At 42.0% G+C, this 144,179-nt stretch overlaps 1 protein-coding gene and 1 long non-coding RNA gene across 54 annotated transcripts; one reads left to right on the top strand and one right to left on the bottom strand.

Moving 5' to 3' along the window:
* The first annotated feature begins 9,841 nt into the window (after nt 1–9,841).
* On the top strand, nt 9,842–10,296 carry 4930538L07Rik (RIKEN cDNA 4930538L07 gene). Its single transcript, NR_166788.1, has 2 exons — nt 9,842–10,036; nt 10,153–10,296. It is a non-coding gene; the product is annotated as an RIKEN cDNA 4930538L07 gene (long non-coding RNA).
* A 20,479-nt stretch (nt 10,297–30,775) lies between these two features.
* On the bottom strand, nt 30,776–119,066 carry Ktn1 (kinectin 1). 53 transcript variants are annotated; one of them, XM_006518629.4, is made up of 43 exons: nt 117,901–118,246; nt 103,025–103,584; nt 99,907–100,044; nt 97,042–97,215; nt 94,270–94,400; nt 92,474–92,590; nt 90,515–90,655; nt 83,851–83,957; nt 82,487–82,619; nt 80,997–81,084; nt 77,225–77,391; nt 76,363–76,431; nt 74,864–74,901; nt 73,846–73,936; nt 73,397–73,465; nt 72,693–72,730; nt 72,496–72,577; nt 71,769–71,837; nt 66,686–66,720; nt 66,181–66,271; nt 65,597–65,665; nt 64,174–64,211; nt 63,063–63,153; nt 62,852–62,920; nt 61,540–61,577; nt 60,842–60,932; nt 60,061–60,098; nt 58,448–58,538; nt 56,439–56,498; nt 54,832–54,866; nt 52,618–52,708; nt 50,380–50,466; nt 47,055–47,144; nt 43,290–43,370; nt 42,599–42,688; nt 42,370–42,462; nt 41,340–41,411; nt 41,031–41,114; nt 40,786–40,869; nt 36,917–37,000; nt 34,018–34,113; nt 33,070–33,185; nt 30,776–31,240 (listed from the first exon to the last, which is right to left on the bottom strand). In XM_006518629.4, the coding sequence occupies exons 2-42, from the start codon at nt 103,551–103,553 to the stop codon at nt 33,081–33,083; spliced, it is 3,984 nt and encodes a 1,327-aa protein (XP_006518692.1). In that variant the 5' UTR covers nt 103,554–103,584; nt 117,901–118,246; the 3' UTR covers nt 30,776–31,240; nt 33,070–33,080. The 53 variants fall into 53 exon arrangements, with proteins under 53 accessions (XP_006518692.1, XP_006518691.1, XP_030103528.1 ...); XM_006518628.4 differs by having other exon boundaries at nt 33,076–33,185; XM_030247668.1 differs by lacking the exon at nt 117,901–118,246 and adding an exon at nt 118,763–119,066 and having other exon boundaries at nt 30,776–33,185.
* Nucleotides 119,067–144,179: the final 25,113 nt, after the last annotated feature.

Here is a 144,179-nt window from a genome sequence, read left to right as displayed (position 1 = left end):
TTGGTGGTATTCATACTTCAGTCTGTTGTGGGATTCCCCATCTGGAAATGAGTGGAAGTGTGTGTTTTGCCATTTGTTTGAAGACACATTGTGTGATCCCTGCCTCCTTCTCCCGTGTGATCACTATGTCCTAAGAAGGAGTTGCTTGGGCCCTGAAAGGATGGAGTCATGGCACAGAGCATCACTCAGTCTGTGAGGCACACACAACAAAAGTAGTGATTCACTGAGACTCTGGGGTTGCTTGTGTCAGCAGCACAACTTAGCCTATACGGATGGATACAGGTGGGTTAAGATAAATACCAAAAACTAAAACTAGGGGGCTGGAAAAATGGCTCAGTGGTTAAGAGAGCACTGGCTGTTCTTCCAGAGGAGCTAAGTTCAATTCCCGAATCCACACAACAGTACATACCTGTCTGTAACTCCGGTTCCAGGAAATCTGGTTCACTCACACAGACATACACACAGGCAAAACACCAATGCACATTTTTTAATCAATTAATTAATTTTTAAAAAACTAAACTAAAACCTTAAACAGTATTAAACATTATTAAACAAATATTCTCACGTGTTAAAACATAAAGCATGGAGTAATGTCACAGCCCTTTACTGTTTTCAATAACTATTTACTTTACTGTAAATATTTACTTAACTTGTTAACTGTAACAAGTCCCATGAGTCAGGACTGCATGTACAATGCATTGAACCTTCGAGGGAGAAGAAAGTGGTGCCATAGAAGGAGGGAGTGGGAGGCCTGTGCTCAGGCCAGTGAGACATGATGATAAAGTTCCTAGACAACCGGTTTGGTAGGTCCACCTACCCTGTGTGAGCTTGAATATGCTTCTCTGAACTTTATGATCTTCATCTATAAAACAGGTTGCAATCACACTTCTGATGACTATGGGAGCTAAACATGACTGTGTAAAGTTGATAGAATATTTTGAAAAATTATGTATTTTACAAATAGGACAAGCAATGAAGGAATGAATAATTTTTAAAGGTCATAATATTGGCACATACACATGTAATTCATTTTTAGTGTTTGATAATATTTAACAAAATACCTCAGCATTCCTGTTTTGATGGATATTTTCAAGTTATGTTTATGTCTTTACCACAAACAAGAAACACCCTGACAACTCTCTTGATATACTACAAAGGCTAACTACAACTGTAGAGAAATTCTTGGTATTCGATGGCAAGGTCATATAGTACAGCAATTCAAACACTGGTAAGTTCTATCAAAGCTGTCTTTTAGAAAGTCTTCCCTGCAGCACGAGACTGCCCTTTGCCCAGGGCTTCATCCACACACACACCTGAGCCTTCCCTAGCTTGTAGCTCTAGATCCATGCTCATGAAACCGAGTTCCCTGTCATAGTCCCATGGGGCACTGCTTTGGCCAGGCTGTTAGGCAGAGAACTGTTGGGTTCTGTCCCTGCTGAGTGTTTTCTCACACACAGTGCTTTGGTGCAGTCAGCTAGAAGTGGGCTTTGTTCTGCTCTAAACTACCCAGAAAGAATTCATCTATATCAAAGATAACTTGTATATTGATCCAGAAACGTTGAGGTAATGTAGCCTTTTCATTGATTATTTGATAATGCGTTGTTTCATTTTTATCTACTCTGATTTCTCTAACTCAGACTTAAAAGGGGGGGAGGAGGTAGCTCTGAGCACATAACTCATCTCACTGGAAAGCATTTCGCTTGCCAATTCACATTAGCTAACAGAGCGACCCTCATTCAGAAGAGCACACTGTCAGAATGGTCCTCTAACCTGCCCTTATCTTTGTCTAATATTTGAGTGAGAAACTAAAGGAGTGCCTGGTCTGAAGCAGATTGCCTCGCCTATCATCTTGGAGTAAGGGAAATCTAGCCTGCGGGATCTTCCGATGGAGGGACTGCACACTGCCAGCAGCACGTGGAACTGCTGCCTGTGTCTCTTCACCAGCTTACAACTGCAGCCATTGAATTAATAACCATCAGCTGGGACCCAGAAAGGCCTAACAGCCAGGGCACTATCCTGGAGCTGCTGGCCTGATATTTAAATATTTATTGATGATAATCGGGTGACAGATAGGCATGAGCTGAGCCAGAAAGAAATCCAATCTGCCTGCACAAGCAAAGCTGCGGCAGGGCAGGGTCCTCCCCTCAGGCCATCGAGCCATAGGAAGAAAGCCCTTTCAAGGATGTGATGGTGAGGAAGTCATAATTATTTTTCTAGTCAGAAATATAAATCCTTATACATCATGTTTTATCAGATTATCAAGGAAGAGAATTTGGAATTCAGTCTTCTGCTTCCTCGTGCTCTGCATCATTCTCCTAGTTCCAAGTAGTCAAGCACTGCCGGGCTCAGGGTGTTTGCTCAGTCTATAAATCACTAAGATTTAGAGTCTAAGATCTGCCACACTCACAAGAGACATATAGACCAATGGAGTAAAATAAAGGACTCAAAAATAAGCCTGCACAGCTATGGCCAGTTAATTTGTGGTATCAGTGTCAAAAACATACAATGACTAGAAAAGGCTCTTAACAAACAGTGCCAGAGATCACTGGAGTCCACATGGAGAAGAACGAAACTAGATCCACATCTCTCACTGTGCACAAAAAATCAGTTCAGTGGATCAAAGGCTTTAACCTAAGACTTGCAACGCTGAAACTGTTATAGGAAAACATAGGCAGCACACATCATACAGGCACAGGCACAGGCACAGGCACAGGCCAGGCGTATCTGGACGGTAATCTAGTAGCACTGAAAATAGTCCTATGACTACTAAGATTACATGAAATTAAAAAGCTGCAACACAGCAAAGGAAGCAATTGAGTGAAGAGGTAGCCTACAGAATGGGGGTGGGGGGAAATCATTGTTAATTATACAGCAGATAGAGGATTAATATCTAGGTTATATAAAGAATTACAAAATGAATACCAAAATCCAAAGCTGCTCATCTCCAAACAGGCTAATGAATGAGTAGATAGGTCGCAAAAGAAGAAATACAGAGGGCCCACCAGTCTTTTTTAAAGGGTTCACTGGGGAAATGCAAATTAAGAGTGCCTTGAGATTCCAAATGGCCATCAAGAAAGCAAAAGCCAACAAATATGTCAAGAATGTTGGAAAAGAGTGACCCTCATAAGTTTGTCCCATGGTAGTGGTATAAACTGGTGCAGTCGCTAAGGGAACCAATATGGAGGTTTCTCAGAAACTAGAACGGCTGCATGACGCAGCTGTATTACTGCCAGACGCAGACCCAAAAGACTCTTAAGTCCCACAATAGCGATGCTAGCACAACCATGTTCATGGCTGCTCTGGTCACAACAACTAAGAAATGGAACCAGCCTAGATGTCAACAGATGAATGGATAATGAAAACGTGGTGCACATACATAATGGGATTTTATTTAGCCATAAAGAAACTATGACATTTACAGAAGAATGGATTGAGCTAGACTCAGAAAGACAAGCATTTTCCCTCTATATGCAGGACCTAGATGTGTGTGTGTGTGTGTGTGTGTGTGTGTGTGTGTGTGTGTGTGTGTGTGAAATGAGAAAGAAAAACCTGACAGGGTAAAGTGTGTGTGGGGCGGGGGAGTAATAATGAAATATATGTGACATGAAAAAGAAGGGGGTTGTATAGGGGTGATAAAGAGGACCCATAAGGTGCCAGGGAGATGGGGAAGGTATTAAGGGCAGGGGACAAATTACAACAAGGTATAATATGGAGATGCTACAGTGGAACCCATTAGTTTGTATGCTAACTTAAATGTAATCAATAAATAAAATACTTAAAAAAATAACAAAAAATATCTTTTCAAGTCATGCTGCAGTCATGACTCCACAATCTTTTTGTCTTGTTTTAATTTTTTTAATTTATTTATTTTTTTTTTAAGATTTATTTATTTATTATATGTAAGTACACTGTAGCTGTCTTCAGACACTCCAGAAGAGGGAGTCAGATCTCGTTACGGATGGTTGTGAGCCACCATGTGGTTGCTGGGATTTGAACTCTGGACCTTTGGAAGAGCAGTCGGGTGCTCTTACCCACTGAGCCATCTCACCAGCCCTTAATTTATTTTTTAATTAGGTATTTTTTTCATTTACATTTCAAATGCTATCCCAAAAGTCCCCCAGACCCTCCCCACCCACTCCCACTTCTTGGCCCTGGCATTCCTCGTACTGAAGCATATAAAGTTTGCAAGACCAAGAGGCCTCTCTTCCCAATGATGGTCAACTAGGCCATCTTCTGATACATATGCAGCTAGAGACACGAGCTCCAGGGGTACTGGTTAGTTCATATTGTTGTTCCACCTATAGAGTTGCAGACCCTTTTAGCTCCTCCATTGGGGGCCTTGTGTTCCATCCAATAGCTGACTGTGAGCATTCACTTCTGTGTTTGCCAGGCCTCGGCATAGCCTCACAAGAGACAGCTATATCAGGGTCCTTTCAGCAAAATCTTGCTGTGTGTGCAATGGTGTCAGCGTTTGGAGGCTGATTATGGGATGGATCCCCTGGTATGGCAGTCTCTAGATGGTCCATCCTTTCCTCTCAGCTCCAAACTTTGTCTCTGTAACTCCTTCCATGGGTGTTTTGTTATTTTTTGTTTTTTTGAGACAGGGTTTCTCTGTATTGCCCTGGCTGTCCTGGAACTCATTCTGTAGACCAGGCTGGCCTTGAACTCAGAAATCCACCTGCCTCTGCCTCCCAAGTGCTGGGATTAAAGGCATGCACCACCATGCTCGGCTATGACTCCACAATCTTAGTGAGTGAAACACACAAAGGTTGTGTCATGTCTTGCAGGCCCATCTCAGGCATGGTTATCAGTCAAAGATTCAGTCAGAGGCCAAAGCCAGTCAGCCCTGCAGGGGTTGGGGGCAGAGGGGGTGTTCTTCAGTCTGTCCCATCAGCAACAGAGTGTTCAGGGGTGAAAGCCTACAGTGCTGGTGACTGCCACTGAGCCAGGCTGAAGTAGGTCTGACTTACAGCTCTCCTCTCCAACCTTATGAACTTGAACTGGCTGCTAAAATTCCTGGAGTATGATTCTTATATATATTTTTTAAATGGAAATAATGAATGGTATTATTCCCATTACATATATTATTGCCATTAGATATGCCAAGTTGCCCTGAAGAATGAAATGATAAATATGTAGGTCCAAGCACATAGTAGGAGCTCAGTAAGTGATAGGACTTGGCCTTGTGCTGTGTTAAAAGCTTCCACAGAAGCTGGGCCTACAAACAAGCCAGGAAGCAGTACCCCTCCAATGGCCTCTGCTTCAGTGCCAGCTCCTGGATTCCTGCCCTGCTTCCTTTGGTGATGAACTGTGATGTGGAAGCATAAGTCAAGGTGTTTCAACCCAGCAATAGCAACTGTAGCTAGGGCAGCTGGCTAACGATTCTATACGCTTCTGAAAGTCCATCTCCTCTCCTCTGAGCCTCATGCTGTAGGAGAGAGAACCCAGGCACCTCCTTGGTTCTCAAGTTCCTCCTCCAGGTCTCCTGTGCATTCAGTGACAGTGTGACCAGACAAGGCAGTGCAGAGGGTCCTCCATTTTGCATTCTTGTTGAGGCCAACCTAGGTTGAGAACCTAACTAGAATCTTATCTCCCTGATAGAGAATCCCATGAAAAATTACCCAGCTTTGGTTCTAGGGACCAAAGGTCAGGATGTCCTAGCTAACTCAGCTTCTGATGAAACTATTTCATGGAAAGCCCCACTCCCCACCCCTACCCCCACCCCCACTAATTGCTACCTTAGCCTCTGTTAAAACTGCTTGCTTCAATGTGCTTATTTCTGTGAAACCCACATGCAGAGCAAGAAGGTAGGATGCTGTTTCTGTCTTTTAAACTATGTTCTGGACACTAGAGGCAACATCTGGGTCCCTGAACACCTGAGTGTGGCCACACCTGACTGGAATAAAGACTTTTGATTGGCTGTACAACTGTATCTGAGTGCTCACTGAGAGGCCAAACCTATTCCATCTTAGATCTTAGAACCAGCCCTCATCTAAAACAAAACAAAACAAAACAGCCTGAGAACTGTCCCACAGCTGAACCCAAGTTGCACCCACATACCAGGAAGGACCCCACAGCTTGTCCTTGGCCAGAGTTACTCCCTAGCTACTTCCTAGCAACAGTTCATCGAAGATTAGTCTGATTGTTTCAGTGTACTTTCAGACTGTTCATGACTGTATACGGTCTTGCTTCAGAGCCCCCACCTGTTGGCTTACAATAGACATTCAGTTAGATGCTTGCCAGGCTGATCCCCCACCCCATCCCCCCGAACTTACTTCCATTTCCTATAAAATCTTGTCCTGATTAGAGTTCAGGACTGCCTCAACAAACCATTCTGTGGGCTGGTGATGAGTAAGCCCAAACTGGAGTTTATAATAAAGATACCCTAATGGGATTACATCCGAAATGGCTCTTTGGTGGTCTTTTGAGGTTCATGAATGCTTCCTGGCACAACAGTCATCTCTGGGGCTCTCTCTCCCTGTGTCAGCAGAATTAGAATTAAGGCCAGACTGTTTTATATCAAAACTCATGTTCTCAGCCTCCCCTTTACAATTTCACACAGTGAGTAGTTTTTAATAAATCTTAGTGAATGGGAAAAGGCACGTGGGTAAGTGCAATTGGTCCATAGTTTAAAATACTGTATTGGGAAGTGTATGTCCATTCAGACAGTCCTTGCTTGTTCCTACTGGTTTATTTGATGATGGGCATAAATGCATACAGTTTATTGGGGTGAACTGGGGATTAAATACCTTTTTGCAGGAAGGAATACCCAGGGAGGAAAGCTCATTGGCTGAAGGTTCAAGAGGCATCTAGATACCTCATTAGCATAGAGAAGAACTCCAGGTGTTATTCTATGTGACTGACCACCAAGGTCCTCTCAGTGGGGTGACGTGGTTACTTGTTCCACATCAGGCACAGTGGCAGGTAGGGAGCATCTCTACTGCCTGTCACAGATCTCTGAGATCCCTGGGATCTGAGCCCATTCAACCTTACCAGTCCTTTGCCTGTCTGGCTAACACGATCCCACATGCCCTACATACTCCCACCCATCCACTCAGTGTCTCTCTAGTAGAGACCCAAGGGAACGATTGAATTCTATATTTATGTACTCGTAGGTAGGACCCAGTAGTTTACACAAACCCCAAGATGTCATAACTATATTATGTCAAACAAATCTCTTAACAGACAAAAACAACAAAAAAAAAAAACCATGTTTAATGTATTTCTCTGTATGCTTTATTTGAATGAGCATTGACAGTCACTCAAGGAGGAACCAATAGAAGCTGGGTTCACCTTCCTGGATTCTCAGAAATGTTTGCAGTTAAGTGGGATGGACTTTATTAGAGTAATCTCACTTCTGACTCTGTGACTTGGGTTGTTTTGTTTTGTTATGTTTATTTTTCTTGCACAGGACAACATGAGCTGCAGCTTACAGTTTTCGGGATCATTAAAAAATGCTCATGGGTGGACTGGGAAACGATGTGATAGGGGCGTATGGTGTGAAATACCAAAATATTCAATACAGGTATTATGTTGGGAAAAGAAATGATCACTTGTGCCAAGTGGAGGCTGCAGAGATAATAGCAGCCTTCCAGAGCAGGGTAATGCATTGGCCCCTGTGTTGTTGCTCTAATTAAACTACTGAAGCCGGAGACGTTATAGAGCAAAGAGGTTTTTACAGCTCACGGTTTTAAAGGCTGACAGTCCATCCAGCCTCTGGTAAAGAGCCACACAATATCATGGCAGATGGCATCACGGTGGGGTGGGTATAAAATAAGGGAGGCCACTCTGAGAAGGGAAGCCAGAGATTCTAAGGGGGCAGTGTTGCTCCTTTATAGAGGCTCAAGAGCTTGTGGGACCGACTCAGTGCCTGCCTGGTACCCCATCGCCCACATGTCTTGCACTGAACCCCTCTTTTTAAAGGGCCCAGCCCCTGTCACTGTGACACACTCGAGTGGAAGCTTCTTGTACGCTAGCATCTAAGAGACAAGCTGTAGCCCAGGGCTGTTAGAATCCACACAAGCCTGCCACTCAACAACTTCATGGGACACACCTGGTGCCTTCGTCTCCATAGCTACCCTTGTAAAGAAAGCAGCAACCGGCATGCTTGGTGAGCAGGGTGTGGACGGACACCCTGGGACTGTGGATTGAAACCTCAGGAGTATGGAGAATTCCCAGGGGCATCTCTAAACTCATAAGCCCTAAAACAGTTAGATAAATCATAAAAGTTACCACTTTGCTATCAACACCCTTTACGGCGTTCCCTGTACCAGAGAAACAAGGAGACACCATGGAGGTCCTATGGCTTTTGACTGTTAAAGATCTTTGGTTCAAAAGCGATGGAAGAAACGTTTCTGTTTGAACCCCAAGAAGTTGTCTTTGTGATTCTGTGGTTCGCTGAGCCCTACGCAGCGGCTGTGGTGGCGGTGGGTACTCCTTCTCACTAATGTACACATTTCTACATGCCCATTATAGAACCTAACTTGTCACTCTCTTCTAGGGTGTAACTAGTTCTGAGTACCGAATGGCGTTGGTGACACCCCCGAATGCTTTTGTGAAACCAGAGATCTTTACCCAGTCTTTAACAGCATCATGATCTGGACAACGGCTTCCACATTGCCAGCTATTGCCATAGCTTTTCTCTGTCCTCCAGATGTCAGATGCTGTGGCAGGACATACAGAGCAATCCCAAGAGAAGAAAGGTAAGGGAAAAGGTCAAAAGGATGCAGGGCAGGCACCGCCCCCATTCCTCTAATTTCTCTGTTGAACAGCGCTGTGGTCCTTCCACCTGAGGAGGTCAGATTCTTATTTTACTTGTTTTTGTTTGTTTTTGAGATGAGGTCTCTGTTGTCGCTCTGGCTTTCCTGGAACTCTTTCTGTAGACCGGGCTGGCCTTAAACTCAGAAACCCACCTCCCCCTGCCTCCGGAGTGCTGGGATCAGAGGTGTGAACCATCACAGACCAGCCTAAAGATTCTTAACTTGTTTAACAACCACTGTTCCAGGAGATGCCCGAGAGTTGGAGGAATCTACAGAGAAGCAGCTCGCGGACAGAAATGTCTCAAGCATCCTTTGTGAAGAACTTTCCCTTCTCAGCACTGATCCTTAGTATTCCTGTGAGCATCCTCTCCTGGGCGCCTTGACAGCCTAACAGAGCCCTTCGTCATTAACCCACCTGAAAAGAATAGAAATACTGGAAAGAAGTCAGGGAGAAAAGAGAACATACACACTAGGAAAACATCAAAATTGGGAGACTTAAAAAATGCTGTTTTGTTCCTTGCTTTCTGGGACTTACCCAAGCTCCTCTGAAGGAATGGCCTGGCCCAGCTATTAAAAGTGCATACAGAGTAGAGCAAAGCTGGAGACAGGGGCTGAGGAGATGCTGTGTCTGCATTTAGAAGGCCTGTGGGGACCATCAACCCATAGTCCTGCTGTCTACCAAGACAGAGAAACCAGACCCGGCTGAGTAATCTGTAGTTAATTCTGGACGCAGCTCCCGACAAAACAGCAGGCAGACACCCTGGCACCAAAGATACGACCAAGAAAATGTTGAAGACATGTCTCTGTTTACAAGTCTGTGGTCCCCAAAGAACCCTTTAATAAAAAGTCTTCGATTCCATTGCATCAGTGTGCTATAGCCTTGGTTGTCCCTAGAAATAAAGATGTGGCTTTCTTATGTTCATCCATTGTGCAAAGAAGTGGTACTCCAGATGGAGGAAGGGGATTCTTCTTCCAGAAGAATCTAGACTCTGGAACCTAAGAGTCTTTTGATTCTAGAAGCCCCTGCATGGGGACTGTTCTGTCCACAAGGCTCTAAATCTATTCTGTATCCTTTAGAGACCAGACAAGGGTAGGTAGCCAAACAACCCAGAGAAGAGATTGGCATTAGAGTTAGCAGAGGATGAAGAAAGAGACCCAGGGCTTGGGCAGTGGGGCCTTAGAGCTCAGCCTGCTTCTGAGAAGCTTTTCCATGTAGAAACTGGGGTTTAAATCTCAGACATGCTGGGATTTCACCCCATTTACTTCCTGCTGTTCTAGTAAGTTCTTCTCAGAGGCAATTGCTTCAGGAGATGCCCCAAGCTCTCTTCAGAGGGCCTGGTTCCCACAGAACTCCTCTGATGGCCAAACTGACTGCTTGAGATTTGTTTTTCAGGTGAATTGGGTACTGTGGGTCACTTGCTCTGATCAAAGACCTTTTCCATCTTTCTCTGAACATTGAAGACCTGTTCCAACCAAGCCTAAGGAGACTAAAGTCATGGACTCTTCCTTCCTCAAATAAAGCCACTTCTTTCATACACTTGCAGAGACCTGGAGTGCAGACTCCAGACCTTTGTTACAGATGGCTCTTCTTCATGTTTTCACTATAACATCTGCAGAAGAACTTAGGGACATTTTCTAAACTCCAAAAGCATGCATTGGGTTTTCAAGATTCATGAGCTCATAAAATCTTAGGTTATGTCATGGTTGTTCACAAGCCAATTGAAAGGGATCCAAAATATATGCCTCTAGTAACCCCATGGCTTTTCACTATGAGATGTCTCCACAGCCAGAGGTCAGTAGATGGCTAACCAACTAGCTAAGGAGGGGCAGTGTCATGAGATGTCTCACTCTTGGCGGTCCCCTAACCCGGTAGGTAGGCTCCAAGTTCCGATTTTTATTTCTGCCTGTTGACAAAAATACTCAGCTGCCTGGAACTCATCTGTGAAGGATCTTGCAGGAACTTGGCAGTCACATTAGAGCAAAGGAACGCATCCAGAGTGATTAGAATGGAAAGTTATGGCCATAATTGTCTAATACACTAATTCACGGCAGGGATTTGAGATCCCCGGGGGACTGAGTCACCATTTAGCATATTAGGATGGAAAAACACAAAGCTCGCCCGCCCAAAGGGATTTGGATCTTGTTGACACGATGCCCTGTGAAGACTGAGAGCACGCCTTCCAGTGTGCAGATGAAGGAGAAGTGAGGCTACCAAACCAGCACTGGGTAAGCACTGGACGAAAGGTTGTAGCTAGGTATCATTATGGTTGTCTGCTGCTGGATTCTCTATCCCATACAATCTTACTGTGAAGATACTGATATTAAAGCCCCATGCAGAGCTCTGGGGGCCTGCTTCCTAGCCTGATGAATGAGTCATCTTCTCTTAAAGCTGAAAGGTATAGGACAGAAGTCTTGAGGAAGAACTCAGATAAAACTTCACTCTGGATACTGAAGTCCATGCTCATGATGCCTACTCTGGGTTCCTCTAACACATGGGGAGCCAACGCTTAGGAACATAAGAGTGTGCTGGTGAAAGAGGAGGGGTAGTCAGGAAAGGGAGGGAATGACTACACCTCGATGCCTCATTGTGCTGTCTATTGCCCAAAAAGTCTCAAGGAGACAGATGCAGCTTTGTTATTGGTGAATACACCAGCTTAGTGGCACAGGTCATCTCTGGCCAGACTGTGGAGAAGGAAAATGTATGTTAAGACTGTTCCTCCAAGAGAAGACTAGAGAGAGAATTAATTTACCCATCTTCAGTCTTGTTGACCAATTTCCGAGTTACATCAAATGTCCCATTACTCTATAGAAGTCAGGATCCCACATCCTGTGGCGTGATGCTCATTCATGTCCAGAAGATAGCAGGAGCAAAGACCCGGAGAGTCAGCTTGGCCATCAGCTTCCTATCAGAGCCATGTCAGAATTAGTATTCATGGCCAAGTTAGTGCAAGGCTTGAATCTTGCAGACAGATGAGGGCAAGAGAATGAGGGTACCTGAGATGTACCAGGTGAATGACAGGATCCTGAGATATACCAGATGAATGACAGGATATTTGGCCAAAGGGAAACCATTTCCCCTCCATCCCAGACAGCTTCCCTCAACATAGCTGTCTTCAACTTTTAACCTATCACAGGGATGGACATATCTGAAGAATAGGAAGAAAAAGCTCCTATACTTGGGCCTCTATAAGTGACTGATGGTTGCTTTCATGTTGCTGTGATAAACACCAGCTTAGGGGACATCAGCTTCCAATTCCAAGCAATTGTCCATCACCAAGGGACACTGAACCTGGAGCAGAAACCATGGCCTTTGCCATCAGATGATCATCTGTCAGCTCAGACTATTGGGCACAGAGGCTGGATCATGAGGCCAGAAAAGATGGGAAAGGATCCACTGTTAACCACCCATCGTCCTTGCCCTTAACAGAAATCCTGGGAGAAGAGGGTAAAAATAAAGGGTGGATCTCACAATCCTGAGAAAACAAATAATCCAAGGTAAGGAGAGCCACCTACATTCAGATGTTGTCTCCCATGGGCAACCCAGTAATGATGCCTGCTCATTGGTTTAGGGCCCAGACATATCCAACAAAATACAGCGGCTACTCTAGGATTCCATATTCACAGCCTGTGGTGGTTTGAATAGGAACGGTCCCCATAGACTCTGGTGTTTGAATGCTTGGCCATAGAGAGTGGCACTATTAGGAGAGTGGCACATGTTGGAGTAGGTGTGGCCTTGTTGGAGAAGTGCATCCCTGTGGGGGTGGGCCTTAGGGTCAAAGAAGCTCAAGCCTGGCCAGTTTGTCTCACTCTCCTCCTGCTTCTTGCAGATCACATTGCAGAATTCTCAGTTCCCTTTCTAGCACCACATCTGCCTGCATGCCACCACACGGCTCACCATGATGACAGTGGACTAAACCTCAGAAACTGTAACCCAGACCCAGTTAAATCTTTTCCTTTGTAAGAGTTGCCATGGTCATGGTGTCTCTTTACAACAATGAGATCCTAACTAAGACACAGCCTCTGGCTCAGACTGCCAAGATGTGTTGTTTGTGTTTCACTCCTCGGGAGTCTAAACCTCACCCAGCTGCTCACTCAGTCCTTTTAAACAGGAACAAATGCCAATGTACACACACACACCTTCCCCACCCTTACCACAGGCCTCTCTCAGCCTCATTCTGCCTTTCCAGGAAACAGGACCTGGGGGGCAGTGTCTTTGCCCTAAGATGGATCTAAGGCTTCCCCAGAGCCTTCTGACGTTCTCATAGTTGTCCGTCACTCCATCACTTGAGGCCAGCCTGCCTTTGGGGAACTTGAAGGAGACTGTAGTCTTGGGGTGTGTTATAGGGCAGGAGAATGCAGGTTCTTCCTATTGGGGTTCATTCAGACTTACCTGTGTTTTCTATCAGTATCATCCAAACCTGGAACTTAGCTCTTTAACCATGTGATCTTTCCTCTAAAACAGCTTCGACATCAAAGCACAAGTTTATACGTCACAGGAAAGATTTGTCTTGTGTGATTGTCCATTCTTTCTAGTTCTATTAGTAATGAAGTCAGCCTTAGATTCCTTCAGGTATATTGAGTGTGGGAACTCAATAATAGAATAATAGTGTGCACCAAGGCACCATCCCTAGCCTCACTGAGTTCCCGGAACCTCCCTGTGCTAGATAAACTTCTGCTGTTGGTGGAAATCTTGGAAGAGCAAAGAAAGGAAAGTCTGTGCTTTGTAAGTTAGGAAGAACCCAGAGGAAGTTACAAATGAGTCAATGCATACCAGCTCTAACAGAAAGCTGTGCCTCTCCCTGCCAAGGGAGGAGTGAGTAACCTGAGACACCCTGCCGACGGCCAGTGCTCCACTGCATTCTCTCCTTCTCTGCTTGCTCCAACACAGACTCAAAAGAGGCTGTCCTTGGGCTACTAGAACTATATGGTGAAACATGATAACCAAAAGCAAGTTGGGGAAGAAAGAGTTTATTTGGCTTCTTCAATATTTTTCACACAAGAGTTCATTACTGAAGGAAGTCAAGGCAGGAAGTCAAATAGGATGAAACCTGGAGGCAGGAGCTGATGCAGACGCCATGGAGGGGCGCTGCTTACTCGCTTGCTTCCCATGGCTTGCACAACCTTCTTTCTTATAGAACCCAGGACCACTAGCCTAAGGATGGCACCACCCACAATGAGCTGGGCCCTCCCTGAATCAATCACTAATTTAAAAAATGCCCTACAGCTGGATCTCATGGAAGGTATTTTCCCAACTGAGGTTCCCTCCTTTCTGATGTTGCTGTGTTAAGCTGACCTAAAACTAGAGATGTTCATCTTAGGTGACTCTAGACTGTGTAAAATTGATGAATAAACCTAACTAGAACAGTTATTTGGGGAGAAGCAGGAGTTCTCAAGATAAAAATATGGGGCCACTATGCAAGCCCTGAGGCAACTGCAAGCCCTGAGGCAAGAGAGGCAACTGAGAGCAAGCTGAGCTTACGGTTCTTGGAGGCGCAGGCAAGGCTGAGCCACTTCATAAACAAATCCAAACTTTTTGTAAAAGCCACTCTTCCCTTGGGCAGAACAGCCTGTTGTGGATCAGATGTCAGTGGCCCCTAATTTCTACCCACCCCTCAATGGGAGGTGTTAAGAAACGGTGGCTTTGGGATGGGCCTGGTGGCACACACCTCTAATCCCAGCACTTGGGAGGCAGAGGCAAATGGAACTCTGTGAGTTTGAAGCCTGATCTACAGAGCAAGGTCTGGGACAGCCAAGGCTACGTAGAAAGATCCTATGTCAAATAACAAAGCAAAAACAATTAAAAAGCAAAGCAAAAGATGACGTGTGGGTCATGGGATGGGAGTTGGTCGTGGTAGCTGAGCCCTCCTCAGTGGGATTAGTACCCTGTGAAAGGGGTGAGTGCTCTCTCTTTTACCACACAAAGAGAAGTGGGCTGGGAAATCCATCTTCTTGGATACAAGAAGCAGGCCATCTACAATCCAAAACTGGCTAGACCTGCCCAAGTCTCAGACTCCTCACACCCAGCACTGTAGGAAACCCATTCCTGGTGTGCGTGTCTGTCTACAGGATCGTGCTGACGGTGTTCTGATAGACTAGAAATGCCACAAGGCTATAGTTCTAAGCAGGCTGGGGTGGGAGAGGTCACTTGTACCTGGGGGAGCAGAGCAGTCCCCACAGTGAACTTATTCACAGAAAAACTTTGGGACTGGCCTCGGAAAACCCTTGAAGAGTAGAGAAAACAGACTGGCCAACCACAAGATCAAGAGGGGCAAGGGCCAGCAAACCAGCACTAGAAAATGGACAGCGGTTTACCTGCAGGGGGACGGAGTACCCTGAAGCTACGATCAGATCAATTCTGAGTCGGAGCTAACTAGCCGCTGACTGGTTAGGCCTGGAACGGGGCCTGGCATTCTACCAGGCAGGATGGAAATGAAGACAGATGTGGAATAATGGAAAGAGGGGGGGAATCACCATAGGAAGAAAAAGGGGGATGAAAATGACCTAGAAAATACTCAGAGTAGTACATTAAGTGTCCAAACAGGCCAGGCTTCAGAGACACCCCTCCTCCCCTCCCCATCCCCGTGAGTCACCACTTGGGAGTTGGCAACAAAGTTGCAGACTCAGATGGGAATGGAATGGGATGGAGAGAGCGAGGCACCCCAGGGAAAACAGAAATGGCCCAGTAGAGTCCCATGGAGAAAGAGGCAGGAAGTCAGAGAATAAAGAAAAAGGCTACTTATTGAGCAAAAGTGACAGATGAAGATGTGTGTGTGTGTGTGTGTGTGTGTGTGTGTGTGTGTGTGTGTGTGTGTGTGTGTGTGTGTGTGTGTATCCAAAGCTCAAACCTTGATGAAGAGGACAACCAGCCCTGAAAACAAGCCTCTGCTTTACCTATGTTAAATTCTCAAGCATCATTTCAAGAGAACTATAGCCTTTCAAGTTTGCTTATATGCACTGTCTGTTACCTCCCCCTAGTGACGGAACTCGTGAATGTGTGAGAGGAGTTGCAAGTGAAAGTTGCAAGTTAAAGGATGGATGGCAAAGGTGATGCTGATCATGATTGTGGTGGTGGTGGTGGTGGTGGAAAGACTTCCTTTTGTTTCTCTAGTGTGTGGGGTCCCTCCGTGTGCTTTTGCAGGTGACCGTGTGCATCTGGACAGCTCTGGGAACTGCATATACTCTCCCGGCCACTCATCTCATCTGGCACTGCTTTAGACTCAGGCTTCTTTAGCCTTTTGATATTAAAAGCCAACATTGTCATCTAGAAATTTACACCTGATAACTGTGTGATCAGGTTATAAGAAAAAAAATCAGAACAAACATGGGGCTGGAGAGACACTTCAATCATTAAGGGGACTTTCTGCTTTACAGAGGACCCCAGTTTGGTTCCCACCACCCACATCAAATGGCTGCTCCAATTCCAAGGGATCTGTGTCTTCTTCTGGTCTCCAAGGACTATGGTATGCACACATACACTCAGGCACTCACACACAATTGTTTTCAATTTTATATTGCAAGCAAAACTTTCCAATGTTTGTTTACATGTGTTCATTGTGTGTTGTGTGTACTGGCTACTTTTAGTGTGTGCATGTGCATGTGGGTGCATGTGGGAGCCAGAGGTGGACATCAGATGTTTGTCCCTTCTTAGTCTCCACCGTGTGTGTGTGTGTGTGTGTGTGTGTGTGTGTGTCTGTTGTTATTTTATATGCATGGGTGTTTTGCCTGTAATGTGTATCTGCACCTCGTGAGTGCCTGGTGTCCTTGAAAGCCAGAAAAGAACAGAGTTACAGATAGTTGTGAGCCACCAATGTGGGTGCTGGGAATTGAAGCCCTGTCCTCTGGAAGAGCAGCCAGTGCTCTGAACCAGAGCCAGCTCTCCAGTTCCTCCATCTTTATTTTTCAAAACAGGTCCTCTCGCGGAATCTGAACCTTATCACTGCACCTAGGCTGGAGAGTGGAGAATGGCTCCAAGTGCTTCTGTATTTCAATACTTGGTTCCAGTTGGTAGAACTATTTGCAAAGCAGTTTGGAAAGAAATGCTTGCTAGGAGGTGTGGCCTTGTTGAAGGTGAGCCACTGGGGGCAGCCTTTGAGAAAGGAGAGCTCTCTCCCCTTCCCCTCTTCCTCTCCCCTCCCCGCTCTCTTCCTTGTGCTTGTCAATTAAGATGTGAGCCCTCCTCTACTGCTCTAGTGCCCTGCCTGCCTGCCTGCTGCCATGTTTCTCCACCATGATGTTTATGAAGTTTCTTTGGCCATGATGTCTTATCACAACAAGAGAGAAGTAATTAAGACAGAAGTTGGTACCAGGGAGTGGGCTGTTGCCTTGAGAGGACCGATCATTCTGTTTTGGGGAGAAATGTGGAAGACTTAGGACAGAGAAAGCAGTAGAATGCTGTAAGCTAGTTTTATGGGCTATCCTAGTAGGAGCTTATATAATAGTGCTAAAAGCAATGTGGACTACAGAGACAAGCTCAGGACGTCTCAGAGGGAAACAATATCGGTTATAATTGAGACCATTCTTGTGATATGTTGGCAAAGAACTAGCTGCTTTTTGCTCTTGTCCTTAGAATCTGCCTGAGCCGGGTATGGTGGCACATGCCTTTAATCCCAGCACTCAGAAGGCAGAGGCAGGCAGATGTAGGAAGCGGGTTCGGCTGCATGGGCCTAGACAGTGCCCTGGCCCAGTGCCAGGCCCCGTGAACCCCACATGTTTACTGCCTTGCAGTGAGGCTGCATGTGTGGGCTGCCTGCCAGGCTGGACTGTTCCTCGTGATCCGGACCTGTCAGCCTATCGGTGACTGACCTGAGCTGGTATCTGGAGCATGTGTGATTTCTGATTGGATGAGGTGGTGTGGAGCGAGATGAGGTTGGTCTGCGCGAGTATGGGAGGGTCGATGTTGTTGTCCTTGCCCTAAGTGGAAGAGATTGTGGTAAGAAAAACTGCAAGAAGGAGTAAAAGAAGCTGTTGCGTGAACCAGACTTGGTATCCGCGTCGTTCTTGTTTCTGCGGGTCGGAGACTGCAGGCGGCGAGGACAGCGACAGGCGGATTTTTGAGTTCGAGGCCAGCCTGGTCTACAGAGTGAGTTCTAGGACAGCCAGGGCTATACAGAGAAACCCTGTCTCTTGCGCGCGCTCGACTGGCCAGGAAGAACGACGCTGCAACAGGATCCTTCTGCACACGTTTATTGGGAGAGCTTGATTGTAGAGGCGAAAAGACCTCGAGCCCAGAACTGGTGCTGCTTTTATAGGCCTAGGAGGGACGTGTCTCACACCCGGATTGGTTATGCACTAAGCCTTATTTGCATGTTCCTCATCTGATTGGCTACTCTCTCTCAGTACCTTACAGAACCTCATTATCATACCTCATTTGCATGTCTCACATCTGATTGGTTATACTCTCAGTACCTTACAGAACCTCATTATCATGCCTGGGCCAGGCAGTGTCTTTGCAAAAAACTTTACTGCATATGTACACATTGGTTGTTTGTCCAATCTTATGCGTGGTGGCCAGCAGTAGTCAGTGCCACTCAGCAACGGCACATGTGGCTTCCCACACCTGTCTCAAAAAACAAACAGACAAACAAAAAGAATCTGCCTGAGGCTAAATTTAGAAGTTTTTGGATTTGTCCTTGGCAGAAGAGACTTCAAGGGAGCCTAACATGGTTATTAGCATAACAATAGCAAAGTAACAAAGCCAGGTAGCAGCGGAGTTTCAGGGCTCCATATTTCTGTTTGACCCTCTTCATCCCCCAGCACTAGAGTTACAGGAAAGAACTAAGTTGCCTAGAATTTTTTTACAGGAGTGTGTGAGATTAAATCTCAGGCCCTCATGCCTGCATGGCAGACACTTTCCTGAGTTATCTCCCCAGCCCTCCCATAATGTTTTAAGTATGTTTATTATTTTGTCTTGGGCTAATTTCATATCTGTCTTCAGCTGCATTTGGCCTACAAGCCCACAAGTTGGACATGCTAGCTACCCCCCTACCAGTCAAAATGGGAGAAGGGAAATCGCCCGGAGGTTTGAAAGCCCATCTGGTACCTGAAGCCTGGGACTTCTGTAAGAATGTGAGTCTGTCTCCAGCCACACAAAATGGGGTTGAGATTGGCTTGTACAAGCATTGTGAGGGAAGAGCGCTCCGATGCAATGGCAGCCGCAGTGAGCAGTGCTGATCGTGCCCTTGGAGGCTTGTCAGTGGCTTCTGAACCTGCGGGGAAGCAGCTCTTTCCAGGCAGACAGAAAAACTGGCCACCAGAACCACTGATGTCCCTCCCTTCTTGTCACTCCCTTGCTTTCCCAACATTTTAGCCTCTGTAGCCTGGCTCCTGGTGGTACATTTCTTAAGGAGAGCCTTGGCGTTCCAAGAAGTTGAAAGTCAGTGGATGCCTCTTCCTTATGCTCTCTTAGAACCTAAAAGTTTGTTTGCTCATCCAGGAAACCCGGAGAGCCCGACACAAGCAGAGGGGATTTTAACTAGACTGTGTTTGGGGCAGCAGTACTCATTTAAATAATGGTGAAAATATGGTTTTGAGCATGATGTACGAGGCTCGGGGTTCCCAAGTGGCCCTGGCTCCTGGGGTAAGAAAGGTCTGCAGAGCTGGTCCCCGGTGTTCTTCAGTTCTGCCCACCTCCGGCTGGGCTCACAGGGCAGGCTGGGAGCACGGCTGGATCTGAGAATCAGAAGTGGATTTAAGGAAGGGAGCACTCGAAGACTCTTCAATCAGCCTTCCAACCACTAAACAAGCTTTTGGGACACGTGTTTCACGAACGAGTGCACACATGCACACACAGACGCAGAGCCAAGGGAGGAGATTTCAGAGCAATTGCAGGCTTGTGAGAACTGCCTGGGAACGGTGGAAAGGAATTTCTAGAGTCAGCCTCCAAAAATAGCTCCAGCCCCGGGACTGAACAGACATGAGAATGGAGCAGAAGCCAGTTCTTCCTGAGCAAACACCTTTGACCGAGCCAGCAGCCCCTGAAACAGGCACTGGCCTATCTCTCCTTGGTGGAGGCAAGGGCAGCCCTGTCTCTTTGAGGTCTCCTGAGATAACAGAAAGAGAAAGTAGAAAGGGCAATGAGTAACCCAGGGTCACTCCTACAACCTCACGTCCCCTTACCGAAGAAAGCCCAGCTTTTGCTGCCTTTGTGAAACCTTGAGATCTTTTCACAGCATACTAGAAAGTCCTTTGCATAATTTAGTGTAGGATGGGAACAGTAGCCACATGTGTAAGGCTCGGCAGGGTTGCCATTTATACCTAAGAGGCCAACAGCAGACTGAATCTCGGATCTGCTTGGTCAATCTAGACACTCAACCCTGGGCTGCAATTGAAGGAGCCTGAGGGGTTAACTTGATAGAGCCAGAACCTGGTGACAATAATACCATTCCTACCAGGGGATGAAGGTCCTAGTGCCCTGCTGCTCAACTGAACCTTGACTGGCTGTGTAGTGATCTTGGGGGAAGTCATGGATCACTCTTAAGCCTGTGGCTTTTCATTTGTACAATGGGCTAGAAAGGGAACCCACTTCATTAGTGCTGACAGTAAAATAAGATGGATGTAGCCAGCACAGCAGTTGGAACACAGCAGTCATTCAATGAACACTCACGACCATGGCTAGTATTTGGTCAATGAAAGCGATCTGATGTGGCAACTTGAAGGGTTCTTTGGAGAGTCCGTTCTGTCAAATGGTTTTTGCTGGGGCAAACACGTGAAGGAGTGTTTTCTTGAAGCAGACATGGGTGAAAGGATGTTTGGCTAAAGCACATGAAAGGCCACATGATGAAGGATTCTCCGCTAACAACATGCATACATTGGCCCACCTTACATTGTGCAGTTGAGCTCCATTTGTGGTGACTCCATAAAGAGAAACACACCAAAAAAACAAAAACAAAACCTCTGGAGGTGTGCTGGTGGCTTCTTGCTGCTTCCAGACTTGGGCTGATTGACAGAGTGATATCAGCTGATACAAACTCAAGTAAAGTTTTGCTAAAACAGACTGAAGTGCTGAGGCAAGACCCATATAGGACATGTGATGTTTAAAGGGCATATAAATACAACTCAAGAGTCTGTGAGAGGGGCTAGATTGTAGAGCTAGCTTACAACACTTGGTCTGCACTGATCTCCAGCTCGTTGAGCAAGGCTAGGCACAGAACTTCTCCTTGCGTCCCTGGTGGTCCTGGTCCCTCCTGCTGACTTATGCCAAATCAGCTGAGGCCTGGCTGTCTCTGCTAGGTCATGCCACCACTGCTCCTATCCCCACACTACAAACTGGAGTGCTGGTAACATGTGTGAGGTGTTTGCAAGTGGACGGAGCTGCCACTGCTGACCTGTGAACTGAACTGTTGATTTTCTGACAATGCAGATAAGATTTGGTCTAAAGAACAATTTCTGAACAGATCCACTTCCCAGCATATCCTAATAATCTTTCTTTTCCACTACCTCTGGTGGGTGGTGGGCTAGAAGGAATGTTAAAACATTTAAGAACCTGCCAGTGCCTGACAAATACAGAAGGAGATGCTCAAAGCCATCTATTGGACTGAGCACAGGGTCCCCAATGAAGGAGCTAGAGAAAGGACCCAAGGAGTTGAAGGGGTTTACAGCCCCATAGAAGGAACAACAATATGAACTAACCAGCAACCCCAGAGCTCCCAACCAAAGAGACTAAACCACCAACCAAAGAGTACACATGGTGGGACTCATGGCTTCAGCTACATATGCAACAGAGGATGGCCTAGTCGGTCATCAATGGGAGTAGAGGCCCTTTGTCCTGTGAAGGCTCTATGCCCCAGTGTAGGGGCATTCTACATCCTCCTGGCTGGTATGTTAGTATCAATCCTTAGTTTTCTCATCCTTAGAAATGAGCGCCATAATCTGTCCACCCCACAAAAGGGAAGTCAAGACTGAGGCAAACACTTGTCCCCCTGAGGACCTCAGTAAAGGGTTTTGTTACGTCCCCAGGACCCCTGTAAATGGACTCTGGTGTCAGTATTTAAGAGTGGCCTCCCCTCTACTGTGTCACCTTCCTGGCTCTGCAGCATCCTTTGCTATCTTGTGGCTAATGGCCCCCCATCACAACTCTTGCTCTCGAGCTGTTGGGCTTCATTAATTGTAGAAATGTACTAGGCACAACCCTCTTGAGACTTCTACTGTGCCCCAGAATAGTGTGCAATTCTTCATATTAAAAATGAATGAACCTGAGTCTTTTTTCCTATCCCAAGCCTCCTGGGGCACATTGAAAACTATAATCAAAGTAGTCTAAGCAGTTGGCACAAGCCCTGACTAAAGGCAGGCTGCCTCTCCAGTCTCACTTTAAATAAATTCTTTCCAGGTGTGGAAAGGGCTATTGAATATCCTTAGATGACTCTGGCTCATTCCATCCAACTGGACTCCCCTTCTGGGAATTTTCTCCCTCTTATCCACAACCTCCACACTTCCTGCCCTTCGTAGGGTTGTGTGTGTGTCTGTGGGTGTGGGTGTGTGTGTTCGTGCGTGTGCACGCGCATTCGTGCCAGGAAAACTGTTACCCCACACTAAGCACTTGCTGTTTTCCAGGCAGGCACAGGATGAGCACTTTCTACACAGAGCACTCTCCTGCTGCTCATTGCTGCAGAGACAGAGGAACTCACATGGCCTGCCCAAGGCATAAATTAGCAGATGCCTAAACTCACCTCATTGCCAGGAGCTGCCAGCTTTCTCCAGCTTCTCTTCTCTGCTGGCCTCATCCACCATTTCTCTCATCAGAGGCTGGCTCCCTGAATTCTCAATTGCTCCAGCCTCCCCGATGACCTCACTGTCCCCTTCTCCTCACTCTCCCCACATCGCCATACTCACTCATTAACAAAACATTACTAGGTTACTAGCATGCTCTTATGTCTCAGCACAGTAGTGGACTTTGGGGGTTATCAAAACGAGTAAGACTGCCCTTAAAAGGTGCTCACAGAATTAGGAAAGTCTGATGGGTGAACAAAAAATAACACTGGATGGAAGGCTGTGTGGACTGTGAGATAGATTGGAAGGTCTTTTTAGTGTGCACACAGGATTGAACGGAGCTGGAAATCATTGTGGTGGTTTAAACAAAAAAATCAATGGTATTTTGTTTGATTTTTGAATCTTTTGTTTGCATACCCTAAAGTCTGGAAGTGAGACATTCCTAAGATGGGACATTTTCAATGGCTGCAAAGCTTATTCTTCCTACAGATTTTGGCCCTGTCCTTCATGGCCACAGGATGGCTGGTGCATCTCTAGTGGCCCTACTTTCTTCAAAGCCCTCACATTGGAACGTTCTGCTCTTATTTTTTAACTGTCTTTGACCACCCCCCCCCAACCCCTGCTTGCTACATTTAAAGCATTCTTGTGATTTCATTGCTCGCTCCCAGAGAATCCAGAATAACCTACCAGTCATTATTCTGGGGTCATTATTCTGTCTGCTATACCACAAAGCAGGAAACACTCTCCTACCTCTGGGCTGGCAGGGTTAGGTGAGGAAGTTTACCAACAGGACCCCACCGACCCCTGGGGTATCTTCCTGGGGCTGGGAGCTGTTGGGTGTATGCACCCCACACATGCTGTTGACAGCTGTCCCCCAGGATCAAGTAGATGGAAGACACCAGGGAAGGTGCTCCCAGGCCACATCCCTCCTATGCATTCGGCTGACACAGCTTAGTGCTGCAGCTCTGGGGGAAGCTTTAGAAGCCGCAGCAGCCCTACCTTCGAGCAAACAGTGGAAGGCATACTTAGAACTAGCATGTGTAAGGCACGTGGGCCCAAGCTACCAGACAGGCCTAAGAAGTGGTAAGGCCGAGTGAGCTTAGACCATGGGAATCTCCGAGACTTGAGAACGACAGGAGTCAGGCCACTTCCTATCTGTCTCTGTACCTGCTCTGGATCATATAATCACCCAACAGAGAGGACCATGGGGCACCCAGTCACAGAGCATAACACCTGGAATGCTCCCCCACGCTAATGAGGCATTTCAGCACCCCAAGCATTCACCCAGAGACTTCCTGGGTATTCCTTCCCCACAAGAGGTCTATAATCCCTGGTCCACCCCAAATAAAGTGTATGTATTTACACTCACCACCAACTAAAGCAATGTAAACAAGCAAGGATAGCCTAAAACTCCCAGAAAAGGCTCTCTCTCCTGTACTTATCCTTCACTCCCAATCAGAGTAGATCCTGTTCTACCTTGGGCTCCACATCACCCTTTCTGCCTGGCACCCAAATGCCCCGAGTGCTCCTGACTCCTTCTCCCAGAGGTACCCTGGCTGCACCCAGGTACCCAGAGAGACTGGTGAGCACAGCATTTGTCCCAGACCCTACTGTTTCCCATTCTGGTCCTGCATCTGATGCCCCAGTGGGAAAGATGGGTTGTGTAGACTCTCCATTCTGGACTTTGCTGTCCCTCCTCCTAGTGGTGTGCTGGCAGCACCTGGGCACCCCTACCCCCACCCCTGGCAGAGAGGGAGACCACAGCACAACAAAAATGCAACAAACTTAGCCTGGGAGGGCCTGGCATTTGGGGAGTAAGCATTTAAAAATACAGTTGGCTTTCAGCAGCAAAGCTGGAGATCTGTAGACCACGAGAGCTTGTGTAGCAGGCGTTTTTAGTACAGAGGCCTGTCCTTGCTGCTCTGAGTGTCTGATTATGTACTGAGGCAGCCATCTGGCCCTCTGAGGGATTGGCTGTGCCTCATCTGTCCCAACTCAAGGTTCCAGGGCTACTAGTGCAGTTTCTGGGACTCTCCTGCCCTCTTGTGCTGGGGTGTAGTAAGCCCGTTCCAAGGTGTGATACCGGCCACTCACTGTTGGCTAGATCCTCTAGGAAGGTGGGCATGGAGTGAGGAGGAAAGCGGGGAAAGGCAGTTTGATTTGCTTCTGTGTGGCTAACATACCATGATTCGGGTTCGAGTTCTCCATAGAAAGGACCATTTAGAGAGACGAGAGTCGGGTGCTACATGTTTAATCTTTAAAAGTGAAAAACATGTACGTAACTTGAAAGGTGCTTTTGTGCAGCTGTAGAAAAAGCAGCCGTTTCCTCTGCAGTCCTAACTCACACTCTCCATAATGACTTGAGTTCTTAGCTCTGGTGGATTTCTAAACGTGCAGTATGAAGTCCCGAGTATCTAAAACGTATATATTCAAATATACAATAAAGAACATGTTTGTTTTTTGCTTTTCAAAACAAAACAAAACAACAACAAAAACGAAAAACAAAAACAACAGGAGGTTGCTGAGCCCACTGCTCTGAGTTTTCACAATTCTGGAGCAGTCACTCCAGAGCTGGAGGTGATCATGTGAAGCTGATCAAGCCACCACATGTGGCTGTGACATCTGGTGTTCTACCACACAAGCCATACCCAATCAAGCCTGAAAACTCACCGCACTGGAGAATGGGTTCTAGGGAGCAAGGACGTTGGGTACCGTCCCCTGGCATTTAAAGAGTCTAAGGCGGTGGATCTCAACCTTCCCGATGCTGTGACCCTTTAATAATGTTTCTCAGGTTGTGGGGACCCCCAACCTTAAAATTAGTTTCACTGCTACTTTACAACCACATTTTTGCTGTTATGAATCATAATGTAAATATCTGATATGTAGGATATCTGACATGCAAACCTCGTGGAAAGGTTTGAGGGGTTGCGGCCCACAGGTTGAGAACCAATGGTCTAAGCCACCTAATTATACTTGGTCTCACTCGTTCTAGATCCTATTCCACGTGCACCCACTTAGGTCAACCGCTGATTTAAGGTCAACCGCTGCATCTGAGCCTCTCTCCAAACAAAGCGATCAGGCCACTCCAAGCTATATCTCTGTAGAAACTCTCAACTCTCCTTTTGTGGTCTAACAATGCCTGAAATATTCTGAAATTAGAGGTAGTGAACCAATGCAAACTGGTTTTGGGTGCACGCACAATAAGGCAAAATGAACTTTAACAGAAAGCCTATTTACTATATTATGCCTATGCATAATGGGGCATGTATATGATTAAAAGCAGATGCACCATGGAAGATGCAGACAGTGAGCCAAGACTTGAGGAACCTAAGCCTATCAACAAAAACAGAACACTACCAACATTCTTCCCCTACCAATCTACTTCTGAACCTGCAAAAGCAGCAGTGGGCCCATACACTGCTCTCTGACAGCAAGCATGCCCGCCCTAGGTCCTTGCCTTGCTCCTTTGCTGCTTGCATGTACTTCAATTCTTTCAATAAAACATTTAGAATCTGGAAGCCAGTCCAGAGAGCATGAGTAACGTTACTACCTCCTCTCCTGACTCAGAATCCTACTCACCCAACCCTGTCCCCATCCCATGGCCCCAGCAAGGTAAAGATTCTTATCTCTTACCCTGAGTTTACAAAGGCACCTCAAAGGCACTAGAACATAACTGAAATGCACTGCCCTGAAGAGCAACTCTGAGCACTTCATTAGACCCTAGTGCTGGGGTTGTACACAATCATTCACAAGTCTTATATATAAGTGTTCTAGCTCTCTCTGTAAGAACCCAGCAAGGGAGGAGAGAAGCTCAATTAAAGAAACAAGTTCATCAGATTGTCCAGTGAGCAAGTCCATGACAAGCTTTCTCAACTACTAACAGATAAGGGGGCCCAGTCCACCGTGGCCAGTGCCTCCTCTGGGCAGGTGGTCCTAGTGCAAAGTAAAAGCCTGACCAAGTCTGTACAGAGTGTTCATCCATGGCTCCTGCCTCTGCTCCTGTTAGAATTCACACCCTGAGCTCCCTCACTGACGGGCTGTGGTTAGGATATGTAGCCAAATACACACAGGGGCTGTGGTAGGGTGTGGAGACTTTCCACTGCCACAAGTTGTTTTTGGTCATGGTGTTTATCACAGCAACAGAAAGCAAATTCCAGTGTTCATCCCCAGAGTGGATAAGCCAATGATAATTTACAGTATACACAGAAATATAAAGAACTATTGTTTACTACTGGGTCAAAGAAGTCAGACAAAAGTACCTACTGTATGTTTCCATTTACACAAAATTGAGAGAGTTCAAACTAACCTCAAGTGACAGAAAGCATATCAAGAGCTGCTGAACAAGGAAGTAAGGGGACGTAGAGATCCTTGTGGTTAATGGGTTTGCTCTTTATCTTGGCTGTAGTGTTTCATAGGCACACAGCAAAATGTGCCCAACTATATACATGTATATGTATATATACAGACAACTGCTTAACAACAAAGTAAGCCAAATACAGACCGTGACGGTACAAAAAAACAAGGGGCTGCCTGTTACTTTCTGTGGAACATAAAATAGCCACTACACAGATGATCTAATGGTACCTAACAGAAATGAGCATACAAACTCTTTACAAACAGCAAGTTCCATCCCTAGGTGTTTATCCACTGCCAAATAAAGCAAATGGCAAACTAACTTACACACCTTTTGAGAGCATACCAAACACATTGCTAAGAGGAGGTGCACAGCTATCTGGTTACGTGACAGCATGGACGTGATGTTCAATTTCACTGTCAGGTAGTGGCCATGGCAGCATCTGAAAAGGGAGATGGGGCCAGGGGAGTCCACTTAAGCCAGGCAAGCATGTTAATAACTCTAACGATGACAGAAAGCTGTGTTGCCTCTCATTTTCTACAGGCTTGAAGTATTGTTTTAATATTCTCAAAGACAACAAATTTCTACATGTCAAAATTTGCAAGAAAGTAATCCACAGGAAAATCTACAGTCTAAAATGAATTTATTAAAAACAAATTTTATACAAATGTTATCAAAGAACAATTGAAAATTATAAAAATATAGAACAAGATGCATATTTTTAAAAGTGTGGATAGTTGCCAGATGTCATTAAAACTCCTGAAAAGAAACAGTGTGCAAAAACAGGAGCTCTCTATTTTTTGGTCTCAAAAGAAAGGAGTTCCTTTAGATCTAAAAGACTTTATTATTTCTATCAATATTCAATGTACTAAAATTAAAACCAAGAAAAAAATGTTAAAGCTTTTTTCATACAACATACAAGATTATGGTCTCCCCTCCCCCAACTCCTCCCCATTTCAACACCCACCCAACTCATGGCCTCTAAAACCAACAAACAAACAACAAACAAACTCATTAACTAAACCAAGACACATTCAAACGAACTCAAAGCAAAGTTCTGCACACTACACCTGGGTTATTTCATGCTGGGCAGCTCCTCCCAGGCAGAGAGCCTGCCCTGAAGGGTGGTTCAGATACTCAGGGAGATGCCACTGCAGCAAGCTTTTCCTTTGCCGAGGAGTTTCTACTGCAGGTAGCTTCTTGGTAAGGGGTAAGAGTGGGTGTCTCCTTCCCCTAGCAGTGCTGGGACCCCATCTGACTTGAATATGTGGTGCTGCCAGTCCCTGTGAGTTCCCATGTGAGTCAGCCCTGTTGTGTCTGTTGTGGTTCCCTGGGGCAGCACAGATGACAACAGAGTGAAAAGAGCAGGCTATAGTATCTTATGAAAGTAGTTTTAACCTTCAACATCTCTAGAAATCAAAGGTCAGGGGGACGCCAAGAGGGCTATGTGTCATACACGTCTAAAAACCAGAGGTAGACAGACCCTCAGAAAATATCAAGAGAAAATGAGAAAGACAAAGTAGTACCGCAACAAATTCCTCTTTTAAAAATTACTCTTTTTCTACACAACCATCTATTTTTCTCTAGCTAGTTACATACACATAATTACAGAAACATATATGTAGATATGTATATGCTCATGAGTCAGTCCCAAGCCAGATGTTTCAGGCTCAGGAGTAGAATACTGGCTCTCCTGAGTAGCCAAGACTAGGTAGGAGACTTATTCTCTGTGCCTCAGTTTCCGTATCTACAATGAAAAGGAGGGTAGAGTATATTCCTTTCCTGCCTCAATCTAGTGAATAATAAAGTGTCCAATTCAGGTAAATGATTTTAAGATATTTCGCCTATGATGAAATGTACACATGACAGTGCTATATAATGGAACTCTACCAATGAACACGAAATGGTCAACTTTCCTAGGGAAACATAGGTCTACCACCAATCTGTCAACAGCCTAAACCTAAGACTTCTTTGCCAATCCCGGCAGTAGTTTTGCTTTGTGGGACTTCCCTCACCTGTTGTGCAAACCCTCATCACGCCCCACAGCTTCAGTTTATAACACAGTCAGCACCCAAGCTCGGGCACTAGTGGTACAATCTGGGACTGTCTGTCCTTTTCAGTCCTCCCCTTGCTGTCTCTGGGCACCTAGATAATGGAGCCTCTGTGTGAGGGCACTCCTGGCAGCCTTCTCCTGGTGGCCTCTGCTCCTCCCATACACCTTCTATTGGTGGACCTGAGCAAATCCATTTCAAGAGGGACTTATTTGGATTATGGTTTCAATCCATTATTGGCTGCCTTCACTGCTTGGCACCTGACAGACTATCATGGTAACGTGAATGTGTGGTAGAGGTTAGAACCTTTATGATACAATCGTTTATCAGGAGTGTCACCAACTGGGGAACCATGTCTTCACACAGACCTAGGGAGATGGGAGCTCTGTTTCATATCCATGACATACCATCCAAGAGAGTCCTCACAGTACTGGCATGGCTTCAGTGCTGTGGGCAGCACAGCTACTGTGCTCTCTTGTGAACTATGCAAAGACAGCTGATACCTAGTCTTCTACACAGTGCCCTGACTTCTGCAAAACTGATGAACTCTCACACACCAAGAGGAATGGGCTGTTTCGTGGCATTTCCATCACTCCCTTCCATGTCTCTTCATTCTCTTTTGGAGTATCAACAAGTCTGTTCCCAAATGCACCTCTTGTAAGACAGTAGAAAGATGAACACTGGGACCAGAAGGCAAAGCAGCTGGTAAAACCTTCACCACTCATACAACTGAGCTCTAGGGACGTTTAACCTAAGGGCAGAGCCTGAGCGCAGAGCTACAGCTGCCCAACTGAACCATTGCTGAATGGGAGCACGGTTAGCTTTCCCTATATTACTCCAAAGTGAAGAAGCTGGCTAGACTGATAGATGTACTAGGGACAAACATTAATAGGATTATATAGGGACATATAATAGGGTTTCGTATAGGAAATCATTAAAAGTTACTCATGCCCCATGTCGGGATGAGCAGTGTTGTGTATGATGCATGAGTGTGTATGGTTGTGACACGGAGGGAAGGGTGCAGATGAAAGACTGAGGTGACATTCAGAACAAAAGAGGCCATTTGTGTTCTGTGATTGAGTCTCGCTTTGTAGCCCAGGCTACCTTCTAGCTCATGGTCCTCTTGCCTCTACTTACCAACTGTGCTTCTGACAGGTGTATCCACTAGACCTGCTTCAAAATCAAAAGGCTCTCAACAAAAGAAATACAGACTACAAAGCCTTTGTGCAGAAACATGACTGCTTTGTCCAAGAAAGCAATAGGGGCTGGCAGGATCCCACAACAGTTAAAGAGCTTACTTCCAGGAGACATCCATGGACTGGAGTCCCGGCATTCACCAAGCAGCTCATAAGTCTGCCAACTCCTCTTCTAGGAGATTCAATACGATCTGCTGGCCTCCAGGGGCATTATAAGCAGGTAGTGCACATACATACATGCAAGCAAACCACTCATGCACTTAAAATCAAAATCAAAATTTAAAATAGCAATAATACTAAAAGGTACTTTAATATTCTTTGGCACAGGATACTTTTCATCTAAAGAAGACAGTGTTCTTAATACCACAGACACACACACAGACACACGGCTTCCAACAGACAAGAGAACACATGTAACCTGTACTAACACACTCTCTGAAGAGGGAGACTTAACAGGTGTTACTTGAAACAGTAGTAATAGCAGCAAAAATAAAGCAGAGCTCTCCTCCGCGGTGAATGGGACTCAAACGCCTGCACCTTGCCATCACCCACGCTGTGGGACTTGGCACAGTCCTGACCCAGAGAAGACACAAAGGTCTAGTCAGGAAGTTACAGAAGCAACAAGACTTGTCTTGTTTGGTGGCTGCAATTAGAAACAGCGGTCTGAAGCGCTAGTGAAACTTGTTGAAACTCAACGACAATCAGAGTGAGTCATGTTGAATAATAAGTGTCCCTTTATTTGCTGATTATAATAGCAACAAAAAGTGTTTCCTTGAGTTGATGTCAGAGGCGGCTTCTTCCCAAATGTTAAGTAAAGCAGTGTACAACATCAGTATTAAAATGTTAAATTTCACATTGTCTATACCACTTTGATCTTCTGAACAATTTAATTGAGCAAAATAAGGTAAAAGTTTACATTTACTTCATCTTTAGGAATGTAAAGGTCTAATTATTCAAACAGTTTTATTATAAAACTAAACTCTGAAGGTGTCTACAGAGTTGGCTTTTTAAAGTGTTTCTCTTTAAGTCAGTAGTCTAACAAGGATTAGAAAAGACAAAACTGTCCAGTGTCTGACAAAGTAGAAAGGGTAAAACATAAATAAGGCTTTAATTTGGCAAAATACAATACAACGCCTTCTGTTAACTTCTAACGAGTAATTTCCCAATTACTTCACTCTGCAAAAGAGAAGAAAGTGATCTATTTAGAACAAGGTAAGAGAAGCAACCCACGAGCACGCACCCCACACACAGTTCACAAGACCCAGCCTGGCGCTTCAGTGGCACCCGGAGCCCCTCATACTGATGGTGATCACACGAGAGGACACCTCAGGACTCAGAAGCCTTTAGGTAAAGATTTTGAAATGACAACCCTGAGAAGCCACTCTTATTAGGTCTTGCTCAGTATAATGCAAACCCAAGGAGCAAAGTGGACCAGGCTGAAACTTACAAAGCCCATCTGTAAGAACAAACACAGTCTAAGGCAGGAGGCAGTCAGACTCAGTCTCAGTCTTAAAGCTCTCTAATAATTAAGCCCTTCCGTAGCTCCGAGGCAGCAGACTGGGCATATCCGTCCAGCCTTTCTGTGACTGCACTACTGAATGCAGAGAAGTGTCAGCAAGTCACTCACGATGCTGGCAAATGGCGTTAGCAAGTACCCTAGAGGAGACATAGAAACTACAGGAGGAAGAGATAGACACAAGGAGAGAAGTGAAACTAAGCACTGACAACATGAAGGAAAACAAGATTAAGAAAGGCTCTGAAAGAGGAACAGTCAGGCTGCAGCCCTGGGACGAGGAGAAGAATTTCTCTGCAAAAGAGAAATCAAAGTCATCTGCCAATCTGGGGAAGAGAAGTGCCAGAAACATGACTTCCATAGAACAGACAACTGAGCCGAGCGAGCGCTTCTGTCCCGACCGTAGCGACAGACCAGGGTTCACTGCGTCCAGTCTTCTGAGAGACAGTCAGCACTGTTGAGGGCATGCACTTAGGTAGGCTAAAGGCTGGCTCTCCTGAACAGAAAGCGTCCACGGTACGTACCTGCCACATCACCAGAGAAGGCTGTCAACTTCTCCATGTGCCTAACCTACCCCTGGCCTTCTGTCTGGCTGTCAGTCATAGGAACATTGGTATAGGTTCCAAATGGCAGTTTGCCTTGCCCTTTTCACACAATAATTTTGGAGCAAGGAGCCTCAGAAGAAAAATATCTGAACTATTCTTTGTATATTCAAAACTGTTCTCACCTTAGCAGTATAATTTAAGTCATACGAAGCATTTTTAAGTGCTACTAGACTTAGGCTTTTCTGCAGTCATGTAAGCAACAAGAGCACACAACATGATCTAATGATGGCCTTCTTATTTCTCCTAACCCAAACCCCTCACTTCAAACATGAAGGAGTAAATTGCTTAGGTCATCTACAAAAGGAAACTCAAAACACCAACTTGGTATGGCGCCACCGTGATTCTAGCACATTCCAGGCCAAACAGTGCCTGAGCAAGTCACCTCAAAACAAAACAACCACCAAGCCAGCTCTAATCAGCAGAAATTACAGAAATCTACTACTCCTATCTTTAGGTATACAATAAATTCTGTATGTTCTTTTCGCATTATGAAGTTATGATGACTTTATTTTTTAGTCCAACCTTGATAAAACAAAGCCAAAAGCAACCAGTCATAAAAAGACGGAAATGCCCATAGATACTTGCCCTAAAGTAGGACTAGAATCAACTAAAAGGCAATTACAGCCTACAACAGACCAACCCAGGTAGCCATGTCACAACCAGGCTTCCTGACAGGAGACTGCAGTAACTATGCTATAGTTCTTTCCCTCTAAACCAAAAGACTTCAAAATGTGTGCATAAAAGGAACAAAACAAGAAAGGTCAAAGCTGCCACCTAGAACTTGTGAGAAGGAACATTTCTTGAGTGCCATGTAGCTCACTTTCCAGTGAGTAATGTCATCTGTACTGCATTATGCATAAGGAAGCAGCAGCTCTGAGTGTCCGTACCCACACCTGGATTATGTCTCCTTTGTGAGTTGTTGATTTACTTCCTGAAGCAATTGCTGTAACTGTGTCACAGTCTGATTGAGACTTACAGACATCGTCTCTTTCTCAGGAGACTCCTGAAAAGAAGGTGGAAGGGATAATAACTTCAAAAGCCTCCAAACACAAAGACAACAATGTGCAACCAAAAAAGGGAAATGACCTAAACATTTGTAAAACAAAGTTAGCAACAGTAAAAATCACATACAAAAATGTTTGCAGATTAGTGGCACAAACTAGCTGGCACCAAAGAAAACTATGCTGCATAAAATGTCATAAAGGAAAACTCTATAATCTGTGAATGTTGTAAACAATGTATTTTTTTCCTTTCAGAAAACAATTATGTTTTAAAAAACAAAACAAACAACCTGTCCAGCAAAGGGCAGCATGCCTCCACCAGCCCAGGAGCAACACATGGCTGCTTACTGGGTGCCAGAGATACCCCCCTCTACTCAAGGTCTCCATGGTACTCAGTTGTTCCTTCTAATAACCCTACAGGACAGGTGACACTGCCAGTACCCTTTACTGAAGCAGAGTGACAGCCACAAATGAAGTTAGTAAGCAGCAGGGCACAGAGTCAACCATCTACACTCTAATGCCAAGGCACTAATGCATACACCTCTCCATAGACACACTACAGTTACTACAGGACCTCACAAAGCTAAAGTGAGACTACCAGTAGCAAGAACGCAGCGGCCCTCGGGAGAGAAAACAGCTTTGGGTTAAGAGTACTATATCTGGTGCTGGTTAGCTCAGTGAGGCAGAGCGTGTGTCATATGAACAAGGCCATGGGTTCCATCCCAAAGTTGGCTCCCATCCCCCAAACAAGGAAGCACAGTTTGGAGCCAAAGAACATGCTTGCTCTTCAGAGTTTACAAGGCCTAGAAAGTTGAGGCTGAAGGAAATACCCACCATTTCTGGGGAAATATCACTGTTCTCAATAACAACAGTGTCTCCAGCAGCTTTCAGTGAGATTTTTGAGTGGATAGAGTTCAGGGACTGTTGAGCCTGTAACAGAAGCACAAGGAGAAGATACATCAAAACACACAAAGGAAGTAACTTAATATGTATTCTGTACAAAATTAAAGCTCCTCTCAACATGTGATGTAAAAATTTTGTCACTGAAATGAAAACAGTGACATCTCCCACCAATTTATAACAATATGTGTGCACATTTTCAGCAGGTCAAACATGGGAACTGAATAAGGAAATTAAAGCTAGAAATAAGCACACTGGTAAATTTAAGTTTTAGCCTAGACTACAAGTCTGCCAACTCCTACCCACAATCTGATTTTTGACAGCTCACATCTAAGAATGGGTGTTATGGTTTTTAGTTTTGTTTTTTATTTCATTTTAATTTTATGTGTATTAGTTTTTTGCCTTCATATATGTCTGTGTGAGGGTGTTGAATCCCCTGGAACTGAAGTTACAGACAGTTGTGAGCTACCATATGGGTGCTAGGAATTGAATCCAGGTCCTTTGGAAGAGCAGTCAATGTTCTTAACCACTGAGCTCTCTCCACAGAGTTTCACTGTGTTTAACAAAGTTTGGCATTTTTGAGATAGCCTGGTAGCTCATACCTGACTTGAACACATTATGTAGACAGACAATGCTTATAGTGAACTAGTGATCTTCTAGCTCCTGCTGCCCAAGTGCTTGGATTACAGTATTACAGTAGGCACCACCAATACTTGGCCTCTCTTGTTTTTGTTTTTGAATGAAACATGTAAGTCTATCACGTGTGGACCACTAATCCTAAACTAGTCTGGGTTTGCTAACTCCTGATCTGGAACCTTTTTTGAACATAAAGCATATTTAGAGAAAATTAGCAGAAAATGTTTTATGAATGGGCTCCAACATTGTTTTGTTTTTAAAGATTTATTTATTTATTATATGCATGAGTGCTCTATCTGCATGTAAACCTGCATGCCAGAAGAAGGCATCAGCTCATTTTATAGATGGTTGTGAGCCACCATGTGGTTGCTGGGAATTGAACCCAGGACCTCTGGAAGAGCAATTAGTACTCTTAACCACTGGGCCATCTCTGCAGCCTATACTTTCAGTTTACAAAGTTTGTTAACTCGGTAAAACACACTTATGTGCATCTGAATTCCAATTGAGCATTCCTACTGTCTGCAGGCAGGAGAGCGTCACCTACCACTGACACTTCCGCCACAGACATGCATGGTTTAACTACACCCATACTGTCTGAGGAACTGCACTGCCATACTAAAATTACATCTTTTCTGTTTTGATTCCGAAGTTAAAACTTAAAGTAACACACCAAATTAAATAATACACGTCTCAACCTTAAGAGATGTCCTCTCTGGGCGGCACACACTTAATCCCAACTCCAGAGGCAGCTGCATGCATTTGAGGCCAGCTGGTCTACACAGAGAGTTCCAGGCCAACTAAGGCTCTGAGACCCCATCTCAAGACAAAACAAAAAAACTTGGTACTCTAACACAAATTTTCTGAATTCACATTTAACATCTAATCTGTTTTTAAATAATCTGAAATTGTTCAAGAATTTCTCAATTCTTAGTCTTTTTATTAATAACAATCATAAGCTCTAAGTATGCACAACAAAAATAACTTTCATGTATGATATTTAAACATGCCATATTTAAATAAGAAATGTAAAAGATGTTATTATATTAATATTTAAATGTTTACAGTAATTGATATAGGTATCAAAATCTAAGTTATGTAAATCCTTGATTATGCAATTCCAAGAAAGGGATATGTGTAATTTTTCTGATAACTATAATCTCCCACAAATACTTGCATAGCTCTGCGTTAAAACAACAACAAGAACTAAAAACACTGCACATCAGAACGACAAACAGCCTGTTAACCAAATGAAAAGAATCAGAAACACAATCCTAAAGAAATCAACAATTTGAGTAAGAGAATAAAAAAACCATTTGCGCTCCGCATGGTGGCACACAGTTGCAGTCCAGCAGTCAGGCTACAACACTGAGTTTAAGGTTAGCCTGGGCTACACAGAAGAAAGAAAGGGAGGAGGAGGAGGAAGAGGAGGAGGAAGAGAGAGGAAAGGAAAAGAAACATATATTGGTACAAAACACTGACTGAAAGGAACAAACGTCTGAAATTATTTATATATTTTTTCATTTCCTAAACAAACTAAAATGTACACCACTATGTACCCTACCCGCCTTGATGATAATGGACTTAACCTCTGAACCTGTAAACCAGCCTCAATTAAATGTCCTTTGTAAGGCATGTTATGGTGTCTGTTTACAGCGATGGAAACCCTAACTAAGACAGTGACAATGGCAAATCTTATTTGAAAACTTTAGAGGGCTGGAGAGGGGGCTCAGCAGTGAAGACCATTCACTTACTTTAACCCCATGAATAAGATCTGAATTCAATTTTTAGCACCCACATGTAGCTCACAACCACCTGCAACTCCAATTACAGGAGATCCAAAGTCTCTAGAGGTACTAAGTACACATGTGGCACACAGACATACATGCCAACAAAACATACAACATACACACACACACACACACACACACACACACACACACACACACACACCAAATAATTTCAAAGGATTTTCAAAACTGAAGAAAAAGTAAAAACTTTAACTCCAAATGAGGAAACAAGTCAAAGGGTTTTATTGTTGCTGTTGCTGTTGTTATTTACCAAAAAAGTGATTACACAACCAGCAGCCTACACATCTAAGGACCCAAAAGGACAGGAGCGGTTTTACAGTGTCTGCTTAAGATGCACGCAGGACATGGGTTGGGGACACTCACTTTCTCCAAGTCAAGCAGTGTCTTACCTTATGCAAATCATCAGCTACCTTCTTTCTCTCCGTTTGTTCATTTTGAAGTTTTGAGTGTGTTTCATTTAACTGTGTCTTGAGCTGTAGAAAAAGGAACAGAACGATTGAGTTATTTGCTTATGAAGAGTGGCTATGAAAGAATGGACTCTTAGGAGCCATGATGCACATGATGCACAGTGGATTAGCTAGCAGCTGACGAGAGGTACAGAAAAGCTGGCAGCAGAGGTCCAACCTGCAGAGCTGAACCTAAGAGATGCAAGAGAATGAACTAGAGTTTAGTGTAGAAGACTTTAACCCCAAACCAGAGTCAGACACTGAGAGCCTTTAATAGTTACTGTTCATAGTTACTGAGACTATTACAAATTAAAAGGAACACATAAAAATTTCTAATCATCTTTAAAACACTCCCTTGACCTAGAGTTCTTTGTATAAGTCCATTGGGAGATGAGGGTGGTTGAAGGCTTAGCCTGGTGTTTAAAAGGACTTGTTCTAGGAGAGGACCTTGGTTTGATGCTCGGCACCCAAATATAGCTGTCTTTAACTCAAAGACACACATGCAGATGAAATACCCATGCACATGAAATAAATCTAAATTTTTAAAAAGTTATTACTTTAAGCCAGTGAAAAGTTTAAAAACCCAACAAAGTAACTTTGAAAACAGCAATGTAAGGTCATTCTAGCCTAAACTGCACCAACAAGAAATGTCGAGGGGTTATACTGCTGCTCTTCCAGAGGACCTCTGTTCAATTCCAAAGGTTCATTTCCCAGCGCCCACACAGCTCACGGCCATAGATTCGTAACTCCAATCTCAGAAGATCCAACGTTCTGGTGTTGGTGGGCACTAGATACATACATGCATGCAAACATTCATAGACATAAAATATTTGTTTTTAAAAATATTGAGAAAGAACTCTCAACAGCCAAATTGTCAAAACCAGGCTGTATATGACCCCAGTGTCCATGCACAATACCTCTTTCTCACAACTGTTCCAATTAAATAGAAAGGAAACTATTCACACTGTCTAAAAAGTTAATGCCAGGCATGGTGGCACACATCTTTGATCCCAGCATTTGGGAGGCAGGGGCAGGCAGATCTCTTGAGTTCAAGGCCAGTGTGATCTACAGAGGGAGTTCCAGGACAGCCAGGGCAACACGGAGAAACCTGTTTTGAAAAGTGTGTGTGTATGTGTGTGTTACTGATTTTTGCCTCCCAACCACAGGCATGACTTTCAAAAAACTTTTGGAATCTTAAAAAGGTAAGAAGTAGATGAATAAATAAATAAAACAAACAAATAAGTCCAGTAGAATTTAAAATGGCGGGGATTCCCGCTTGGCCGACTCACTTGGGGAAGGACACTAAATGGCTAAAGCTTCTGCCGCCTTCTGTACTTAGCTGAGAGAGCTCAGTTCTCTCTGGTGAAGACCACCATACAACAGCGTGCATGGATGGCCCAGCAAATTCATTTTATTTAAAAATAAAGTAACTATTACAATCACAAGACAGGAAAGAAAAACAGAAATTGTTACTTAAAGCTGTCTCCTGATAGCAGAAGGGTAATTAACACAGGCCAACCAACAAAATGGAGGTAACCACCAGCCTACAGATCTGGCACAAAGGCTACAACTGCTGAGTCAGCTCTAAGCACCAAAACTAAGAAGAAAACTCTCTAGTTAAAAATGAATCTGTTAGCTGCTCAGTAGTGGCACAAGTCTTTAACCCAGCACTGGGGAAGTAGAGGCAAGCTGATCTCTTTGAGTTTGAGGGCAGTCTGGTCTATAGAGGTAGTTCTAGGATAGCCAAGGTTACACAAAGAAACCCTGTCTCAAAAACAAAAACAAAGCTAGGAACCGTGGCAGACACCTTAAATCCAGCACTTGGGAGGCAGAGGCAGGTGGATATCTCACTTCGAGGTCAGTCCGGTCTACAAAGTGAGTTCTAGGACAGCCAGGGCTAAAGAGAGAGACCATGTCTTAAAAAAACAAAACAAAACAAAAAACAAAGATTCTTCCAAAACATTCTATAGGCATACAACTTTGGAGTATCACAGACCTAGTCAGTGTGATACACACCAAATACATGCAGAAAACTCGTCTTATATTGCACTGGAAATGGGTATTGCTAAAACAAAGCACTGGTAAATGCAACAAGAATTGAAAATATGGGGGCATGTGCATGCACACAGTACTCTATTCCTCATACAACTCTAAAAACGAATTCCCAATAATCACCTGTCATACAGGGCATCGTGATGCACACCTGCAAATCTCAATGAATCTCAAAGCTCTGTGAACTGAAGCGGGAAGACTGCTAGGAGTTCAAGGCTAGGCGGGATTATATAGCCAAGCTGCCACCAAATACCCCAATCAAGAAGGAAGAAGCAGGTGGGGAAACAAGAGAAGCAGGGATAGGTGTGGAGGAGGAGAATGGTCAAGATGTATATATGAAGATGCTATGGTGAAACTCAGTACTATATGCTAACCTAAAGTTTTTAAACAGTAGAATTAAAAAAAAAAGTAATAACTGCTGTAACAAAGAGTGATCAGGAATGAGAAAGAATAGGGTAAGCAAGCTCTCTGTGTACATGTGTGGTGCTAACTGAAACAACTCTCAACTAGCAGCATTAATGTAAAATCACGAGAAACTTACTTTATTCTTTGAGTATGCTCACACACTTTTTTTTTTAAGTTAATGTTATAAAGTGTTTTAAATCCCAGGAGGATAAAATTAGTGTACAAAACAGAACAGGATAACTATCTAGCTAACAGGTCAGCATGTCAGCAATCAGTACAAATCCCTAAAAATTACAAGAACAGGAATGCAAAGAATCTCACATCTTAATAAATTCAGCTGAGACTAAGGCCTGGGGCTACTTGGGAGGCTGAGGCAGCCAGGGCTACAAAACTCAAAGCTACCTTAGGCAATTTAGCAAGGCCTTACATCAAAAGGAAAAGGAAAAAGAAGGACTGAGGATGAAATTAGACAGAAAATGTGCCTATTATGCATGAGGTCCTAGGTTTAATTCCTAGAACCTCAAGGAAGGAAGGGAGGAGAGGGGAGGGAGGAAGGGATCGGTTCAGTCACAGTCAGTCACTGTGGGCTAGGGCTGCTAAGTGTTAGATTCCATACTGATAATGAACACTGGCTCATATCTATAATCCCAGCTAAAAGTCTGAGCATTACTGTGAGTTTGAGACCAGCCGACATAAGAGACCTTGTCTCAAAAGAACAAATAGTACAGAAATTACTTTTAAATGTTCTGAAATTTACTTTTAGAAAGACTAGTTAGCTTTGGTTGGGGTTATGTCTTGAATGAATAACACGCATCTGTAAGCTACAAAACTAGAAATCCCTACCTGGGCAGTGGTGGTGCACACCTTTAATCCCAGCACTTGGGAGGCAGAGGCAGGCAGATTTCTGAGTTCGAGGCCAGCCTGGTCTATAGGGTGAGTTCTAGGACAGCCAGGGCTACACAGAGAAAACCCTGTCTCGAAAAACAAAACTAAACAACAACAACAAAAAAACCTAGAAATCCTAGTTAACTATGATAGTTCAAGAAGACAATCTTTACAACTCCTCCTATCAAATTTTGTTTCTTTATTCACCAAAAAGTAATAATGTTCAAGAAATTAGGTTGTAAAAAAAGCAGAACACTTTGAAATAGAGTTGGAAGCCAAACATGCCATTATTAGGAGCTAAGAAAAGAAGAACCATCTTTGGAGACATCAGAGGAGGAAGATGATCTCTAACCTAAGGAAAGTGCCAAGCTAAAGGTGGTTAGCCAGGACGAGAAGGCTGGTGGAGCCTGCACACCAGCACGCGTGTCTCCAGAGCCGACTGGACACTCAGTGGAGGACAAGCTTCTTACCAAGTTAAGCTCTTCATTCTGTCTTACTGCTTCAGAATATGAATCATCAAGCTTTTTCTGCAACTCAGTCAACAGATCTTTCAGCTGCAATGAAGTTTAAAGTTTAAGATTGGTCTTCATGATAACCCATACTTTGCAGCTACTCGGAAGCTCTTCTACAAACAACTTAAACAGAATTACTTTAATGTCCTGTCTCAACTGAACTGAACTAAACTGAAAAGCAGGTCTGAAAAATGTCTAAGTACCTCTCTGACTTCCATCACGTAAGTCGATCGCTCCATCTCGGCCTTCTCTAGCTCCATTTCCAAATGCTCTCTTTCTCTTCTCAGCTGTCAACACAACAAAGGGCAGTTAAGCCATTTACATTTTCCTTCCATGGTTTTTCCCATAATAGAATGTTAGAATACTTATGAATTTAAAGCTGTTATCAACTCAAACTACTCAAGATAAAAACATATGAGACATAAAAGTAACTTTAAAGCACAGATGTTTGAGCAACCCATAATGCTAAGACTAAGTTCACAGGTTGCGAGTCTAAGTATCAGAACACATACATTCTCCATATCTTTGTTTTCTTGTCTTAGTCGCTCTAGCTCTCGCTCTGAGGCTGTGAAGGAGGACTGCATCTGAAATGTGAGACAACATTAAGAGAGAGCCACTGAGGGAGCACTGGAGATGTGGGCTGCAGACATGTTACACTCCAATGAGTACCTAGCTTCGGAGTTGTGACATGGCACGGTCTATAAGTGGTTGGGCCATATTCATCTCTAGCCTGGGCCATGGATTGGTTATGGAGGTTTTTAGTTTTGCTTTTTAAATTTTTATGTATTTGAAAGAGGGACAAATACAAGCCACAGTGCATCTGGGGTCAGGACGATTTGCAGGACAGTTCTCTCCTTCCACCATGGATAGGATCTGGTTGTCAGGTTGGAGCAAGTCCCTTTGCCAACCCCATTTAGAGGTTTCAAATGTAGCCCATACTGATTGTCAATTAAAGCTCTTAAAAATGATAGTCTCACATGTGACTTCATTTAAGTAATGATCAGATCCTACCCACTTGTACTGATCCTATATTAAGAGCCAGCTAGAATCACTTAATTTTGGTAGCAATAGCTAATCACTATATTTACTCTCCAAGGGTATTAACACAGAGCAAGGCCAGCAACCTACAGCCTGCCTGCACACATCGATGCAAAAGATCCATGAATTTCTTAACAACATCTGTGAAAATGGCAGAAAAACAGACTTCCCAGCAGTGCACGGGTCACATGAACAGAAGCAGGACTTAACTTTTTCTGGAATGCAGTATGATATGGGTAGCTTGTTTCGAACCTGGGGTTCTGGATCTTGCTATAGAATATGTAGTGCCATCACTCACAAAGCACTCTGCCTGCTACATCACCCTCTGGTCACTCAGATGAGTGACTTTCAAATGGGTCAACATCAAGACCACCTCAGACTCCAGACCTGCTTCCCTGCCACACACATGTAGGACACGGGTGGCCTAGGATGCATCTACACTGTGTTCCCAGGTGACAATGGTGGGACTGAAAGCTCAGCCGCTGTAAACCCACCCTTAAATACCTGTTTAATCATCCTTTGAGACTCGTCAGCTTTAATTTTCCATTTACTTTCTTCTTGCTCCACACTTCGCTGAAGTTTTTGCAAAATCCCTTCCTGTGGACAAAGGCAGAATTGTTCTGAAATTTTTTTGATTTTCAATTATTGTTTTCAAGATAAATCACATGGGCCAGGAAGAAATAAGCCAATAATTTAAAAATAAAATGGAAATGTAATTCAAGCCATATCCTACTGTTTCTGCAAGGACCGACTTGTATTTTTCACATTCCAGCTGTAGCAAAGTGTGCATCTCACTAGCTTCTTTCAATCTGTGCTCCAAAACCTGCAAAGAATAAGAGAAAAATGACAAATGAGAGGGTTGTACTTCACATTAGTTTCAATATCTCATGACGTAGTAAACGGATTCAATGATTTTTAACAGAATACCACATCCTAAGCAGCAGCGCAGCCTGAGGCCTTTTGGTCACATGCTGTCCCCTTGTGAAGCTCTTTTTAAGTCCTAACAAATGTCATCAGGCGTTTATAGCAAGGGTTTGACTCTGCACATGTGGCGGGCGGCATGTAAGGAGACCCATAAGTAAACATTACAATGCTTACGACACACATGAGGAAGACTTTACTCCTGCCACCAGGATTCAAACCGACCAGGGATCTGCACTCTCTCGGTGGCCAAGGACAAGAAGGAAGTCAGCTTGTGAGTGCTGCCGAGGTTATCTGGGCAAGCCAGTGAAAATGGCTACAGATCTTAGTTTGACTTACACTGAAAACTTAAGCTAAAAGGTGATGAGAGTAACTAGTCATTTAGTTTTAGAAATGAAGGCACCATATTCTTTCTAGTACACAGCTAATAATGCATCCTCTGTCACCCCAGTGTTTCTGAGAGCAGCTTCTGGTGTGCCCCAACTCTCAGTTTGTCAACTAACCTTGACCGCCTCTGCGTCTGAAGTTCCAGCTACGCACGCTTTTGCCTTCTTTTCAAAGCCACGCAACCATTCACTGTAATTCTGTGGAGGAAAGGTCAGTTATTGGTTTCCATAAAAGTCTGATTTAAAAAAAAAAAAAATTAAGAGCACCAAATCAGATGATTATAAAAGAAGCCTACATACATTGTCATCATACTTACCCAGACAGTTTTAAAAAACAAAGAAAGAAAGAAACACTAAAACCCAAATGGTGGCACACGCCTGTAGCTCCACAGCCTCAGAAGGGAGAGCAGAAAGATAACTAGCTCAATACCAACGTCAGTTACACGGTGCGTTTCAGGCCACCTAGGCTATATAGAAAACTATCTTAGGGGAAAAAAGACCAAACAATTCTTTTTGACACAAGTCTGGAAGTGCTAGAATTAAAGACAAATGCAACCATAGCCAGCAATAATAGATAAGTAAATAAATAGTTTAATGTACAAAGAAATTAAATGCATATTAGTATCAAGATAAAGTGCTTTTTATCCATAACAAAATATTTGCAACTGAGTTTTGGACTCAAAGGCAGTAGACCTAAGCTCAAAATTCATGTCCTAACACTATGAGAAGTATTCATGAGCAACAGGCTAATAAGCTTAATTTGTAAAAATTCAAGATCTAGAATAAGGAACATTTCAAAAACTTTTCCACATAAAATACTTCTAAACACAAGTATTTAGAATTTAAAAATTCTAACTAGAGGCATTCTGTTCAGAAGATTTTAAATTCTTTGAAGGTACTCCAAAACTTTCTGAAAATAGTTCATTCAAAAAAATGCATTATAAGCATATTTTAAATCTTAAGGGAGTGAGAAGCACACATTTATTTATCTACAACACAAAACTGGTTTCTGTTTGCAGGTTAAGTGAAGAAAATAATACATATATTGTTTAAGCCATTATCTGAAACTTTAGAATAAATCATTAAAAATTTTTGAAGCTTCTTAACTAAACTTGAAACTGTTAACAAGTTTTTATATTTTTAAAATCAAGTTTCTTCTTATATTTTTGGTTTCATTAATAAAGAAAACAAACTGTTTACTGACTCTATGGTGTAACGTGTTCTGCTACTGTATCTCAATATTCTCCAAGCATCACATGGTGGGGCAGAGATCACCCCACACTGCCATGCTGATTTAAAAGCCCCTATTTAGAGTAAAAGAGTCTCACAAAACAGTGGACACTAACAAACTACTTAAAACTTCAAATACTGGGATCCAATACAGACTAAACCCAGATGGAATCATTCTCTCTACATCTGCCATACACGTTGGCAATAGCAAGCAATAAAAACTTGTAAGAGTCCTTGTATATTTAATAGTTGTGTTAATTTATCCTAATGAGGTTTAGGTTAATTTTGTTTTCTTTTCTCTTGTATATAGTCCTACTAGCGTGATATATAGACCAGGACAGCCTACCTTTGTCTGTCTTGTACTGGGATTAAAACTGTGTGCTACCATGCCTGACTATATTAAGTAATTCTTTTTAAAAATCTAGAATACTAATCTCTTAAGTGGCACGTGAGAGCTTAGTATTTTAAAGCACATGAAATCAACTTTAAACAAGTATGTGAACAAAACACATAGAATACTTTCCATGTCTTACATGATTTACAAATTGTTTCAGAGCCATGCATGTTTAGTTATTGAAGGTAATTAAACCAGGCATGGTGGCACACACCTGTAATCAGGCATTCAAGGCCAGCTTGAGCTACAACATGACAAGACCATATCCCCAAACAATCAAGTAAAAACAAAACAAACAAACAAAAAAAGAACAAATTTGTTACATTAAAAGAAAACTGTTGGCCAGGCGTGGTGGTGCATGCCTTTAATCCCAGCACTTGGGCGGCAGAGGCAGGCGGATTTCTGAGTTCGAGGCCAGCCTGGTCTACAGAGTGAGTTCCAGGACAGCCAGGGCTACACAGAGAAACCCTGTCTCAAAAAACCAAAAAAAGAAAGAAAGAAAGAAAAGAAAACTGTTGCTGGCCATTTTTGAATAAGAGAAACTGCAGCTCTTCAGTGCTCTTGGTTCATGAAATATTGTCAAACTAAGTAAATCAATGAATAAAACACACAGTAGAAACAACATCAGATAATGGCCACAAAAGAAAAAGACAGAAAATAAATTAGCAGCCCCCTTCCCCTGCATCATCTCTCTGTCTAACACAAGACACTTCTTCAGCTCAGGTAAAAGTGATCACCTGCTGTTCAAGCCCAGGAAGCCTCCCACAGCCCCAAGGGAAACAGAGTGGCCAACAGTAGGGCACATGTACACACAAACTAAAGAAAGAAAACAGCCAGCCTCCCACACCCACACCTGGAGGAGACTGAACTCCTCGGAGAAAGGAGCCATTCCATGCTTGAAGCTTTAACTGTATCTTAACTTCAACGTCTTGTTACAGCACAGGCACAAGAGCTACCAAAGGACGTCACAGCCAGCCTAAAGCAGATCACTCCACTAACCCAGACAAGCAGACATCACGACAAATGTAGACAACAGTGCCCACCACTACCTTGAAATACTGACGCTGGATCAGATAAGTCTGGGTGTCCATTTATGAGTTATACAAAGGGCAGAGGAATACAGTCAGCTAAATCCAAACTGTCAGGGACTGCAATAGGACACCTCTAGGCTTCAAATCAGGGAGGGAAAAGGGTAGGCCACAGCACGCTTGCTCAGCAGGCAGCAATCACATGTTGGTCTTATTTTGGGTTCTGATTATAAAATAAACTACCTTGTTGTTATTTAATTAGCATGAGGACTGTATATGAAAATTAGGGAAATGATTAAATGTATATAATTAAAGGTATATTTTTTTAAATAAAAGATTATCTCTTGATCTCTTGTGCTGAAATCTTTACAATAAATGCTCTGATGCTTGGGTTCCTTCAGGAGGATCTAACGCAGAGGTTCTCAACCTGTGGGCAGCACGTCCTTTGTCAAACTTCTATCTCCAAAAGTATTCATGTTACAAATCATAAAGTAGCAAAGTTATAGTTATGAAGTAGAAATGAAAATAATGCTATGACTGGGGGTCACATGAGGAACTGGACTAAAGGGCCACCGCATTCGGAAGGACAGGAAGGGTAAGAAAGTCATTATAACAAAAGCATTCATGGAGGTTCACGAAGTGGGTCCTGTGATCATTATTCCATTGCCTACTTGTGAGTATATATACACATTATTTTACTAAAACTTAAAGAAGGCCTATCTCATCCTCTGAGGAAATTCAGGCACATTCCCTGATCCTCTTTGCCCTGGAATACTGGCTGCTGATCTGAGCCAGTCACTCTTCTATCCTACTTGAACCATGTTCAACCTCAAGCCAGCTGCACTCTAGTATTTGGGGTAAACAATAGATGAAAATCATGATTTTAATATATAAAATAATTTATAGCACATTAAAGGACAATTTTTAAACTAAGAAGTAATCACTTAAACCAATTATTATTGGTTTTATTACCCATTCAAAATCAAACAAACAAACCAACCTGTTTTCCAAATACATTTACAAGCCATTCAGTGTGATAGAATACAGCAGAAGTTTCAGGTTCAGGCAAAGGGGCTTTGAACTAAGTTACTGTCTGACTACTGAGAAGCACATTAGTTATGGAGACACTGAGAAGTTCAGCATGCTAACAAACCAAATTCAGAAATCAAATGCTGTTACCACCAACTCCCCACATAACTTCAGGTTAAATGTTAAAGAGGTTCATCTTACCAAATTAGAAGGGACAGACACCGTTGGAAATAACCTCTTCAGAAGGTCTTTGGACTCTAACTCAATAGCTTCCACGTGTTGCCGTCTTTCCTAATGCAAAGGACAGATGAGATCAAACTTACGACATAAGACAATGTTCAAAGAGGAACATTAAAAAACAGTATGACCTTTTAAGTTCTAAAGGAAGAAAAAGTCAAATTTCAAAACTTATTTTAATATTGAAAAGTATCAACTTTTCTCATTTTAAGGCATTAAAACATACTTCCTTAAAGACAAAAATCTGCAAATCTCTTAAGGCATAAATAGCAAATAATATCTTAATCAAACCAAAGTAGTATCTGACAATATGAATTTTCTTTGGCATTAGAAGTAAAGGGACCTGCCATTCCAGTAACACTTCAATCACAAACACCCTTCCCCATCAGCCAAACCTCAGAGGACCTGACTCCTGACTGCGCGTGTGTCTGCCCTGACTCCTGACTGCCGTGTGTCTGCCCTGAGACAACGGTTCCTGACCAGCAACGGTTCACAGAGGAAACATTGACACTTTCCTAGTCTGCTTTCCAAGGCCAGAACAAAGGATTTCTGTTAGACAAAGCAGAAAGGACCAATTGTGATAGGAAGTAGACACAGGGAGAAGGCGGGCAGAGACACGTCTCTTCACTAATTCAGTTTCCATGTGCTCAATAAGATGACTTCTGACACAGTGAGCTATAAATTGCAACTATTACTAATGTTCAATCTAAATATGTGATTTTTAACTCCAACTCCAACTGTAAGTTCAGAAGTATGTTTGTCAAAATGAGGGACAAAATTTGATCACATGCACACATATCCCCTCAAATCTAATGATCAAAGTATTTCTACAAGATTTTTTTAGAAATAAAGACACCTATAAAAAATGTACAGCAAAACCTACCAACACAACCACTCCGCTCCTACTCAGTCACAGAGGAGGGGCGCAGAGAGAGAGCGCCACCTCAGTTCTCACACATGCTCTGCTCTGTGAAACCTGGTACTGGTTTAAGATACCTACACTTCAGTGTAAAAAAAATTTAATCACAAGAAAATCTAAATTTATACAACAGAAACCAAAATTTCATATTTATGCACACTAAAAGCTAATATATTATTAAAGATTAGTGGCAATATTTGAGGATAGCTGTTTTACTGAGGTATTTTCAATAATTTAGTAAAGTCCACAAACTTGTAGGCATATACCTAATTGCACAAAGTATATTCACTGGAAGGCCACTGCTATTTCAGAAGGAATCAAGAGATCACTCTATCACTTGACTACAGATATGCAGAGCAATCTTAAAGGAGAAGACATTGTGGAACAGAGGCATCCTGGAAGCACAGAAGCACTCAATTGTTTGTAATCAACAGCCGCCCCGTAAGCTACTTCATTCTATAAAATGTTTTAGCTAGAGTTTATATTTGACATAAATTTGGTTGTAAACAGTACAACCAAACAACAGGTTCTATTCAACAACTAAAAAAATATCTAACGTTAGAAACTAGATTATTTCCTTAGTACTGCCATTGATTAGAATATGTAAAATACCTTTTATGTAAGTCTATCATTACAGTTTCTAACAAGTATTTAGTAACCCCAGGTTTTAAAAGTAACCCCAGGCTAGGTTTGGTGCCTCAAGCCTTTACCCAACCAGAGTACAGGCAGGCAGGCAGGCAGGCAGGCAGAATTTGAAGCTATCCTGTTCTAATTAGCTAGTTCCAGGCTATCCAAGTCTACTACATAATGAGACCCTGTCTGAAAAGAAAAAATAAAATAAACTTTCCAGAAGCTGATATGATGGTGGGGGTGTGCTTGTAATCCCTGGACTTGGGAAGCTGAAGCAGGAGGACCTCAAATGTACAGAGCGTGCGCGCGCGCGCGCGCGCACACACACACACACACACACACACACTCGGGGGGGGGGGAGGTAACTCATTAATAAAAACTAACCATCTAAAAATAGTATGCTACCCAGTTTAACTATTTCTAACACCTAAAACGCTAACAGTTCTTTATGCAGCCACATCACAATTTGTGGAACTTGGTAAATCAGTATCATTTACACTCATGCTAAGAAAGGATTCTCAGTTCGCTAATGAGCTTCCTGCAGCTCATTAGCTCTGCAAGCCACCGTGCACATACTGGAGCTCCCTGTACATTAGAGGATGCAACGATGCCTTGCACAAAGCCTTTTAACTCCAAACACTGAAAAGCCCATACTAGGAGTCCCCTTGCTGACAGAGATGACTATGCAACAGGAGCCCTTCACAATTAAACAGGACCTGAGCCTCACAGTCTCTGGCATAAATCCCTCTGGCAGTAATAGCTATCAACTCTCTCAACTTAAAGCTTAATGAAAATTTAAGTATGAATCTATTGTATTAGAGGAACCATAACTATATATATAAAATTGGCAAATCATAAAATTGCATTCTACTAAGAAATTGTTACAAATATCCTTAATACTTTTGAAATTAAAATGTAATAGATTTATCTTGGCACACATTTCAGAATGTGGAAATTAATTTGGTACACTCACTAACCTGGCTTCAAAACCCCAATGTTCATGTTGCACACACACTCAGCTGTCCTAACCTTTCTATCTCTCCTCCATTATGACCCTGCTCCCCACTGCCTGTAAGTACAAGAAGGATGTCCTTCATTCTTTAAGATAAAGGGGACATACGCATCAGAGGTACTTACAGTCTCATCATCCATTCATACTAATACTGAACACGGAACAGACACGGTGCAACTACTGTCCTGCAACTCCAAAGTACTAAGTTTCAGGCTCTGTCTCCTGCAGAATCATCCCCATAGCACCCTCTGAATGGACCCTTCTTCTGTACTGTTGAAGGTTTTGCTGTTTTCCTCCCTTGTCTGAATCTCCTGGTACGCTCTGGGAACCCCACTTTACTATGCATCCCAAACACATGCTACACTTTTAATTCGTTCCATTAATTCACTCTGATTTCTTTGATTTGGGAACCTCATCGAAGTTCTCCGAACTACACCAAGTGGCACACCAGGTGACACGGAAAGACCTGCACACACAGCATGGAGTCTTATGGGATCTTTCCCCTAAAGCTGTGCACATCAAAACAGCAACAGCAGGGTCATGCCAGCACAGAGTGCCCCAACTCAAGTCTCAGAGAGAAGATGCAAGGCAGACTGTGAGGATGGTAATGTGGGTGACAGGGAGCTGCTGTGTTTAAATGGTTTAGACTGAAGCAAAACGGAGCGCTTTAGTCTGATGTGGACAGGCTGCAGACTCTGCGGTGGGCAGTTCTGGGAGTTAATTACAACCTTGGAAGTCTTGTTCACTCTGTCCTGCAGCATTTTTTCAGTTGATGCCAAAGCTTCCATTGCTTCCCAGTTTTTCTCCCGAAGGTCCTAATCATTTTTAGAAAGAATGATTTCAGTTTATCCATTATTAAAAGGTTTCTCCTTTAACTTCATCAATATTTTGCACTGCATTTAAATGCTAGTTATTGCAAAATTATTTCAATAGGAAAATGTGTATTAGCAAAATAATAAAAATAATGTTTACAAGTTTGAATGAGAAAATAAGGATGTCCACTTCTCATGATTTAGTATTCACACCAAATATGCCAGTTTTAAAAAACAATTAACTGGGCACATGTGACAAAGAAGAAAGCATTTGAAGGTAAACACACCAACCAGGACTACAATTATGACTTCAAGTTCAAGCACTACAGCTAAGGACAGAGCAAGTACACAGTACTACAAACTACTTCTCAAGCTAGGCCCAGCGTCACCCTCACAGGACTTTACTGAGTAACATTTTCCCTGTAACTCTATTTTAGATAAAATTAGCACATTTCTAGTTAGAACCTAACCCTCTGTGCTCTAACATGGATGCCACAAGCAATCAGACACAACTGAACTCGACAGCTGACTGAAGCGACTGAGGCAGAGAAACTATAATTCACATTCTCGTTAAGAAGAAACGGGGGCCATTTAAAAGTGAGCTTTGAAAGAAAGCATTTCTTTGGCAAATACAAATAAAAACAAGATGCTGTAATTCATCTCCACAATTAAGAATCTTAACATAAACAAAAAGCCAATAATTACCATTTATTGTCAATTTAGATGCCAAATCCTGTACTCAGCACTACACAAATTCTCATTAGTCCTTACAATTGGTGAGATTTTTATTCCCACTTTATAAATGGGAAACCACAGCTGAGAGTTAAAGAAATCTGGCCACGTGTATGCATGGGTTGAAGCTGCACCCTGCCGGCCTCCACTATCCTGGCTCTTTACAAAGACTTGAAATAGAGACCCACAGTGCTACCACCATCACCACCCCACCGCTGGGCTGAGTGAATGAACTGTATTTCTGTGCCCTCCTTACCTCAGAGTCTCAGCAAAGACAGTTAGTTACAATGTTAGAAATACATTGGAATATTCATACCAAATGTTGTGCTAAGTAATGCTGTTACTAATTAATATTGCATAACACACAAAGAGCAATTCACATACCAAATTATCACAAATTCAGGGTGCAGGAAAATGCCAACATGTTAGTTAGCAATTTAAACTTTGAAAGATTTAAATTACATTGAAAAATACACATTTATTATCAATATTCTATCATTAATAACATTTGATTTGTTCACAAGACAAGCATTCGTTTATATGAAAAACACTTTCCTAGCAAGAATATTAGGACTCCTCTAATTCCTATCTTTTGGTAAGAGAGATTTACAAAATCCAGCTGCATCTACTCTTTGTCTGCTTGGTAAGGGTTTACAGTTCTTTTTTTTGGGGGGGGGGGGGGTTTACAGTTCTTAAAGAGTCAGCCATTCCCATCCTAGTATAAATCTATCCAAGTTCTAAGACCCTAGCAGACATAATTACCAATATGTGTACTGCCTCTCACTTTAAAAAAGGGTAGTTTACAGAAGGCTTCTCAAGATTGATTACAAAGACTGAAACGAATATTTCTTTTAGTCTATCACACACACACATTGGCCCAGATTAAGAAAAAAGAAATGTCGGGCTGGAGAGATGGCTCAGCGGTTAAGAGTACTGATTGCTCTTCCGAAGATGCTGAGTTCAAATCCCACAACCACATGGTGGCTCACAACCATCCATAATGAGATCTGATGCCCTCTTCTGGGATCTGAAGACAGCTACAGCATACTTACATATAATAAATAAATAAATAATAATTTAAAAGAAAAAAGAAATGTCTTTGTTTCTAAAATAACAATATTGGAAGACTTATTTTTCTAAACAAGTTTTAACATGAAGTCAACCATATTTCTTTTATTTCAGAAAACTCTTTAAAAGCTCCATTCTGCTATTTTCCATTATAAAAAATCTATCTTTCTACTATTAAAATTGCATTATAATAAAATGATTTACTCTAGCAATGCCCGCAGACACAAAGAAACCAAAAGTGCTCTCACACAGATCAAGAGATCTAAAATAAAAATAGACATAAAGAAGACCCCCCCATCTTTCCTCACTAACACTCTATAATGCAAAGTCTAGCGCTCATCAGTAGTGGCTTACATTGTTTTTCTTCCTCTGGTGTTCAACAGCATTCTTCAAAGACTCTAACTCATTGCAGAGATCAGTTATTTCTTTCTCTTTTTCTGAAATTCTAAATCAGAATGTGAATATATTTTAGGTAAACAGCATCTAAAATAAACAATAATATAACTTATATATTAGGTAAATGGTAATACCATTCAGACCTACATATCAATATTTTTAAAGCAAAATAAAAGCAGGTGACAGTTTTAAAATGTAATTATTGATCAGCTACTGTTTGGCTCAGAGAGCCCATCCTGTGAAATTCTTGGCAGAGTGCTTGCTTAGTGTGCAGAAGGCCCTGCTTTCTATCCCCAGCACGCAGAGCCCATGCTTGCCTCCTACAGGAACAGCACCTGGGTAGCGGAGGCAGACCAGAAATTCAAGGCTATCCTCACTACAGTGACCTCAAGGCCAGCCTGGGTTATGTAAATGTCTAATAAGGGGCTGGGGGTGAGTTCAATACAAAGACAGTCTTTACAAACATTTATTTTAAGGCAATTAAATTAGCTATAACTATTTGATTCATTAAACCAACAACAATATATATATAATAATATATAACAATATATTAAAGTGACCTGGAATTCACTTGTTTTTATCCAATCTTTGGATTTGTGGCTTTGGTTTCTCTTTGTTTTTCATCTTGTTCTGTCTAATGCCTTAAGTTATTTCCCAGAAATGCAAAAAGAAAAGGCAAAATTTCAAAATTCATTTGTGTTATACTTGAGTAGAATGTCTAATCACAAACAGCCAATCTGGTCCTTGAACTTTAAAGTTATTTGTTTTATTTTAGAAATGAAGTGCTTCCTCACAATGACTTGTGGGATGGTGGTGGTGGTGGTGCTATTTTGAAATTGGCCTGATAGCACCCACATGAAAAATGTTATGACTAGCAGAGGATCACTGGATGTATCTTATTCCCAGCCCAGACCCTCCCAAGTGGTGTCCTAAAATCCTCTTCTCCCTGTTACAGCCCAGAGTCAGTAAAGCTAATGACAACGAACTGCCAAACATCCTGTCACAATATTAGGTATGATGTACATAGTAATACTACGGTTTAAAAATTAAGACTGGGGTAGAGTGACAGACAGCTCAGTGGTAGAGAGCACCTGCTGCTTTGGCAGACAACAAAACTTGGGCTCCCAGCACCTGGCTCAGGCCAAGTGCAACTCCTTACTCTGCTTTCAGGGAATACAATATTTGCTTCTGACTCCATAGGCATTGTATGCACATGGTGCACATACAGACAAGCAGGCACACACACATCCATATAAAAATAAAATAAAATAAAGCCCACATATACATAAAACAGAGTAACAAGACAAAACTGAGGCTTGTATGGTCTCTGAAGCCACTATCAGCTTATTATAGAAAATGTTTGCACTCTTACTTCATACAGTCAAACTCAAGACTCAGCTAAAACAACAAACAACCCTAGCCTACTAAAAGGGCAAGCTTAAACAAGCCAAGATGCAACAACATTTAAACTACTGTCATCTATTGATATACTTAATATGGTTGGCATTTAGTATTTTGAAATAAACTATAAGCAGAAATGACTTTTAATTAGTAGCCTCTTAGAGAAATAAGAGGCCAACTAGGAAAAAACAGTATTTCAGCTTTTTTGTTTTTTGGGTTTTTTTGTTTTTTGTTTTTCGAGACAGGGTTTCTCTGTGTAGCCCTGGTGGTCCTGGAACTCACTCTGTAGACCAGGCTGGTCTTGAACTCAGAAATCCACCTGCCTCTGCCTCCCAAGTGCTGGGATTAAAGGTGTGAGCCACCACTGCCCAGCTTAATATTTCAGTTTCTTAAAAAAATAAAAACTCTCTAAAAGAGAAGCATAACAACAGTTCTCCCAAAAGTGCAGCAGTGGGAAGAACAAGCACTGGGGCTGGGGCTGTGCTGCCCTGTGCTGCCTCCATCAGCTCCATCCCCTCGAGCCTCTCAATGCCTCCAGAAGACAAGAGGAGGAAAGCAGCCCCAACTGCCCCTCAACAAGATCCTGGGAGAGCAGCAGCCTCCACTCGAAAGCACGGGCACAGCTATGCACACAGCCTGCAGCCCAGAGCACACAGACACACCTGCTGGGTTTACACCAGCGCTTGTGATGACAGGAAATTACTTGTCTGGAAGTAACTCAGCATTTAACTCTTTATAACACAGCAAACTCTGAATCAATGAATTACTTACACTGTTTGTAATTCTTCCTGAGAGGGAAAAGATGCCTATTAAAAGAGTTAAATATTAGTTCACAATAAAGGTTTCTAGAACATAAAAAAATTAAATTTTTCTTGGAAATAAGTCAATAAAGTTAAAAATATCATATACTCCATTATGTCATCACATCTGACTTTAATAAAGTAGTTTTAATAAAAGTATATATAAATGTATTATGTGTAATGAGTAGTAAAACAAATTTTCACTGTCCCTCTATAAAGTGTTTACTTAGTAAGAACTTACAAACTTCATACTGTTGAGCATCAAGGTGCTTTTTATATTGACTTCTAAAACTATCTAAATAAAACCAACAAATAAATTAAGAGCTGATTTTCTCACATCCAACCAAAGGAGTGATTTTTTTTTAAATAATATGCAAAGGTACAGCTTTCGCATATAGGATATATAGTATGATGACTTAGTCAAACTTGATCACCAGGAGCAGCTTGTCAACAGGGAGTCTGGATTGTTTCTCAAAATCCACTCTGGTCTACCCATACATCTTCATAAAAATGAAGGGTAGGGCTCAGTGAAAGAACACTTGGCTAGCATGGACAAAGTCCCTGGGTTCAACCTCCAAAATAGAAAAATATGTGTATGTCATATATACCTATCTTCTTAAACATTATACTTTTGTTTTTACCAAGCAGAAACACCTATTAAAGGGCACATTAATGCTATCCCATTATTTATAGTATCTATCTTTCCTATGTATTAATTTCTTTCCAATTATTGATGTTTAAGGATAGAAGAAAGGCTATTGACATACTTTAAATAGACCTCTACAAGATATTAGCTGACTTTCTAAGAAAAGCATTATGTAAGATAGGAGGAGCATATGCAAGCACACTAGCATGTGTGTGTATAACAGAGCTGCAGCACTAATCAAAATACCTCTGCACACACATGTATATTATAACGGAGCTGGAGCACTGATAGAATACATACGCACACACATGTGTACTATAATGGAGCTGGAACACCTATCAGCATGTACAAGCACCCACATGTATATTGTAACAGAGCTGAAACATTGATCTGGGCATAATGAAGCTGGAACACTGATCAGTGTGTGTGTGTGTGTGTGTGTGTGTGTGTGTGTGTGTGTGTTAGTTACAGCTATAACTGTAACTAATCAGAGTATACAGGCACATACATGTATATAATAGAGCTGGAACCTTAACCAGAAAACCACACAAAAATGTATATAATAAAACCAGAACACTGATCAGAACACATATATACACACATATATGTACATAATAAAGCTGGAACTTTGATCAGAGCACACATACACTCGTGATGGAGCTGGAGAACTGATCAGAGCACACATATGTACATGTGCACACACAGTAGAGCTGGAACATTGATCAGAGCACACACATGTATATAAGCAAGCTGGAACATTTCTTGCACATATTTTATAAATTATACATTATTTTATCTTATATACTGCATAATAAAATGCTTTAATAAGGAATTTGTTAAATAAATGATCGACTATTTTCCTCTCTGGGGACCTGCAAATGTGCCACGGGACTGTAAATAGCGAGAGGTGGCAGACACGGAGCGGCGCCTACCTGTTGGTGCTTCTGGTGACTGAGCTGGCACTTAAGGAATTTATTTTCCTCTTGTACCTCCTATTTAAACAAAAATGAAACATCAATACCTGGACACAGTTATGATTTTTTTATATAAGCTTTTAAATGTCATACAGTCTAGAAATATTCCAAAATAGTAACCATTTTAAAAGGCTGGATTAAGCCACATTAAAACATAAATGATAGTAATTGTATTTAGTTCCAGTCTTGACAGGGTATGTGTTGGGAGAATGAACTGACATGGCCCCGGTGTCTAGTGCAGGGTGGCATGCATCTAGCAAGAAAGGTTTCATACTGCAGCATTTGCGATGGCTCTTGTGCCTTCTGGTAATATAGACAGGTTCCAAAGACGTGCAGACACACTGAGACATCTGCTGCTCCCATTAGCAAGTGCACACCCTCAGGGGCAGAGCCAAGGCGTACTGACAGGCAGTTTACTAAAACCCCTTTCCTTTCCTAAGGTTAGAATGCTGCTCTCACAACTCTGTGAGGTAAATTACATATGAACTAAATATATGTAAGTAAAAACTGTACTTAAAAAGAAAACAAAGGGCTGGTGAGATGGCTCAGTGGGTAAGAGCACCCGACTGCTCTTCCGAAGGTCAGGAGTTCAAATCCCAGCAACCACATGGTGGCTCACAACCATCCGTAACAAGATCTGACTTCCTCTTCTGGAGTGTCTGAGGACAGCTACAGTGTACTTACATATAATAATAAATAAATCTTAAAAAAAAAAAAAGAAAACAAAAATATAATCACAAAATGAGCATTCTTTCTCCTGAGACTAAGAACAGGACCTCGCTCATATCTGAGGAGATAAACAGACTCAGTTTTCTGAAGCAGGGATGGAATGCAAAGGAAGTCAAACTTAACATAATTACATAAAATGGTAGCATAAATTAGGTTTTTAAAAAGTTGTCCCAGAAGAAAAACTGTAGAACAAAAATAGAATAACAATTAATGTACAAATGACTTAAACATACTAAGAACCTCCCCACCCCCACCTCCCTCAGCCTAAAGCAACAGAACACAAGCCTTCTCACCTTTAGCCAGTGTTGGACAAGAAGGGGAATCAGGACTTTGGCAAGAATGTAAATAACAAAGAACACACACAAGGAGCAATCTGCATGGCCTAACAAAGCTAACTGTAATGTACTTAAGGCAGAGAGGGAATGTGATACAACTGTTCGCCCTAGAGCATGAAGTATGAGCCAGGCTGCTTGAAGGTACTGTATGCAGCTACACATTTGCTGCCCCTTCAGGTCAACGTCGTCCTGTGAGTGTTTGCTAGTAACTACATGAATAAGATCAGAGCTTCACTTTGAACTATTAATAGCTCAGAACACAAAGCAAACTTGTATAAACCATTAACAAAAAATTTTACTTCTAGGAAAGTATAAGACAAATAGTATTCAAAATACATATGTAAAGACAGCCTCTGAGAGTGTATTTTTTAACTGAAGAACAAACCTAAATATACTAGGTAACTTTATCAGCTGGAATTGCTTATATAATGCAATAAAGACCACTAAAAATAGTTGGGCATGGTGACTCACACCTTTAACTCCAACATTCAATCTCAGAAACAGGAGAACCATAAGCTTGAGGTTAGTCTGGGTTCAAGGCCAGGCTGAGCTAATGTAACTAGATGCTGTCAAAAACCTCAAGACCTTAACGACTACTTACTGTAAGTAAAGGACAGAGCACTGTTTGGAGGACACAGGCCTTGGGTTCCTTGAATTTGATCAGCACAAAACAAAGCTTAGAGAGTAGAGAGGCACTTCTATACAAGTCTGAACACTGGAACTTATCGGGGACCTGCTTTCTCAAAGGACAGAAGCAGACCACCTAGCAGGCACCTTTGATAACAATCGCACACCCTACAGTAATGGCTCGTGTTGCACTGTTGCCTTTTATAGGAGTTAAAAGGTTTCTAAAACAACCAAAGACAGTAACTCCTGCAATAAAGAATTTTAGTAGTCACTTACCTTTAATAGCTCTGACATCTTAGAAACATCACTCTCCGTGTCCTTTAATTTAACTTCTATTCTCTTAATTTCATTGTCCTTTTCTTTCAACCTAGGATTTTTACAAAGACCTTACTTTACTAATGTACATGGAAAAGAAAGAAACATACTCCAATATTACTCCTAATAAAAAGGCAGCACAAACAATACCCATCTGTCATTTCTTTTTGTATTCTATCAACTTATAATTTGTTTTAAAAGACAGAATTTCCCGCAGGGTGGTGGGAGCATGCCTTTAAACCCAGGCCAGCCAAGGCTGCATACACAGTGAGACCCTGTCTTTAAAAAGAAAATAACCAGATGGTCAGTGTTCATAACTGCTGAGCCATCTCTCTCCAGCTCCCAAAAGGGCAGCTCTGAAAACAAAATCAATCAGTGCTGATGGGCATCCTGGCCAGACAGACTTTCAGTGAGCAGTGACGTGACTCATAAGCAAGTAACAGCATTCGACACCAAGCCTGACAACCTCAATTCAATCCACAGGCCAACATGGTTGGAGAAAACTGATGCCCACAAATTGTCCTCCAGCCTATACACATACACTGTGGCTCAAACACTCACACGCACATATACAAAAAAAATGTGTTTAAAGTTAATTCTCAAAAAACTTTTCCATCTTTACTTTGTGTAGTTTAAGAAAAATCACTGTTTGCTGACTGTGATGGTTTGAATATACTTGGCCCAAGAAGTCACACTATGAGGAGGTGTGGCCTTGTTGGAGTGGGTGTGTCACTTTGGGGGTGGGCTTTGAGTTCCTCCTCCTGGATGCCTGGAAACAGACAGACCTCTCCTAGAGGCCTTCAGATCAAGATGTAGAACTCCCAACCCCTTCTCCAGCGCCATGTCTGCCTGCACACTGCCACGCTTCCTGCCAGTAAGGTCAATGGACTGAACCTCCAAACCTGTAAGCCAGCCCCAGTTAAATGTCTTCTCTTGTAAGAGCTGCCTTGATCATGGTATCTTTTCTCAGCAACAGAAACTCTAACTAAGACACTGATCATGGTGGCTTATACCTGTACTCCAGTAGTTGGAAGGAGGAGGTATAGGTTCAGGGTCAGTGTGAGGCCAATCTACCAGCCTGGGCAACAAAATGAGACTCTGTTTAAAAAAATAACTTTTGCAGGATTAAAAACAGTGTTGTAGTATGAATGCCTGAGAAAGCAGATCTGTATGATGCTAACTAGTGGTGACATTTGTATTACTCAGCACAGAACTGACGTGACAAGATCCCTGTTTCCTATAAGCAAGTATGATTATGATATGTGCAGGATTTGTCATGGCTGTGATTGACCCTGACTATATGGAAGTCTATTAATTTTCTCTTTATAATAATTGTATAATTTGAAAAAAAGTCTGTATTTGCAGAAAATACTGGGGAAATGGGCAAGTCTTTACACATTCTAAAGCACTGAAGGGGCCCCTGCGTTATCATACAACAATAAGAAACGTCTCTCGTCTCTTGACTATAACTAGTACTTAACCATAAAATCAATGGCCTTTTAGAAATCCATAAAAATTAATTTTAAGCACATTCTGGTACACTTCATCAAGATGTTAGCTAAAAACATACTTACACACTTTCAAGTTCTTCAAATTGTGGTGTCGAACACACCTAAGAAACAGATTCACCTTTTTAATGTTAACATCAAAACAGACCACGTATTACAATATACATGCAGAACCACCCAACCATAAAATAAAAATATAGTTATGTGGCAAATTTAAGATTAGGTTATTTACTTAAAAATGCAATGCTTTCCATTTTCCTTTGCCTAGTTTTTTGAATCAGGAGTTCATTGTGTAGCCCAGGCAGGCCTCAAGCCCACAGTGACCCTTTTACTTCAGCATTCCAAAAGAGGAAGTCACAGATATGAGCCATCACCTGTAGTGAATGAATTTTCCTTATCATAGCTAACTATTAAAGCGTCTTTCTAAAGGACCACAGGTTACTATAGCAAATAAACAGCTAAGCATAAGCCTGGAGTGAATTTGATAAAGGAAGGAAAAAGAAATGTGTACACTATTAGCTTGACAAATCTGGCCATTAAAGATGGTTTGACAGTAATAAAAGTCTACTTACTTTAACAGCAATAACTAAACTATGGCAGAACAGAGAAACCGAGAACATATACCTTCTTACCTCCTAGAGTATTACACAGAACGGCAACTTCGTAAGAAGCACACTGCTGTCCGTGCATACTGTACCTCTGGCATACTAGGCTGTGCTACCTCCTGAACACAAGCCTTTAAAGATTAATTTTCTTCCTGACTATCCTTAAAAAGAGCAGATGTGAACGGATCCTCAGCTATCGGGGCGAGGGTTGCTTTCGCTTGTGTTCTGACTGAGCGTCTCACCTGTGCGCACGTCCCTCTCCCTCTCAGGTCTCTGTCCCTGTCTTCTAAGGCAGCCTTCATGCTGTTCACCTGCTCTTCCTTGCCTCTTAATCTGACAAGAGAGAAAGAAAAATTTTACATCATTATAAAAAGCAAAAGTACTGAAGATTGTAAAATATCTCAAGTGTTCTTATAGTCCAAGTCCATTTGACTATTGTACAAATAAGTATTTCTACAAACCATTTCAATATAAGGAATATGAGATTTGAGACACCAATTAAAGAAAGTTACCCATCACTGGACAGACAGTGGATTGATTAGCGCAGTTCTACCCTTACCCCATGTCAGCCCACCTAGGCAGCAGCATCAGTAAATGCACATGTCTTAGGTGTCAAATGCAGAGCAGGTTTTACATAAGCAAGAAGCAACATCTCCAATTAAGGTATACTAAGAAATAAATCAAAAGAATGAGCGTTCTCACACTATCTCCTGTCCACACACAAAAAAACAAAAACAAAAACAAAAACAAAAACAAAAACAAAAAAACAAAACCTAGCAGTTGTTAAAATATGAGAACCAAAGGGACTTTTTAAAAACCTAAAATCTTTTGAAATGTATTTTCCAGAACACTGAAATCAAATGTAAAAAAGCCATAATTTTCACTCACTTTAACTTGTAGGGAAGAGCTATTTCTAGGAAAATAGACAAAGGCTACTTACAAGTTCTGCAGCTCCTGGACTTGAGAAGTGACAGACAGCTGAAACATAAAGGACAGAGAAAGCAGTTCACAGGCTTTCCTAAGCCGATTGAGCCTCAGGTAAATCTTTATCATGTGTACATTTCAAAAGATGAAAGCCCAAGCTAACTCTTATGCCAAAACAAGATGTGCTTGCATTTCACCTCCTCTTTTCCAGTGACAGTAAAAGTAACAAGGAGGGGTCAAGGTAGGGCAGATGACTATAAATGGCCTGCATCAGGTGGAAGGAATCTCTACAGGAGAGAACAGGAGCCTTCATTCAGTAACTCCCCACACACCTCCATACAGTATCAGAATGTTCTAGTGCAGTCTTCACGAACACCTGCTCCACAGTGGTCTAGTGTCTTAACTTCCTGTTCATATACATATTTACTTGTGGTTTTGTATGTCTTAAATGTGTGTGTGTGCATGTGTGCATAAATGTGCAAGGCCAGAGGCCATCACTGGGATTCTAGACTCTTCTACTGTTCCTCACCTGATGTTGTGGGACAAAGTCTCCCACTGAACCTGAAGCTCTCTCTCTGATCTCGTTAACCTGGCTGGCCAGTGAGGCCCTAAGAGCATCCTGCTTCTACCTCCCTGCTCAGGGTCCAGCTACGTGCTTCCACCCTGGCCCTTTACACAGGAGCTGGATATCTGGACTCCAGCCCTCAAGCTACACAGTGAGCACTTTCCCTGCTGAGCCATCTCCTCAGCCCTTAGGAAGTCAGAGGCAATCTAGCATTGATCCCGCTTCCTCTCAGCCTGTGTCCCATGGCAGCTCTTGGGAGGAGCCTCTTCTGAAGTATCAGTCACTAAGCACACTCACTCCAACACTGGACAGGGCTTTGATGAGCTGCTGTCATCTTAATCCAATAGATGAACAAATCATCTCTCCTGTACAATCTAAATCTAGCCTTTTAATGAAGACTTTTCAGATTAAATCTCATCAAACCCACCTACCTAATAGGAAACGTCTACTTCTAAGATCTCCAGCGAAACTTTTTTTTTCTACAGTCAGAGGATGAATACACTCTTTAACAACACATTCTTATCCATGCAGTTTGTGTTGCATTTTGCATTTTTAAACTGACTAAAATAAAGCATTAATATAGAAAACTTTTTCCAGAAAAGGGCTTACTTAATAAAAGGTTGAAAAACAAATATAAACAAATATACTTGTACCAAACTACTAAAGAATTATTTTCTAAATAACAAGGGAAACAAAAATTTTCAAGTAGCTCACAAATACCATATGCACTAGTTCTGTCACGCTTTGGCTCTGGGAGCTTTACCTGGTGAGCCTTTTCAAGCTGGGCATTTCCTATTTCTTCTTTTAGAACCTCTATTTCCTGTTTCAAAGCCTTGACAATGATAAAACAGACAAGATTGGACAATGGAAAACACACTGAGTTGACAAAGAATGTAACATACAAACACATGAAATCAAATGGTTTAACTCAAGTTGATAAACAGGAAGGCCAGACACTGTTCTCTCTCCTATACCTGGACAGTTTTCTCCTTATTTGCAACTTTGAGAAGTTCAACTTCTAGAAGCTCTTCCACAGACTTGATCTGTCCATCTTTCTCATGGATCCTTAAATAAACAAATCAAGTATTAACCTGACTAGAAATCAGGGACATTCACCAACTAAGCATAAAGACAGCACCACATGAGAAGGTTCTCCAAGCCATCTTGCATTTAAAGTGTGACAGTAACTCAACTTCACAGACAAAAGCAGAGAAATACTAAAGCTCCTTTTCAATAAGAATTTAATCAGCAACTACTAAAATCTATGCATACAAGAAGCCGGTGGTGTGTTTCAAAAATACACAGAAAAATCTACTGTTTGAACCATGAAGAATACTAACACCAGGAGGAATTGAGTTCCATTCAATAACATTGAACTACAGAATTTTAAGTTTATTACACAATATGTCATCAAGGATGACAGGTACTTCAAAAGGGGACAGACATGCATGAAACTTATCTCTGTGCAACATAAAGTCATCTCTAATACCTTCTTCTAAACTCATAAAGTTAACAATTTGATGTCACATAAAAATAGAATCAATTATGAAAATGGATTTTTAAAAAGTTAAAGATAAAAGCCTTTGAATTTGGGAAGCATAGCTAATCTCCCTTAGTCCACTGATGAAATATTCTAGAATGAAAGTCCAACTAATCCAAGTGTGGTATACGCTAATATCTCAGCATTCAGGAAGGGCAGGATGGAGTGTCAGGAGGTAAGATGTCAATCAGTCTCGGGTACTCAGGAAAGCCCTGGCCAGACTGAATTAGAAAGAATGGGAGGGAGAGAAGCAGCGAGCAGGAGGAAATAGGGGGAAGTAATGTGTGCCAACTATAGGTTAGGTAGGTAGGTAGGTAGGTAGGTAGGTAGGTAGGTAGGTAGGTAGGTAGGTAGGTAGGTAGGTAGATAGATAGATAGATAGATAGATAGATAGATAGATAGATAGATAGATAGATAGATAGATAGATAGATAGATAGATGTGTAATGTATACCAACTCTCCCAAATAAATGGTAAACTCCATCTAATTGTATTAACAAAACAAGTCAAAACAAAACCTTAATTTGTAACAATGTTATCACTTACACTCTCTTAAGATCTTCAATTAGAGACACAAAAGAAACCTAGAAACACAAAAAAAGATGCATTACTTAGTACTTCTTAAAATTGAATGAGACAGAAATAGAAATACATAATCCCTGAATTTGTTAAAATAAAAATCAAAAATGAAAAAGTACACCCAGAAATTCTTTCTAGATGTTCGTAATGTCATAATGGTGAAAAGGGACAGCATTTTGAAAGTAAGCAAATGAGACTACCTATAAGTACAAGTCTAAAAGAATAATCATTAGACAAATGCTCAAGTTACTTAATCATTCATTCTAACCAGGGGAGAAATTACATCTAAGAAATTGCTTCATTTCACGTAGCCTTTTTTGCCATCGAGACTCAATTTGTACGTGTAGTCGAAACCTTTCATCACTGTATTATTAAAAAAGAAAATGGCCAGCAAGATGTTATGCAAGCCTGATGACCTGACTGAGTTCAATCCTACATCAGTGTGGAAGTAGAAGGCAGAGGCACTCCTAAGTTGTCCTGTGACATCTACAGAACGATCCATGAAATATGTGTACCTTCATACATCCTACACACAGCAACAACAATAAAAACTTTTACAACTTAAAATAAAAGACTGGTTCGTGCCCACTCAGGGATGCCTTAGCTTGGGGCTGGAGAGATGGCTTGGTGGCTGTTCTTCCAAAGGACCCAGGTTCAAGGTAGCTCACAACTGTCTACAACTTCAGTTCCAGGGGACTGACACCCTCACACTAACATATATTAAGGCAAAACACTAATGTACATAAACATACATACATAAAGAGAGTATACTGCTGGGCTGGAAAGATGGCTTAGAGGGTAAGAGCACCGACTGCTCTTCCAGAGGTCCTAAGTTCAAATTCCAGCTACCACATGGTGGTTCACAACCACCTGTAATGGGATATAATGCACTCATCCAGTGTGGGTCTAAAGACAGCTGAAGTGTACTCCCATAAATAAAAAATAAATAAATTGGGCTGAAGAGATGGCTCAATAGTTGAAAGCACTTGCTACTCTTTCAGAGCACCCAGGTTCAGTACCCAGCACCCACATAGCAACTCACAACCATCTTCAAACTCCAGAGCCAAGGAACTTGATGGCCTCTTCTGGCCTCTGTAGGTACTGTATGTATATATGATGCACAGGCATACATGCAGGCAAACACTCATACACATAAAATATAAATAATTTAAGTAGATAAAGAAAAACAAAAAGAATGAAATTTTATTTGGAGTTGTTCACAGAATGCCTACCCAGCATGCAAATAGTTTTGAATAAATTGCAGCTACTCAAGTCAGTAATCATTCATTGATTAAAAGTTTAATTGAAAATTCAGCCTTGATAAAAAAGAATGACTTGGGTGCCTTCTGCCTACTGTGAGAAGAAGCGTGTAGGAGCAACAATACGCTACCTGATCGCTCTGCTTAGCCTTCAACTCTTGAACTTCTCTGGTCAGGGTGGAGTTCTCTGTTCTTATGGCCTTTTTTCAAAAATATAGAAGCATAACACACTTTTTTATTCTTGAAGCACTAGCTAGATCAAATTAAGCAAGCCCGCTCTTCCTCCTCTGCCCTTTTCCCTATAGTCTTTATAATTAGACAACCATTTTGTAACTCAGTTATCACTATATACACTGTAATTGAAATGCTGACACCCTGAAAGACACCCTTGTCACCTGTCAATTACAACTCTTACTTACTTTTGCAGAAGTCCGCGCTACTTTGGTAAGGGAGAGCGGTGAGGATCACTGCTCACAGTTTGGACATGGTTCCAGGAGGAACAGCCATACTACACACTGCAGCGATGGTATCTAACTGACTGACGCCTGACACTAGAATCATCCTCATCGCAGGGCCAATTTCCAAAGAAATAGAATTTAAATCAAATGAAAACAGTCTAACTTAGAGCACTGGTGCCCAGCTGTGGACACAATCGCACCAAGCCTTTCCAGACTGGCAGAGTGAGCACAAGGGGACGATGGAGACAACGCCTTACACTCAGCTCCTCCTCTCTGGTGGCCACCTGAATGAGTCCAGTCTCCAGTAATTCTTCCACAGTCCTTAACTTCTCATCTTTTTCTTGAATGCTGTGATTATAAATATAAGGCATATATATGAATGGCTTGGTCAAGGTAAATATCACTCCTAAGAATTTTACATGGACTACCCTCTCTGTCCCTCATTCATTATGAAACTGTAATTCTAGAAAAATCTCTCATGGCGTTAAGGTGAACTCCTCAGCAGTAAGGAAAATTTGCACAGGTAATGTACGGACTGACAGCAGCCTCAGCAAGTCAGTCAGTGACAAATGACAGCCAAAACCATACCATAAGGTAACTCCGGCTGATCCACAGTGCAGAATGCTCTTGTCTATCACAAAGTGCCAATAGTACTTTAAGAATCCAGATTACTATCGCTACCAATTCTGTTACCACAAATTTGAGAGAAAATATGAAAATGTCAAATATGTTTCACCAAAATATAAAAAATTAAACTCTTACCATTTTTCCATTTGTTCCACAACATCTTTATTAGGCTAAAAAACAAAAACATCAAGAAGTGTTTAATTCTACCAAGTTTGCATAAGATAAAAATTAGCTTAGTTTAGGATTCTAAATAGTTCCAAAATTTAGTCCTTACTTGAGAACTGCTCACAAGTTTAATTTTCTTATTCAAAAGAGAGAAAAAAAAAGAACATGGACATACAGGCTACAAGAGGAAAATGGCACTAGCTAACTGGACTTGCCCTCACCCCAATTCTTAACTTAAGGATATCTGGAGTTACCTAGAAGACAGGAAACATTTCTTCAAATATACAAATTTCACAACTTTTAAGGTAGGAGGTCACAAGAGGCCTTACCCTTTTTTCAACTGAGTTTCTCCTACACTGAAGTCTAAAATAAACACAATTGCATATATCTTGTTTATAGTCAATGGATTTTGAACATGTAGACACATGAAAATGCTACCAGACCAAAGCAGAGACTGTACTAAAGTGCGAGTGCACTGCAGCAGCTCACGAATACAGCTCCTGGTGAAGCATGGAAAACACGATGTAAAAACTGACCCCATGCCCTTGGCCTTTGGTCCTAAAATCTACCCACACACAAGAGCCACCAGGGTTGCTGTGTAGCTGGAAGCAAAGGTTTCACCCCAGCATTCTCAGACCCTTAGACAATTCAGTACCCTTAGGTGTGGAGTCTTCTGGCAACACCTCATAAACCAATTTCCTATTCCTGCTATTTTCTGATTTTTTTTTTTACCTTATCTCATTGTAATCATTTTTCAAAAATAAAACTAATGCTTCCATTACTAAGTCTGAGTCTTAGGATTCCACCTCCTCTATATGTCAGAATTAGTTCTTCTCGTCACGCATACATTCCGGTCCTCAGCTTTACGCATCTCAAAGATGGCAATGCCTTAAATCCTGTGTCTGTAGACCATAAGGACTGCTTTGTGAATTGCACAGGAAGAGTGACCCGATGAGGAAAACTGCCCCATCATAAAAAAGGAGAGAAAAACATTCCCAAAATGTATTTCGTCAATCTGGTAGTATACTAACAACTCATATGGAAGTTGCTGTTTATAAACTCAAAACTCTCATGAAGACAGTTTTTAATCCATATGTGCTTCAGTGAATCCCATCCCACAAGAGACACTCTCGAGTCCAGCTTACTGGAACCATAACTACTCAGCTGCCCTAAGCTTTCCACTCGATCCTACCTGCTTCTCTAACTCCTAAATTCCACTGACTCCCAGTCGCCACTGTGACTTTTGTGCATCCTTACAATGCTCCTCACAGTTAGACCATCACAGGCTCTATACAACAAACAAAGCCTCCTAGTGAGACCCTAGGAGATCTTTCACTGGCCCTACACCCTGTCTTTGCACTTAAACAATAGCTTAGAATGTTCTCAATGTACGTCAATTCTGTGCAACACCACGCCAAGCTACTCAAGTTTTTCTCTCAGCCTGGACTGCCCCTCACTATTTAGCAAATTGATGGGTAAGTTGTCCCCTGTGTCACCTTTCTACTCTTTAAACAAAATCTAAATGTAAACATATACATAGTTCAGGAATTTAAATCATCACACTTTACTAATCTATCCCACATAGAATCAAGTCTTACTCACCTCCAGAGCCTCAGCTAAGAAGTAAATGCCTAATGTATACTCAACAAACACTCAAACTCAATTCCCCTTGCTGGTCTTCATGTTTAGTGTTTACTCTGGTTCTTCAACTCAAATACTGGCCAACGTTTTCACTTTACTACAAGTTACCAACCTAATACAATCCTATGACTTCTGTCAGGATGATAAACCTAAATCTTCCTAAGTCAGTAGGATCAGAAAGCGGTGTTAGGCAGAGAAGCAATTTCCCATGGTTTTTACTGAGTAACCCCAATGATAGACTCTTAAAAGTCTACTGGAGCAAAAATAAAGGCTGCTGCTCAGCTTCTAGCCAGCCAGTCCAGCCAGAGGAGGTTTCTGCTGATAAGCAAAGGCTTACTAGTCCTACTAAGAGCACACAGTCATCCTCCCTGTGTGGAAGGACAGCCTCACACCTGACGATTCTTGCTACAGCTAAAGAAACACCGACATGGCAGCATTGCCAGTTCCTGCTTCAGTAAGTTCAACCTTTCCCTCCTTAATAAAACCATCTGGTTGGGGGTGGGGAGGAAGTAGGGGATGTGGGGGGTGGGTGGGAAGGGGATAAAATGTAGTATAAAAAAAGAAAACAAAAACATCTGGCAAGAGACCTGAAATTTTTACATCACAAACCTGTTCTCTTTTTTTTTTTTTTTTTTTTTTTTTTTTTTAAAGATTTTTATTTATTATTATATGTAAGTACACTGTAGCTGTCTTCAGACACTCCAGAAGAGGGCATCAGATCTTGTTACAGATGGTTGTGAGCCACCATGTGGTTGCTGGGATTTGAACTCTGGACCTTTGGAAAAGCAGTCGGGTGCTCTTACCCACTGAGCCATCTCACCAGCCCCAAACCTGTTCTCTTAACTGTCATTTGGAATTCTAACTGCTTTATAGGAAAAAGGAGGTTAAAGAAAGTTGGAAATGAAAAGAAACTTAGGTATACTGACTTTTATCTCTTATTTCACTAACAATAACAATAAAAGGTGACTAGAGCCAGGCAGTGGTGGCACGCGCCTTTAATCCCAGCACTTGGGAGACAGAGGCAGACGAATTTCTGAGTTCGAGGCCAGCCTGGACTACAAAGTGAGTTCCAGGACAGCCAGGGCTACACAGAGAAACCCTGTCTCAGAAAAAAAAGGGGGACTAGAGAACAAGCCAGCAAGCAAGGCTGGCAAGATGGCTCAGGAAGTAGAGGTGCCTGTTGCTATGCCTGATGATCAGAGTTGAAGCCTCTAGAACCCACCGTGGAGAACCAACTCCTAAACCACATCGCAGGCTGTCCTCTGAACTCACACACCCCAAAATATCTATATAATGATAAATTTATAAGAACAATCAAAAGAAAGACAAAGTTTTTTTGATTTGCCATGACAAAGGGTCTCGGGCATGTCTCGAACCTATCTAAACCATTCATATGTGCCTTTTATTTCATTGTTCTTCCAAAACTAGAGGACAATTACCCAATAGCAGACCAAAATTAGCCCCACAAACATCACTTTCCCATCTCCTTGATTCTTTTTAAATAGAAAATTGTGACTACAAAAATTTATTCAGAACATAAGAAAAGTCTATGCCATACTACCAGATGTCATTTAACAGAACATCTAAAGTGTATAGAATATCAAATAGAAAGATGAGTAACAAAAAAAGACAAAAAAGAATTTTTTCAAAAATAATTATTTCCACAAGTGTGATTGGAAATCTTACATAAAATAACAGAAAAGCATATTTGAAAGCATCATAGGATCTATTAGGAAAATATTAGCCTGGTGATTTAATAGTTACATAAGGTTAGAAAACTTCAGTTTGGCAGAAAACAGAAGTTTATAAAGTTATTGTTTACGTTTTTTTCTATTGACAAATATTTTGTTAAAATGTTGAATATATTTGACAAATATAAGCAAAGGTATTTTGTTTTCATTTCCTCATTTGTGTTTTATTTGAAGACCCTGTAAGTTAAAAGGAGGTCTTAAAGATTCAAATTTTGGGGCTGGAGAAATGGCTCAGTGGTTAAGAGCACTGAATGCCCTTACAGGGGTCCTGAGTTTAATTCCCTGAAACCACATGGTGGCTCACAACCATCTGTAATAGGATCTGATGCCACCTTCTGGTGTGTCTAAAGACAGCAACAGTGCACTCATAAAATAAATAAATAAATCTTAAAAAATAATTAAATAAAAATGCTGCCAGCAAAACTATAGCTGAAAACTAGAACAGACAGCCAAGTTTCAAAGATGGTCATTTGGGCTTGGATCCAGTAATTTCTCGAGTACTTAATCACTCATAATCTATAATACCACAAATGAGAATATTTATACTTTTACTTTACACATATACAAAGTAATAAAAATTCCACATGGCATTGCATTTCACAGAAGGGAAGGAAGATGTAAATTGATAAACTGATGTTAACAAATACTTCAAGCAACAGCTGCTTACACCAATAATATACTTGCTTAATTGTGAATTTTAAAATAAAGAATGAAAGTATCTCTAAAGGATGTGCTATCATTTCCAATAAATTTTCCAAAACCTGACTATGAGGGAAACATGCAAAGTTGATATTCTAATGGAACATGCAACAACAAGAGTTTCTCGACTACTCTGCTCTAAACCCTCTTACATTGATCTGCTTGCTCATTGACAGAGCGTGTGTGATTGTGATTGTGATTGGGCACGTGGATGTGGATGCCAGAAAGCAGGTGTGGGAGGCGGTCCTCCCCTTCCATTATGTAGTCCCCAGAAATCACACTCAGGATTGGTGGGAAACAACTTCAGAACACTTTCTAACAGTGGGACTGGAAGGGCTTATGTGAGAAAACGTGAAGGCAACAACAGGAGCTCCAGCTGCTGACCATTCAAGACTGCAATAGCTTTACTGACTTACAAAGGGGTGTGTGTGTGTGTGTGTGTGTGTGTGTGTGTGTGTGTCTTCATTATCGCATATGTACTATCAATATCATAAATACATACAATTAGAATATACACATATATTCTTAAGAAATCATTTAGGTGTGCAAAGCTCTAGACTAAGCAATATATTCAAGTTTTGCCATTCAAATCTAGAAATCCTTACATACAATCCTGGTGTGAGAGGCTGATTAGGAGAGTGGGAAACCAACTCTGAGGCACCCCACCCCTAAGTTTCAAACCCATTCTTTGTTTTAGAAAAACAACAAACTGCCTGTAAGGGTAAGGCTCCCAGAACAGAACGTTTTTTCCTTTCCTTCTTTTCTACAAAATGCTTATGAGAAGATTAACAACTTCTTCTTCTCAGAGACATAAAACTTTAATTTTGAAAGAAATGTTTGAAGCATAAAATGAACAGGGTAGTTGAAAGGCGCACCTAACTTTGAGCACACTCTCCATCAGCTGGTTTGTGCTCAGACCTTCTCACCCTCGGGCTCTTTCCACACTACCCACACAAGCTCACCTGCTGAGAAACAGCGGTCTGCAGTTTCTGAACTTCCGACTGTAATGCTTTATTCTGCTCACTCAGAATCTGGAAGAAAGAAGCCCAATGTACGACTTTTTCAGAAGGAGCAGGTAATAATGCAATCATTGACTCGATTTTTGAATGAAGCAAACCCACACTGTTGCTTCAGGTGTTCATAAGAGACTGAAGGGTTCCATACAGACATAGAAATTCAGAGCTCAATGGACAAGGATTAACATGGCAGCAACAGTAAAGACAGCAAAAATATTCACAAATGTAAAATACTCATTTAAAAAATGCCAACGGTGGCTGCTCAGTAGGTAAGAGCACCCGACTGCTCTTCCAAAGTTCCTGAGTTCAAATCCCAGCAACCACATGGTGGCTCACAACCATCTGTAATGGGATCTGGCTCCCTCTCTTCTGGATTGTCTGAAGACAGCTACAGTGTACTAAATATAATAAATAAATTAATCTTAGAAAAAAAAAAGAATTTACTTTCAAAAATAAAAATGCCAAGGGATGCTTGGGGAAAAATCTATTTCAAACATTTAATTTAAGATCAGATAAAGTACATTTAGGCAAAAAGTCTAGTAAAAATTCACTCTTCACATAAGACACCAAATAAACTAGGGAAATAATACAAATGATTGTTTTTTTAAAGCACATTCAGTGCCATTGAAATTAAACTTTTATGAAGCTGTCTGGAAAGGCGGAGCTCACACACCTTCAATTCTTCCATTTTGCTGGCAACTTCGTGCTGCAGCTGCTCCTCAAGCAGTCTTATTTTATCTTCCTTTACGTGAATACTACGAGAAGAAGAGACAGTCAAGGTTTTCAGGGCTGTCTGCACAAGCCTCAGCTGGAAGAATCACTGCACATAAACACACATGCAGGAGTCTCTGCACAAAATACATTACTCGCCTCTTCTGCATCTTCTCCACCTCATGTGCGGTAGCAGCCTGTATTCAGAATAAAATAAGAATCTTATCATCTTAGGAAACCATCTAAACTATTCATTTATTCATATAAAAACTTGTATTTCCATACATATGGATTAAAACTATAACAAACTATATATTCTATGTTTTGGGGTTTTTTTTGTTTGGTTTTTTTTTTTTTTTTTTTTGGTTTTTCGAGACAGGGTTTCTCTGTGTAGCCCTGGATGTCCTGGAACTCACTTTGTAGACCAGGCTGGCCTCGAACTCAGAAATCCGCCTGCCTCTGCCTCTGCCTCTGCCTCCCGAGTGCTGGGATCAAAGGCGTGCGCCACCACACTGGCGGTATTCTCTGTTTTATTGTCCATTATTTTTAACTTCTTGGAGGCCAATTTTCTCTAATTAAGGTTTTCCCTTTACACATTAGATGGAAAAATCCAAATGGGTTAAAATGCTGCGACTGTTTTAACAATCTCTTCTATCTCAGAAGTGGTTCAGTCACTGTACCAAACATTAATTCCAATATGAATCAATGACATCTAAGCAGTCTGTGCATTAGCTCTCAGTAATATCCCACGGCCAAACATAAGTAACCAGCATAGACACAGAAAACCGAGGCTCACAGACTCAAAAAAAAGACACATCAAACGTCTTCAGATAAATAAGCAAAAGGAAAAGTGACTTATTTACCTGCTCATTAGCCAGGGCCTGCAATTTCTGCACTTCAGCTTTTAATAAGAAATTCATATTCTGTACATCCTAGAGCAAGAAAAAAAAAAGGATACAGGATTAAAATATTTCATATAATTCAAACTGAACTTGTGGCAAGGTTCTGCTTAAGAGTTAAGTAAAGGTCTCAGATTATAAATTGCCTAAATCATATATATATCATTCATTTGTGTTATTTGGCAAGTTTCTGGAATTGTTATGGAAGGCATTATGTGAAAAGAACCCTTCTGGGCTTTTCCTTTTAGAGCTTAAGAAGTATCCTTCTTTACAGTTCAGAAAAGAGAAAGCATTTTCCATGAGTTCTAGAGTATTTTTCATCCTTCATACAAATGCATACTGGCTATAATCTTTAGGGTAATTCAGCTTTGAGTCCTATAAAATCCTACAGCAAGCTATATGAGCTACTGTACCTTAAGCTCCTCCTCCTTGCTTGCTAAGTGATCCTGTTCATTCGCTAATGAATCTTCAGTCTGCTTTAGCTGCTTGTCCTTTTCTGCAATCCTTCAAGAAAATACAAAAGCATTTACAAACAGGATTTAAAAGTCTTACACGGAAAGGATCATCTCAAGTAAGTAAGTTTCTCCTATAACTGTACTTTCTCTTTCTTGAGATACTATTTAGTCTACTAGTAAGCATCATAAAGCATGATGACAGAGAGAGAGAGAGAGAGAGAGAGAGAGAGAGAGAGAGAGAGAGAGAGAGAGAGAGAGAGAACGAACTTGCAAAAGTTTGCTCCCTCCTTCCAGCATGTGAGACCAGGGTATAGTATTTACATCAATCAGGCTTGACAATGAGAGCCTTTCTCTACCCCCAAATATCCCCTATTTTATGGCAGGATGGTCATTCACACCAGTACTCAGGAGGCAAAGGCAGGAAGATCACCACAAATTCAAGGACAGTCTAGGCTACAGAATGAGGCCCCAAATCATAGATACACAGATGGATAGACAAACAGATCCATTATTTAAAACTTAAGTCAAAGAAGTTAACTTACATTGAAAAGTCTGGTATCAAAACCAGATTATAGGTCATCTGCACACAACTGCCCCATATCTGTATAGTTATGTAACTATGCAAATTTACTTTGAGTGTATGGCCTACTGTCACAGGGCTAGACACAGCAGAACCACAAGTACAAAGCAAATTTAAGCACTAATTTCCTTTCACTACTCTGAAACCACAAGTGCCTCTTCTACATCGTTACCAATATTGCAAATGAAGGAAAGTTAGGCAGCTCTATTATAACAACAACAAAAACAAAGTGTAATGTTTGGGGACTAAACAGACACAGGTTAGAAGAGAAGATCAAAATAGAGTTTAGGGTAATTTTCCAAACAGGTAAGAGAATGAAATTAATTGTGTATTGAATCAAGCAGGCATCTGTTAGTGGTTATCAATTATAAGAGAAGTGTGGAATGGCAAGCTTACACTTTATGTAATTCTTCTGCTAGAACTGAAGCGGAGGTCTGAGAAAGAAAAACATTATCAACATAAGAGCATTTGAGAAAAAGCTTAAAAGCTGTACAATAATCAAAACAGAGCTTTTAAAAAGAGAGAGAAATTAACATATAAAGTTGTTAAAGACATATCTGGTCTATGGTGAGTAGCTATCATTCTGAAAGCATATCTGATCTCCAACAGCCACTATTAAGGAATTAACACAACACATCACGGAATAATGACAAGCAGCAAGTACATAAGGGGCAGAGACAACCACAGAGGCCATCCCTAGCCCTGTGCGTCTCTTCCTCAGCAAAAGTGTCTGACAGGATCCCCTTCATGATCAGACAGTGAGGAGCCTGTCAGTGATGTCTCTCCACTACTGAGGTTCTCAGCACACTCAGGCATTCTGACAAGCTGGAACACTACCGCTCAGCTGACAAAGATCCCAATCTAAGTGGAGTTGGTAACTCACAAACATACAGCTCCATTTTGCTGATTAGATGGTTCTCCCCCAGCTAATTTTACAGTATCATCTCTACAAAAAAGCAACTAGGAAAAACCATTTATGTGCACAAAGCTTTGGAAGTTTGAACTCTAAAATTACCTTTTAATGTTAAAATTACTTATTATGTAAAAGCGAATTTTTTTTTTTAAAGATTTGTTTTTATTTGGAATATGTGTAAGCAATGGGGGACATGTGCACATGACATGAGTGCAGTGACAGAGGAGGCCATTAGAGTCCCTGGAGTTGATGTTGAGGCAGTTGTGAATCACCTGGCACAGGTGCTGGGAACTAAACTCTGGTCCTCTGAACCAGCAGCAAGCACATACATGTAACTGCTGAGCCATCTCCGTAGTCCAAGAGTCAAATTTCTAGTACTTGCTGCTATAAATAATTTTTATAATTTTAACATTCAACTGAAATTGAAATTTATAGTATATGTATTTGTGGAAGCCTTCACATTTTTCTGAATGTCCTATCATTTATATTACAAAGCCTATCAATCAATTAATCAATCAATCAATCAGTCAATCAATCAAGGAAAGCAGCAATGGTATCAATGTTTGCTACTAACTAAACGGAATTATACATTTCAAACTGAGCCTTCTGCAAATAAGCCAGCTCCCCGCTGTGCATGTGTGGGATTCCTGAGCAAAGTCAGCTTTCCGTGACAGTGCATCAACCACCCCATAAGCCCTAGCCTGCCCTTACACTGGCCAGCCCTTTTGTTTTGTGACAGAGTTCAGAGCCTTCCCCAGGAGTGAGTGTTCTCGCCTACCCCTTCTAATAACACAGATTTGGGGTTCTCAGTGCTGCCCAATATTAGATATCATATTTAGTGGCTGAAACTTTGTACCACTACAAACTGACTCATTGACTAGTCTCCCAACTACTGAAGTTTGGCACTATAGAAACGGTCAGATAACTGTTACAACGGCTGGAAAGCTATGATTAACGGTAATCAATTAAAAAGCACCATTACCTGAGCTGCTATCTGGGAATGGAATTGTTGAATCTGAGCTTTCAAAGCCTCGTTTTGTTCCAAAATATCCTTTCATCAACAGCAAACAAAAAGAGAGGACAAAGGTGTCATTAAAAAATACTCAAGTATACATGAACACAAAGATTTACATATTCTTGATATCTCTAAATGATCTTTATTTAAAGCGTTTTGGCATTCTATTTTGAGTTCATTTACAAGGCAGACATCAAGGCTGGTTTACTGTCGTTGATCCTATCACAAGAAGTCCTAAGGAAGTGGATGAGCTCATCTTTAACATGCTCAAAGATTAAATGTTAATTATTTACCACCATTAAAAATTAGGACATATGGGCTGGAGAGATGGCTCAGTAGTTAAGAGCACTGATTGCTTTTCCAAAGGTCCTGAGTTCAAGTCCCTGCAACCACATGGTGGCTCACAACCATCTGTAATGGGATCTATGCCCTTTTCTGGTGTGTCTGAAGACAGCGACAGTGTACTCATATACATAAAATAAATAAACTTGAGAGGGGGAGGGGGAGAGAGGGGGAGAGAGAGGGAGAGGTGGGGAGAGGGGGAGAGAGGGGGGAGAGAGAGAGAGAGAGAGAATGAATCCGCACATTCCACACTTATCCTAATTTCTTTTTCTTAATGATTTGAACACTGAACCGGAAGTTTATTGAACTTAACTTAATGTAGTTACAGACATAGGTTTTGAATTTTTTTTTACTTGTAATTTTTTAATTAAATTATAATTAAATCATTTCCACTCAACCTCCCCGATGGCTCCTCTCCCTCCCTCTCAAATTCGTTATTTTTAATTATTACTGTAGCACATGTAAACACATAAAGACAAACAGATACCTGCACTTGGATCTGCAGAGACTCTTCTTTGCTCGCCCTCTTTTGCTCGGATTCCATCAACTGCATTAGTCTTTGCTCCAATTGCTGTTTTGATACCAAGGTGTCTGTGAGCTTACTATGTAGACTCTGGACTTCATTTTCTTTGGCCACAAATTTACTTTGTAAATCTGGAGTAAACAAAAAAACTACATCTTACAAAATGTCTCCTCTTCGCCTCGATCGTTCCTCAGTGTACGCGTTGCCCTCTCTGGAACACTTGCGCAGATCCACTGTCTCCTTCTACAGTCTCAGCGGCTCACGCTCTCTGTGCAATGCCAACCACCTGTCTAATTCCTCTTGCCATAAGAGTGAGTTCTTCTGGATCAGAGTCTGCGTTGTCTCTCTATATCCAGAGCTGTGCCCAAGACTTAGCACAATACTGCATACTCAATAAGCATTAACTAAATGAGATATAAAGGTTTTTAAATGTTTCTACCATTTCTTGAAAGCACTCTTTATTTCCCAAAAGATACCTTAATAATATGTTAACAACTTTGATGAAAATTCCTTGAACTCTCCTATACAGAGAGATGCCAAGGAAATCTATTATCTCAAAGCTGACATTTAAAATATTATTTAAATAATTTGAAATGAAGGATAACTTGTTTCCTTTCTTCCTTCCTACAGGTAACACCCCCTACACACACAAAAATAAATAAGTAAATAAGAAAAAGTGTATATATATAAGCTCAAAATTGCAATAAATGAAGACAACGTGAATTTAAAGACAATCATTAATTTGGTTGAAAAGAGAAAGGAAAACCTAAATCAAAAGACTAATGACAGCACACCACTGGCAGCACGAGAATCATCACCCTGTCCCATACCAAGAACAAGTCACAGTTCAGAGGGAAGCCATTACCACAGACGGAAAAAAGTAGCTGCGCATGTGTCTTAGTATGTCCTTATCTTAAGAAAGGTTAAGTTCTCACATTTATAAGACAATATAACTCAGGAAGAACTGCTGAAAACCAAGCATGTAATAATGGACATATCTGGGATTAGAACTCACAGAAGGGAAATATCTATTACCAACAGTTACAATTAAAACATTAAGTTCGGGGCTGGTGAGATGGCTCAGCAGTTAAGAGCACTGACTGCTCTTCCAAAGGTCCTGAGTTCAAATCCCAGCAACCACATGGTGGCTCACAACCATCTGTAATGGGATCTGATGTCCTCTTCTGGAGCTGTCTGAAGACAGCTACAGTGTACTTACACATAATAAATAAATAAATCTTTAAAAAAACAAGCAAACAAACAAAAAACCCATTAAGTCCATGATGTCAAAATTCTTTAGATGAAATCATTGCTGACTTATAGCTCAATCTCCAGATGAACCAATCTTACATGATAAAAACATTTTTAGATTACATAAGGCCTCCACAAACACACTTCTCATACTCATATGAATACTCATATGCAGCTGGTGGAAAAGAACAAAGCTTTATCCAGTGTAGGAGAATGAGGCATGACAAAGAGCAGACAGAGTGGCAGAGAGGAAGAGAGTCGAAGGACACAGGAAGTAACAAGCATTAGAGCATTAGAACAAGCACGAAGACGACACCTCCGGGAGGGGCCATGAGGAAAGTCTAGCATTGAAGATGTTGAGAAGTGGATTAAGAAATGTTTAACAGTACTATTCTCTTACACAGACTCTAGCCACATGCATATATGTAAACAAACGTACAGGTAGGTGGACACAACGTAACATAAGGAAAAGAACAGAAGCTAACCACTAGGGCGTGGGCGAGAGGGAGGACCAAATGCCAGCGATAGACATGAGTTATGAAAAGACTAGCTGCTTTTCTAGTTAAAACTCCGTCATGGATTTCCCATTTTTTGGTGGCAACTAATACATAAAAATATATTTCGGTGAACGAGTAAGAGGCCATGTTAAGCGCCATGACTTTGGATTGGCTACTCTAACCGTATAGGTCGCTGAGATTATAAAATTGGGTCTGGATGGTTTACAAGCTTGGCTTTTAATATAATAAAGTTTATTTTTTAAGAAGATTCACTTCAGCTGGATGGTGGCTCATGCCTTTAATCCCACTACACAGAAGGCAGAGGCAAGTGTATCGCTGTGAATTCAACACCCACTCAGTCTCCATAGTGAGATACCGGGCTATGCAGAGAAACTGCCAAAACCAAACCAAACCAAAACAAAACAAAACAAAAACAAAACAAAACAAAACATAGCGCCTCACTTTTTTAAGAACCAGAATTCAGTCTGTTTAGAAATATAGAGTAAACTGCTGAGGTCTAAGAAGACATGGTCAGCGAGAGCACAGTCTGGGGTAAGCCACTAAGAGTAAAGGCGAAGGAGCAGGGCTGGAGGCTGGAGAGGTGGCTTAGCAGTCAGAGCACTGCAAGACCCAGGCTTGCTTCCCAGCACCCACATGGATGCTCACAACCATCTGTAACTGCAGTCCCAGGGGTTCCATACCTTCTCCTGACCTCTTGAGGCACCAGGCACACATGCACAATGGACATACAGGCATGCATACAAAACACTCACATGCATAAGATGAAAGAAATAAGCCTAAAAGAACAGAGAAAAGATTGCCGCTTTACTCTCTATAACTACTGGGTTTATACTGAGAGCTTTCTAGCAAGACCCCTGCCTTTCACTCATAACATATAAAACACTACACATTTAAATAAGTTAAAGTATCTTAGCATAAATAACGTCTTTGCATAAAAGCAGAAGTCTTAAAGTACCCTGAGCTTATTTTGTTGTTGACAAAAGGGCTAATCAGAGGAAACCAAAGAGCTAACAAGTCAAACTCTGATTTATCCTACATGGAGCCATAGTCAAGTTTAGAAAGACATTCTGGCTAGTGTTTATGTCAATTTGACCCAAGGTTGGGTCATCTAAGAAAAAGAAATTTTAACCAAGTAGCTGTCTCCAGATGACTGGCCTGTAGACACACTGGTGGGGCATTTTCGTGACTGGTGGTTTATGTGGGAGGGTCCAGGGCAGTGCCCTAAGTATGCAGACCGAGCTAGGGAGCTAGGCAGCTTCCTTCATGGTCTCTGCTTCGGTTCCTGCCTCCAGACTCCTTCCTTGCGTTCCTGCTCTGACTTCTCATCATGATGGACTACAAGCTCTAAGATGGCTCAATCGTTTCCTGGCCAGATGGACTTTGGTCATGGTGTCTGCCACATCAAGAGAAACCCTGAGACAGAAGGGAACAGCAGAGGTGAAAGCAGCACAGTGAATGTCCCAGTCAAATGAGCAGGCAACGTTCATGTCTGTAAAGGCAGGCGGATCCAAGGAAGCAACTGTCTCTTCAGAAGGCTACAAGTACCACCAAGACCAAAGGCAAGCCACAGGGAAACAGGGCCACGGCCCTGGTCTTTTTTTTTTTTTTTTTTTTGGTTTTTCGAGACAGGGTTTCTCTGTATAGCCCAGGCTGTCCTGGAACTCAGTTTGTAGACCAGGCTGGCCTTGAACTCAGAAATCCACCTGCTTCTGCCTCCTGAGTGCTGGGATTAAAGTGTGCGCCACCACGCCCGGCTCCCTGATCTTAACAGCCCAGTAGATGCTAATTCTCCTGCAGTATCACTGCAGACAAAGCCACGAGGTTATTTTACACCTAACAAATGTTGAAGAAATAAGATAATCTGAAAGGACAAAAATCTATTTTTATATGTCTGCTAGATGCCAAATAATCTTTCTCCCCCGACAGCAGAGTGGAAGTGTCCCAGTCTGCATAGGTGCTCTCTTTACCTTGCTGGGCAGCCTCATGCTCCGCCGTCCTCTTCCTGATGTAGCTCTGAACTTCTTCCCAGCGCCTCTCAGCTTCTTGCAGTTGAACCTTGATATTAAAAAAGAGAGAGGGATTGGAGAGATGGCTCAGGGGTTAAGAGTGCTGACTGCTCTTCTGAAGGTCCTGAGTTCAAATCCCAGCAACCACATGGTGGCTCACAACTACCCATAATGAGATCTGATGCCCTCTTCTGGTGTATCTGAAGACAGCTATAATAATAAATAAGTTTTAAAAAATGCAATGCAAAGTCCTTTAAAAAAAAGAGAGAGAAAGGGGAAAAAATAAAAATCAACCCCAACAAGATTCAACTGTAAAAAAGAGCCATTTCTCTGTCGGCCACACCCACCATCTTCTCCAACACCCCAGGACATCAGCTCTGCGGACATTAGATCATGACAGACAGCTGCTCCTACAAACTTATCTGACCCACTGAGCTAGAAGCTATTTTTCATCATTAACCATTCTTAAGTTCCTAAGCTATTAAGAAACAAGACAGAATCTATTGCTAAATCTCAGTAAGAACCTAAGACTTTACATATTTTAAAATATACATATTATAAAACACTTCTTAGGGTAATTAACTGTGATGCCGCTTATCACACTCCTCTATCCAGGTCAGCAGGAAATCCCCTGGGAACCCCAGTGCTAGAGGGAAGACACTGACATCACTTTCACAAAGTACTGAACAACATTTGAAAAAGAAAAAGAAAAAACAAGTTATAAAACTGTGTGGAACTGGCCTCAAGGTATACTATCTATCAGTGTGGATGAGGGATTAACAGTCAGGTTGCCTATACCCTCTATAAATTGAACTATCTATTTTTAGAAAATCCTCTCCTCAGGAGGAGGAACAGGTAGCCATCATCCCTAAACGTCTAAGTTCCCAAGTTCATGTAACGTAAGGGAGTGATTCTGCTCCTCCTCAGGCAGCCTGAGAACGCTCCACGTCTCATGAGAGCATGAGCGCTTCGCTTCACCACACACCTGCCACCCGGGGTCTGGAAACACCAAGGGTTTGTACACCAAGGCTCTGGTGAAAGCCCTGGAGGGGCCCTTGGGGGGGCTGGGGGTGCCAAGGCTGAGAGGGGCTCTATCTGACTTAAGTTATAGACGATAAAAGTAATGCTAAAGGTTCCTGAATGCTAAAGGTTTCTAAAATCATTTTTCCTTACATGTGTAGGCATATATAAAACACACACATACACACACATAAAATAATTCAACCCTTACTTGTCAATCATTTGGCTTCATTTTTCTTATCTCAGTCTGTAGCTTCAAACCTAGCCCTACAATCAATGTTCATCAAAACACAACTTTGAAAAGGCAGAGTCCTTAGAATGTGGGTCTAATTAAACTTCACAATAGATTTCTCAAACCTATATACACACTATGTCATGGAAGTGGGCATCGTCACATTTACAGAATGGTACAAAGAGGCAGGGAGGGTCACCTTGAGCTGGGTAGCAGCTTGCTCCGCATTCTTCTTCTGGACTCCCTCTTGCTGCAGCTTTCCTGTCTTCTCGTTCAGTTCACTCACCAGCCTCCCACAGTCTTGGCGCAGTTTATTTAGCTCTGCGGATTGCCTGCAAACAGTGACTAGATTAGGGGTTTTGCATTGTTATACACATAAAGAACTCACAAGCACAACATCTTCTGTGTTAATTATGCTGAACTAATAACCCCACTTACAGGCAAATGTAAGGGAACATGACTAAGTAGTAATATTGATCCCGGGTGTACTCTTAAACAATTCAAATGATGGCAAACTCTAAAAACCACTATAGTGCTGAAAGGTTGACTAAGAGAGTAAGAGCTATGCAAGCTCAAAAACCTTTGAGCCAACCCAAATTTCACAGTGGCAGGAGAGACCCAACTCCCAGAGCTGCTGTGTCCTCCATATATACTCCACAGAACAAAACAGGAAACACATATTGTGGCACATAAACGATAGTAATATAAAATAAAATAATCTTAAATCCAAACAATCACTATAAAATGTCAGAAAAAATGGATAAGCAAATACTCAAAAGCAGGAACAGACATGTTGCTACCACTGAACTGACCTGAAAAGTTCCTAATACGGACGCTAGCGAGGAGGTTCAGCAGTTAGAGCATGTGTTGCTTTTGTGGAAGGCCCATGCTTGGCCCTATTATCCACATGCGACTCATAGCCATCCTTACTTCTAGTTCTAAAGCATCTGACAGCTTCTCCTGGCCTCCCAGGCAAATATGTGGTACACAGACATGCAGGCAAAATACTCAAGACACATAATATAAATCTTTTCAAAAACAACACCCTCCTAATACCAATGCCATTGTAACTGGACTTGGCCTGCTATCCAAAGGGAGAGAACATTTTCAATTCTAACGAGGAAGCTTTTACTTCATTACTGCAAATAATAGCCAGTGCTTAATTTGTGAAAGACTACCAGTGTCTCTAAGTCCCCCATGAGCCACCTGGACCCCTGGGATCATGAACTACTAGAGGTCAGGAGGGTCAAGACCATACGTTTGAAAATCAGTATGGCAGGTGCTCCTGAGAATAATGAAATCTAAGCAGTGCTAGGCTGGAGGAGGGCAGCTTCAGTGCATGTGTGCTACTTCACTGGCAACCCTGATGCTCATGGGCTTGGCAGTCTGCACTACTCAGAAGAGCCAGCTCTCACACAAGGAAAACAGTTGTTCCTGAAAAGTAACTCAAGATTCGAGGCAAATGGAGGAAGCAAAGCTCAAGCCAGTAACTACCCAACACCTCCTTAGGACAGAGGTAAACAATCTGTCATCCGGTGGAGAACGAGGCATCTGGATACGTACTTGCTTTCCAGTTGGTTTGTAGTGTTACTGACAGCATCTCTCAGGATACCATTTTCCTGCTTCAAATGAGCTATCTCTGCTTCCATTTGTTCCTGAACTTGCTGAAACTATTTTAAAAATATAAAAGATTAGGAAACAAAGATCAACAAAGTCACCTTTAAGAGAAATTGCACTATAATAAAAGAGTAAAAAGCACCAAGAAAATGAAATACAAACCATCTTTTTCATGTCAATATGAAGAGACTTCAAAAACTGCTTATTAATAAATGCGAAGTACAAGCCGGGCGTGGTGGCACACGCCTTTAATCCCAGGGAGGCAGAGGCAGGCGGATTTCTAAGTTTGAGGTGAAGTGCAAACTGTCCAGCTCAGAACCTAACAAGCTCATTAGCTAAAGTCCCTCTGAGGTAAGATAGCGAACATGCATCACGTTTCAGAACTAAGATACGATTTGGAACTCAAACCCAACACACACGTCCTGTTCTGACCCCAGAATATGTCAATATTATATTAACAAGACTTTTAAAGTTTTAAGTTGGATGAGGTGGTACGTGGGAGGCAGAAACAGGTAGAGCAGGCTGGCCTGCTCTAAATAGCAAGTTACAGACCACCTAGGACAACAAATGGAGAACCCATACCTCCAAAATGTTTGGCTATCCCAAGTTTAAACATTATAAATATGCACAGACATTTATAAAGTTATAAATTAAGCATAACTAAGAGACATCATAAAATCTACTTGAAAGACATTGGCAACACTGGGGTTTTTTACTGTGCTAAGTAACACAATTTTATTTCATAAGTGACATGAAATGTACCATCGAGCCACGATCTTCTTTACTCACATGTTTGCTGTGTGCTGTGTGAGCACACATGAATGTGTGCATGTATGTGTTCAGAGGAAACATTATGGAATTAGTTCTCTCTCTACTACCTGAGTCCCAGGAACTCTCAAGTCGTCGGGCTTGGCAGCAAGCTCACTGAGCCACCACGGCTGGTACCACCTTTTCCATATGTACAAAGTTCAATGGCACTAAGCATATCCCTTCTGCCCTACGGCCAGCATTACCACTCATGCACATGATTCCTAACTAACTCATGTTCACCCCTCGACTACTACAATCACTACTATAACATTTCTTTAACTTCTAATTGTTTAATTTCAGAATTATAAAATCAGACAATAAGCACTAATTCTTACAGTCATATAAGGACTTGTCTTCCTTTACTACATAAATTATTCCTTTATGAGAAACAAATACTAACAATTCAACTAACAAAATACAGTATGTATTTCCTCCTCACAGTCATCTATTGGATGGACACAGGGCCCCCAATGGAGGAGCTAGGGAAAGTACCCAAGAGCAGAAGGGATCTGCAACCCTATCGGAGGAACAACATTATGAACTAACCAGTACCCCGGAGCTCTTGACTCTAGCTGCATATGTATCAGAAGATGGCCTAGTCGGCCATCACTGGTAAGAGAGGCCCCTTGGTTTTGCAAACTTTATATGCCCCAGTACAGGGGAACGCCAGGGCCAGAAAGCGGGAGTGGGTGGGTTGGGGAACAGGGCAGGGGAGGGCACAGGGAACTTTGGGGATAGCATTTAAAATGTAAAAAAAAAAATATCTAATAAAAATTTTTTTAAAAGTATGTATTTCTAGTTTTCACAGGATTCTATGAACTCCATATATAGATTTATACATCCTGGCCTCTACAAAACATCAATCAGAAGCAGAGTGAGTGCATCAACTAACCTTTCACCTTCGACCTGAGAGGCTACTCTAACATGTTTCCAATGTGTTGGACCCACTGGTTAAGAGCATGTGTTGCTCTAATAGAGGACCCAAGTCAATGCTCAGCACAACATGGCGATTCGCAACCATTTGCAATCCCAGAAGTCCCACACAATCCCCTAACCTCTGAGGGCTCTAAGCATGCATGTGGTACACATACATAAATGTAGGCAAAGACTCAGACATCTAACATAAATGTTTTTAAAAATGTAAAAAAAGAACTTGTCCTAAAAAAACTGAAGTCAGTTGAAGATCGGTTCTTGACTGTCTCAAATTGCTTGGGAACAAGAAGACTGAAGAAAGCAAACACTAGAAACAGTGGACAGTGAGAACCTAGCAATGCCTCTCATTTCTCTTATTAGCGATATTTCTGTGAGTAACAATGAACTTTGTTAGGCGTAAAGAATAATTTTTTTTTGGTGTGTAGGGAGCGGTTCAAGACAGGGTTTCTCTGCGCAGCCCTGGCTATCCTAAAACTCACTCTGTAGACCCCAGGCTGGCCTCGAACTCAGAAATCTGCCTGCCTCTGCCTCCCAACTGCTGGGATTAAAGGCATGCACCACCACTGCCTGGCAAAAAAATATTTTTTTTATTTAAAAAAAAACTGAAACTAGGGGCTGGTGAGATGGCTCAGTGGGTAAGAGCACCCGACTGCTCTTCCGAAGGTCCAGAGTTCAAATCCCAGCAACCACATGGTGGCTCACAACCATCCGTATCGAGATCTGACTCCCTCTTCTGGAGTGTCTGAAGACAGCTACAATGTACTTACATATAATAAATAAATAAATCTTTAAAAAAAAAAAAACTGAAACTAATCACAAGTTAGAATACAAAAATATAGTAGTAAGGACTGTATTCTATATATAATTCTATATATAGCTAAGCTAAGAACTGAATTCAAGAATAAATATATTATCAGGGTTACTTATGGAGAGTTCTTGGTACAGCTGATTCAAGAATATTGGCAAGAACATTTACATTGGGCTAAGACAAGGGAGTGGGCTCAGGTAAGAATCTGACATTGGGCTAGGACAAAGAAGTCAAAAATGGATACAACTGAGGAATGTGTTCTTTGTATCTTGATCTTCTTGTTAAGTCCCTGAATACAGTAATCCTTTATGTCTTGTTTGTTTGTTCATTGACTACTTAGTCTTTGACCTAGAGCTAACCCTATTCTTTGCATGTATTTGCATATACTTGCATTCTATACCTACAATGGTATAAAAGCAGACTGAAAAAAAAAAAAACTCGCTTCAGCACTTGCTGGGGTCAAGTTAAAATGTTATCTAATTGTCTCTTTTTCCTTTAATCCTCATTCCCTCCCTTGAGACCATTGACTGACAGAGCTGGCTTGGTCAGTTACCATCTGAACTAGGTGTTTCCAGGTTCTTGGAAACCTGAAACATCTTAATCAAAACACTGACAAACAGCAAACTGGCAAGGAAACTATTGAGAAGTAAAACTAAACCGCAGATAACACTGCAAGTGTGCAGTGTCTTCTCGAGCTAGAGCACTTAAGATCCCTGGCTACTGTCTGGGACCCTTGTTTATGGCATCTAGGAGAATGAGTTGGTTGCTAAGGGCAAATATCAGCAGTTCTGTTTTCAATTATGTAAACCTTGTTTGCTATGCCTGTCCCTTCCTGTGATGCATCTACTTTTAATCTATGCATACCCAATTATGCTCAGATAGAAGGTAGGTTGAAGAAATGGAGATTTAAGGATTCTTTGGGAATTAGTTGTTTGGTCAGATGGTGTTTTGCTGGGACAAACACTGGAAGGAGTGTCTCCTTAAGCGAGCAAAGGTGAAAAGAAGTTTCGCTAAGGTGGACTCATGAAGGAACAAACAGTTCACTGAAGCAACACAAATGACAGGATTATTTTGCTAAAGCAGGCATGTGAAAAGACACATGATAAAAGATTCTCCACTAATGACACGTATGTATTGGTCCACCCTACATGCATAGTTGAGCTTCTTTTTTATCAGGACTCCATAGAAAGGCCTCTCGACGATTACACAAACTTGGGCGGATCAGCGGAGTGATGTCAGCTGATACAGACTCAGACTCTTGTGCTGAGGTGAGACTCATGGTGAGGCAAAACTCGTTTGGAAGGTATATAAATAGGACTCAATAGACAGTGATGGAGGCTGGGCTTGGCTAGTTTACATAGCTAGCTCCTTGGGTCTCATCTTCTCTGACCTTCACTTCCTTGAGAGGCACGAGGAACTTCTGATGTTCCTGCTGGTCTTAATCCCTCTTGATTTGTGCTGATGCAGCTGAGGCCTGGCTGTTCCTGCTAGGTCACATCACTGCTGCTGATCTGGGTTTTACCGGACTGCTGATGTATCATCAGTAAAGTGTCTGGGAGTGGACGGAGGTACCTCTGCTGACCTATGAACTGAACTGCTAATTTCCTCACATCACAGATGGGATTTGCTCCACAGACCCATTTCTAAACAGGTCCACTACCCCCATATCCTAACCTTTCTTTTCCACTACCTCTGGTGGGTGGTGGATTAGAGGGGAAGTTGTTAAAATGTTTAAGAACTATCATTAAAAGTAGGCTTTGATCAAAAGATGGCCTAGTCGGCCATCACTGCAAAGAGAGGCCCATTGGACTTGCCAACTTTAGATGCCCCAGTACAGGGGAACACCAGGGCCAAAAAGGGGGAGTGGGTGGGTAGGGGATTGGGGGGGGGTGGATATGGGGGACCTTTGGGATAGCATTGAAAATGTAAACGAGGAAAATACCTAATAAAAAAAAATTTAAAAAAAAAAGTAGGCTTTGACGAAAGGATGGACTATCCAGAGACTGCCCCACCAAAGGATCCATCCCATAATCAGCCACTAAACACAGACACTATTACATACACCAGCAAGATTTTGCTGAAAGGACCCTGATATAGCTGTCTCCTGTGAGGCTTTGCCAGTGCCTGGCAAATACAGAAGTGGATGCTCACAGTCATCTATAGGACGGAACACAGGGCCCCCAATGTAGGAGCTAGAGAAAGTACCCAAGAGCTAAAGGGGTCTGCAATCCTATAGGTGGACCAACAATATGAACTAATCAGTACCCCCAGAGCTCATGTCTCTAGCTGCATATGTAGCAGAAGATGGCCTAGTCGGCCATCACTGGGAAGAGAGGCCCCTTGGTATTGCAAACTTTATATGCCCCGTACAGAGGAACACCAGGGCCAAGAAGTGGGAGTGAGTGGGTAGGGGAGCAGGGCGGGGGAGGATATAGGGAACTTTCAGGATAGCATTTGAAATGTAAATGAAGAAAATTTTTTAAAAATCTCAAAAAAAAAGTAGGCTTCGAAAAAATTAAAGCTACAGTAGGTAAATAGGGTTGGTTTGTTTGTTTTTTCCCTATTTACTAAGAGGACACTGTCTGACCACTCATACATCCAAAGCTAGGTAGACAGGATGGGCCTACTGCCTCCTGTACCTGGACAAATCCCAAAATATGTTTACTAGAAATTAACCACAAGAAGGATGTTAGAGAATTTACTCTACTGCTGTAGGTGAAGTGGGATAAACATGCAGTTCAAAGCAGGTAAGAGTCGTAGGTTTCTAGGTGCATTCTTAGGAAAGGAGTATGAGCCCAGCCTGAACCAAGTCCAGTCCCAGGCTGCTAAGCTATCCTTATATTTGCCTGTCTCGAATTTTATATAAAACATCTCTAAGATTCAAACCAATAAAGATAAAAGTCAAAGGATTCAACATAAAGAAAATGATTTAAACTATTGGAAATTTAAAAACAAAAACAAAAACTTGATCAGTAAGAACTTGACATTAATAAAGTTAAATCTCAGCTCTGTACTCTCCTTTAGAACTAAAGCATCAGCCAGCAAATGAAAGTAACAATTTAGAAGAATTCTATTACGGGATTAAAATCTCGACTGACAACTCCAAGCTTTGTTCATCAAGGGACAGAAGAAAAAAGGGAGAGGAGGAAAGCAAAACTTCACTGGTCCTGACCTAATTAAAATCCTTAAAATGAATGATGCATAGAAAAGACTGTAAGAACCAGATCTCTGGAACATCAGAGACTGAAGAAAATTGTAGAGATGCCTTGAGTGGCCCAGGCGTCACTCTCATCCATCTCTACTCAGACACCAGGCCCCATCCTAGCCCCTGTGGATTGACTAGTCCACCATCTTCTCATTACCAGGATCCAAGTGCTCGGACTTGAGTTCCTGCAAACGTAACATTACCCCTCATTCCCTCTCCATACTTGCTGCCACAGTGACCAGTGACCATCAAAAATTAAAACAGATCACTCTGCTGACTTCCCTAAATTCATTCAAAGACTGACAAGTCTTCAGGCATCTGAGAGACACTCTAATGGATCTATACTTATTTCCAAATCTCTATTTCACTATAACCTTGGCTCCCAATTCTTACAACTTGTATTGTATTTCTCACAAAATTCTGCATTCCCAAAATATATAGTCAGTGACCCCACTATCTACACAGATGGGAATAAAGAAGCTCACCAAGTAATAACTCTTACAACCAACCCCCCACCCACACCTTCAGCTTCACTGGACAGTGTTGATTCAGAAGGTGCAACACAGCCTGAGCACCGTGTCTAACAACTCTTCTATCTACTATGAGTTCATTCCCAACTTTTCCAACCCCACCACTTCAATGCACATCATGCTCACCTCCACTGGCCTGGTGTATTGCCCCCCTATCAGCTTTCAGCTTCCCATCTTATCCCTACACAGAATATTTACGTACTTCAGAATAAAGAGAAGTGAGTTTAGCTAGCCACTATACGTCAATGGCTCAACCCATGCAAAGGACTTAGAAGTTAAACAAACGCACATAATTCATCTTACTTTCCAAGACTCCAAACATACCTTCATCTGCATCTGCTGAGTCTCTTGGTAACTGGCATGCATTTTGTTTTGAAATATATTGTGTTCCTTTTCTAGTGTTCCAATCCGATCTTTCATTCTTGCTATAACAACACTGCTTCTTTCTTTCTCTGTCATCATTTCCTAGAATAGTAAACCAGAAAAGAAATATATGAAGAACTTATTATGACAATACCAAAGCAAGACAATGTTCTAACAGTAACATATCATGAATGCTCCATCAGGGCTGCTGTACAAAGCAAAGTCAAAGGTTAAAAAAAGAAACAAAGAGTCTCCCGCAGGCCTACTCTCCACTCGATGTTTATTTACAAACACTGTCCAGATTGTTTCTATCTAAAATGCACCTTTTGATTCAATCATTATAAAGGCTGTGAGCCTGACATAAATCCTACATGCTAATGTGATTATAAGAAAAAATATTTTAAGGCAAAACAGTGATTATTTCTCACTCTCCTTTGGAGTTCAATGAAAAGACCAAGAAAGGTGTTAGAATAGGAACCAAAGACAGGCCTGTCTTTTAGAGGAAGAGATGCAGGATATCTATAGCAAAAAATAAGTTAAAAATAGCTAAGTTAGAAAACAAAGACTTATTATCTTTCTAATTCAAATCTTAAAATATAAACTCCTAGAACAAATATTATCCAAGCAAATGAAAACAAGCAATGTTGGTTATCTGCAGGTATGAATACATCCCTGCTTTAAGAAACTGTGACAGAACTGAAGCTTTTATGTAATTTATTATTTATATACTTACATTTCATATTTTAGATTTATATTTGAAAGCTTTTATACTGACATACAATACACGTAACAGTTTATTTTTAGAGAATTACATTAAATGTATTTTTACAGAAATGTCATACTAAAGCCAGTTATGCTGGCAATCATGTACAATCCCAGCATTGCAGGTGCAATGAGGGTCTCAGGAGTACGAGGTCACTCTCAGCTATAGAATCAGCTTTAGACCAGCCTGGAATACCTAAGACTGTTCCAAAACTATGGGGAAAAAACTCTGCACTCTATTAAACTCCATATAAAATATGGTTTAAAAAAAAAAGAATTTTATTTTGAAGATAAGTCACTCAGATGTACATTTTATGCAGCTATTTGACTTAGTTACCAAGTATACACATCCCCAGTATACAGGACGATGACACATGGGTTGAAGCTGTAAAGAACCATTAAAGGGTATGCTCACAACAAAACAGCAAAAAGTAACAACCTATTTTTTTAAACTTCAAAAAACAGTACTAAATGATATTCACATCAAATATACTAAAGTTAACTATAAGGAAGCAGGCTTATAGCATTTTTGTGCTTGCACTGACTTTTCTTATTAGTCAAGCTCACATAAAGGTTTACACTGAGATGAGAGTCATGCATCCCTGTGGGGTGGTGATGAAATCGCACACACGCTTGTCTATACCACTCTATCTAATGGAGGAAACAAATTCTCTCCAGAGCTCCACTTCTATTCTCTCAGTCGACACAGATATTTTTAAAAAGGTTTGTTTGGGGTTAGATTTTTACCCCTCAGACTAAAATGTGTAAAGTTTTAAAGAAGCAGAATTTAAAAGTATAAGTAGTTATCACAAAACTTTCCACATATAAGTAATAAAGGCTTCACATGAGTAAATGGACATTATGCTTCTCAGAAGAACAGATCCACATCACATCCACGTAAAACAAATTCCTGTGTTCTGAGCACAATGGTTTTGCTATTCTCATTAGACTAATAAATATTTTTATTTTATTTGTTATATCATGAATGACTACAAGTCTTCCATATGAAAATCTTAAAACTATTTTTACTGTATATAAATTTGCTCTGTATAAATTTATTACATAAAAATTAAATTAAGATGTTAAGGCATATGGTGCTTAAGTCTCTCACAGCTTCCAACTCAGGAAACGCATCCCTGAACTGAAGAATGTCTTCACCTGAGTCAACTGCTTACAGCGCTCCTTTGAGGCAGCAGCATCTTCCTTCATGGCAGAGAGCAGCCTCTCCTTCTCCTGAAGTTGATGCAGAAGACCACTCAGTTCTCCTTTATTCGACTGTAATTGAGAAATCAGGACGGAATGAGTAAGTCGAAATGACCCAAAGAAGCTGTGAGCATGAAACAGCTACTATGAAGAGCCCACGGGTCAAGAAGATGTACGTCTAAAATAAAATGACTGCCACACACTAGTCAAATAAAATCAGAGAAGTCACTCGGACAGTGAATATTAGTAGGGTACAAAGCAGCATACTTTAACAAAGAAGTACAGAACTAACACTTATAAGCCCAAAAGTCAAAACAAGCAATTTCCCTCCTTACTTTTCCACAGGATTAAGAGACTATGAAATTACATGACCTCTCACCAAGAAGCAGCCATATGCAATTTCAAAACACAGTACAGGGAAGACCAACAGAGCAGTGACAATTGGACACGGTGCTCAACAACTCTGTCACAACATGCCAAGATGCCACCAGTGCCGTTCTCTGAGGTCAGGAAGCACTATTCCCAAATGAAAAAACAAAACAAAACAAAATCACAATGTCCCATTTGACATGAGAAACAAGTGCAGTTTCAGGCGAGGACTTTCTTGGAAGACAGTCAAGAGCTACCTATATGAAGGAAAAGAGAAGATGAAGAAACTGCATCAACTTTACTATTCTAAGAACACAGCGAGCAGAGGTGGGAGGAGGGAGTCACAACCTGGGAAGTCCAAATGGGTCAAAGACCTCACGGCCTGAACAGCCCCAAAGACGACACTGCACAAATTCACCATTCGCACCCAGCACAAAGACCATGCAAGAAAGGAGACCCCACGGAAGAGGGAAGAGCCACACTGGATGCATCAGAGCAGTTCCTTTCCCCTTCTCCTCCCTCCTCCTCCACCCTCAGTTCATGGCAGCCACTTCTATGTGCCATATATTCCCGGTAACTCCTGCCTGCCTCCACACTCTTAGTGTTGGCTCTGTGGATAAACAGTGGCCCAGGCCTTGGCTGTGCCACCATCCTTCTTTAAACTTCTTGGCCACAGCTGTGTTTGAGTTTTCAAGAAATTTTCATGAAAACTCTACTTCCAAGGTTTTGTCAGACTAAAGTCCTGATTTGGTGACTGTGGACTTGAGTGACAGTTTAGTGAGATTAACGTGACTCCCTTCCTTCAATTATTTATTTACTATTCTCCACATAAACAGAGCCTGACTCCACACTCTTGTCATACAGACAATACACAGTGTTTATCTGCAGCTTTCTCCTGCTGCCTGAACTGGCAGGCGTGAGGGGCGTGGTCAGAGGGAGCCCTGAACTCTAGTACACTGTAGTTCTATTAGAGTGTGCACACAGCATACCTCTGTGGTCATCGTTTTCAAGTGAATTACTACATTATCTATAGTGTCCCTGAAAGACCTGAAATCACTGTGTCAGGCAAACATTAGCTCTCCTTCACCTGTCTTCACTACCTTTTACGTCTCAGTCCTTTAAAAACATAGAATGTCTAAGCGAAGAAAACATTAGTTTTACTTCTTGGTTTTGTTTTTTCTTTTTTGGGTTTTTGGGGGTTTGTTTGTTTGTTTGTTTGTTTGTTTGTTTGTTTTTTCCAAGACAGGCTTTCTCTGTGTAGCCCAGGCTGTCCTGGAACTCACTCTGTAGACCAGGTTGGTCTCCAACTCAGAAATCCACCTGCCTCTGCTTCCCAAGTGCTGGGATTAAAGGCGTGCGCCACCACGCCCAGCGCTGCTTACCTTCTTTAAAGCTTCTTTTATCACACCAGACTTTTCCTTCAGCAGGTCTACAACACAAAGAGCTTCATCTTCAGAAAACATCATAGTCTTCAAGGACAGAAGGAAATCTTTAAATTTCACTTCAGCATTTTCTTAATTATAAACAAAAGGATGGCAAAGTTAGAATTAGAAACACAAACAATAATTTGAACAAATGTAAACATAAAAAAGACTTTAGGTCAAGTAACAATAGCTACTTTAGTCAAAAGGGGAAAAAAATAGTACTTATCATCTGTAACGTGGAAAAATTACATTAGCTAAAAGTTTTCCCAGACTGCAGAATACCAATATGCTCTTATGTTTTATTCCATTTACTTGTTTGTTTGTTTGTTTGTTTGTTTGGGAGCGGAGCGGAGCATACATATCAGATGACCGCTTGTCTGAGATGGTTCACTCCTGCCTTGAGTCCCAGGGCTTGAACTCAGATTGCCAAGCTTGGCAGCGAGCGCCTTCACCTCCTAAGACTACCTCACTAGTCCTACCCTCACTCTTAAAACCATGGAAGCATTTAGTAGATACTAGCACCTGGAGCAGGTGCTTGCAATAGCCTCATTTCCTTATTAATCCTGACTGAGTAAACCAAACTCCACAGATGAGAAATAAGTCTGGGATAATGATAACAATGCAGTCTGCTTCTGGTCAACTATAAAGCAGTGCTAGCCTTAAAACATCTCTTAGCCTCACCTACTCTAATCCTCCAGGGCCCCTGGAGAAACTCCCTTTCCTCAAGGAACTTCTCCCCAGACCCAAAGCAGCCAGCCTAAGCCTGTTTTACATGTCAGCTGCAAAACTCTGCCTTTTCTATTCAACTCTTTAAAATAATTTATTTTATGTTCATTAGTGTTTCCCCTGCATGTATGTCTGAGTGAGGGTAGCAGAAGCCTTGGAACTGGAGTTAGACCTTTTAGCTGGCATGTGGGTGCTAGGAATTGAACCTGGGTCCTGTACAAGAGCAGCCAGTGTTCTTAAAAAACGAGTCATCCCTACAACCCTCTTTACTCAGTTTTGAGATGAACTTAAAACTGCTCTTAAATATTCTTAAAAAACGAGTCATCCCTACAACCCTCTTTACTCAGTTTTGAGATGAACTTAAAACTGCTCTTAAATATACATTGAGACAGTATCTCTTTATGTAGCCCCCGGTTAGTACTGAACTTAGAACCCTCTTTCTCACTCTGCAGAGTACTACAAGTACAGGAATGTGTCCAGCTAAAACAGTCTACTTATTATAGGGGCTAGAGAGATGACTCAGAAGTTAAAAGCACCAGCTACTCTTCCAAAGAGCCAAGGTTCAATTCCCAGCACCCACATGCAGGCTCAAAGTCATCTGTAACTCCAGTTATTGGAGATCATATACCTTCTTCTGGCATTTACAAACTTCTACATTAGTCTATCACTGAAGGAAGTCAGGAGAAAAGTTGCTTACTGGCTTTTTCCCTATGGCTTGTTCAGCCTTATCTGCCCAGGGCATCGCTGCCCACAGAAGGCTGGGCCTGTCCAGATCTATCAGGAAGAAACTCCAGACTCCCCCACATACAGGACAGTCTGACAAAGGATGCATCTTCTCAACTGAGGGTCCTTCCTAAATAAATGATGCTAGCTTGTGTCCAATTAACAGAAAAGCAAAAGAACAGCAGTGTCTGAAACAAACTGCAACGTCTTTACGGTACATATAAACTTCGCTGCTCTTATAGAAACAATAGTTTAATTACAGAAAATGATGGCTGGTACTTTGCTATTAATCATTCTTCAGCAAGTGAGCATCAAAGCAGTCTATCTCAGGACCGCATTGTTAGGATGTCTGGTTCTTTTGTTTGTTTGTTTTTTGTTTTTTCGAGACAGGGTTTTTCTGTGTAGCCCTGGCTGTCCTGGAACTCACTCTGTAAACCAGGCTGGCCTCAGAAATCCGCCTGCCTCTGCCTCCCGAGTGCTGGGACTAAAGGCATGTGCCACCACCGCCCGGCTAGTTTTGTTTTTTTAATGTTAAATGAATTATGGATTAAAATTATGATAGAATTTTCAATCATTTCTGAAATGACCCTCAATGTACTTCTATCATTCTGTACTACATATTTATATGAAACAACTCTTCAGCACAGAAGATTTTAAAAATCAAAATATCAACACAGAAAAAGATACAGATGTTCTGAATAACAAATACTTAATTAACACTTAATTCTTTATGTAAAAATAAACAAGTCTGGGCTGGAGAGATGGTTCAGCATTTAAGAACATTGGTTCCTCTTCCAGAGGACCAGGGTCCAGTCCCCAGCAACAACATAGCAGTTCACAACTATCTGTAACTCCAGTGGATCCAAAACCCTCACCCAGACACACAGGTTGGCAAAATATCAAAGCACATAAAATTAAAATTAAGTCATAAAAAAAGTTAAAAATAAACAAGCCTATCCATCTCATTAGAATACAAATTTCCTATAACTTTAACAAATGGTAAAATTATATGTATACCAAGAATTGTTTTGAAACAAATTCCTTTGATTTATTAACAATAAATGTTTTCTTGTTATACCAATTTTATATACCTTGGATTGCATAAAAATTTCTCAAGCAAAAGATGGTTAAGTGTTTAAAAGTTCAGAAGCCCTGGACTAGGGAACCACAGTTAAGTCTCCTACCTCAAGATCTTATTGATCTTATGAGAAAATGTGCATCAGGCCAAGACTCAAAACCCTAATTTTACAACACAACAGATCACAACACTTTGCATACTACCTTTGTCAGTTTCAATCTTCAGCTTTTTTGTTCCAGATTTCTGGATTCCTTCAACATGATCAGGTTTAATCATATCAATAATTTCTCTCTTATCCATCATGAGATTTGAGTTAGCATTATCCAAAGGAATGTAAGTAGTTGCATGAATAAGGGGCTCGTCTACCAAGACTGCAACTTAAGAAAGAACATCATAGTTACTGAGTTGTTAAAATGAAGTAATTAAACAATATACAAACACTTAAATCTAATTACAAATGCATTGATCCTAAAATCTCTTATTAGCTCAATTTAGTTTCTAATTCCCACTTCACATTTAACATGATTTTTAACATATCAGTTTAATACTCTGAAATCATTCAAGTCATCTTAAATGGGTAGTGTATCTTCTCTAATAAGTGTTGAAAATGTTTCAATCTGTCCTTTAGCTACTTAACTCTTGTTTAATCTTTCTGAGATGAGATGTCACTATGCACCTCAGGATGACCCTGAACACAGAATCGCCATGCCTCAGTCTTCTGAGAGATGAAACTATAGCTGTGCTACACCACCAAGCCATGTTTCTGTCTGGACATACGATAGCCTATATCACTGCATTAGCACTCTTAAGAAGTCCATTTTTATTTATGATGATACTTCTGATTACCCAGGCGCCCATCTCCATGTCGAGTTTCGGTATTTCTGAGGATTAAACCACAGCTTTCTGTACACTTTCCAGCCTACACGTGATCGTTTTAAATTCAATTTCTTTCCTATGTTAGGTATAAACTCAGTTGTTTTTGCTTGCAATAGTTTCTCCTTCCAATAGGCATGCCTTTAATTTCTACAGCACACCTTACTAAGCTTATCAAGAGCACAGGAAGGGCTAGATACACTGGCACATGCAGTTGATCCCAGCACTCCGGAGGCAGAGACAGATGATCTCTGAATTTGAAGCCAGCCTGGTCTACATAGTAAGTTCCAAGAAAACCAAGGTTACACAGTTCTTGTCCTCAATAAAGGAGAAGAAATGGAGGGAAGCCTACAGATTCTACTCTCAATGTTGTATTTTCTCCCAGTGTAAGAAATTCTACTAAGGCCAGGAGGTAGTGGCACACGACTTTAATCCCAGCACTCACAAGGCAGAGGCAGGCAGATTTCTGAGTTCAAGGCCAGCCTGGTCTACAGAATGAGTTCCAGGACAGCCAGGGCTATACAGAGAAATCCTGTCTTGGAAAAAAAAAAAGAAGAAGAAGAAGAAGAAGAAGAAGAAGAAGAAGAAGAAGAAGGAGGAGGAGGAGGAGGAGGAGGAGGAGGAGGAGGAGGAGGAGGAGGAAGAGGAGGAAGAGGAGGAGGAGGAGAAGGAGAAGAAGGAGAGGGAGAGGGAGAAGGAGAAGGAGGAGGAGGAAGAGAAAGAGGAGGAGAAAGAGGAGAAGGAGAAGGAGGAGAAGAAGGAAAAGAAGAAGGAGGAGAAGTAGGGGAGGGGAGGGGAGGGGGAGGGGTGGGGGAGGGGAGGGGGAGGGGTGGGGGAGGGGAGGGGGAGGGGGAGGGGGGAGTGGGGAGGGGGAGAAGAAGAAGGAGGAGGAGGAAGAAAGAAATTCTACTAAGAATATGTTGTTCAGAGATAACAAATATCTATACTGAGATGAAAATCTCACTACATTCCTTTACAACCAAACTTTTGGGCATGAGGATGCAGCCCGGTGGTAAACCATTTACCTAGCATGCATATAGAGGGCCCTGGATTTGTATTACTTAAAGTTGGTGAAGTTTAATTGTATCAAATATATGCAAGTAATACTGTCTCATAACTTGTCTGATACATCATAATTTTAATGTAAATCAAATTTCATTATTTCTCTTTCTAAATTAAGTTTTCTAGCCACTGTGTAATGTGACAGCCCAGCACAGTTTGTGAAAGTACTTCTATTTAATCTCCATCAATTTAGAGTCAGGCTTTCTCTGGTAAATTCTGAAATATAGCAGACTGTTTTGTCACTTTTAACTGGATGCCTGCCATCAACACATGCAAATGTTATATAGGAAAGATTAAGAAATGCAGGGTAATGCAGATCTAACATATGTGAATTATTTTCAACTGATATTTTAAAAGCATGAATATTACATGTATTCTCTCATTTTTAAAAACTAACTTGAAAGTAGAAGCACAACTATAAAGGAAGAGGAAAGAGAGCAAGAGAATAAGGAGAGACATTAAGACAAGGAAAGATGGAAGGGATATATATGATCAAAGGGACACAGAGATATACAGACATTAACATATAAATAAATATACATGAACTTCACAGTGAGCATGTTACATGGAAGCCCTGTCCTGGCTGGCGACATAGCTCAGTTAGGAGAGTGCTCATCTAGCACACCAACCACCCAGGTTTGGTGATCACACCCCACAGAGCACTGGGGAGCTGGAGGCAGGAAAACCGGAAGTTCACTGTCATCCTCAAATCAACTACATGGTGAGTTAGAAAACGGCCTGAGCAGCAGGAGTCAAAACACCAAAATAAATAACTTTAAAAAAAAATTATTAGTGTGTTTGATTAACAGGTTAGTAATTATAATAAAAAATATGATACTTGGAAAAATTTAAGTGTAAGTATTTGGGAAATACTTTTATTCTATATAGCTTGTACAAACTTATTTTTCAAACCTATATTACAAATATTCTGCCCTTTTTAAATTACAGATTTAAACCCAAGCGTTCGTAGCATATCTACTAAAGCAATGCAACTACAAGATTGCAGAGCACTTTAGACTTGAATTAGCATCCCAGTGGCCACAGTGCACACAAAGGCGGGAATTAAAGAGCACAGGGCTACTGCCCACACCACTCTATAATTAGCATTCATAAAACACATCCACACATCTCACCATTTTCTGACTTTTGCTTCTTTGACAAGCCTTTCTTCTTTCCTAGTCCACCTTCTTGCTTAGTGTCTTGATGGGAAAGCAACACGTCCTGCTCTTTTGAAGGTGCCATCAGCATTTCCACCTTTTTATCTTGCTCTTCTTTATTAAATATAAGTGGGGGGAAAAATCATCACAGCAAATAATGAACACACCAGAAAAGAATAAATTAATCATTTCTACAATGCTTTAACTACAAAAAGTTTATCTTATATTTAATCTCTGTCACTACAAGCATCTCATCCCAGCTTTCTTACTCTACAATATCGTCTTTAATGTATGTGGCCCTTTTCTCTCATCTCAGAGCCATTCCCAGCCCACAGTATGGTCACCTATCATTTTAAAGATAAAAACCCTCCCTACTGGAGCAATTCCCACACTCCATATCCATTCCTTTCTATATGGACAAAAAAATAACCGGTACTTTCATTTCTACAGACCACTAATTGCAGCCTAATTGTTATCTCGTCCACTCCAAAAAAGGATTATCTCAACTTTGTCCCAAATTTTACTGCAATTAAAAAAAAATTTACGGGCTGGAGAGATGGCACAAGAGGTTAAGAGCACTGGCTGCTCTCCAGAGGTCCTGAGTTCAATTCCCAGCAACCACATGGTGGCTCACAACCATCTGTAATGGGATCTGATGCTGTCTTCTGGACTGCAGACACACACGCAGGCAGAACACTAAACAAACAAACCGTCTTCTGGTGTGTCTGAAGACAGCAACAGTGTACTCACATTCATGACATAAATAAATAAATCTTTAAAAACAATTTTTTTCCATCTGGGCATGATGGCACTTGGAAGCAGGGGCAGGTGGGTCTCTGTGAACACAAGGCCATCCTTGGCAACACAAGTCAGGATGAGTTAGCTCAGACTGCAGTTTGTCAAACCTAATCTAACGTAGAATCCCAGTCCCCTTTGTTCTGACCTTCCTTATCCCCCACACCGCTATGGGGTTGGTCTTGTCATTCTTATTTTGTGCACCTCTCTACCACATTCCGGCCCTGAGTAACTCTGGGACACTGTCTGAAGTGTACGTCTTTCTGCCTATATGAAAATGCCCCATAGAATCTGTTCTCACAAATTCTTTCCAAAAACTCTTTCTAAGATAAAAATCTAAACAGGCTGGGCGTGGTGGCGCACGCCTTTAATCCCAGCACTTGGGAGGCAGAGGCAGGTGGATTTCTGAGTTCGAGGCCAGCCTGGTCTACAGAGTGAGTTCCAGGACAGCCAGGGCTACACAGAGAAACCCTGTCTCGAAAAACCAAAAAAATAAAAATAAAAATCTAAACAGAGGCTGGAGAGATGGCTCAGGAGGTAAGAGCACTTTTTGCTCTTGCAGAGAACCTGGGTTCTGTCCCCTGGACCCACATGATGGCTCACAATCATCTGAAACTCCAGTTCCAGGAAATCTGACACCCTCTCCTAGCTTCTGAGGGCACCAGGAATGCAAGTGGTATACAGACAGACATGTAGCCAAATATTCATATTCATAGGCACATAAAATAAGAATAAATTATATGTATATATGTATATATTACACATAAAAGTTAAATGCAAACATCCCTCAAATCACCATTCCTCTATAGTATACTTGATAGATAGATAAGACAGACAGACAGACCGCCAACCAGCAGATGAATCTGACTGTATTAACCTGACTAAACTCTCCAATAGTAACTAACCTAAGACGCATTTCCTATGGTGGTTTAGAAGACCCATCATGACCTTTCCAGCTTTGTTCAGTACACTCTTAATAGTACTCTGGAGCCACATATCTCCCCTGAGCCCTAACAAATAGCTTTCTGTCCACACAGAGTGAGACCCAGTATTTACTTTGTAAAGTGACTCAGCCCTAAAGACAGCTTAGGCATGGCCTCCTCTGTAAACCCTTTACCCACGAATTTCATGAATTACTGTTGCTTTGGCTTCTGCACTTATATTATTTCTTCCATTCATCTATATAAATCACATTTTATCACTGACCTACACACTCTCCTTCCTAAGGCATGCAGTGTTCACTATTGCTTCTCTGGTAGCATATGTGGTCAGAGCTGCAAGCAAGCCTTTTAAGTCTAATGTAATCATTAACACTGTATATAAGAACACACAACGGATTTCAGTCCCTTGCTATGGTACCACCTCTCTGCAGCTCTAATACCATGTGACATTTCTCAGAAACTTTCCACTGTACACTTGTCCTCTGACATCCAGGAGGGAAACACGTTCTAGAACCTATACCTAAGCCTGAGACTGCTCAGCTCCCTTACAGAAAATGACATGTATTTCAGTATAACCCACAGACTTCTCCTGTATACTTTAAACACCTTGAGATTACTTATAATATATAAAGTTAATGCTATGTAAATAATTATACTGTACTGCCTAGAAAATAATGATTATTTTAACTGTCCATATTTAAAACAGACATTCTTTCATATACTTCCACAGACACGATCATTTTTCAAGTATTTTCAATCCAATACTTACTTATATATACATATATGTATGTATGTACCTATATACATGGGTGTATATGTGTGTGTATATGTTTGTGTGTGTGTGTATATATATGCATATATATGTATGTATGTACATTTTTTTAAATATGACAACTAGCCAGCACTTTACCAAGCTTTGGAATTAATGCCTGGCTCTGCACACTCCAAGTGACCTTTGAAGTCCTGAGACCCAGATCATGTGATCTTTTTCCACCATCATGACTTGTTATGCTAGTTTCTACAGCTGCTATGTGACTCATCTCTGAAGGCCCAGTGCTTACAGTTTGAAAACTGAATCAAAAGTGAGAAACAATGTTTCACCTTTTCAACTCCTATCACACTGATTACAAAGTGTTCACTAATATGTCCCTGTCAATAACTACAAGCCCTTATAAGCCACCAACCTCAGGTTTATAAATTTCCAACGAATATTTTATATAGTTATAGATGAAATTTAAAGTGTCTATTCCTGGTAATTTTTAACACCAATTCCTGCTAAGGAAAGCAATCAGTGAGGTGAAGGATCTATTTCAGAGTCGCTTCATATAATCATGCAATGAGTTAAAAAGATTATGTACCGCTTCCATTTTTAGACTTCTTCTGCCCTGCTTTCTTCTTCAAGGCAGCTGCTTCGAGGGGTGGGGGTGGGGCCGGCTGTTTGGTAACTAGGACAGGTTCCACTTTTTTGCCTGGGATCTTTGATGCATCACTTTCTTTGATGACCTGCTCTTCAAGGGAAGGTTTTTGTTTCTTCTCCTTCTTCTTTCTTTCCCTAACACTACTGGAAGTTTCTGCCACATTCAGTGGAGCAGGTACAAACTGTTCATCCTCCGCGGGAGAAGCATCGGATAATTTAAAGTCCCGAGGCACGTGCTCAGAATCAGATTCACGAAGGGTCCCATTCTGGATTTCTTTCTTTTTATTCTTCTTCTTTTCTGCCTTCTTTTTATCTGTTTTTGTAGAAATCAACTTTTGCTCTCTTTTTTGTTTTGCAAGAACTTCATCATATAATGTTTCTTTCATGAAAAGCCAGAAGAAAAGGAAAATGACGGTAATAACTACTGAAGGGATGAGGACAACAAAATACGTTGACTCGTACAGCTCCATAGTCTTCTCTTAACGAGAGCCTGTGCAGAATCTAAATGAGGAGGCAATAATGACAGAGAAAACAGTCAATTATATAAATAAGTAAACTGCTAGCACCCTGCCCTGACAGTTAGCACTTCAGATTTAATCCCATCTTACTCAGAACACAAAACAGGTCAGCTGTTTAAACCATGGCTGTTGCCTGCACCTCAACTATACTATAAGGGGAAGTGGGTAGTTAGTGAGAAGTGTAACAGACCCTTCCCTTCTCACACCATGTGACAAGACCCTAAAAGGGGGTAGGGGCGAGGGGAGGGTGTGTCTTCTCCACTGCCCTCCCTCTTTTTGGCAAGGTAGCAGGTGAAAGACAGTCATGACAAGTACTGCTAGAAGTTGAACCCAGAGTTCAAGGCCAGCCTGGTTTACAGAGTGAGTTCCAGGACAGAAAAAGAAAAAAAGAAAAAGAAAAAGAAAAAGAAAAAAAAAAAAAACTACTTAAATGTGGAGCCATTGTTCTTATAGTCATTTTAGAACTTTGCTTTAGCAGAGGATTTTAACAAATTTCCAATATTTACAAGATGACATAAAGGGACCTGGGACAGTGTGGCATTTGGGAGGCTGAGAAGGAGGACCATGAAGTGAAGTGAAACTCAACCTGGGCCATATAAGATTCAATCTCTGAATGAATAAGTGTGTGTGTGTGTGTGTGTGTGTGTGTGTGTGTGTGTGTGTAGTAAAAGAGCTGTTCATGTCTATCTGTAAATTGCCAAACCAAATGGATAAGACTGGATATGGTAATCACAGGCAGCTTTAAGCTACTAAAATCTACTTTGTCTTTCAATTAATTGATAGCTCATTTTAAAACACAGTGCATTCTTAATTCAAGTTATACCTGAAATGGCCTACATCTAAAATTGAAACACATTCTGCAAACAAAATAGTTCAACAGACACAATATTAATCTTTCTGACTAAAATTAACTTTCCACAAGCAATTTACTAAGGTAAGATTTCACAAGTTCAAGGGAGAAACAGAACACATGTTAACTTAGTGGTTCTCAAGTGGGTCATAAACACTTTGGGGTGGGGTTACAACCCCTTCAGAGAGGCTGCCTAAGACCATCAGAAAACACAGATATTTACAATTCCTAACAGTAGCAAAATTACAGTTATGATGTAGCAATGAGAATCATTTTATGGTTGGAGTCACCACAACATGAGGAACTGTGTTAATGGATCACATTAGGAAGGTTTAAGAGCCAGTGAGAGGTTTGGAATTGATCTTTTCTGATAACTCATCTAATCTGTATGTCAATTAAGCACTCTCTGTTCTGTTTGCCTAAGTTAGCTACTCGTCAAGTGAGATGCTTTTAACGATCGGTGTTTTGTCTTTTTGTTTTTGTTTTTAAGTAAACAATGGATGGATGGATGGATGTGTGTATGTGTGTGTGTGTGTGTGTATAGATATAGATATAGATATAAATAAATATCCATCCTACGCCAGGACACTGGAGTCAGAAGAAAAATAAGGTGATACACATGTCAAAGTTTTGCCTTAGGAAAACAAGCTAAGGTACTTTGCAGCAGACACAGAAGCTAAAAGAATAAGCTACACCTGTACATCTATACGCATGATGACTTCCAGATCTTCCTCTGTGATCATACTGACCAGGTTCACCGAGACAGAAATGAAAGGCACCAAGTGCCCAAGGCAAAGACCAAACACCAGACCACAGAGATCTGAAACTCTCCCTGGGGTTCTGCTCAGGGTCTGTAGAGTTTCTATGTCTGTTTTTAGATCCCACAAACCTGAAGGAATGGTGCTGTCTTCCTTTGGATTTTCATGGGTGTGGTGGTTTGAATGTGCTTGGCCCATGGTTAATAGCACTATTAGGAGGTGTGGCCTTATTGGAGGAAATGTGTCACTGTGTAGGCAGGCTTTGAGGGTTACCAGTGCTCAAGCTCCGCCCAGTGTGGAAGAGACAGTCCCCTCCTGGCTGCCTTCAGTTTAAGACTACTTCTCCAGCATCATGTCTACCTGCACACTGCAGTGCTTCCTGCCATGATGATAAAGGACTGAACCTCTCAAACTTTAAGTTGTCACCAATTAAATGTTCCTTAAAGAGTTGCCTTGGTCATGATGTTTCTTCATAATGGAAACCCAAAGTTTCCAAATGGCATTCCCTCAAAACTTGAATTTCCTTTTGCTTGTACTCAATGTTCATGTCATTCTGTATATATGTAGAGGACCCACAATATTAAGACACATAGCAGCATAACATAAAAACTGAAGACATAAAACACTCAGCATCAAGGTCAACTCAGAGTTTAACTATTAAGACTACAAGTACTTGGGGGTTACTCATTTGATAGAGTGCTTGCCTGCACAAAGTTCCAATCAGTTTAAACTGGGTATTCTAGTACAAATTCAAAGCAAGCTTGGGTTACATAAGACTATCTAAAAATAAATAAACAAAAAGCCCTAAGTACTATGACTTTTGTTTAAATTCTATTTTACTAAAGTCAAAAATCCTAATTTTGTATGATTAATGATAAATTTAGTAACTAGAAATAAGGAAAGAACACAATAAGAGCCACTTGCCTTGAGATGTTAGGCTTTGACTTAAAAAAGGTTACAAAATGTTCAGTTCCGTTTTGGTTTCAGGTAAGTGTTTAATAAATAAGCATATATTTTATTCACTGGTATACCTAAAATTCACATTGCATCTATAGGCAACAGTTATATACGAAGGGGGAAAGCTGGCAATAAGGGGCTCAGAACAAAATAAAAGAGAATTCAGGAAAAAAGTGGAGAAGAAAGGAACTTAGCCCATGATGAGGTAATGGGAAAGAGGGTTGAGACAAAGTTAACTTAGCTGTAGTTGACAGAAATCCCATCTTTAAATTTGTCTAAGCCCACTGTATACAATGCAGTATGTATGTCAAATTGGTAACAGAGAGACTAGCAGAGGGTTCTGTCTCGGCCAAATTTAGCAAAAGTGACCTATGTCCCCTTATTAGGCATGGAGTATCAATATCTTTTCAACATGCATATAATTATATACAAGTTTTAATGGATTCTAATCTGAATGCTGCAAACAGCCAACAAGGGTAAACAATCAGGAGTGCAATGTGCACAAGATCAAAAGAAATCAAGCTTAAACTTTGCTCCAAGCACATCCTTCAAGAAATTTATGAAATACACTGACTATATCTTTACTACCAAAAAAAAGTATCCCACTTTTGTTTCCAAATAATTTTCAGATACTCTCAAGGGCCACACATTTTTGCACAAAAACTTTGCTCTAAGTAAGAATCAAAGATTTGAACCCTGCAGTGCATCTAAAGAACTGCGAAAATATTAAGTTAGCAGTCTAGAGGAAAGAGTCACCTGATGGTGGTGCACAGGCCTGGCATACATGAATCCCACAACACCACAAAACAAAGATGCCACAAAATGAAAAAAAGATGGAGAAACAAGATTCAGACGCTGCATTTCAGAGTCTGTGTTATGCATGATAACCATCTTGCTCTTAAATTCCATCAACTTGTCCTCCAAGATATATATGTTCTCTTACAAAAACTGAGCTATGTCACCGAATTAAATTGAATTGTATACATGCCTTAAAGGGCACAAATGCTAGGTTATATTAGGTATATGTATAGTACAAATAATGGTAGAGCAATGTGGCGATTCATGGCTGAAGACCAGCACTTTTAGGCTGAGAAAGGAGGATCAGGGAAGAGGCCAACTGGACCATTCAGTAAGATCTGTCCCAAAGATATTCATTTGTTTTGGTTTCCTTTTTTGGTTTGTTTAGCTTGGTTTTCCAAGACAAGAGTTCTCTGTCAGTTCTGAAATTCATTCTGTAAACCAGGCTGGCCTCAAACTCACAGAGATACACCTGTTTCTGCCAGCCAAGTGTTAAAGGCATGTGCTACCAAAGCCTGGCTGAAAATATTTAAATCTAAAAGTAATTTTAAGACTTTCAATCAAACTACTTAACTGGTAAAAGTGTACTGTGTATACACAGAGAGATGGATTTCACTGTTTTTAATAGGAAAACAAATTATTTCAATGTGAACTATCTACAGAAACATTATACAATTAACAGAGTGAAGATTGTGATGCAGAAAAAATACATTAGAGCCCGGTGTGGTGGCGTACTCCCAGCACTCTGGAGGCAGAGGCAGCCGGATTTCTGAGTTCGAAGCCAGCCTGGTCTACAAAGTGAGTTCCAGGACAGCCAGGGCTACACAGAGAAAGCCTGTCTCAAAAACCAAAAAAAAAAAAAAAAAAAAAGAAAAAAGAAAAGAAAAGAAAAAATACATTAGAGCATTTATATTGAACATAACAGCTATATAAACTGAGACTATGCATAAAAAAACAAGAACTGTTGGGGGTTTTTTAGCCCTGGTTATCCTGAAGTAGCTTTTTAGATCAGACTAGCCTCCAACTCAAAAGATTAAACTGCCTCTGTCTCCCAAGTGCCAGGATTAAAGACGTGAGCCACTATGCCAGGCTAGGCATCACTCTTAATGTACTGCATTATGCTTATTTTAGATAAGATCTTAGAGGAGGCAGCTCAGGCTGTCCTCGTACTTCCAAATATGGAATTGTTGGTATGGATCAACATACTTAGCTATGTTATACTTATAAAACTAAAAACAGAAATAAAAAAATTGTTTGCCCATAGCTGGAGAGAAAGCTCAGCCATTAACAGCACTGGCTGCTCTTCCAGAAGACCTCAGTTCAAGTCCCAGCAGCCACAGGGCAGCTCACAACCGTGTGTGACTCCAGCTCCAGAGGCTCTGGTACCCTCACACAGACATACCAGGAGGTAGAACATCAGTGCACATAAAAATAAATATTTTACAAATATATAGTCTAGGGCTTTGCTGTGAGAGAGAAAAACCCACAGGTTCAGAAGGAACCCGGCATTTCTGCTGGCAGAATGAAAAACTATCATCAAATACTGTTAGAGCTCACATAAGAGGATGAGCTCTGAACTCGCTCTGCTTACTGCCATGTTCACTTCTTCCTGCATCTACTAACATACCTACTTTTATTTTATTTATTTATTCTTTTTGGTACTACACTTAATAAAATTATATCATCTGGATGATTTAAAAGAACAATTGGAAGCTAGGCAGTTGTGACAAATGCCTTTTTTTTCCTTTCTTTCTTTTTTTTTTTTAAAGATTTATTTATTTTATTTATATGAGTACACTGTAGCTGTCTTCAGACACACCAGAAGAGGATATCAGATCTCATTACAGATGGTTCTAAGCCACCATGTGGTTGCTGGGAATTGAACTCAGGACCTCTGGAAGAGCAGCCAGTGCTCTTAATCACTGAGTGAGCCATCTCTCCAGCCCATGACGAATGCCTTTAATGGCAGGGCAGGAGGCAGATGAATCTCGAGTTCAAGGCCAGCCTTGGCTACACAGAGAAGCCTTGTCTTGAAAAACAAAACAAAACAAAAGAACAATTGGGGAAAAAAATATCAAAACACAAGACTAAACAAACTAAAAGTGGTTCTTGCCCCCATTTTTGTACATTCACCAAACAACAATGCCACATACAAAAAACTATCCAAATTCAGGTAATTTTCAATCTAAGAACATTAAATTCCTTCACTATATAAAAAAAAAATGGAACAGAAAAACTAAATGAATATACCTTTAAAAGATGCACATGTTCATGAGTGAGCCCATAAGCATTCTATTCAATGGACAATGAGCTGTGAGGCCTACAGCAAACAAGCTCATTACATCCTGGTAAACACAATCTGTAATCTGATCACCGAGCCTAAATACCAGCATTCCAAACAGACTACAGTCCCTAATCTTATGTTACTTTTTTTAAAGGCAAATGCATTTTTTTAAGAAAAATGGTTCATTTGTAGGCAATATGCTGTATTGATAAGCAATGCCTATTACTGTGGCCAAAATATCCAAAGACAATACCAAGGCTCAGCAAAAAGAACGTTGCTGGAATGATCACAATGCCTGTTAGAAGTACAGAAGCCCCAGTAACAAATGCAGCACGGTACTTGAATAGAAATAACTGTGGAGCCAGCTTAAGGTGTCAGAAACAAACCGGAACATCCACAGCCATCCATCCGCAAAGGTGCACAAACACATACTGCAGAAAAGGCAGCCTTCTTCTGTGCTAGGAAAACCAGACAACCAACACTGAAACTAGAGCCATCTCTCTCACCTTATCTGAAAATCCACTCAAAACAAGCCAAGGACCTGTAACTCTGAAACTGCTAACAGAGAAGACATCAAGATACTGACACAGGCACAGGCTGACTATACATTCCATCAACTGCTCAAGAAGGACTAGTAAGTGACAAATGAGATTGTAGCAAACAAAATGCTTCTACAGAGCAAGGAAACAGTGAAAAAGACAGCTAAAAAACTCAAGGAAATCTCTACAGACTACTCATTCAACAGAGGATTAGCATCCAGAACTTAGTCAATGACTTAAAAAAAGCCACTAACACCAAAAGCTCATGCTGGGTGCTGGGAAAGGGTGCACTATATACTATTAGTGGAGATATGGTGGAGCCACTGTGGAAATATATATGAGACCCTATGAAGCTAAAATATAGAGCTAGCATATGATCCTGCCCTATCACTCCTTAAGTAAACATTAAAGGAATCCAAAGCAGCATACAGTAAAGACACTTACATATCAATGCTCACTGCACCAACAACCATAGTAGCCAGTTTATGGAATCAACTCAGGTGCCCATCAACTGATAAAGAAAACGTGGCAAATACCAATAGGGAATTCATTCGGCAATAAAGAAGGAAACCATCTCTTCTGGAGGACACAGATGAACTAGAGACAACCGTGTTAAGTGGAATAAACCAGACACATAAAGTATCAAGTATTTTCTCCTTTCTTATTTCTCCTCCTAAGAAGGGCAGTCCAGGGAGGGACAGAGGAACAGAGGGACAGAGAGACAGGTAACAGGAGCACGCATATAATCAAAATATGCGATATCTGTGCATGAAAATGTCACATCATGAACAGTGTACAGGTTAGTCTTATGTCAAGTTTGAAAGATCCAAGAGCCATTTTGCAAAAAGAAACCTCAACTGAGAAACTATCCTCACCAGATCTCCTGTGGGCAAGCCCACGCCTGGGCTGGTGATCACGTGTGCTATTAAGAAGGCAGGCTGAGAAAGTCATGAGGAGAGCAAGCAGTAAACAGCACCCCTCCACAATGTCTGCATCAGTTCCTGCCTCCAGGTTCCTGCCTGGATTTCTGTGCTGACTTCCTGGAAAGATGAAACTGTTAGGTCCCAGAGAAACCTGGGCCAGGTCTCTCACTCAGTCCCTGCCGCTCCTCCAAGCACTTCTTTGCCCCTGGGTAAGTCTGCTGGCCATGCTCAGCCTGAACCTTTCCAGGTGCCTCTGGATGTTCTCCCTCCAGTCTACAATAAAAACCTCCTCAACCAAACCTAGGGAAGGCCATAGCTTCATTTACATTCAAAAATAAACCTGGGCTGCTGAGATGGCTCAGTGGTTAAGAGCGCCAACTGCTCTTCCGAAGGTCCCAAGTTCAAATCCCAGCAACCACATGGTGGCTTACAACCATTCATAACGAAATGTGATGCCCTCTTCTGGAGTATCTGAGGACAGCTACAGTGTACTTACATATAATAAAATAAATAAATATTTTTAAAAATTTTAAAAAGGAAAAAAATAAAATAAATAAAATAAACCCTTTCCTCCCCATATTGAGTTTGATCATGGTATTTTACAACAGCAACAGAAAACCTTACTAAGACAGATATTAACAAAAAGCAGTTAGTATAAAAGTGACTGAATAAATATGAATTAGGATTTTCACAAAATAAAAATAAAATATACAGTGGTGGTGGTGGTGGCTCGGGTCTTTACTTCTAGCACTTTGGAGTCAGAGGCAGATGGATCTCTGTGAATTTGTGGCCAGCCTGATCTACAAAATACAAGGACAACCAGGGCTACACAGAAAAAACCTAGCTCGAGGAGAGGGAAAGAGGAAAATAATGAAAAGCAATCAAAAATTCAAAACAAATAAATGGTTAAAATAGGTTCAGGACCATGGGTATGAAGGCACATGCCTATAATACCACCACTTGGAGGGTGTACGGGAAGTTTGAGGCCAGTGTAGAAAATGAGTTCCTGTTTTTCTCAAAGGACATCCCTACTGTGCCTTCAATCAGAGGAGAAACTCAAACCAATATAGACACAGGTGCAACCACTTACAAGACAAGGTAACTTTGTAATTAAAAAGTGCCCAAAATAACTGTTTCTATTTTGCAAGAATCCATAAATGAAAAAAAAAAAAATCACTTAAGAGAGAGAAAAAAAAGTTTTTCCTTTTTAATTTATAAAACCTGGGCTGGAGAGATTGCTCAGTGGTTAAGAGCACTGACTGCTCTTCCAGAGATCCTGAGTTCAAATCCCAGCAACCACATGGTGGCTCACAACCATCTGTAATGAGATCTGACACCCTCTTCTGGTGTGTCTGAAGACAGCTGCAGTGTTCTTACATATAGTAAATAAATCTTAAAAAAAAAAAGATATTAATTTAAAATTTAAACCTAAACCAGGTGTGGCAGTTCAAGGTCAGTCTTAGCAACCAGTCTCAGAAACGCAACAATCAATCATACAAAAGTTTGTATAGCAATAAAAGTAAGTCCCTAAGAGTAAGTCCCTCATCTACAAAGCTGAATGGAAAGGAAGTTTCAAATAAATTCAGACAAAGAGTCCCACTTAAAAAAGGAAGAGGACAAAAGGAACAAAACAAAACAAAACAAATGGCTTAAGAGCAAAGTATACAGGCAAGCCTGAAAGCACTGAAAGGGGAGTGAGGAAGCTGAGGGGAGAAATCAGGTGGTAAAGCAGCAAGGCTGGATTAAAGCCACCGGTCCTTCTCCCGCTCTCCAGAGCATCACTGAAGGCATGCAGTTACAGACAAGGAGAAAGAACTTCCATAACCCTCAGGGTGACCAAGGCCGAAAACCTGCAGGTCTCCTTTCAGCACCCAGAGAATCACTGCTTCCATGGCAACTCACCTAGTTCCTGGGTAAGAGTAAAGAACTGTCCCACATTTCCAGTGAGCAGGTAGCATATGAATGTGTGTCCTGATAGACAATGTTCCCACTGAATCTCATATCCCCTCTGAAAAAAGAAAGAAAACAGAAAAGAAAGAAAGGAAGAAAGGAAGAAAGAAAGGAAGAAAGAAAGAAAGAGAGAGAGAGAGAAAGAGAGAAAGAGAGAAAGAGAGAAAGAGAAAGAGAGAGAGAGAGAAAGAGAGAGAGAGAAAGAGAGAGAGAGAAAATGTGGACAAGTAGCCTTCCTTCTCCCTAGCAGTGGAGACCTAGGCCTACTACCAAGTTTACTCACGATGGTGCTACCATGACCAACCCCTGAATACACTGCATTTCCTTCTTCTGAAAAAGATGACTAATGTCTGACAAAAGCTAAATATAGGAAAATAAAACCAAGACCTTTTGAAGGATTGGAAAACTCCAGGATATTTTTTTGGTTTTTGTTTTGTTTTGTTTTGTTTTGGTTTTTCGAGACAGGGTTTCTCTGTATAGCCCTGGCTGTCCTGGACCTCACTTTGTAGACCAGGCTGGCCTCGAACTCAGAAATCCGCCTGCCTCTGCCTCCCGAGTGCTGGGATTAAAGGTGTGCACCACCACGCCCAGCTCCAGGATTTTGTTACCAACATTTTCATTCTAGTTTTTTTAAAAAAACAATATTAGAAGTTATAGAGGCTGGAAAGATGGCTCAGCGGTTAAGAGCACCAACTGCTCTCGCAGAGGTCCTGAGTTCAATTCCCAGCAACCACATGGTGGTTCACAACCATCTGTAATGGGGTCTGATGCTCTCTCTTGTGCTCTGAAGAGAGCAAAGGTGCAAAGGTGTACTCATATACATCGAATAAATAAATAAATCTTTTTAAAAAATTTTTTTTAATTTTAAAAGAAGTTATAGATAATGCTTTTATAATACAATCTCTAGAAGAAAAATCAGAAAACTAGTTCTAAGAAAATTGATTAGTCTAAATAAAAAGATACAGGTACAGATTAATGTTAAATTCCTTAAGTACACAAATATTGAATGTATGTTTTGTCTTGGTGGAGTCTGGGTTTTGGCTTTTTTGAGACAGCGTCTTACTATGTAGCTCTAGCTGTCCTGGAACTCACTATGTAGACCAGGCTAACCTCAAACTCAAAGATCTACCTGCTTCTTCTCTCTACCCAGACCCCCTGAGTTGCTGGGATTAAAGGCAGATGCCACTACACCTGACTAAGGCACATATGTGTTTTAAGTCCCTGTTTGAAGTACCTTTTTAATTATATGGCGTGAGTAACTCAGTCCCCACCACAGTATAACATTATTTCCTCTACCAAAAGGTTTCCAGAGACTCCCTGGCACTCTCTTCTGTTCTCTAAAAATTCCTAGGAAAGGAACAAACTAGTAGCTACGTGTATCCAGAATGCAATATCCACCAAAGAAAAGGAACTGCAAGATACAGGCTTAATTCATTTGACAACTTCTTACTTAGCACCTATTATGAGCCAGACACTGCCTTAAACACATGGGTTAAACAAAGAAAAAAAATCAGTTGTCATGGCATATACTTACAATCCCATACTGCGAGGAAGAATGGGGCGAGGTTGCAAATTCAGGCCATGGGGCCTGGAGTCAAAAGGGTAAATGAAATGCACAGTAGTAGAATGTGATCTAATGTAGCAGAGGCAGGCAGATTTCTGAGTTCGAGGCCAGCCTGGTCTACAAAGTGAGTTCCAGGACAGCCAGGGCTACACAGAGAAACCCTGTCTCAGAAAAAAAAAAAAAAAAAATACTCTTTTTAATTGAAAGTTTGTCTTGCTTCTTCGAATATAAAAGCAGTTAGAAGCCCCAAGGAGTCGGGTGTACTGTTCAAGAGGCAGTGGCAGAAACCCAGGTCAGACCTAGGCAGAAGCCCCAAGGAGTCGGGTGTACTGTTCAAGAGGCAGTGGCAGAAACCCAGGTCAGACCTATGCGGTCAGCACCTTTCTTTTTAGTACCAAAGTGTTTATTAATTTATTTTATAAACTTTAACTTTTTTTAAAACTTTTTCAAGCAAAAACATCAAATGCCAAAATTAACCACAGCCAAAGTCTATATAACTTAATGAACTTCTATAGTTAATATTGACATTTTGAAATGGAAGTTGTGAAGTTTCACATTAAATTTTACACTTTCGGTATCAAATACATTTTATGCACTTAACCACCATTAACCACCATCAAAGACAAAACAAGACCAAAAAAAAAAAAAAAAAACCAAAACCATGACAGACTTAGAACAAGAAAAGCAATTGGCCTTATAACCTCAATCATGTCTTAACCCTAAACTCACCTAACACCTGCACGCAGTCCTTCCTCATCCTTATATTTAGCTTTTCTTGTTCTCTTTTCTTCATGTTGGCTGTGCCTGCATATGCACTAGTTTACGTCTACACAGATACAACTGTTTGGACTCCACTTAGGAGAGAGAACACTCAGTTAATTCCTTCTGAGATTGAGGGACCTTGATTATTAGCATACATTCCAAGTCTGTCCATTTTCCTGCAAATGTTTTTACATCATTTTTCTTTAGAGGTGAATAGTACTCTTTTACAGAGAGACCTAATTTTCATTATGCACTTACCCACTAACAGACAACTAGGTTGATTCCAACTCTTTGCTATAGTGAATGAACATGGGATACAAATAATCTCCATGGTAGAGACCGGACCCTTTCTTTTAAAGGGGGTAGGAGGAAATCATTTCAAGGCTAAAGCTCACAACCCTTTTTATTTTTACTTTGGTCTGTCCGAGATCCACCTGCTCTGCCCTTGGGAGTGATCAAAGACACTATCATGACAAACAGCATTTTTTTTTTAACTGAAAAGGCTTAAAAGCAATTTAAGGCTGTCAGCACCAATTCATGCACTTGACAAACACTTGTAAATTATTACTTTTCTCTTCTAGACTTTAGTGATGGCTTAAGTTACTCAAACTCTGGTTCCTGGCACCTAAAGTTTCCCCCTAAGTTTCTATTTATAGGAACCATATCCTTCATAATCTTAAACCAATTTTCCCCAGCTGCTAACAAATACATCGTATCTTTTTCATCAGAACACCCCAGACTCTGTCCCTTAGAACTGGAGCAGCAATGATGGGGGATGCAGTCCATTTATACATGAGAGGTCACTGCGACTTCTGGACAGTTACTTCTGGTCTCTAGGGATACTCTGGATTTGCCTTCAGAGACCTTTAAAACCACATGCGTAAGAGGTTACTTTCAAACACCTGAACATTTGTACCTCCCCCGCCCCCACCTCCTGCCATTCCTTATTACACATGAGGTCAGATTCCTAAAGCAAACTCTCCTGGAACCACTGAGTTTACTAATTTTTATTTTTTACAAAGTATTGAAAAAATCTTTTTAATTAAAAATTTGGCCATTAAAAAAAAAGCATAGTAGGCATACAAACAAAAATACATATTCGAGGGCTAGAGGTGTCAAAAGTATATATGGCATGCTCAAGTTTCTGGCTGACCCCAGTGAGTCCCTCCCTGGAAAAACGATACATCCTCCAAAGAGTTCAAGTAAAATTCCAGCTAAAGACTGACTGACGGTCAATCTTACCATGCGTCCTCTAGAAGCTGAGCCTCAGAACAAGCCCTTTACTTGTTAGGTCTTTATCAAAATCTAACAAAAGATCAAAACCTACAAACTAGCAAGCCTGTACACTGCTCGGGGGGTGAGGGGTTTGTGTGGATTTTGCTTATTAGATTTGTTTAGGGGGAAACTATATCAGAGAAAGAGGCTGCTAATACTTAGGGAGGTCATAGAAATATACCAATAAAATAAAACAAACCAACGGCTTTCCATAATGCTGACAATGAATCAAGAAAGGATTATATACTGGGTATCCTTTGTGATATTAAAGTGTTTAATACACTTGAGGAATTTTCCCGATATATTTGAGTGTGTGTCTCAGTAATGTAGAACACCTTATTCTCTAATGCACCTGATAATTAAGACATGTATGTCTACTGAGGGCTACAAAATTCAGAGACGTTTCTAACTCAGGGTTGGCATGGGGAAAGAACCTACATAATTAAGCCTAGCTATTTCGTGTAAGGTCTCTAAAAGAAAGGTGGAATGGGAAAGAGGCTTATTTACCAAGCAACACATCAGATATGAAAGGCTACCGCGGCACATACAGAACACAGGTCAGCCGGAATGCCCCAGGGCAGCATGGACAGATTATCTCAGGTCTCATCACCAAATGCTTTTACCCACACCAGAGCCACTGCTGCCAGTGCTTGCGGGTGAGGGGAGAAAACAAGTGCAACCTAATTCAGGCAAAAAAAAAAAAAAAAAGTTAAATCACCCCTAAGTCACCTGCTACACAACTCAATGTCTAGTTCACCTTTGGGGAGCTCCTCTTTACCTGGGTGTGGAGCTGTCAATTTCTCAGAACACTCCAAAACTTTGAACTATTCTATTCGGCCCGCAGCTTCTGAAGCTATGCTAATCCACATAGCTGCTAAGGAATCCACTTCTAGCAGTGGCCCTGCTGTTAGAATCCGGGTTTCCGCCTCCTCCCAGAAGGACCCGAAGACACTAAACAGCGCACTTTTTGACCTAAACCGAGAGGCAGCCGGACAAAGAAGAGAACGCTGCTTCCCAAGCCCCGGTCTCGGATGGCCGAACTCTGCTCCCTTACGCCAAAAGCGGCCAGATCCGGGACACCCCAAATTCTATTGTTGGACACCAAGGCGGACACACCCCTGGGAGAGAGGGAGAACTTCGCAGGATTTCCCCTAACTCCCAGGACCGGGTGGTGGGAGGGGCGGCGCTCCGGGACAAGCGAGGGGAGAGCCGCTCCAGCATGGCGCACGCGTGGCCCAGCCCGAGCCCAGGGCGCCCGAGGCGAGGCGAGGCGCTCCCTCTGGTCACCCTCATCAGAGCCTTAATCCGCCAGCCCGCCCTGGGGCCTGCGAGCCCAGCTAAAAATAGGCTCCTCGGTCACCCCGCGGCCCTGGCGGATCGACCTCGCCCTCAGAGGAGATGGCCGGGGAGCTCCGGCCACTCGCGGACCTGGGATCGGACCTTGCAGCCACGGGGAGATCGCCGAGCCAGAACCCTGGAGCCCGAACCCGCAGGCGGATCCTCGGAGCGGGCCGGCGGCGGCGCGGCCTGGGCGGACGCTGCACACTGCGACCTCCGTGCGAGGCCTACCCCGCGAGCGCAGCCCCCCGCCCTGCGCCCCGCGCCCGCGCGCCCTGGAGTCCCCGGCCCTGCTCCTCACCCTGCGCAGCCGGGTACCAGGCCGGGACGATGCAGCGGCGCGAGCTCTACCTCCTGGTCAGCGCGCTCCCAGGCCCCGCCGCAGTAGCTCAGGTGCCGTCGCGCCGCCCCGCAGGAAACGGGCGGCTTCGGGGCGGGGCGGCTCCGCACGTCCGGGCGTCGCGGCCAGAGGGGCCCGGAGACCGGCCCCTTAAAGGGACAGGTCCGCGCAGCCGGCGGCCTCCAGATGCCCCGCGCTGGGCTGCAGAGACGTCACCCTCCGCCTGGAAGTCCCTGCGGAATCCCTTCATCCATTCAACCCTACTCTGCCTCCCCCAGTCGGCCTTGGTCTCACGTGACCCTCGCACAAAAGTACCACTTGGCCCCCGACACGGGTTGATTCCTTTTAACCGTACTCCAAGTTGCTAGACATACACACACACACACACACACACACACACACACACACACACACACACACACACACACACGGCTGGGATTTCTCCTCCGAAATCCGCAAAACGAGGAATTTATAGAGCCGACCTAAATAAGTTGTGTGCAAATATTGTAAGGCTGCAATGCTTGCTGGCTGCTGGCCATTCCTTAAGCAAGGTTAAATAACTAGAAACTGCAGCGCTAAGAGGGGTTGACCAGAATCTCTGCGTCTCTCTGCTCTTTGCTGCGAGGATGGAAGCTTTTTCTCCGGTGTTGCTTTTTAGTGTTTTATTATTATTATTATTATTATTATTATTATTATTATTATCTCAGACAACGCCAGTCACTGCCCTGAACATATCTACAACATACTCTAAACTCTCCTCAAAAGTTACCAAATGATTGGCACGCTTCTAGAGTGTGGGGTAGAGAAATAGAATCAGACTCACCATTACCATTACCCAGGAGCAATCCTTAATGATTGGAGCATCAGATAAGTCTCAACATTAACAACAGAGAATGTCCTCATCATAGGCTAGTTACAAGAATGCTGCGCATCTGTCTGCGTTCGAATGATTTCCGCCCAAGCTTTCAGAGCTCTTCAAAGCAGAAATGAAAGCTGAAGCGTTTGTAGCAACAGCCTGATGAGGTATTGAGAATTCCACCAGTGTCCAATCACCACTTCTCAAGGAGCTTGCTCTTTTCCTTTCTCATGAGTATTATTCAGCACTCACCAGCTCCAAGGCCAGCAAAACACTGTTTCTGAGCTGCTGTCTCTTGAACCTGTAAGTGCCAGAAGATTTGGCTTTGTTGGGAAGTGAGGCCATTAGTAGCTTAATACAAAGTGTAACTGTATCATTTCTGTAATGGAATGTAAAGGTTCTTGAATAGCTTACAAACAACTCTGTAATTGCGCCCCCTCCACCCACAAAAAAGTTTCCAGTTAGATTTTTTTTTCTGACATTAGGAAAAGGACACCATCATTTGCATACAAATGATACATAGGTTCCTTCGTAAGTTACATAGTAGCATGGTCTTTAGGGAAGCAATCCTCCAAACGTCTTACTTCTTATAGTCGATACAGAAGTATAAATGCGCCAGCCACTTCTATTCGGATGAACTTTGACTTCTCAAAGGGGAACAGCTGGATGCTTCCTTCCTATAAGCTTTCTAATTGCTCACATCAAAACAAAAAGATGTACTAGATATGTTACAGGTGGCAAGCCCTATTGGTATTTAAGACTAATCCTCTAAGTTTTGAAGTATAGTAAAATGTAACATAATTAACTATAGTTAACACACATAATTAACCTAAGTTATAATTAACTGTGACTGCTGCTCACTACTCACCGATGTCATGTCCATGTCGCTGAAACCCACAACTAACTTGCTAAAAGGAATTAGCACTCCCCATCTGAGTTATCTCTTAAAACAATCAGAAATTAAACCTTATTGAAAACTATAAGGTATAATGTAGCTACCGAAAGACTATTTCTCCCCTCCCCCCTGCGCCCCCCCCCCCCCCCCGGACAAAAAGCACAGTTTACTGCTTTTAGCTTGTACCAGTTTTCTTCTTAACGGATTTTGGGGAAGATTTGAAGGCATGCAATATATTGATAGATGAAGAGGCGCCTGCCCATTCCTGTTTTGACCATGTAGGCTTCCCAGAATTGGGGAGTTCTGTAGAGATCAGAGTAGCATCTGAGTAAGAGATTGTATCTCACTCAGCCAGCTCAGGGAAGGCAGAGATAAGCATTGAAGTAAAGCAGCTCACAGTACTGGAAGGGAGGCTGGAAGGATGCCTGCCTTCATCTGAATAAAGGAGGAAGAAGGTTCTCAGAAAGTTCAGCTGCAGATCTACAAGGAACCAGCTCTCAAACAGAGGAACTGTTGGATCCATAGGGGCTTGCGCTGTGCCCTTTGTTTGGGAATCTTTTTTTTTTTGGTTTTGGTTTTGGTTTTATGAGACCGGGTTTCTCTGTGTAGCCCTGGCTGTCCTGGAACTCACTCTGTAGACCAGGCTGGCCTCAAACTCAGAGATCCACCAGCCTCACGCCCGGACAGAATTAACATTATGCCAAGTTTTTGGACCCACTGTCTCTTGGAGCCACTGATCTTAAAGCTCTAAATTCCCTCTTAAATCCCACTCCTGGCCTTAGTGGCACAAGCCCTTAATCCCAGGGAGGCAGGGGCATGAGGATCTCTGAATTCGAGGCCAGCCTGCTCTACAGAGCAAGTTCCAGCAAGAAAATTCCACTGCATCACTGAGAGACCCTGAGACTAGATGGAGAGAGAAACGACTCAACTGGACCCCTAAACTTTCAAGAGGCTTCCCCTTCTAGGACGCCACTGTTGAATAGACACCCGCCACCATGTTTTGCTGGTTCAACAGTTTTAAAAGCTACTTTTTGGAACTCATATATATTGTTTGGAGAATGTCACAGTTTAAAAAAAAAAAAAAAAAAAGGAGCAGAGTCCAAGCTCTATTTCAAGTTGTTATTCTGTGAAGGCTACAAAATGATTTTTCCTGATGACAAGCCGGGTGACACAGAGCTCTGGCCGGCAGCCCTCTGGCGTCCTAAGGGGCCTCCATTCCATCAATCTCCTCTGCTGGCTCTCTTGTTCACATGTCTTGCTCTCCGCACTGGAGCTCTCTGCTCTCATTCTTGCCCTGTCACTCTAGCTCTCCCTGGCTCTCAGTTATGTGAGAAGTACCCACTGATGGGTTATATGTCCACCAGCGAAATGAGCCAATTCAAGCCAGACTAGATTATAGTAAAGGCGGGTTTATTGAGAAGTTGCTCTGCAGGAAGTTCACTGGCCCCGAGGATGGAGGCCAGGGGAGTCGCCATGGGGAGAGGGGGAGAGGGAGGGAGGGATTGAGGAAGAGAGAGAGAGAACAAAAGTTTAGGGTCTGGGTTTGCCACGTTGAGACTGGAAGATGCGGGGAGAACCTGGAGGCCAGGTCTGCTTTGATATATAAAATATGCACCTCAGCCCCTTCCTTTCCTTGGGTCTGAAACTGAACACCCACTAGGCAGTGTGTATCTACCCATTAGATACCATTCCTGCCAATTTGTTTCTATACCCACAGCAGGGTTCTGCTGCACTCCTTAGCAAAGTGACCAGTGACATTCCCGGCCACAAAGCATCTTAGAGTTCATTTGGTAGAGCCTGTCTGTCATGTGACACCACGGATGATTCTTGAAAAACCCCTCGTGCTTTGGCTTCAGTCACGTGACTTTTCTGAATTACAAGACAGCATGGTTTCTGAGATGGGAACCCACTTCCCAGCAGAAAGACTCATGCTGCAGCTAAGGCCCGAAGTATTTACCAGAAGTAGCTAACGTGATGGAGTGATGGGAAATGGCTGTTAAAGACCCATTTCCAGCGATGAGCAGGAGAGATGGTGGCTTGCAGCACTGGAATTTTGCTCTCGGGGGGCGGGGGGGATCATCTCCAGAGGGCTGCCAATTGCAGACAGAACGTGCAAGATCCCTGAGGGCATTTACCAGGAGACATCTGCTTACATCTGCAGAAACTTAAGGCCTCCATCTTGTCTTGTCTTCTTTGTTTCTAAAACCATCAAGCAATACAAGAGGGGTATGTCTTCTGAGTTGGGGGTCATAGATCTCTGTTAGCAACATCTATCCCCTGATCAGTTCTCTCATAACCAGGTTATGAGACAGTCACCCACCCATGTGTTGGTTGTGTCTTAGACTTTATTGGTTTTTTCATGGAATCATATCCTAGAGAATCCCTCAACCCTAGAAAAAATGGGACAGCCAATCATTCACCTTGTTTTCCCAAACATTAAAAATAGGCAATACATTTGCTTTAGAGTGGATCTTATTAGCTATGTCAGGTAGAATCCATCCCTATATTTCAAAGTACATCCTTGATGACACTCAAACCTCTTTTGTACCCTAGAAAGAAAATGTTTGAAGATAAAGTAAGGTTGTCCCTTCACTCTGTCTTTCTGTTCACAGCCATCGTCAGTGGCTTGAACGTGTTTAATGACAGCAGTGCTTCCTTGGCAGCAACTTGATGGGAAAGTGCTGAGGTTGCACACTTCCGCTCATCTCAACTCTTTACTTCCCCACCCCTGGGCATTGGTTTGGGGGTGGGGGGGTGTTTCTGTTTTTGGTTTGGTTTGGGTTTTTTGTTTGTTTGTTTGTTTTTGTTTTGTTTTGTTTTGTTTTGTTTTGTAGAGACAGGGTCTCTCTGAGTGTAGCCCTGACTGTCCTAGAACTCTCTTTGTAGACCTGGCTGGTCTGGAACATACATAAACCTACCTGCCTCTGTCTCCTAAGGGTTGAGATTAAAGATTTGCACCACCACCTGGCTTTTATCCTTCTTTTCTGCTCTCTCTAAGAGAGAGAGAGACATATATATCATCTTTTTCCTCTATATATATATCTATATATTATATATATAGATATATATATACACATCATCTTTCTCCCCTCTCTCCCCCACCTCCTGTGTGTGCACATGTATGTGTATGTGTGGCCAGAGAATGACATCAGGATGCCTTCTTCAATCATGTCTCCACCTTGTTTCTTGAGACAAGGTCTTTCACTGAACCTGGAGCTTTCCATTTTGGCTAGATTAGCTACCCAAGAAACCCAGAATCCACCACACTAGGGTCAGAGGTGTACATACCACACTCAAATTTATGTACATACTAGATCCAAGCTCAGTTCCTCGTGTTTGTGTTGTAAATACAAAGACTAGGGTGGTTAAGAGCACTGGCTCACAGTCATCTGTAACTCCAGTTCAGGGGAGGTTTTAACTTTGCTGGCACCAGGCATGTGTTTTGTGCACAGACATAAATGTAATAAAAATATCTATCCATGACATTACTAAATTATGGGAGTCTAGGGAGATGGAAAGGTGGCCCATCCAGTAAAGTCTATATCGGCAAAACTAGATAAAAATGCTGGGTGTTAGCTGTGCATGGTGGCATAATCCCAGAACTCTGTGAGTTCAGGATCAGCCTGGTCTTCATAGTGAGTTCTAGGACAGCCAAGACTTAGATAGACATCTTAAAAAAACAAAATAAGTTTCTGGGCTAATATCTGCTCATCAGTGAGTGCATATCATGTGTGTTCTTTTGTGATTGGGTTACCTCACTCAGGATGATGTCCTCCAGATCCATCCATTTGCCTAAGAATTTCATAAATTGATGTTTTTAATTGCTGAGTAGTATTCCATTGTGTAAATATACCACATTTTCTGTATCCATTCCTCTGTTGAGGGACATCTGGGTTCTTTCCAGCTTCTGGCTATTATAAATAAGGGGGCTATGACACAGTGGAGCATGTGTCCTTATTACAAGTTGGAACATCTTCTGGGTATATGCCCAGGAGAGGTATTGCTGGATCTTCTGGTAGTACTATGTCCAATTTTCTGAGGAATCACCAGACTGATTTCCAGAGTGGTTGTACAAGCTTGCAATCTCACCAACAATGGAAGAGTGTTCCTCTTTCTCCACATCCTTGCACACATGATATGCACTCATTGATAAGCAGATATTAGCCCAGAAACTTAGAACACCCAAGATACAATTTGCAAAATACGTGAAACTCAAGAAGAACAAAGACCAAAGTGTGGATACTTTGATCCATCTTAGAAGGGGAAACAAAATACACATGGAAGGTGTTACAGAGACAAAGTTCAGAGCTGAGACGGAAGGAAGGACCATCCAGAGACTGCCCCACCCAGAGATCCATCCCATATACAACCACCAAACCCAGACACTATTGCATATGCCAGAAAGATTTTGCTGACAGGACCCTGATATAGCTCTCCCTTCTAAAGCTATATGCCAGTGCCTGGCAAATACAGGAGTGGATGCTCACAGTCCACTGTGGATGGAACACATTGGTTGGAGCACAGGGCCCCTAATGAAGGAGCTAGAGAAAGTACCCAAGGAGCTAAAGGGGTCTGCAACCCTATAGGAAGAACAACAATATAAACTAACCAGTACCCCCAGAACTGTGTCCCTAGTTGCATATGTAGCAGATGATAGCCTAGTTGGCCATCAATGGGAGGAGAGGTCCTTGGTCTTGCGAAGATCATATGCCCCAGTACAGGGGAATGCCAGGGCCAGGAAGCAGGAGTGGGCAGGTTTGGGAACAGGGTGGGGGGGTGGGGCATAGAGGATTTTGGGGATAGCATTTGAAATGTAAATGAAGAAAAAGAAAAGAAAAAATAAAAAAGGAAACAAAACAAACACAGGGTATAGAGTTGTGCAAAAACAAACACAGACTGGTCCCTGGGGCCCACTGGCCAGCCCAACAACTCCAAGTCACTGGATACCTCCTGAGGAATGACACTCTTGTCCTCTGACCTAGGAATGTGCGCACACACACACATACACACACACACACACACACACACACACACACACACACACACAGAGTCAGACACACATCCAGGGATTGTATGGTGGAGTTTAATTACATGTGAAGACAGGAAGAGGCTTTCTGGACTGTTAAACATGCTTCTTGCACCTCCTCGGCCAAGTGGTACGTATATAAGAATTGTAATGCTGTCTCCAGCAACATTGCCAAGAGTCCAAGAGAGATAAAAGGTTATTCTAATGAGATCTGTGACCTTTATATAATATAGTAGATTGCTAGTTGATTCTTGCTCAGGAAGGCTACAGTTCTAGAGCAGAGGTAGTGACTATGACTACCAACATTTCTCAAGGTGTTTCAGCTCTTATTTGGGCATTTCTACAAATCAGCTTTGTTTTTTTCTTTTTGGAAAATGGGGTTTACTACATAACCCTGGTTGCAATCTGGTGTGTTGGCATCTAAGTGCTGGTGTTACAAATGCATACCACACTTTTAAAATAACAATATTAATACATATTTATGAATTTTATATTAAAGTTTTGTTTGTTTGTTTGTTTGTTTTGTTTGTTTGTTTTTGTTTCTCAAGATAGGGTTTCTCTGTGTAGCCCTGGCTGTCCTGGAACTCACTATGTAGACCAGGCTGGCCTTGAACTCAGAAATCCACCTGCCTCTGCCTACCAAGTGCTGGGATTAAAGGCGAGTGCCACCACTCCCTGGATCTATATTAAAGTTTAATATTCACCTCAAACAGCTACTTGTTATATTACTCTATGAGCACTGGCTTCTCTTCTCCCACTCTGGGGTACCATGTACAGATGCACACCGGCTTCTCTTCTCCCACATTAGAATACCACTGCTGTTTGCTCCCTCACATGATCCCCACTGTTTAAGTTTTATGCTTCTGTTCTTTAGAAAATAATGGTAGATAAATTAGACGAAGACAACATACTGCCCATCCTGCATCCCATAAGAAAAAAGAATTTTTTTCTTTTTTCTCAGCAATGGAGACAAAGACTATTTAACCTGACAAGAAAAGTAACTCTGGTTCTAGTGATAGATGCTGTGAGTTAGTATACAAAATTCCACAAAAACTATGAGGTATGACCATGGATTGGATTAAACAAACTTATTGGACACAAGTGTCAATACACAAAAATCACTGTTTCTGTACACTAGCTATACACAATTCAAAACAAAGAGAGTTTATTTGTAATAACATAATAACAAAATATTTAGAAATAATTTTAAGAGACTTTGCACTGAATACTACAAAACACTACTTTAGAAAAAAAATAACTTTTGTTTGTTTTGTTTTGTTTTGTTTTTTTGAGGTAGGGTCTCCCTATTTAAACCAGAGTAGTTTTGAACTCAGCAAGTTTGTGTCTGGGTGCTGAAATTAAACTTGTATACCACAACTTTGGATTCTAGGAAGAAAATTTTTATTCATCTCTGCATCCTACTTGATTCTGGAGCACTGACTAGGGGCAGTCAGGGAATCAAGGACAGACACACAGACACGGTTAAGGAAAGCTGGGAGCAGGTGGTGCATGTGATGGAGCCACCAAATCTACTGCTTCCGTAGCCTGTGTGTTAGGCACAGCACAGCACAGCACAGCACAGCACAGCTGGGGGGGGGGGGGGACTTAGTCTCAGCAGGAGGCCCCTGCTGGCCAGCAGTCTGGGCATGTGAGCATCTTGGAGGGTGAAGCTGACATTACTAGGTTTTTATTCCCTGCTGAGTGGGAACTCAAAGGAAAACCTTGCCATCCCTCTGAGTGTCACCTGGGGAAGGGTTTGCCACTCCTACAGGGCTGAGGCCTGGTCCTTGATGTGTCTGAGTCTTTGTCAATAATACATACTCACTCAGTACTCTGCTCCCACAGGGCTCCCTCCACTCTGTACATTGTGATGTAGCCCAGCCATAGGTACTTGCCTCATATGCACAAGACCCCTAGATCAACAGTCAATCAATGGGATAGTGTTGAAAGTCCATCTATAATTGACACATGTCAATGGGGAGAGATGTGCCTCTTCAGTAAAAAAAAAAAATGCCAGAATAACAAGAAAATAGATTCTGACCTTTACCTATACTGCTCTCATATATTTCTGTACATACACCACTATTACAAAATGTCTGAGTCTGAGTAATTCACACACACACACACACACACACACACACACACACACACACACACACACAAGCCTTATAGTTCTGTAGGCTCTAATTCCAGGATCAAGGTTCCAGAGGTGAGGTTAGTTAGGATTTCCATTGCTATGAAGAGACACCATGCCCACATATAACTCTTACAAAGGAAGACATTTCATCGAGGCTGGCTTACAGTTTAGAGGTTTAGTCCATTGTCAGCAATGCCCACTCAAGAGTTAACTCAAAAGAAGCCAAAGACCTGAGTATAACAGGCCAAGCTTGTTATAAGAAATTTTTAATCCCAATCCAGGGTTTCTACCTCACCTTTGACCATTTAGTTCCCAGATAAAAGACACACACACACAACCTTTATATTTATAATAAGCCTGATCAACACAAGAGCTGGGCAGATATCTATCCTCTATGCTATTATGTCTATTTCCCAGCCAATAATCCCATTATATAACCTCCCATGTTTTGTCTGATAGCCTACATGGCCATTACATTAAGATTCTTACCTCATGGTGGCTTTCTCCTCTCTGCCTCCTTTTCCTTTTTCCTCATGGTTCTCCTCTGACTCCAAGCCAGGAACCCTATGTCTCTTCTGCCTAGCTATTAGTTGTCACCATCTTTATTCACCAATCAAAAATAACTTGGGGGACAAGGTCACATAGCTTAACCTGGGTTTACATGCAGTCTCTGGGAGCAACAAGTATTTAACATAGCAAAAGACCAAACCTCAACACAAGCTTTCCAGTTCTTAGAAAAAAACATATGGGCCAGTCTCTATAATCTCATATTTGGCAGTGATTCCTTAAATATGAGACCAAAGTACAAGCAACAAAAGATGAACGAAACTGAACATGGCAGCTCCTGCCTGTAATCCTAGCCCCTGGGAAGCCAAGGCAAGGAATCAAGGATTCAGGCAGGGCCAGTAAGGTGTCTCAGTGAGTAAAAGCCAGACGGCCTCAGTTCAACAACCCACAGGGGGAAGAGAGACTAGAATTCCAAATGTTGTCCTCTGACCTCCACAGACCATAACACATGAGTATCTACTTTGAGCCTTCTCTACCTCCATCTCTGTCTCTCTGTATCACTTCTTTCTCTGTCCTTCTGTCTCTGTCTGTCTGTTTCTGTCTGTCTCTCTCTGTCTTTCTGTCTCTCTCTGTCTCTGTATCACTCTCTGTGTGTGTGTGTCTCTCTCTCTCTCTCTCTCACACACACACACACAATAATATATTTAGCTATTTATTTAAATATACATTACCATTTTACCTACATGTGTGTCTCTGTTAGCCCTCCTGGAGCAGGAGTTAAAGACAGTTGTGAGCTGCCATGTGGGTTCTCTGGAAGAGGAGCTGGTGCTCTTAGCCACTGAGCTATCTTTCCAGCCCCACAAAACAGTATTTTTAAAAACTGTTCAAAATCATGCTTGGCTACAGAGTGAGTTCAAGACCAGCTTGAGCTACAGAAGATGCTGTCTAGAGAAAGGAATGAGATGGGGAAGTAAGGAAAGGAAGGAAAAAGGGAAAGAAGAAAGGAAGGAAGAAAGGAAAGAAGGAAGAAAGGAAAGAAGAAAGGAAGGAAGGAAGGAAGATAGGTTAGGCTAATTGAGCTCCACCAAAACCAAAACCATACTTCCTAAACTCCTTATGGGCCTATGTCAGCCATTTTCACTCAAACCATCGCAGGTGGTTTACTGATTAAGTCAGTTTATTAAAATAACCGACTTAGGCATCTGCAATAGTAACTTGAGCCTCCACTCCTGACTCATTAGTGACAGATACAATCTGCTTCATGGTCTCTGGACTGGTCAGTCTGAATTTTAAAGAACACATAGTGATGATTCACAGAATTCGAATTACCCTTACCAGAAGCAATGGGAAGTCCCTGGAGAAGGAGTGTACTGACTTGATCATGTAATATCCAAAATGAATTCAAGACCTTCCCCCTTCAAAAAAGATTTCCCAAACTGTACTAGCAGGCCAAGTGCAGAGTCAGATAAGGAGCTGGCTGACTAAACAAATATAGAAACATAGTTTTAGCAGTCAAAATGACTGAGCCCACAAGCTGCCAAAACAATATTAGCTGTTCTCAGAGAAATAACCGTAACAAAAATAACAGTTCTCAGAAGAATGCCCCTATCCTGCCCCACACTGAATTGTGACAAAGACCACAAACCACCCTGACCTTGCTAGGATTCTCTGTGACGATAATAGCTGTGACTGACCCATAAGTTCAAAATGTACTACTGCTTTGCTGACCAAATCATAATAACCCACCATGGGGACAGGCAAAGTGAGTCACTAGGCCAAAGGGTTACTTAGTTACTATACAAACCAACCAATGCCTGAAAGGGTTACTTACTACACCCATGAGAACCCTGTTGCTCAAATCTGCCCCTTACAAAGGTATAAAAAGTGTGTTCTTCCTTTCTTCTGAGTCTCTCCTCTGGCCTGCGTGCTGAGAGGGAAGTCCCTAACATGTTAGATCAATAAAAATCCTCATGCAGTTTACAGTGATGGTGATCTCTGTGGTCTTTGTGAGTGAGGGTCTTTTGACAAACTCCAACAATCAGAGGCAAAGGAAAAGAATCTAAAAATGAAAAGCTCAGTTGACAGATCTACCAAGACACCAAGAATTACAAGGAAAGCACCCTATGGTATTTCCAGATGAGAGTCCACCAGTAACTGAATGACTGACCAATTCTGAGATCATGAAGCAGAATGCTTCCATCAGTACTGACCCAAGCTTGAAGGTCCAAGTTACTGTTGCTGATGCCTAAGTCAGTTATTTTAACCAATTGACTTAATCAATAAAAACAAAACCTAAACTTAAAGGTACTGTGCGTGAAGACACACTACCAAACAGTGGAAACAGTCTTGAAATGGGACAATATGGAATCAAAACCTCAGTGAGTTACCACTTCATATCCATTAAGATAGCTGTCATTAAAAAAAAAAAAATCGCCTGGCAATGGTGACCCATGCCTTTAATCCCAGCACTTGGGAGGCAGAGGCAGGTGGATTTCTGAGTTTGAGGCCAGCCTGGTCTACAGAGTGAGTTCCAGGACAGCCAGGGCTATGCAGAAAAACCCTGTCTCAAAAAATAAAACAAACAAACAAACAAACAAACAAAACCCCAAAAAACAAAAAAAAAAAAAAAGAAAAAAGAAAGTTCTGCAGTAGTAGAGATCGCTCCAAGTACTGCGAATAATCTGAATTGTGTACTTTAAAGGGCCAGAATGGCAAGTGTTGCATATATTTTTCCTACAATAAAATATAAATGAAAAATGTTTTTTAAAAACCATGCTAAGTGAAAGGCCAGATACAAAAGACACATACTATAAGGTTCCATTTCCTAACTGTTGGACAAGCTTGGGGCAGTCATCAGCCATCTTTAAACCCATCTTCCTCATATGTGAAAAGCGGGAGAGAAGCCTAATGTTCAGGGTTGTATTTATTCGTGGGGGGGGGGGTGAGGTCAGACGACTCCTTTGGGGGGGTTGATCCTTTCTCCTCTCTGTTCTTCCTTTCTGCCTTGACTTGGATCCTCAGACTGTGTGGCAAGTGCTCTACCCACAAGCCATCTCACCAGTTTCACACTCACAGCTACTGCAAAGAGTAAAATGAAGGCAAGAATGTAGGGCCTGGTATAGCCATTGTCTACAAGCATTCGATATCCGATATCAGTGTTCCGTAGCATTAAAGCTTTCATTTTAAGGAGGGTTTCCAGAGCAGAACCTGTTTTGATGTAATGAGGACCAACTATGTGCTTTTGGGTTTTGTGTGATGCTGCAGGGGAATCCCAGCAACCAAGATGAGTCCTATGAGGAAGGGGAAGTCAAAAGCCTTCAAATGGTTTTGGAGTCTTAAAAGCAACGTCAGAAATTACACTCCTCTTTCCAGTAAAAGTAAAAAAATATATAAGGCATCTGAAGAAGTGCGAGGATGGACTGACGCCTCTGGCTGAGGAAAAGTGGGACAGAATGAGCCAGGCAGAGTCTGTTACCTCACCTTCCCGAGGGCAGAAAGGGGCTAAGAGTGTCCTCTGTCACAGTCAGGAAGAGAGGAAAAATACCCCCTCTCTGGCTCAATCTTTGACCTCTTTAGATGTAGGATTTTTGGATGAGTCATTTATGCCCCCCTTCCTAAACTAAGGAGTTTACTGAGTCATCTCTGGTATTTTTTTCCATCTACAATTCTAGGATTCTATAAATTTTGAGGCTCATGGTAAATCATCTATAGTATACTATATAACCAATAGTATCTAACAGAGAAAAAAAAAAGGAAAACCCTTTTGCTTCTAGCTCTGAAACTGCTTTTGCCAATAAGAAGATGTTGTGACCTGAATTACAATGTTGTTTTAGGAGTTGACTTTATGAAAATCCTCAGAAACTTTGAAACTTTCATAACATTCTTCCCCTTGACTTTGAACACCCATTCGAAGTCCTGTTTACAACCTGGAATTAACAGAATCTAGCCATGATGTGGTTTCGCTTGTGATTTGGGGAATCAGATTCATAGTCAGCCATTCAGGATCCAGAATTCTATGTCCCCTGGCTGCTCTCCTGGCCCTGTGAGCCGAGCACTCTGACAAGAGCCAGTTCCATGGACTTGACTTTGAGGTGTGTCACAGGGAGAGTCCAGAACACTCTGTGTGTGCTCACGAGCACTTCAGTGTGGGACTGTGAAAGGCAGCCTGGTTTCTGGTTGAGCTAGATTTGAAACCCCAGGAACCCCACAGGTGACCCCGCAAGAGATAACCCTGCAAAGAACAAGTAGACGTTTTGCCACGCTCCTGGACACCAGGTTCCTGACACGAGGCCGCAGCTCTCCATAGGTCTGTGGCCATCAGTCACGTAAGGGCAACACCCCAAGCCCCTCCACAGGTAGAAAACATGACCACAGCCTCAAGACAGAGCTTCATTTTAATGAAGTACCTAAAGGTCTGAAGGGCTTAGCCAATCAACTCCCCTTCTCAGACACTCCTCCCTGCAAAAGGTATTTAACCTCAGATCTGCCTCGAGAAAGTCAGGTATGGTCATCTCTATGCTCCGCCATGACAATAAAAGCCTTAAAACCATGGACTGCCTCTTTTCGTCGGGATCCTCCTTGGAGAACAATGGAGCAGGTCTTCCTCTAAAGAGCGGTGCCCAGTCTCCTGCGAAAGCCTCTCATCGCTCCCAGCCATGGACTCCACTAAGCAAAGCTGCCCTTCTGACAGCCAAGGACTCTCCTCCCCGAGGGACCCAGCCGGAGACCCCCACCCCCGCCCTTTCCCCTTCGATTTCCCCCTCCCCCCGTAGATCCAGCCCTCGGTCCCCACTCAGTTTTTAGCTCTTCCTGTACCCCCCAGTGGCATCTGGGTGCCCAAGAGTCTGAAAACAGACCACCCAGCATCTCTGGCCAGCCTGGGGTAGGCAGTCAAAACTCCCACGTCCTGCCTCCTGAGCAGCCCTAGCCCTGTGGCAGACCCAACGCAGGACACCCATAACCCCACAGTTAAGGATACTCCAGAACTGCCTTGTCAAGAAATCCAACAGAGACATCCGTTCACAGATCAGCTCCTGTGTGCCCCTTAGGTCTCAGCTTACAGCCTTTTCTGCCATTTTCTCCCTGTTTCCACCAGAAGAAGTCTTTCACAGTCTGACTCTAGGCTTTCAGCCTTAGAGCATAGTGCTTTATCACATTGAAAAATGCATTAAACTTGCTGCAGCCCTGTTCCCAGGAGTTTGAGTGTGGTTAGAAAGATTAAAGAACAGTTTGTGTTGGGGTTTGTGGCTTTGGTCATAGCGTGCCTTTCTGCCTCTCAAGCTGCCCGCTTCAATTAAAATTAATCAGCGCCTCCCAGGCCGTGCATGCCAGCATGTACGAAGAGCGGCTGCCTTCCATCCGTCACTGCCTGGCTTATCTAGTTCCAGGTCAGTATTTCCTGATTACATTCCATGGCCCTGCCATGCTGCCAGCTGTTGCTTCTGGCCATTCATCACACAACAATTTTTGCAGTTAGCTATCCTCCTTGCATGACCAGTCTTGCAAAGTGTGCCAGAGAGGAATCCTAGTGGGGCTGCCTGCGCGCCAGGCTGCTGCCCAGAATTCATAAGCAACCTCAAGTGTCATACAGGAAAGCTGGTGGTAACAACAAGCTGTGCTGAAGTTATGTGCAGTACTCATTATATGCAGTCATATGCAGGGTCTTTCTCTGGGAAGTTAGGAGGCATCCTTGATTCCTATTAGGACCCATGGTGTGACAACCCTGAGTCACAGGATTTGCTGCCAACTTGAGAAATTGCTGTAGCTTTATTCAGTTATAAATTTGTAAGTCATTGAGGACTGAATGAGTTAAAAAGTCAAGCAATTAGAATGAATGACTGCTGTTTCTCTGCTCTCGCTGTTTACTATGCTTGGGGTGAACCCTCTGGTCATTTATTTATTCTTCAATCAATATTTACTGAGTGTTCCAGGCACTGTAGACAGGGATCTATTTTCTTTACAGTAAGTCTTGCCATGGTCATTTAGAAACTCCTTTGCCCTCAGGGCTAGGTTGCTATGGAAACCCAGTTTGGCAAACCCCACTCCCACCCCCACTGAAAAGAAAACATGGACCTGTGTATGGTACCTAGACAACCTTTTTGACATCTTTTTCCCAGGATGGCATAGAAAAGAACAGATGTTGGAGGCTCCCTCTCACATGCCCAGAGGTCTGCCTTAGCTTCCAATCCCTTTTTCCCGAAACTTAGCTTTAAGTAATCCAAGGCAAGAGAGGCGGTTAGAAGGAGGAGGGGAAGGAAGACGGAAAGAGACATATAGTGATCCAGTTGTGGCTGAGCTTCACTTTCTAGCCAGTGTGGCAAAATAAAGGTTCAAATAGAATTACATTGATTAGAGAAAAATGACTAGGGTAAGGCATGTGAGATTGCTGATTGATTGTTTTTGACTTGTAAGCATATCCAGTTCCTGGGTTCAACCTACAAACCATGTGATATTCCTTGCAACCCTATCCCAGCTCACAGGAAAAAAAGAAATCACAATTGTCACACTTTTCCTTAAACATCTATATACTTACATATATATATATATGTAAGTACACTGTAGCTGTCCTCAGACACTCCAAAAGAGGGCGTCAGATCTCTTTACGGATGGTTGTGAGCCACCATGTGGCTGCTGGGACTTGAACTCCGGACCTTCGGAAGAGCAGTCCGGTGCTCTTACCCACTAAGCCATCTCACCAGCCCCTATCCATTTTTAAATATGTGTGTGTGTGTGTGTGTGTGTGTGTGTGTGTGTGTGTGTGTGTGTGTGTGTGTGTGTTCTGTTTGCATGTGGGTCTATTCACCACATACATGCTGGTGTCTCCAGAGGTCAGCAGAGGGCATGGAATCCTCTGGAACTGAAGTTCTCCATGGTTGTGATCCACCATGTGGGCACTCAGATTCCAACCTGTGTCCTCTGGAAGAGCAGTAAGTGCTCTCAACTGCTGACCCATCTTTATAGCTCCTTAGATTATACATCCTTAAAGGGTGATGCTCTCTGAAACCAGGGGTATAGATGGTCCCTCTAAAATGTCAAATGAAAATGGCTGGGTTTTAAAACAAGATATGTTCTAGCAAATTCTCCACCTAGGACTTTTCGATATAGATGAGCGTTTATGGACAAGGCTGATCATCAGACCCTTACCATGGATGGTTCAAGTGAGTTATTTTCCAGAGATGGATAGAGAAGAACACAGGCCAGTACCCAGGGCTTGTGCCAACAGCAACAAAGCAGTCACAACCTTTCCTTTGGTGCAAAAGAAAAGGACTGTGAGGTCTCCGTGTGAGGCCCAGTGGTAGAAGGCTTAAGTAGTGGTGTGAAGCCTGGATTCCATCTTTAGCACCTCCAAAAAAACCATGACAGGACAAGAGCTGGTTCTGAGAACTAGAAGAGGATTTTGCTGAGGAGGTCACCTTGAGAAGAGGACCAAAGCCAGCTCTAAGAGACCCAGTGAGGGCAGAGGGACTAGAACTTTGGCCTGATCCCAGTCCTTCTCTGTCATCTGCTGCCTGGGACCAACCAGAAGCCAGGTAGAAAAAAAAAAAACCCAAACCCAAAACAAAAACAACAAAAATGAAAACAATGAACATAATTCTGGTCCCCAAGGGATAGAGATGAGGGTAAAATGTGGATACTCAAGAGTCAACGATTGCTATTAAAAGATGTTTACTGCAGCCCTATTTATAAAACCATAATGTCGGAGTGAACCTAAAAGATCCAAACCACAGGGAAAGTTTAATAATGTAAAGAACTCAAGGCATGTGAGTCCAGTGAAACAGCGTGCAGCCAGTGCAATCACTGAGGCAGGAAAGCTCACAAAATCTGCATGAATCCATTTCCCTGTCTTTTCAAAAGAATGTATATATAGATATATGGTCTGCAGACAGAGAGGGGAACAGACAGACAGACAGACAGACAGACAGACTATATAAATGTAATAATAAAAATATTATAAAAATAAACAGCTGGGCAGTGGTGAGGCATGCTTTTAATCCCAGCACTCGGGAGGCAGAGGCAGGCAGAGTTCTGAGTTGGAGGCCAGCCTGGTCTACAGAGTGAGTTCAAGGGCAGCCAGGGCTACACAGAGAAACCCTGTCTCAAAGAAAAATCAATAAAATAAACAGCAAAACCCAAAGAGCTATTAAGTCAAAAGAACGCTGAGGAGTTTTCAGAGCAGCAGCTAGAAGGACTGGCCACAGTCTCCTTAAGTCTAACAAAGAAAAGACAAGGAATCGCGTTGCAGGATACTTGATCACACTGTGAACCCAACACAGAAGCTGCTGAAGAGGGTGGCACACCCAGGACCTTACATGGCACGGCTGTGGGAACCTGCCTTCAGGCTGCTGTGGAGGATCTCGCTGGAGTTGTGTGCTTTGGGAGCCAACAGAGCCTGACTGACTAGTCAGGGTGCTGGGGGAAACAGCTGATTGCAGGGACCTGCAAAGGCAGGCCACAGGAAACCCTGCTCCTAGCAGCATCATGCCAGATCCTGGACTGTCAGGAGAAACACGAGGGCCCAGCTGACAGCGGGAAAGGACACAAGCCATTCAGCTCCAGTTTTGAAGAGGTAGAAATGAAACTGGATACAGAAAGGCAATGAATTGTTTATAAGTGATCGATATCTAATATCTTGAGCATGGTATAGGGTTATGTGCAAATGTGTGTATGGTTTATAAACTGGTATTTTCTTGCTATTGCATTATTAGGCAGTATAAATGCTGTATTAAAATTTTTACATGATTAAAATACATTACAGGATGTTGAATTGTTAGATCAATGGTTCTGTTAAATTGTTAAGGGTGGATGCTTTGTGCATTATTTGGTAGCTTTATTTTCATAAGAAAAACATTTGACACACTTTTATACCCTCACCTACACACACACACAAGTATTCTTATTTTGTGCACTTTCAACAATGCATGAAAAGTCAACAATGCATTTAAAAATGCATGTACTATGGGCTTCTGAGCTGGTGTCCAAGTCAAACAAGGTCAGGTATCATAACGCTTCCAGGAAGAGTTTCTCTGAAACTAGAGAAACTAGTGGCTAGGCCAGGAAACTGCCTACAAAAGATGCTATCTGTCAACAGCAGCTTTTCTCTAAAACAGCATATAGGATTTGGGGATTAGCGAACTTTATTTTCAGAACAAGTCTCAGGCTTACAGAAAAGTCCAGACTTCCCATGTTCTTCCTGTGCCCACGTAGCCAATCTCCCTCACTAGCATCGATCCAGTGCTAGTACACCCACTGCCAAAGTGAGCAACCTCACTATCATCCTAGCGCCTTTGTTAAAGCTAGGCGGCCTTCATGTAGCAGCTCCGTTACCTGGCATTGGATTCCACACTGTTTAAAAAAGAGAAAGTAATCTGAAGGTAGGTAAACGTGTAAGCATTTATTCCCTCTGCTCCTGCTTGTGGGTGTGAGCAGCTGCATACAATTCCAATTCCTCCTGTCTTGACTTCCCTGCAGTGATGTGCTTTAACCTGTACATCAGAATAAACCCTTTCTCCCCTAAGTTGGTTTTGTCGGGGCATTTTTACCACAGCAACAACAAATAAAATTAAGACAGAATGAAATTCTTTGCTGAGATTGCTAAAACCTAAGGTAAGAAACAAATGCACCTACAAAGTTGTGAAGAAGAAACAAATTAGTTCTGGCTAGCTTTACTATCACAAACCACTCAAGTTGAAACTACCATGATTAGAGCAGCCTTAAACTGCATCATAGGTGTATGTGTGCCGGGGAGAAAGCAGCACTTGGCAAAGCATAGGACCCGACATTATCTGTGATTTCAAGTGCCCCCTTGCAGGCCTTGAATTGCCTAGCTCTCTGCATTTATAAGCAAAATCATTGTTGCTGCTATTATTTTGAAAAGACTCTTTTCAATTGTTACCAGTTAAGACTAAGGAAAAGCAGGGCTAGGGAGGCAAGCTCAGGGATGAAGCCTTGCCACACAAGCATGAAGGCTGGAGCCAGACCTGCATAGAGTCAGGCAAGTATAGCAACCTGCCAACAATTCCAGTACTCAGGAAATGGAGACGCGGATCCCTGAGTTAAGCTAGCTAACTAAGGCTTGCCAATTGGCAAGCTCCAGGTTCAGAAACAGACCTGTCCTCAGTAAATAAAATGGAGAGCAATTGAGGAAGACACTTGTATTCATCAGGGTTTTCTAGAGTAATAGAACACACACACACTGCATACAATATCATATTTTATAAATAATGTATAACATATATAATAAACATTGTATAGTTCTTCTTTCAATGTCCTTTATATAGGCTTGTCTGCAGAAGGTGTGGGCCAGATAGTAGAGCTCAAATGATCTTGATCAAAAGGTTATCTTTCCACCTGAAAGATCCAGATTAGAAGCAGGTCTTCCCACTTAAATTTTGTTTGGTTGGTTTTTTTTTTTTTTTTTTTTTTTTGGTTTTTGGTTTTTCGAGACAGGGTTTCTCTGTATAGCCCTGGCTGTCCTGGAACTCAGTTTGCAGACCAGGCTGGCCTCGAACTCAGAAATCCGCCTGCCTCTGCCTCCCGAATGCTGGAATTAAAGGTGTGCACTACCACGCCTGGCTTAATTTATTAATCAAGAAAAAACTCAGCCGGGCGGTGGTGGTGCACGCCTTTAGTCTCAGCATTTGGGAGGCAGAGGCAGGCGGATTTCTGAGTTCGAGGCCAGCCTGGTCTACAAAGTGAGTTCCAGGACAGCCAGGGCTATACAGAGAAACCCTGTCTCGAAAAACAAAAAAAAAAACAAAAAACAAACAAACAAACAAACAATAAGAATAGGCATCACAGGCTGGAGAGATGGCTCAGTGGTTAAGAGCACTGATTGCTCTTCTAAAGGTCCTGAGTTCAAATCCCAGCAACCCAGGTTATGTGGTGAACCTCGAGACTTTGAACTGGAAAAGCCTTTTCTTGTTGTGGTATAGCTCAGCCCTAGCACTCAACTATAACCCAAGAGCTTTCTGTAAAGAGGATTAAATAAAGTCAGCCCTAGGTCAAGAGGCAGAGGAAGCAACCAGTTGACAGGGAGTGAGCATAAGAAAACCCAGGAAAGAGAAAGGAGGACTTTTGAGTTGAAGGATACTTAATTTAAGACAGCATGGAGAAGGAGAGGAACTGTTTCCTTCTGGAACATTGATGGAGTAAGAAGGTCATTTGGGTGCTTTCTTTGCCCCTGTGAGCTAGCAAGCTTTTATCATATCATCTGGCTCCTGAGTCTTATTTGGTAAAATCAAATGGCTGGGATCGGGCTGGAGAGATGGCCCAGTGGTTGAGAGCACTGACTGCTCTTCCAGAAGTGCCCTGAGTTCAAATCCCAGCAACCACATGATGGCTCACAACCATCTGCAATGGGGTCTGATGTCCTCTATTGGTGTGCCTGAAGACAGCTACAGTGTACTTGCATATAATAATAAATAAATCTTTTTTTTAAAGAAAAAACAGAAACAAAAAGTGGCTGGGATTTTTGTTTGTAAAACAATAATACCCACATTAAACAGTCTACAAAGCCTGAGAAGAAAGTCAATGACTGGGGAGAGAGCTAGAATGTTAGAGTTGGGAGCCAAGTGATCTTGGGTAATTGGTGGTTCCCTTCAAAACCATTTATTGTGCACCTTTGTGTGGGAGCTAACATCCTTCTGATATTAGATAAAAGCATTGAAATGCTCAGACCCCCAGCTCCCAGTAAACCAAAGGCTAAGAATGTTATCAGAATAGCATCAGAGACCTAGTGCAGAGGTGTTCCTGATTGATGGGACCACCTGCTTGATGTATTCTAAAAGTGTCTTGGTTTATGGCCTTCTTGTTTTCGTAGTATAAAACTTTATGAAATGTTACCACATTGGAGATAGTATTAGGGCCAAACTATGTTCTCAGGACCACAGTACTTGTTAGGGTACATTGTGTGAAGGTATGTCTCTGTGTACTCGATTCTTAATTCTGCACTGGCAGAGAGCTAAATTCTGGCAGGATCTTGGTATTGTTATTTCGTTGTTGTTGTTGTTGTTTTTTTTAAGAATCATTTATTTATTTTATGTATGTGAGTATACTGTTGCTGTCTTCAGACACACCAAAAGAGGGCAGCAGGTACCATTACAGATGGTTGTGAGCCACCATGTGGTTGCTGGGGATTGAACTCAGGACACTTCTGGAAGAGCCATCTCTCCAGACCCAGTATTGTTATTTCTATGGGCCATCACCTGTCTCACATTTTATAAATATTTGTTCTTCCTTACCTGCCTAAGACAATCTAGAATTGTACCTGATTGGCCATAATAAAGATCTGAGGGCCAATAGTTGGGCAGGAAGTGGAGGGTAGATCTTTGGGCAGCTACAGGGATGGTGGGAGAAGAAGCAGACACAGGAGATTTGCAAGTGACATGGAGGTGAACCAGACAGAAGCAGAGTAGAGATGGTCACGTGTCTGGACGTCGTGCCAGGGTTAGCCGGGTTAAGTTTAGAGTAGTCAGAAGAATGTCCAGCAAAAGGCCTATGCTTTAAAATATTAAAAGCCTCTGTGTCATTATTAATATTGCTGGCAGGTCCTACAAAGTCCCATTATAGTCTACTCTTGGCTTCAGAGTAGACTATTTCTGACAGCCTTCGAGGGGAGAGCTAAGCTCTTTGTCAGCAACCTTCACTTATCTGGAGTGCATTCTCTGTGGGTGCAGATCTAAGTCTATGACCTGCCCTCCTCTCTGAAACATTGTGTTTTAGTGTTTCTTACAAGGTGGTTCTCTGGCAGCAAACATCCTCAACTTTTGTTGTCTGAGTGTCACCCTCCTCCCACCTTTTAAGACAGAATCTCACCATGTAGCTCTCGAAGTCCTGAAACTTACTAGGTAGACCAGGCTGACCTTGAACTCAAAGAGATCTGCCTGCCCCTACCTCATAAGTGCAGGGATTAAGGCATGCACAATGACACTTGGCTGTACTTCCCTTTTTCGTGTCCTCTGAGCTTCCTAGCTCTGTGGTTTGTGGTTTTGATATTAATTTGGAGTCACTGCTACTATCAATCCTTCTTCCCCTCCCCACCTCCTGATATTTCCATTATGAGTTTGTTCTGTCTTCTGTAGTTGTCTCACAGCTGTTATTCTTCTCCCCTTTTTGAGTCTTTTTTTTCTCTATATTCTTTCAGTTTTACAAAAAACTGATGTGTGTCCACTATGCATGGGCATGTGTGTGCAAACGTGCATGTGTGCATGTATGTGTTTGCAAGGGTATGTTTGTATGTGTGTATGTATGTATGTATGTAATGATGGTGTGTAGGTGGAGACCAGAGGTCTTTTTTAGGTACCACTCTCCACTTTATCTTTTGAGACAGGGTGTCTCCTTGAGCTCAGAGCTCCCTGATCTGGCTGGACCGGTGACCAGCTTTGGGCTCTACCTGTCTCTGCCTCTGAGCACAGGTCACAGGTATGCATCACTATGATGATGCTGGGAATTTAAACCCAAGACCCCATGCTTGCAGAGCAGACACATTTTACTCACTGAGCGATCTCCCCAGCCTCAATTTTACAAACTTTTACTGTCTCAGCCTCAACCTCAGAAACTCTTCCTCTGCGTTTCCCACTAGGGAAACCAGTCAACCCATAAGTGGTGGTTTTCACTTCTGTGACAACAGGTTTTTTTTCCCCTCCCCCTCTTTCATGGTCCCTTTTTCATTCTCTTAGAGTTTCCATCTCGGTAAATACATTATTCATCTGTTCTTGCAAGATGTCTACATTTATCATTAAAGCCCTTAGCATATTAATCATAGTTTTAAAAATTCCTAGGTTCATAATTCCAACATTCTTGCCGTTCTCTGACCCTGGTTCAGACTTATTCTGCCTTCAAACTGCGCTCCTTTGGGTGTGGCTTATAAGCCTTTGTAGACAGGTGGACGTGACCTGGCAAAGGACCATTAGTGATGTAATGTAGAGATGGGACAGGGACGGGAATGCTCAAAAGTCCAAGAGGTCTCCTGTTAACCGGTGCCCTTAGACCGTGAAGTTTACCTGCTTTTCAATTTTCCCCGTTTTGATAGGGCAGGGGTACAGCTGGGTTGATCACCCAGGAAAGCCAGGCTCAAGGGTCTCCCGAAGGAGGCTGTGCTCAGAAGAAATGCTCTAACATACTCCTTTCCCTGTGAATGCTGGCGGGCTCCTGGAGGCGAGCTCCCAGAACTACAGAGTTGTCTCTGTGACTGCTGTTCCCCAACATTAGTCTCAGAGGTAGCAGCCTAAACATCTAACAGCTCGTCCACCCCCCCACCCCCCATTTGCTGCCCTGTGAGTGCTTCCTACAGTCAACTCTGGGAAGCTGATTCGGGCACAGGCACATTCTGGCTTTCCTGTGTGAAGATAGCTCTGCCTTACAGCCTCATTCTCTGATGGATCTAAGATGAGGCGTGGGGGTTTCATTTAGTTAAGTAGAACAGAGCAGTGACTTCTAAGTTCGTTACATGCCAGACAAAAACCCGGAAGCCATAAGGTTGTCATTTCGTCTAGGCTCCGCCCCACAGTTACCTGGCAACAACCAAATGTGCCTGATTCATTATAAAAGGGGCTGTTTGCCCCCTCTGCACTCTCTTCTCTTAGCCTCTTGCTCTTCTCTCCCCATTCCCTTACACACACACACACACACACACCCGTCTCTCAGGGGGAAGGGATGCCTCAGCATGGGCCCCTATACCATACCAGCTTTTAAAATCGTGCTTGTTGCCGGGCTGTCTCAAAACAAACAAACAAACAAACAATCCGTGCTTGTGCTTGTTCCCTCCTGACAAGATAGCTGCTGCCACCTTGAACATCACATCCACAGTCATGGCAGGAAGAGGAGGGAAGCAACGCCTGCTTGTTTCTTTGTTAGGAAAACAGAAAGTCTTACTCAGGTCTGCTTGACCTGGTCTGTGCTGGGCGTGTGTGCCTCGGGTACTCAGAAGAGAGGAACAAGCCTGTGCATGAGTATGGGGTGGGAGGGAAGGAGAAGGTGGAACAAGTTGGCTTTGGCAATCCAACAGGACTTTGAGCTATTTGAAAAAAATGTTATTCTTCTTCCTACACAGACAAGACTCAGGTTTCATCTAAGCCTGTGTCAGCTTAAGGCAACTCAATTGGTTCTTGGGTGGTCACTCAAAACCTGTACCTTGAGATAATCACTGGGCCCAAAACTGAGAAAGACTTGTGTGTGTGTCTGTGTGTGTGTGTTGTGTGTAGCAGGAGTGGAAATGGTGAGTCCTCAAGACCTTTCCTCCTTTTATTTGGCACTAGGTCTCTTGTTGGAATTTTGCCATGGAGGTAAGGCTCAATGACCCTCCAAGTCTCCTCAAGTCTCCACCCCCTCCCCATGTCACCAGGGATGGTGATACAGGCATGTATGTATTGTGGTGTCTGGTTCTTTACGTGGGTTCTGGGGAGCTGAACGCATGTCCTCTCACTTAGAAAGCAAACACTTTATTAACTAAGCTACTCCCTTCACCTTTTTTGTAGTGGTTTCTTTCTTTTTTTTTTTAATGCATATGAGTACAGTGTAGCTGTACAGATGGTTGTGAGCCTTCATGTGGTTGCTGGGAATTGAATTTTTAGGACCTCTGCTCGCTCTGGTCAACCCTGCTCACTCCGTCGAGTCTGCCCCACTCGTTTCGGTCCAGAAAACATTGGGTTTATATACAGTATATTTAGAAATAGTGCGAATATTCATAGAAAAGGGGAGTAGAGGGTAGACTAGTACTGAAGTTGGAGAGGGGGATTAATGGGTTCAAGGACTAATTTTATGGTCAGTTGTAAACTGTCTATGACCTGACCTCTGTTTACTTTTTTCCCCATGGTCTCCCTTGAGCTTGTTATTTCTCTAAGGTCTCAAGGACAGGCACCTGGAGTTTTGCTGCTCATCAGCAGGAGTGTTGAGTGCCATTCTAACGCTAGGGGAGGGGGGGGAGGATGGGAGCCTCTGGTGGGGAATGCAGAGGCAAACTGTACAACATTGAAGTCTCTCTAGTATCAGTAATTCGGGGGTGTACTGGCTAGTTTTGTGTCAACTTGACACAGCTGGAGTTATCACAGAGAAAGGAGCTTCAGTTGGGGAAGTGCCTCCATGAGATCCAACTGTAAGGCATTTTCTCAATTAGTGATCAAGGGGGAAAGGCCCCTTATGGGTGGTGCCATCTCTGGGCTGGTAGTCCTGGGTTCTATAAGAAAGCAGGCTGAGCAAGCTAGGAGAAGCAAGCCAGTAAAGAACATCCCTCCATGGCCTCTGCATCAGCTCCTGCTTCCTGACCTGCTTGAGTTCCAGTCCTGACTTCCTTTGGTGATGAACAGCAGTATGGAAGTGTAAGCCAAATAAACCCTTTCCTCCCCAACTTGATTCTTGGTCATGATGTTTGTGCAGGAATAGAAACCCTGACTAAGACAGGGGGTTACAACACTCTGGCCCAAAGATTGATTATTATATATAAATACACTGTAGCTGTCTTCAGAGGCACCAGAAAAAGGCATCAGATCTCATTACAGGTGATTGTGAGCCACTATGTGGTTGCTGGGATTTGAACTCATGACCTCTGGAAGAACAGTCAGTGCTCTTAACTACTGAGCCATCTCACCAGCCCCTTTTGTTTGTTTGTTTGTTTGTTTGTTTGTTTAAAAAAAAATAAGCTCCATTTACTTAAATTTTCTTTCCAAAGTTATTTTCTTTTTTTAAAGATTTATTTATTTTATGTATATTAGTACATTGTAGCTGTCTTCAGACACACCAGAAGAAGGCATCAGATCTCATTACAGATGGTTGTGAGCCACCATGTGGTTGCTGGGATTTGAACTCATGACCTCTGGAAGAATAG

The sequence above is a fragment of the Mus musculus genome, chromosome 14, assembly GCF_000001635.26.
Source record: "Mus musculus strain C57BL/6J chromosome 14, GRCm38.p6 C57BL/6J".
Lineage (NCBI taxonomy): Eukaryota > Metazoa > Chordata > Mammalia > Rodentia > Muridae > Mus > Mus musculus.
This window is presented reverse-complemented; position numbering and strand designations above follow the sequence as displayed.

Coding starts and splice junctions, on each gene's coding strand:
- Ktn1 (XM_030247668.1), bottom strand. CDS start 103,553: ATGGAGCTGTACGAGTCAACGTATTTTGTTGTCCTCATCCCTTCAGTA. Junction 66,721..71,768: donor AGACCGCTGTTTCTCAGCAG/GTGAGCTTGTGT, acceptor TTTGTTTTTTAG/CCTAATAAAGATGTTGTGGA. Junction 64,212..65,596: donor AGGCTAAGCAGAGCGATCAG/GTAGCGTATTGT, acceptor TTGTGTTTCTAG/GTTTCTTTTGTGTCTCTAAT.